The sequence below is a fragment of the Ranitomeya variabilis genome, chromosome 5 (assembly GCF_051348905.1).
Source record: "Ranitomeya variabilis isolate aRanVar5 chromosome 5, aRanVar5.hap1, whole genome shotgun sequence".
Taxonomy (NCBI): Eukaryota; Metazoa; Chordata; class Amphibia; order Anura; family Dendrobatidae; genus Ranitomeya; species Ranitomeya variabilis.
The window spans coordinates 656,560,124-656,704,302 of NC_135236.1; the positions used below are offsets into that span (position 1 = coordinate 656,560,124).

A 144,179-nucleotide genomic window follows, 5' to 3' on the forward strand; every position below is an offset into this window, starting at 1 on the left:
GCCATTAGTTACTTGCAAGGTATAAATGCTTTTAACTCGTTTCGCACCGTGCCGCCATACTCTCATGATGCGGGGAAGAAGCCATGTTTGGAGCTACACCAGGAGCCGCCGGGACGGAACATAACTCTGTTTAATCCCTTAGATTCCGCAGTCAATAGCGACTGTAGCACCTAAGCGGTTTATGGGTCCCTGTAACCTCATTTACGTTTCCATTCAATATGATCAGCTTGCATGGCTGCGCTGCCGACGAAGACACAAATCCAAGTATTTTGGTTTATTTCTCAATGCGTTTCGAAGTATGAAAACTATCGTGGTCGTCCTGATGAAGACGTTTTAATACTTCGAAACGCGTTGACAAATAAACCCAAATACTCGGTTTCCCTTCTTCTCATTAGCGCAGGTTGACCCATTTGTTTTCTTTTTCTTCCTCGATTTTTCCGCAGAACCCAATGTCTTTTTAATGGTTATGTGACCACCATCCAACCAGCTGAGCACAATTGTGGATTTTTACTCATACTTTTTTTTATCCGGATAAGACCCTATTGCGCTTTTCGTCATTCTCTAGTTTTACAATACAGATTCTTTCCCAACACCAGAGTTTGTTCTTCCTCAATGGACTCCGTAATATCCTGAAGGTGCTAACGTGTTTCCTGCTCTGGGCTCCATAATCTGCAAGTATTTACTATACCCTCTATAGAAGTGGTGGTCCCACATGATCACTCCATGATCAGAGCCCTGCGACCCTCCTCCTTCCTGGGCCTCATCTGATTAGTAGACCCTGCAACGTATGCATGTCATTGTGGTGCCCTATTAATCTGAAAACGCGCTGGGGTTGTCGCAGCTACGAGGAGGTTTGCAGGGCTTTGGTTTGGCGGCCACTGACTTCACGTGGTCGCTAGACCAGGATCTGACTGCGTGCCGTAAGTCCCATACTGCACAGATGCAAAGCAGCGCAGGATATTTATCAGTCACAGATATAAATATAGTATTGATAAAAATTAAGGAAACAGTATTTTTTTACCCAAATTATTTTTTTTAGCAAAATGTGCACATCTTTAAGCAACCACAAGGTGGCAGTGTTTTGCATGTTTCTTAGTTCAAGCACAGGCGATTCTGAACAACTGCAACCCCTGCACCCAGGCTTGGACTGACCAACAGGAGAACAGGAGAATCCTCCGGTGGGCCGCTGTGCAAGAATGGCCCAACACCCTCTTATATAAGCAGTACTTGGCACTATACACACAAATATACACTCACTGGCCACTTTATTAGGTACACCTGTCCAACTTCTTGTTAACACTTAATTTCTAATCAGCCAATCACATGGCGGCAACTCAGTGCATTTAGGCATGTAGACATGGTCAAGACAATCTCCTGCAGTTCAAACCGAGCATCAGTATGGGGAAGAAAGGTGATTTGAGTGCCTTTGAACGTGGCATGGTTGTTGGTGTCAGAAGGGCTGGTCTGAGTATTTCAGAAACTGCTGATCTACTGGGATTTTCACGCACAACCATCTCTAGGGTTTACAGAGAATGGTCCGAAAAAGAAAAAAAATCCAGTGAGCGGCAGTTCTGTGGGCGGAAATGCCTTGTTGATGCCAGAGGTCAGAGGAGAATGGGCAGACTGGTTCGAGCTGATAGGCAACAGTGACTCAAATCGCCACCCGTTACAACCAAGGTAGGCCTAAGAGCATCTCTGAACGCACAGTGCGTCGAACTTTGAGGCAGATGGGCTACAGCAGCAGAAGACCACACCGGGTACCACTCCTTTCAGCTAAGAACAGGAAACTGAGGCTACAATTTGTACAAGCTCATCGAAATTGGACAGTAGAAGATTGGAAAAACGTTGCTTGGTCTGATGAGTCTCGATTTCTGCTGCGACATTCGGATGGTAGGGTCAGAATTTGGCGTAAACAACATGAAAGCATGGATCCATCCTGCCTTGTATGGAGCATCTTTGGGATGTGCAGCCGACAAATCTGCGGCAACTGTGTGATGCCATCATGTCAATATGGACCAAAATCTCTGAGGAATGCTTCCAGCACCTTGTTGAATCTATGCCACGAAGAATTGAGGCAGTTCTGAAGGCAAAAGGGGGTCCAACCCGTTACTAGCATGGTGTACCTAATAAAGTGGCCGGTGAGTGTATGTATATGCCTGTTTTTTTGGCAATCACTGCATGTGTTGCGGCTGTCATACAGCCGCAAGACATGCAGAGAGGGGGACGCAAGCATATTTTTCGAGGGCGCTGATTGACCCTCTAATAACACCTTATCCATGCACATACGCTCATCACTACCTCTAACTAATCATTTTACCCAAAACCTCCCCTCGGCAGGCAAAGGGACGGACATGTTCACAGGTGTTGTCTTCCTTTGGGAATACTATTTTTTTTTCTACTTAAATGCATGTATTTCATTCTAAAAAAATAATTTTTGCCATTCTGTTTCCTTAAAAAAATTAAACCGTTTTGATTTGCAACGATTCTTTGTTTCCCTTCACATTAACCTTTGAAGTGGTCTGTGGTCATAAATCAGCTGAGAGGGAGCTCAGGAAAAGACAGATCAGAGGGTTACAACATTTCCTTTCCGACTGTTAGAGCCAGCTCACTGAAGGATTCTCTGTTAACTCATTCTGCATCCACAGAGGCTATAGAAGGAAAAAAGGCACATTTTTTTAATAAAACCCAACTGCAATTTTTTTTAGCACAAAATATCTGCATTCAAGTATAATAATAATAATTATTATTATTATTAATTATTATTATTTTTAACCATGCTTTCAAGTAATAATATATTTTTTAAAGTCCCCAGAGGTGCACAACCCAGATCTGTTTTGTATAAAATCTTAATAGCAATGCTATAAAAAATGATGGTGCTGGAGCAATAGAGCAGCTACATCCATTACATGGCACTTTTGAGTCTTCTTTCCTCCCAGGAGTCAGCTAATTTACATGTTTTAGCCAAAGGATACAATGTGAAAATAGACCTGCACTGATAGTAGGACCTATGTTGATTTATGTATATTTCAAGTTTGAAACTTAAGGTATCTATAGATTTCTTTTTCTAACTAAACAATCCCTTTCAAGCATTTAGTATAATACGTATAATATAAAGTTTGAGGAAGTTTGGAAACAACATTCCCCATTAAGAAAAAAACAAACAACACCCTAAAAGATTAAAAGCTGTTGCAGCAGCTACCTGACATTGTGCACCACTGCGAATTGTTGTTTCCTATGAGCTAATATCGGCTTCTCTGTTCTGCCATCACACAAGGAATCATGGATGAACGCTTATAATCCATCCAGAGACGGTGACCGGTGATTGTCCACCGGCAGGTTCCTCCAGTTTTTCATCTTGTGTCAGTACAAGTTGTCAGTGTTTACTTGTCCTGTGTACTCTTTTCCTTGGATAGGGTGTTCACAGTAAGTAAACGCGATCTCAAAGTATTGCCGTTACTAGTGCAAACTAGCATTACAATTCCCTGATATATGTACAACGAGCATAGGGAAAATGATAATGGATGCTAATGCTGGTGTTGGTTCAGCCGTGGTCACTACATGGTGACCTTTTCACCATGGAAGAAATGGGGTGCATTTTAATTGGGCACCTCTTATCTGTGCAAGGCTGCTTTTAATCAGAACTGACCTTTAAAATTGTGAGCCTAGGCCCAGTAGACATATGTCTCTCCCTTGTGTCAGGTATTTACTCATGTTGGCTCTATTCTTCTGCCATCACGATTAGTAATCTATATTTATATCACTGCTTTGCAACTTGGTGATGAAAGGACTTACACAATTCATTATCACACGGCGCTGAACTTTGTTACATGATGCTGTAAGATTTTACACATCATTGCGAGGCCAGATCCAAAGTTGTGAAATAGTAACCGAGGGTTTGATAAATCTCATTGCTTCCTGAGCAATAGAAAATTCTTATAGTCTGCGTTTTCCTCACTGAGGTCACAGTCCGCTAGCTCAGACATTTCCCAGAGGGAAACTTCACGACATTGTATCTGGAGACTAACTGAAATGATGTCTCCTACACATAGCACACACAGACATGAGGCATTCCTGCTCTCCTTTCTGTATGTAGTACATGTTCACAATCAGTAGCAGCATGGAGAACATTATACAGCAGGAGCAAGCAGTGTAGCTGGGTATCCAGCTCTGGGATCAGATAAAACACAGCAGTACAGGTTTGTGTACTCCTTCCTTTTCCTCGCATATCCATAGACTTTAATAGACAGCTGTAATTACATCCCTTATTGTACAGTAGCCTGGATTTTAGCTGTTTTGTTTTTTTTTTTTTTTAGAATGAATGATGAGTGTAAGAATCAGGGGAGGGGATAAAGGGGCTCATAAGTGGAGAAAGAAGCATAGTTCTCTGTTACAAAGATATATTACAAAGTTTCTTGTATTTACTTGAACGATTTATACTATCTATCTACCTACAGTATCTATCTGTCAAGATTTCTCTACTCAGTGAGTGATTGTTTTGCTGTCTTATGTATACTACACGGGCTTCTCACAAAATTAGAATATCATCAAAAGGTTAATTTATTTCAGTTCTTCAACACAAAAAGTGAAACTCATGTTCAGTAAATGCAGTCAATACTTGGTCGGGCTCCTTTTGCATCAATTACTGCATCAATGCGGTGTGGCATGGCGGCGATCAGCCTGTGGCACTGCTGAGGGGTTATGGAAGCCCAGGTTGCTTTGATAGCAGCCTTCAGCTCGTCTGCATTGTTGGGTCTGGTGTCTCTCATCTTCCTCTTGATAATACTCTATAGATTCTCTATGGGGTGAAGGTCAGGTGAGTTTGCTGCCAATCAAGCGCAGTGATACTGTTGCTTGTAAACCAGGTATTGATACTTTTGGCAGTGTGGACAGGGGCCAAGTCCTGCTGGAGAATGACATTTCCATCTCCAAAAAGCTTGTCGGCAGAGGGAAGTATGAAGTGCTCTAACATTTCCGGGGAGACGGCTGTGCGACTGTGGTCTTTTATTTTTTTCACGTTCAGGCCGGAGTCTAACAAATGTTAGGGCTGACACTTTGTCATGCAGGTTTGATTGAGTTTCTCCTGCAGAACATCCTTCCTCTGGGCATAGTAATTTGTATGGTGTCCTCAGAATTTGAGGCTGAGATTCGCGAAGTCCAGTCGTTGGATCCTTTCGCTACTCCTGAATCTAAATTAGGCTACGTTCACATTTGCATTACGTCGGGCGCAGCCGCGGCGACGCATGCATCATGCGCCCCTATATTTAACATGGGGGGCGCATGGACATGCGTTGTGTTGCGTTTTGTGACGCATGCGTTTTTTTGGCGCAAGCGTCAGGGCGCAGAGGATGCTGCATGTTGCATTTTTTTTGTGCTAAAAAACTGAACTCATGCGTCACAAAACGCTGCGTTTTGCTGCGTTTTGCATGCGTTTTGCGTTGCGTCGCCGACGCAGCACACAACAATGCAAATGTGAACGTAGCCTTATTTGTACCCGTGTATCTAAGATTACGTCCTTTGCAAGAGATTCATGACTCCATCATGAGTGGTCACTCCGGGGTCACTACCATGCCGAAAACTATATGTAGACTTTTTTTGGTGGCGATCCATGCTTAACGCTATTAAGAGCTTTGTATCCGCTTGTGAGATTTCTGCACATGTGAAAGTTTGTCATAACAGACCAGCCTGGGAATTGGCTCCAATGCCTTTTCCAGTAAAGGCCCCGTCTCACTAAGCGATTTACCAACGATCACGACCAGCGATACGACCTGGCCGTGATCGTTGGTAAGTCGCTGTGTGGTCGCTGGGGAGCTGTCACACAGACAGCTCTCCCCAGCGACCAACGATCAGGGGAACGACTTCGGCATCGTTGAAACTGTCTTCAACGATGCCGAAGTCCCCCTGCAGCACCCGGGTAACCAGGGTAAACATCGGGTTACTAAGCGCAGGGCCGCGCTTAGTAACCCGATGTTTACCCTGGTTACCAAAAAAAACAAACAGTACATACTCGCCTTTCGGTGTCCAGGTCCCTTGCCGTCTGCTTCCTGCTCTGACTGAGCCTCCGTACAGTGAGAAGTGAGAGCAGCGGTGACGTCACTGCTGCTCTCACTTCTCACTGTACGGCCGGATCTCAGTCAGAGCAGGAAGCAGACGGCAAGGGACCTGGACACCGAAAGGCGAGTATGTACTGTTTGTTTTTTTTGGTAACCAGGGTAAACATCGGGTTACTAAGCACGGCCCTGCGCTTAGTAACCCGATGTTTACCCTGGTTACCAGTGAAGACATCGCTGGATCGGTGTCACACACACCGATTCAGCGATGTCAGCGGGGCCTCAACGACCAAAAAAAGGTCCAGGCCATTCCGACACGACCAGCGATCTCGCAGCAGGGGCCTGATCGCTGGTACGTGTCACACATAGCGAGATCGCTATGGAGGTCGCTGTTGCGTCACAAAACTTGTGACTCAGCAGCGATCTCGCTAGCGATCTCGCTATGTGAGACGGGGCCTTTAGACAGTGGACTTATTTGTCCATGGATTTCATTACTGATTTGCCTTTGTCTAGTGGTAAAACCATTATTTGAGTGATAGTTGACCAATTCAGTAAACAAGATCACTTTGTTCCGTTATCTTGGATACCTAATGTGGAGACTCTTTCCAGGTTGTTTGACAATTATGTGGTGAGACTGCATGGCATTCCTTTGAACATTGTCTGATAGGTGCAGTTTGTCTCCAAATTCTGGAGAGTTTTGTAATAAATTGGGGACTGACTTGTCGTTTTCCTCTTCTTTACCATCCTGAAACCAACTGTCAGACAGACTGGATAAATCAGTTGTTGGAACAAATTCTAAGGTTTTTCATTGCGACTCAGCAGGAGGACTGGTCCTCATTCTTACCTCTTGCTGAGTTCGCCTTTAACAATCGGGTTAACCAGTCTACTGGAACCTCACCTTTTTTTAGTAATTACGGTTTTCATCCTCATTTTGGGGAATTCTCAAGGATGAGTAATGGTTGTCCTAGAGTAGAATTTGCAATACAGAAACTTGGGATGTCTGGAGGGAGGTTCATAAAAATATTGGGGTGGCTTAGCGTCGCCAGAATCAGAAGGCGGATAGGGAACATTTATGGGGCCCCATATTCAAGGTTGGTGGATATCTTCCAAAAATATTAAATAGAAAGTGCCATCAGCGAAGTTGGGTCCTAATTGTATTTGTCCATATGAGATTTTAAAGGTAGTCAACCAGGTGGCTTTCAGATTAAAACTCCCTCCATCCTTTGAATTCCAAATGTATTCCATAAATCACTGTTAAAAAGAGTTTGTCCCTCCAGTTTTGTCTCCTTCATAGAGTTTGAAGTGCCAAAGATTGTTGTTTCTCAGAAAGTCTGTAATCCACTCCAGTACCTCATTCATTGGAGAGGTTACGGACCGGAACAGATGTCCTGGGTCCCTGCTCGAACTGTACAGCCGATTGTCTGGTCAGAGCCTTCCATTGCAGGTTTCCTGGGAAACCTGGGTGTCCAGTGGCCACCCTTAGAAGAGGGGGTACTATTACAATTTCTCCGCTTAGTGAATGATTGTTTTGTTGACAGCTTGGCTGTCCAATCTTGTAATGAGAGGCGTGGAAATTACTCCAGGTGTTCTCTGTTCTGGAGATTTCTCAAGCTATTTAACTGAGCTTTTTGCCTCTAATCCCTGCCAGACGCAGTTTTTGCTTCCTGGTGAGAGTTTGCCTGTTTCCTTAGTTCTGACTTCTGATCTTCCCCTGCATGACCCTTGGACCGTGCTCTGATTATTTCTTTGTCTTGTCCTTTGCCTTTATGCTCTATCTCCTGTATTTTGACCCCGGACCATGAAGTGACTTACGCACTTGATTTTTCCCTTGGTTTTCTATGTTCTCTCTTGGTACTGACCCCACAACGTCCGAGTTCTCTGCCTCACGGTCTGTCCATGAGTAGTGATTATCAACACCTTATCTATCACAGTATCTATCCAACTATCGCATCAAGATACAGAGGAAGAGGATCCTTTCCGTTATTGTCCATTATTGTAGCATCGTAAATGTATGAAGCCTTCCTGCTTGTACGACTAGGTTCACACTTGCGTTGGAGCCTCAGTTAGGCTGAGCTTCTTTTCAACGTTTCAATGACGAACACTCAAGTACAAACCAAATGACCCTATTATAGCTAATGAGCTCGGTCTGGCACTGTGTGTATTCTTCATGGTGTAAATCCATTTCTTGAAGGAGATCTTTTTATTCTTCTTCTGTTTCTGACATGGAATTCGCCAGAGTGAACTTTTATTTTGCAAGGATGTGAGTTCATTTTTTTATCATATGTATTTTTGACAAAAGTTTAAAAATTAATGGCATCACAGCATATTATAAGACAATTGGCATATAATCATTGTTATATGGGGGGATGCATTTTATATGTTCACCACCAAAAATATTTCACCCCTGCCACTGGTGTTGTACTGTTACTGCAGCTTTGGGTCTCATTCAGATGACCCACAATATGCCACATGCAGTGCAGTAAATTTTCATATCCAAAAATGTAAAATTGAAAGTCCTTATAAAAATTAAATATAAAGCTTTATAAGCTAGATCAAAAAAGCCTACCCACCCTTTCATTGCAAAGAGCTAAGAAAACACCATAGATCTACATGTCCTCTAATTTTCAATGTTTTTATTAAAAAAATAAATTAATTAATTAAAAAAATTCAGAAAATATCTTTTATGTTCTGTAATTCACTTCTTTTGCTACAGACAGAATTTTCTCCAGCGCTGCCGTGCGTGGATCGTTTTCAGAGCTGTTATGATCCGGTGACCTTGGAGCCGCATGAGACTTTCTCAGGAGTAGGTGGAACCTGTACTGACCGCAAACCCTAAACTGTCACCGCAACTAGAAGTAGCCGTGGGGTGTGCCTAACACATCCTAGACACCTCGACACAGCCGGAGGACTAAATACCCCTATAGATGGAAATGGGAATTCTATCTTGCCTCAGAGCAGAACCCCAAAGGATTGGCAGCCCCCCACAAATATTGACTGTGAGTTTTAGAGGAAAGACACACGCAGGCAGAAATCAGGATTTAGCAAAAGAGGCCACGCTAGCTAAATAGGAAAGGATAGGACAGAATACTAAGCGGTCAGTATTAAAACCCTAAAAATATCCACAGCAGATAATACAAAAATTCCACCATCTAACTAAAGACATGGAATGTATATCTGCATCTCCTGAGAATCCAACTTGACTGAAATATCCAAACACAGTCTAAGGGTACCGTCACACCGTGCAATTTTCGTCGCTACGACGGCACGATCCGTGACGTCGCAGCGTCGTATGAGTATCGCTCCAGCGTCGTAGACTGCGGTCACACGTTGCAATCACGGCGCTGGAGCGATGCCGAGGTTCGCTGGTAACCAGGGTAAACATCGGGTTACTAAGCGCAGGGCCGCGCTTAGTAACCCGATGTTTACCGTGGTTACCAGCGTAAAAGTAAAAAAAAACAAACCGTACATACTCACCATGTGATGTCCGTCAGGTCCCTTGCCGTCTGCTTCCTGCTCTGACTGAGTGCAGCCGTACAGTGAGAGCAGAGCGCAGCGGTGATCACCGCTGTGATCTGCTCTCACTTTCCGGCCGGCGCTCACAGTCAGAGCGGGAAGCAGACTGCAAGGGACCTGACGGACATCACATGGTGAGTATGTACGGTTTGGTTTTTTTTACTTTTATGCTGGTAACCACGGTAAACATCGGGTTACTAAGCGCGGCCCTGCGCTTAGTAACCCAATGTTTACCCTGGTTACCAGCGAACGCATCGCTGGATCGCTGTCACACACAACGATCCAGCGATGACAGCGGGAGATCCAGCGACGAAAGAAAGTTTCAAACGATCTGCTACGACGTACGATTCTCAGCAGGGTCCCTGATCGCTGCTGCGTGTCAGACACTGCGATATCGTAACGATATCGCTAGAACATCACGAATCGTACCGTCGTAGCGATCGTAATTGCACTGTGTGACAGTACCCTAAGCTGGACAAGAAAAAACATTGAATAGTACTGAATTGTAAAGCACACAGCATGTGTGCTGTAGAAACAAAACCAGACACTTATCTTTGCTGATTTGGCAGCAGGGCAGGAGGAACCAGACAGAGATGCAAAACCTCCAAGAACAATGGACAACTGGCAAGGGCTAATGAATCCTGCACACCTAAATATCCCAGTCAGAGCTGCAATCAGCAGGGACACCTGCCCAGGATTGCAAGCCAGGGACAACTGCATTACTACCAACAACCACCAGAGGGAACCCAAGAGCAGAATCCACAACACAGAGCCCTGCGTCCTGCTTGCTTCACCCAAGCACCAGGAACACCGGCTGTGGCTGGAGCTTATTCACTTTTATCTTGCTTAAAATAAATGTGCACATTTTTATGTATAAAAAATTCTGCTTTGATTAATTTCTTTAGAGCAGTTGGAGCATAGAGCAATATTGAAGTGAATAGGAGCTGATCTGCAGTACCTGAAATGGCCACTACACATAGTTTGGCGCTGTGCCAACTCTCTGCACTGCTCACATTCCGCTGGTGCTCCAAACTGCTGATTGGTGGGGGTGCTGGGTGTTAAATCACTAGAACAGGGGTGGGGAACTTCTGGCCCTCGGGCTGTAAAAGGTGTAATTTCCTCTAGGTCACAGGCAAATTTCTGGGAACTGCAGTGCTTGGGCCCCGACCCGGTTTTGCTGGCTCTTCTAGACTGTGAGCATGAGAACTCACAGTTCATTACTCTGTGGTGCATGCAACAATGGATTACATCCTGATGCTGACCGTTCTTTGTGGGCAGGGTTGGCGCACTCTGTGCACAGGTATGATGAAGGCAGCCGTCACCAGTGTCTACTATGTAATGTATACAGCAGCCTGTGTATCCTTTGTGATGTATACAGTATATACCAGTCCCAGTGTATTTTATGTGAAGTATATACCGTCGGGAAAATAAGTACGGTATTTGATACACTGCCAATTTTGCAAGTTTTCCCACCTACAAAGAATGGAGAGGACTGTCATTTTTATTGTTTTATCACTTCACCTGTGAGAGACAGAATCTAAACAAAAATCAAGAAAATCACATTGTATGATTTTTACATAGTTCATTTGCATTTTATTGCATGAAAAAAGTATTTGATACAATAGAAAAACAGAACTTAATATTTGGTACAGAAACCTTTGTTTGTAATTACAGAGGTCAGACGTTTCCTGTAGTTCTTGACCTGGTTTGCATACACTGCAGCAGGGATTTCGGCTCCCTCCTCCATACAGATCTTCTCCAGATCTTTCAGATTTCGGGGCTGTCGCTGGACAACATTGAGTTTCAGCTCCCTCCACAGATTTTCTATTGGGTTCAGGTCTAGAGACTGACCAGGCCACTCCAGGACCTTGAAACGCTTCTTACGAAGCCATTCCTTAGTTGACATCGCTGTGTGTTTTGGGTCGTTGTCATGCCGGAAAACCCAACCACGACCCATCTTCAATGCTCTTACTGAGGGAAGAAGGTTGTTGGCCAAAATCTCATGATACATGACCCCATCTATCCTCCCTTCAATACGGTACAGTTGTCCTATTCCCTTTGCAGGAAATCACCCCAAAGTATGATTATTCCCACCATACTTCACAGTTGGGATGGTATTTTTGAGGTTATACTCATCATTTTTCTTCCTCCAAACATGGTGAGTGGAGTTGATACCAAAAAGTTCTATTGTGGTCTCATCTGACCTCATGACCTTCTCCCATACCTCCTCTGGATCATCCAGATGGTCATTTGCGAACTTTAAACAGGCCTGGACATGTGCTGGTGTGAACAGGGGAACCTTTAATCCATGACGGCATAGTGTATTACTAACGGTAATGTTTTAGACTGTGTCCCAGCTCTCTTCAGGTCATTGACCAGGTCATCCCATGTAGTTCTAGGCTGATTCCTGATCTTTCTCAGAATCATCCTTACCCCACGAGGCGAGATCTTGCATGGAGCCCCAGGAAGATTGACAGTCGTCTGGTGTTTCTTCCATTTTCTAATAATTGTACCAACAGTTGTTGTTGCCTTCTCAACAAGCTGCTTGCTTATTGTCCTGTAGCCCATCCCAGCCTTGTGCAGATCTACAATTTTGTCCCTGGTGTCCTAACACAGCTCTTTGGCTTTGGCCATGGTGGAGAGGTTGGAGTGTTATTGAGTGTGTGGACAGGTGTCTTTTATACAGGTAATGAGTTCAGACAGGTGCAATTAATACAGGTAACAAGTGCAGAGCAGGAGGCTTCTTAAAGGGAACCTGTCACCTGAATTTGGCGGGACCAGTTTTGGGTCATATGGGCGGGGTTTTCGGGTGTTTGATTCACCCTTTCCTTACCCGCTGGCTGCATGCTGGCCGCAATATTGGATTGAAGTTCATTCTCTGTCCTCCGGAGTACACGCCAGCGAAAGGCAAGATTGCCTTGCGCAGGCGTGTACTCCGGAGGACAGAGAATGAACTTAAATCCAATGTTGCGGCCAGCATGCAGCCAGCGGGTAAGGAAAGGGTGAATCAAACACCCGAAAACCACGCCCATATGACCCAAAACTGGTCCCGCCAAATTCAGATGACAGGTTCCCTTTAAAGAAAAACTAACAGGTCTGTGACAGCCAGAATTCTTGCTGGTTGGTCGGTTATCAAATACTTATTTCAAGCAATAAAATGCAAATGTAATTAATTAAAAATCAAACAATGTGATTTTCTTTTTTTTAGATTCTGTCTTTCACAGTTGAAGTGTACTTAGGATAAAAATTAAAGGCCTCTCCATTCTTTGTAGGTGGGAAAACGTGCAAAACAGGCAGAGTATCAAATACTTAGTTTCCCCACTGTGTGTGTACATACATCAAAATACCAAAATGTAAATCAAATGTCAAAACAGGATAATGTAACCCAAGCACAATCCACCAAGGAAAAAGAAATAATGTGTCTAAAAAGTGTATATAAATACTGTATATACAAACTTGTTTTTAATTCTTGATATGCAGTCTGACTGAAGAGTCTTCTTTTATTTTTGGATTGCCTGCACACAATAAAATGATATTTTTACAACATTTAACTGAGTGCCAAGTTTTCTACAAAGTTTAACTGGTACTGGCACAGACTGTGTGGCTCAGGAGAGCAGACTGGGCAGGTATGGTAGCAGGATACAAATTTAGACAAAGCTGGATCAAGATCAGATAAAGCAGACAAAGCAACAGGCAGGCAAGTAACTAACACAAAGGATGCTTAGGCACCTCCCAACAGTGCCCTTTAAGACACAGGGAGGTCTTGCTTGTCGCCTCCTCTTTTTTCCTTCCCTGCTTCATGTGGATGACCTGTCCTGCGTCATCCACACACAGCGCCCTCAAACTCGCACCTGCGCAGGCGCCCTTCGCTCTGCCCTGCTGTAATGGGTATGCACTGGGCGGTAAATATGGTGGACAAAGTATATATTGGGAAAACCTGACGATAGGTTCCCTTTAAACAACGCTGATTCAAATCTGCACCAAAATTGCACCAAATAAAGGAGAAAATGCACAAAGAAATAAAACAAGAACACAGTAATCAGAGAAGATTGTTATTGCATATTATGGTGCAGATAGCTGCAGAGATCATGCAAATAAAAAAGCAGAAAAAAAATGCAACATTTATGAAATGTGTGAACAGGGCCTTTGAAGCATGTACAGAAAAAAAAATCAAGTTGGGAACCCTGACAGGCTCCAATCTGCTTCACTTATCATTTGCGCGGACTGTCTGCACAGAGCTGCATGTAGTCGTGCACTGTAGCGTCACCGCTGCAGCCTGTCAACAAAGACTAGGAACAGTGGCAGAGTGGCAGTGCCGGACCTGTGAAGGGCGAATAATTGATTTTATTTATTTTTATTTTTTTCCTAGCGCACACCTACGCCGGATAAACACATTTTGGCATGAAAAATACTTTGACACAACTATTCCCACATGAAAATAAATGTGGAAAAAAGAAGAGATCCCATGTGTAATAAAACCAAATTTATTAATGCATAAATTAAAAATACATATAGAGGTGAAAAAAAGCCAAGAATGCCGTAGGGGACACCGCAGATAGCCAGACCAATAGCCAAATATGTTCACACACAAAAAAAAGGGGTTTCTCTACATCACACATGAAGGTCTAATTCATATATATTAGAAAATATGAAGAGGATATAAAACTTCCCATAATAATCATAGTGGTGCAACCATCTTTACATTTTTTTGAGAAAATATCTCCATAAACATCCATTCCTAAATGGCCAACCTTCAAATTGACTATAAAACAGCCTAGTGACATTAAACATGTCCAATATCTAGGCTCTCAAACAACACTGGTATTACCAGACAGATATGCAGTGTCGAACTATGAAGGATAATACGTTGTACTGGTGCTGGTACTGGTGCTCGCGGCGTCCCCTCACCCCGACGCACGTGTCACCTCCTGCTTCTTCCGGGGGCGTATCATAAGTATATAAATACCATCAATTTGGCACGCAAATTTTAAAAAAAAATACCTCATTGATGGAAAAGTAAAAAAACGCTCAGGTTCACGGAAAATGGCGACACAAAACGGAATTTTTTCATTTTTTTTTTTAACAAACTTCTCAATTTTTTTTCACCACTAAAGTAAAAATAAATAAATACGCAAGTTTGGTATCGCCGTAAACGTACTGAATTTGTATCGTCGGGTCAATTTACCGCCGTCGAAAACAGAACTCGAAAAAACAATGGTGGAATCGTGTTATTTCTTTTCACCATTTTACTTGGAAATTTGTTATTCTCTGTTATCGAGGACATTATACAATAAAAATTAATGGGGTCGTTCAAAAGTACCTCAAGACCTTGTCATATAAATTATGGAAGCGGAAGAAAGGAAAATTGGCCAGGAAGGGGTTAATAATCAGGATTTTGTGTGGAAATGAGGGCACAGCTGGCACCTGTGGGACCGTGGAGCTGCCATGTTAGTTTTTTTTATTACTGTTGTACACGTATTCCCTCCTACATGCCCACTGGCACACACACACCCGGCCCTGAGGGGCCGCTCCGCAGCTGCCGCCCCTCCACCACACACATAACTGTTTTTCTGGAACATCTGGGCAGTTCCACGTCACTAAATAGCAGGAGCTCGAAGGCGATTGGTTGACGCCTCCGAGCCTTCCTATTGGCTGAGCGGAAGGATGCGTCAGGCGCCACGTCTGCAGCGGCCAGAGTGAAGTGAGAGAGCGCCGAGAGGTATCGAGCAGCGGCGGCGGAGGGAGACGCCATACCGGGAGGTGATACGTGATGTCTACCGGTGAGTGGCGGTCACACCGAACTGCGTGCGCGGGTTTATGTGACGTGGGACGGAGCAGTGCGACAGCCTACATGTCCGCGGGGGGTAAATAATCTTGTGCACTCAGGGGGACTATATTGGGGCTTATTAGGGGTAGTAGTTCCCATAGAGGATAGCTGTTCTCCTCCTATTATGGTTGTTTGGATTTTTTTGCACCTTTTTAGGCAAAAAATCACCATAAAACCTTATATATATTAAAAAAAATTGCATTTGTTGACCATTTGCACTGCCCAGTTGGCGAATTATCAGCTGAACGGTGCTGTGGTAGCCATCTTGGCAATTAAAAATGGCAGATGCCGGATTATTGAGCTTCGGGATGGTCGTATCCGCCAGGTGTCTATGGCTGACGAGATCTGCGCTATGTATCCCAGAGGGATTGTGATTGGAGGATTGCAGGTCACATGACGTGGATTGTCTGCACCGTTGGAGGCAGACGATCGTTTGCGCTCGTATTAGGAGTCTTGTGTGCTGGCGATGGGACACATTGGGGGTAAGGGGGCGCCGTGCTTTGTCTATAGTCCTGCAGGATAATCTGTGGGGATCGGAGTCCGCTTCAGTTGAACTTTAGGAGGTCTGGTTAGCTATTGGGGTCCGTTTCAGTTGAACCCCAGGAGGTTTGAGGTTTGACTAGCTATGGGAATCTGAGTCCACTTCTATTGAACCCTAAGTGGTCTTATCTTTAGTGACCAGAGTTTGTTTCCACTGTACCCCAGGAGGTCTGGTTGGCTATAGGGCTCTAGGTCCTCTTCTGGTGAACCTCAGGATGTCTGGTTAGGTATGAAGATCGGGGTCCTCTTTAGTAGAACCCCAGGAGGTTTGGTTAGCACAGGGCATCTGAGTCCGTATCAGTTGAACACAGGTGTGATTTACTGTGGGGGTCTGAATCCCCCTCAGTTGAACCCTAGACGGTGTGGTTGTCTATAGATATATATAGATCTAGGTCCACTTCTGGTGAACCCAAGGAGGCCTAGTTAGCTATGGGGATCAGGGTCCATTTCAGTTGAACCCCAAGAGGCCTGGTTAGCTGTGGGGATCTGGGTCCATTTCAGTTGAACCCCCAAGAGGCCTGGTTAGCTGTGGGGATCTGGGTCCATTTCAGTTGAACCCCCAAGAGGTCTGGTTAGCTGTGGGGATCTGGGTCCATTTCAGTTGAACCCCCAAGAGGTCTGGTTAGCTGTGGGGATCTGGGTCCATTTCAGTTGAACCTAATGAGGCCTGGTTAGTTCTGGGTTCCCTTCAGTTGAACCCCAGGAGGTTGGTTAGCTATGGGCTCTGAGTCCACTTGAGCTGTATCCCAGGAAGTCTTGTTATCCATGAGGATCTGAGTCCTTTTCAGTTGAACTTCAGCTATTGTTTTGGCCTAAACAATGTCCAAGGGGCGCTTGGACATGCCGGATCCTTACTTCTTCTGTTGGAGCAGAGTCAGGAGGCCCAGGTACACATTAGACTGTTGGCTGAGCTCACTGACTTACAAAGGTCTTGCCAACATTATTCAAATGTGAGTGGGCTTAAGTCCGCTTCAGCAGAACTCTGATGCCGCTGGGTCCTGCAGAAAACTTGTTTTGATGTGTTTTTTTTATGGGCAATGTATGTTTCTTAGTGAGGATTTTGACTACTATAATTGAGCTAGGGAGGATGAGACCCCAAATAGGATCTGATATTATATTACATTCTCCAATCTGTGGCCTCTTCAGCCGTTGCAAAACTACAACTCCCAGCATGCTGTGTGCAGCAGCCACAGGTTGCAGATCTGCGCATTACCTTGTGCAATGCTGCCATGTGATTTGTACACACGTGTGTGCTGTATGTACACGGCTCCTCATCACATAATGGCGTGTATGACGTATACACTTAACCCCTTCCATGCCTGCCTGCAAAATAAACCTGCGGCTCCTCCCTCCCTTACTCCAGTGGATGGTTGACTAAGTTACAGGTGGTTTGCATGCAAATCAAACTCTTAATGGGGTCCGATGGTAAAACTTTTTTTTTTTTTTTCTCGGTGTAGATTGATTAAAAAAAAAACGGAGGCCTATTCGCCTTTCAATGCCTCCACGGAGATATCGGTCGGCTACATAAATGTACGTAAGAAACGCCATCGCTGCTTCCAAGTGGGGCAGACCTCCAGAGCGTCGGATGTGTGGGGTGGTGTTGGAAAATAACTATCTTTTTTTTTTTTTTTTTAAATCATTCGATGTTTAAAAAAAACAACATAAATATTCTACTGTTGGACAACCCCTTTAAATAATTGTACTCCTTTTCTGGTTGCAAGACTAATGTCCCTGGGTAGCTAAGCCTATGATGAAACTTAAAGGGGTATTTCTGTGTATCGGTGCAGGTACCCTTTGTCGCAAGATTGACTCCAGGAGGGGTTGAATGGTGCCGCTGATTGTTGATGCAGGGGGCTTTCGGCTCCTGCTGCCATCGGTCTTGCAAATTCTGGCAGTCGGTGTGCGGGACCCTAGCAATAATCGCCTATGCAGTGGATAAGTGATCATTTCCATAGCGCGACGTACCCCTTTAATGGAATGCTTACTTTAGTGCATTGATCTTTTTCCCGACGCGTTTCAGGCCATCCTCCAAATCCTCAGTCCAGGACCCAGACATCACGTGTGTTTTGGCCTAGGGCTATGACATCAGTCATCATCTGGCCCTCACGTTCTCTCTGTTTAGCAGCTGGGACCCTCCTATGATTAGAACAGATTTAAAGGGGCTTGCTCGGATAGAAGTGTATGTTTTGCAAATTGTTGAGATGCGGCCGAAGAAGGTGATGACAGGGTTAAACCTGCAGCACCTGAATACTTGGAGAAGGGGAATAATAGGCGGTTTGTGGTGCAGGGTGGAGCCTCTTCCTGCAGACGGCGCGGTGTCGGTACATAGAGGTGAATTGTTCGGCGTCCCCCCGGGATGACATGGACGTGGTGCTGCGTGGCCGCGCTGCCAAGGATCAGGTCTAAGCCTCTGCCACGTCACAGGAGGGTAGAGAAGCCGTGCTGTCCTCCCGGCCTCCTCCCTCCATCCTGCACGGCCTTTTGTTCTGTGGCTTTAAAAAACATGATCATATCATGAGTACAGTGCCAGCACCTGTGACGTGTGGCACCCGCAGATGTGGGTATATGGAGCAGGATGTGGTGTGTGGATGGCCGCGATGCAGGAGGTTTAGAGCTGGGCATCTGTACTTGCCTATTTTCTCCTGGGAAAGCTGGGTGACCACCAAGATGGCTGCTACAAGGGGGTTCAATAATCTTTCCCAGGCTCCTGATTACACTTATGGTTTCAATACTGCGTCCCTTATAGCCGCACTGCTGTTCAGGACTGTGGGAAAGCCGGATGACCACCAATATGGCTTCTACAACGGTGTTGACCAATCTTTCCCAGGCTCCTGATTATACCTATGCAGTATTGATACCATCCCCTATAGCCGCATTGCTGTTCAGGACTGGGAAAGATAGATGATCACCAATATGGCCACTATGAGGGGGTTCACCAATATTTCCCAGGCTCCTGATTATACCTATGGTATCAGTACTGCCTCCCTTATAGCCACACTGCTGTTCAGGACAGTGGGAAAGCTGGGTGACTCCCAATATGGTTGCTACGAGCTGGTTCACCAATCTTTCCTAGACTCCTGATTATGCCTATGTTATCATTACTGCATGCCTTACAGCCACAGTACTATACTCTACTGTTCAGGACTATGGGAAAGATGGGTGACCACTAACATGGCCTCCACTAGCGGTATTATTTATAAGCTGTCCCACACTTCCTGAAAGACATACATGCATACATACATACATACATACATACCTTTATGGCCTGGGATCATTCTTTGCATCTCTGCGTCCCCCATAACCACACTACTATACTCTACCTTTCAGGACTTTAAGAAAGCTGGATGTCCTCTTAGTGCAGGGCTGTTATACTTTCCCATACTCCTGAGTGGTGGATCTACCTAGTAATGCTGTCATACGGTTTCTGGGAATACATTGTTGCATCCACTGTTCTCCCAAAGCTGCAAGTCTGAACACTAGGAAAGAAGGGTGGAATCAAGTATGGCCACTACGGGGATGATTACCCAGCTTTCCCAAATTCCTGAATGTAAAATCTGCCTTTAGTTATTTTATGGGATTAGTAGTTGCTGTATCCTTTGCTCCTCCATAGATGCTCTACTATGTTGACATGCCGCTATGCAAGTCTGACATTCAGGACTTTAGGAAAGCAGGGTCATGGCAATATCGTCACCGTACAGGGTTGTCATCCCAAATTCTTTAATGACAAAACTACCTAATATATCAGATCAGGAGAGTCCTGTGCATCCTCTGTTGCGCCATGGATGCTCTACTGTCCTTCTCTGCTATTCAGGAAAGTAGGGTGACGGCCAAGATGGCTGCTGCAAGGGTCGTGGCTTTCCCAGACAGACTACTCCGATGGCAGATTCGAAGCCAATCTATAGATGTATATTATATAGAGCAGCCATTCAGGACCCTCGGACAGCTGAGTTACAACCAATATAGCTACTTTCCTATGATGGGAGTCTGGGATCAGGAGAACGTTATCACTACTCCTCCTTTATGAATATGGCCACTCCAGGGGTGTCCTCCTTTCCTAGATTCCTGAATGACAAATTCCCCTACTGGACAGTTGCTTCTAATCTTGCTATCACAGGGGTGATCACCCAGCTTTCCTAAACTACTTAGATATGTAGTTACAGGGGATCAAGGAGACGTGCTGCATAGTAGGAAAGAAGGATGACAACTAGTACATGGCCACCGCTGAGGAGTTTACCTAGCTTTCCCAGACACCAGAATGGCAAATCTGCTTAGTTATGTTGTCGCTGCTCTACAGTACAGGTCAGCCATTCAGGACCATAGCAAAGCTGGATGACCACCAATGAAACTACAAAAGCAGCGCTCCTCTTCCGAGTAGCAAATCTTCCTATTTGTTAATCTGGGATCTGCAGAGTTATCTGTTCCTCCATACACACTCTACTGTAGCAATTATCCATTCAGGACTCTGGAAAAGCTTGGTGACAACTAATATAGCCTTTTGCCAAGTTCAGTTTTCCAAAACTCCTGATTGACAAGTATACTTGTTGTATATTCTCACCTCCTCTGTGGCAAGGCTATGCCATTCAGGACACTAGAAAAGCTGGGTGATGTCAACATGACCACAGCAGTTAGTGATTATCTAGCTTTCCATGACCCTGTTATGTTGTGTTATGGGATCATGGGCTGCATCGTTACACCTTCTGCCCCTAATATAGATGCAATACTGTATATATTTGCTATTCTGGGCTGTAGGAAAGCTGGGTGATAACCTGCTGTAGAGATTTTCCTATATGCCTGGATGGCAAATCTACTTATATGGGGTCTGGGCAAACATTGCTCCATCCACTGCTCCTCCATAGGCAGATTACTGGACAGGCTAGCCTTTCAGGACTCTTGGAAAGTAGGGTGGCTTCTGTGTTGGCAACAATGGCCACTACGGGGGTATTTAAGTATCATTCCCAGGCTCCAAAGCTGCTTAGTTATGTTCCCTGTACTATCGCCCCTGTGCCCATCTTCCATTCAGGACTGTAGGAAAGCTGGGTCACATTGAATATTCACTGGGAGAAGTAATTATAAAGTCTTTGTTATGTGTTAAAGTGTTTTACTACCTGTAGAACTAAAAGTTCCAGCATTCCATATATAACCCCGGCCGAGATCCACACATTGTGTTCCCATGATTCCCCTGGGTCTCAATGCCGGGACTGGCTTTAATTAAGGCTGCGGAGACCTAACGGGTTGTGACTTGTGCGGAGCGGGAACGGCAGGATGGTATGTATGAGAAGAGCCTACTCTGTATACTACGGCTGCTTCTGGGAAAGCTGGGTGCCGTCCTCGGCATTGGCACTGGAGCAGAGATGTCTCGAGCTCAGCGAGTGGTCATTCAGGGCTTTAGGAAAGCTGGGGGTGACGGATGAGGACGATCCATCGTCGGCTTGTACATGGCATCCGCTGCACTCACTGAGCGTCTCTGGGGAGGGGAAAGTCACCGCGCTGCAAACTGCAATCTAGTCACATCTTGCATAATGTCGCCGAGAGATTCTGCTCGTTCCTCCTCGGCCATAATTATAATCCTCTTCTGTTTTCCAGACACGATGAACCACACGGATAAGGCAGAAGACGACATCCCTGCGTATCTCCGGGATGAGACGCCAGAGGGTGATGACGCGTTTCTTTATTTTAAGACATTTCCATTTTCTTATCAAGGCTTTTAGATGTTTCTGACGCTTTGTACTTTATAGTATATGGTGCAGTACTAGAATGGGGGGCTTTACTGTGACATCCCAAAAAGACCACCGTTCCGCTACCTGGAGAAAAGGGCACTAAAGAGGACATCTTATTCCCACCCAGGACAATCTGTTCCGACTCCCGTAATGTAGGCGCCGTTATGGCTTCCATGTTACGGCTGCTGTAATGACTTTAGTTTGGGTGATGAAATGCGTGTTTTTTTTGGGTTGTTTTACCCATGAGACCGCCCCTTTAATGGGGTTATTCTCATCTTCATAAGAGGGTACAGTTGGATAGTGATTGCAATTTGCTGCTTATGAATATGTTCAGCCGTTCTTGAGATTTTATCTTTTATTAACCGCTTGTTGTCTTAGAAACCGACCACCTCTGCTAGACAGCAGAACATGTGCAGTGCTCAAAGGCTCTTTTCTGTTGAGCTTGTAAGCGCTGTTTTTGAAGCTGGCCAGGATCACTGGAGGCCACTGTTGCTTATTAATCCCGATCTGCTTCAGATCAGTGGTGGTCGGTCACCTAGGCAACGAGCTGTAAACAAAGAAAAAGTTAATGATTGGCCAAAAAAAAAAAAATCATGTGTTTAGGACCATTTTCATTTCGTGTGTACCCTAAGCGTGGAAGAATTAGCACTATGTAGAGGGCAGGAAGAGCCTTGTAAGAATACATGGGGTGATGATCATGTAGGAGGCATGACTCTTTGAAGAGCTGTGAGTATTATAATGCGATACTTTTCCTCCTCGTGGGTGGAGCGTTCAGAACACAGCAGGGGGAGTGGTCAGTGCAGAGTGACGGCCCCTGCGGTCTCCTGATTGAGAGCTTTATATGAAAAGCTTTGCAGATCTCCTCTTTTGATAAGTAACTGGTGCTTCGTTGTTGTCGCCATACTCCTGGGCTGCAGAAAGGTAGGAGGAGATGTTTTGCAGGGGTCTGGCCTGGTGGCTATCAGTCGGCAATAGTTTTTCAGATTTATCAACACAGGTGACATTTTGGAACGTTGATACATTTTTATTTCCCATGTAAATTGGACGCACAGGGTGAGACTGGGCAAACACTAGACGCGGTCATACTTTGTAAAGAGATGGTGTTTGCTCCCTGGCCTTGTCCGTACCGACGTATCAGGATCAATGTACTGTGTCCTCATGGTGGATACGGGTACAGGCATGTGGACAGTTCCTGTGCTTTTGGCCTTCTGCCTCCCACCATGTTTCTTGCAGGGGTTAAATTGACTTCCACCATTTGTGTCATCTGTTTTGAAGAGCTCCTGTGCACCACGTGGCGGCTTATGACTTGGATACTTGACCTAGTGTTGCATGTCTGGAATATGGAAATAACCTGTTTACATAAGAGTCAGATTGTTCCGGCGTCTGGGGCTCGTACAGATACAATATCAGGCGTGATAGCAATCCTGGTGACGGAGCTATTTTTGGGCACCGTAATTTACTGTACAAGTCTCAGCATCGCGGGGCCCTTAGAAATTAACTTTGATGGAAACTTTCAGGTTACCCAAGTGCAGTATTTTGTAAAATTTTGTTTTCCTTCCCTAAAATAATCTTGCCACTACTACCCTCGCTTTACTTTTTGAAGAATACGACTGATGGTGTTTTAAAGTGGACCTGTCACCAGATTTCACAGTACAAACTGTATACGTTATTAAATGGATCTGAGACCTGGTGAGACTGGTGTGCTTACTTTGAAAATCCATGTCAGAATGACTGTACGATCGATGATCCGTTTAGGAATCTTGCTATAGAATTAAAATGCTCACAAGTGTAAATGTTCTGTCGCTGTCTTCCCAGACGGACTGACATGTGCAGGTTATACTGAGTAGTGTGAGATCTTAGCAGGGAGGAGCTACCAGTCGGTTAGATGGGCTGAGATTGAGAGAAACTGTCATAAAGGAATGTGCAGGCATTGCAATATGGATTTTCACAGAAAGTATATCGGCCTCATCAGGACTAATATATATTAATAATTGATGTTTTTGTTGTAAAGTCTGACAACTTCTCAAAAATTGCTTAAAAATTTGTGGCTGATTATTAGGTCTATTTTCCTATGTAATAGTTGCCTGTAAAGAAGCGGGAATAGTAACTTGGATCGTATACCCTTTTTTTTTTTTTTTTTTTTTTTGTGATTTCCAGTATACTCTCGGGTCTGTTAGGTTGAGTACAGGTGTTCTTAAAGAAGGCCTTTAAAAAGGGTTTAAAGTGGCCTGTTTTTGCTCTGACTTTATACTTTGGAACAGTTTGATGGACTTTTAAAAGAAATAGAGATACTGGCCTTTTTTTATTTGATGGAGGCAGTGATTACATGATGTAGAACAACCTAAAGACCCGCCCCAGAGGATCCTGAGAGCTCCGCCCCCTTGTGAGGACCATAGAAATGAGCACTAAATGTAAAGACCCATATCTCTGGGACCATAGGGTGCATTTAGAGTTAAAAAAAAAAAAAAAAAAAAAAAGCATAAAAATTCAGGGGAGAAGGAAGCCTAAAAACTGTCAACTTTTGACCTGGTGTTGGGTTCTCGTTAAATAGCATGACCGCTATACAGGAGGTCGGCCCTGGCAGTGGACCTGCCGTTAGCTTTCTGTCCCTTCAAGTAGATTTTTCGTCTTAAGTCTGATTTTTCTATCACTGGAATGGACTAAAGCGCAGTGTGACGATGTGATACGGCCGAGCTGTGTAGGCGCGCTGCACCGCTCCATGATGAAACCCCTTCTGACAGATGTAATGGTGGAGCTGCCGCACCTGACACCACCTGCCCGGTTTCGCAGCTCAGCGGAGTGTGCCGTCGGTGTTATTAATGTGACAGATGCAGACCTACTTTTGTGCCCACGGAAGGCAGGTTCTGAGATGCCGCTGATTGAACTGGAGATGAAAGTTTGTGGGAAGAGCTCGAGGCGAGGAAGACTGCCACCGCAGCCGGCGCTCCATCCAGACAAATGGCTTTGATGTTACCAGGAGTTTACCTTCCACTTCTTCTAATAAGAAGTGTTTATCAATCTGCAGAATGTGATATTGTCCCAGCGGGAATCTGCAGTACCGGAAAGGTGCAGGAGCCTGATGTGCATCCCTCTACTTAACTTTCCCTTAGTTTTCGTTTTCACAACGACCTTCCATTTTTTTTTTTTTTTTTTATTAACAGCTCCCATTGAAACCCATTTTTGGCATCTACATACTTTCAAATATCTACCCACAAACCACCTTCCATTGGACATCACATTGACGTTTCGCTAAACTGAAGGCAGCATCACAAGCAAAAAAAAAAAAACATTTTTGTTTTTTTCTTTTAGAATCCGATTAGCCTTATTCAACCAGGGAATTACAGACTGAAAATCAGTAGCAACAAAAAAAGAATTTTTTTTTTTTTTTTTTCCCCCCGTGTACTCCACTCCAAAATAGTGTGTGTGAATCTGAAAATCTAGCCTTGTAAATTTAGTCTTTACTTAACTCCCCTGAGTGGTGGCTGCAGACGGAATTGTCATTTCCACTATATGGCTGTGAGAAGGGACTCCTAACCCAAATAAACATATTTTAAGAAATAACTAGAGCCATATAACGCAATCTTCTTAGTAAGCTCCTCTTCTAATGCTGCCTGGGTTCTCCTCTGGTCTTTTTGCTTCCACTGCTGTTGGATGGGTATGACAGCTGCAGCCAATCACTGGCTGCAGCCATGGCATGCCATCCGGCAGGAAGGGGATGCACAGAAGCGGTGGGAGGTTGGTAGGGCGAGTATACCCATCATGAATCCGGGCCTTTTTAAAAAGAAAATCAGGGATGTGGACAACTCCTCCTCTTGCTAGTGGTGATTTTCTTTAGTCCTTATTTTTAATATATATATATATATATATATATATATATCCTGAAATCTTGCAGTTTAAATGTTGGGTTTCAGAAGACTGATACTTCTTGTTCTGTGATCACTCCTTAGCAGTCATCTCGTTATCATTGCAGTGACTGATAACACCTCTATATCCAGTATATAACACAGGATCCACCATTCACAATAGGTGATGTCACAGCTCACCTCCTCCTCCTGTACAATGACTGATAACACCTCTATATCCAGTAGATGACACAGGATCCAACATTGACAGTAGATGGCACAGCTCACCTCCTCCTCCTCCTGTACAATGACTGATAACACCTCTATATCCAGTATATAACACAGGATCCACCATTCACAATAGGTGATGTCACAGCTCACCTCCTCCTCCTGTACAATGACTGATAACACCTCTATATCCAGTAGATGACACAGGATCCAACATTGACAGTAGATGGCACAGCTCACCTCCTCCTCCTGTACAATGACTGATAACACCTCTATATCCAGTATATAACACAGGATCCACCATTCACAATAGGTGATGTCACAGCTCACCTCCTCCTCCTGTACAATGACTGATAACACCTCTATATCCAGTAGATGACACAGGATCCAACATTGACAGTAGATGGCACAGCTCACCTCCTCCTCCTGTACAATGACTGATAACACCTCTATATCCAGTAGATGACACAGGATCCAACATTGACAGTAGATGGCACAGCTCACCTCCTCCCACTTCCTGTCGACTTCACCATTCATGCTCATAACTCTCCCATATTTAAGCTTGGCTACAATAAGACATTCATCATTTTTATTTCTTCTCTTTCCAGAAACTGTTAAAGACCACCCTCAAGCTCAGCCCGGCATGATCTCCCGTGTAACGGGGGGCATCTTCAGCATAACCAAAGGTGCCGTTGGTGCGACCATAGGTGGAGTCGCCTGGATCGGAGGCAAAAGCTACGAAGTGACAAAGACAGCAGTCACATCGGTGCCTAGCATAGGGGTCGGCATTGTAAAGGGCGGAGTGTCGGCAGTCACCGGGAGCGTCGCCGCCGTCGGCTCCGCCGTCTCCAGTAAAGTCTCCGGCAAGAAGAAGGACAAATCTGACTGATCCTATAATTACATCGAATTTTTTTTTTTTTTTTCCCCCCCTTTTTCTATGAGGACACTGACCCAGCAGTGACTTGGTAACTGTAGAATGGGCAAGCGAAGAGCACACCACACAAGACACTTGTTTGAGTAGTGCCGGTGCGGCCCACCGAGCACACGGATGGGATTGCGGCAGTTGCACGGTGAACACGACGGACTATGAAGGGTTCATTGAAACTGCAAACGTTACATTTTTAATCATGTGTTTCCATTGTTTGTTTTTTGTTGTATATAAAGTCACATCACATAGATTTACAGCTAGGTACTGCTATAATATGTATTTTATCTTGCGGGTGGTACTCATCAGAAAAACACACTTTTTTTTTTTTTTTATATCAATGCAATTTTTCACATCACTTTTTATGTCCAAAAATTTCAGCTTTTTTTTTTTTTTTTCTTTTTTTTTTTTTGTGCTTGGTAGTTCTGTATGTGACTTTAGTTTGAGGGTAGAGAATATGTTTAATTTTTCATGTAAGGTAGGTTTTTTTTTGTTTTTTTTTTCCCTCACATTCCTCTTTAGTGCCTTACAGATCACCCTCAGGTACACAACATAATTACGGATTCTGCTACCACCCTCGCTCATCTTGTAGGGCCTCTTATATAAAGCTCGGGGTTTTAACTCTTACCACTGTCGCTTCGGTCTTTTGCACACGTTCACACTCCCTTTTATTCATCGTGTTTTATTTTTTGTGGGTTTTTTTTTTTTGCTTTTTTTTTTTCCCCTCCCTGAAGCGGAAATCCCAAAAAGTGGTAGTTTACATATTTTTATACATCGTAGGAAGCTTCTTTTTCTATATAGACTATAACTGTTTTTTGCTTTGTCTCTGGAAAGAAAAGATCCGAAATGTAAGAATTTCTCTTTCTAAAATTCCCACCCTTGTGTATCTTATCTTTCTGATATTAGTTGCCCACCAAACTGTGAATTATGGTGAGAGAATTTAAAAATAAAATTTGTGCCTAAATATATTTATATAGTTTTTTTTCTCAGGTTTCTACTACTATTAGAGTTCATAAAATGAAGGTTGTGGGGTTTTTTTTGGGTTTTTTTCCACAATATTTTCTACCTAGGGGGCAGCACCAAAGCCCAGACTGAGCTTTAATTTTCTATTGCCTATAGTAGTCAACATATTCTGCTATTTTAAAGAGCTTTGACAGCAGCCTTAGTCTCCGGCAATCTTAATTTTTCACAACCTACGCAAATATGGGGAGAGTGAAATCAGGTATAATAAAACTTCACATTTATTGGAAAGTGCTTAAAATTGGGGTGTGTATATAACATCAGGTATGTAGGTCTACGCGTTTCACGTCTTAGGCTACGTTCACATTTGCGTTGTGCGCCGCAGCGTCGGCGCCACAACGCAAACAAACGCAGCAAAACGCATGCACAACGCTGCGTTTTGCGCCGCATGCGTCCTTTTTTTCATTGATTTTGGACGCAGCAAAAATGCAACTTGCTGCATCCTCTGCGCCCGGACGCGGGCGCCGCAGGGACGCATGCGGCGCAAAACGCAAGTGCGACGCATGTCCATGCGCCCCCATGTTAAATATAGGGGCGCATGACGCATGCGGCGACGCTGCGGCGCCCGATGCTGCGGCGCCGACCGCAAATGTGAACGTAGCCTTAGTCTGAAGTGTAAGCGCTCTGGCTGGAAACACGTATACCCAGTATCAAATTTCACGTATGCTGGATTCCCCCTCTTACCTTCTACTACTCAATTTACCCAGGAACTGGACTGGAGCCTTCCATGATGATTATTTATTTTTTTTATTTTATTTTTTTTTTATATTACGGAAGATGCTTCTTTGAACTAAATCTTTAAAAAGCTTTGCACTGTTTTCCAGAAGATCGTTTGCTTATATCATACAAACAAAACAGTACTCCTGTTTATTGAGTGTGCTTATATTATACAAAACAGTTCTCCTGTTTCTTTAATTTGTGCTGAGGCTGCCGTAATTACAGGACTTCATTAATTAACGAGTGTTTACATACCCCCAACATTTAACATTTTATTCCATTGACTGATTAGATGATAAAATGTTTTCTGTAGTGCAAAACCTACTATAGGAGAGAGATTTAATACAAAAGTGTTGCAAGTGGGCTACAGTAGTGAGAAGGATCTGCCTTCCGTCACACATTCCCTGAAGTCCTTCTTCAGCTTTTTTTTTTTTTTTTTTTTTTCCTTTTTCAGCTTTGTGCAGAACTTTTCGGTAACTTTTTTTTTTAAGCTTGGGATAATATATCAGACAGTTCTGTACATTATCATTTTTCCAGTACACCAGAGTGCTGCATATTTTGCATGGAACGCAGCTGAAGATATACAATTCTATTCATATTATGATTTATAGGATAATTTAATGGCGACCAGAAATCCTCCATGTGGAAATACACGTTAGTTGATGTAACATCATAAGTTAATTACTGAAGTGAAAGGTTTCTCCAGACAGAGGGCTACCGAGCACTATAAAATGTATGCATGATTGTATACCATGTGTAGCATTTTTGACATGGGAAGTGTTAAAGGGGTAGTCTGTAACTAATTTTTAATTCTAAAATGACTACCTATTGTCATAATCTAATCTCTTTTATATAAGAGTTAAAAATTCTCCACTGCATTTCGTCATTACGCTAACTACTTTATTTTTTTTTTATGTGCAATAAGCACAGTGACAGTGCTCTCGCTTGAAAGCTCTAATAAGGAATAACAAGCCGCCAAGAGCGCACTGTCATCACTCATTGTAAGATGATTACCCAATGTGATGGAGACAGGCACTGATCTCTGTATGCCAGATATTCTTCTTACAACGCACACTGACCATGCAATCTCTTGCTAGCTCACTACTTCCTATCTGGGCAGGGACCAGTCCAGACCTTGAAATGGACGTCACTGATGGAGTTTTGTTTGTGTGAGGTCAGAGGATTCGGCAGTGACTGCAGCCTCAGCACCCTGATGATGGTTCGTTTATCACTGAAATTCTCAAAGTGGAAGCAGTAGTTTTACAGGCTTCGTTTCCTTGTACATTGCTGTTGTAACTTTTTTTTTTTTTTTTTTTTTCCCCTAACTCCTCTGTGTTGATTTTAGGACCACATCCAAGGTTGGCTCCATTTTTATGGGGTCCTAAATCAGCACAGAGGAGTTCACACAAGTTTTACACTCCTCCACCAAAACCAGCCTTACTGATAGATTCTCAGTTAACTCCCATCAGAAAGCTGGTTTTGCTGGGGAGTTTAAAACTTGTGTTTTTTTTTTGTTTGTTTTTTTTTCTGAACTTCTCTGTGCTGATTGTATGACCATATCAAAATTGAGCCAAAGTTTGATGTGTTCTTAGAATAAGCAGTGAGCAGCTCAGAAAGTGGATTTTCTCCCAACTTCACAAGTGGTATAGTTGGATACCTGTTGGATAGTTGCCATTTACGGTTTATTAAAATTTTAAGTCGTTCATAAAATATAAAACTTTTTTTCTTTTTGGTTTAGTTTGTTGCCTTGGAGACCGACCACCACTGCTGGACATCAGAACACACACATTGTTTTCAAGCTCTTTTCTATTAAGTTTGTAAGTGCTGTTTCAAAGCGGTCCGGGATCTCTGGAGTGCTCGGTTGCCTCCTCATCCCAGCTAGCTTCAGTCAGTGCCTAAAAGCTGGACGACAGCAGCGGTGGTCGGTCTCCTAAGCAACCATTTGTAAACAAGTGTTAATATCTCAAGAACGGCTGAACATTTTAATAAACAGTAAATGGCAAAAGTGCTTGTTCTTACAAGCTCTATCCAAAAATACATATCTATGAAATGGGGCGGGGGGGAACACTTTTAAATGAAGTGTTTCTAGCCGTGGCAAAACCACGTAGCATCCTAAAATGTGGCCTGGTGCTTTAAATACTACAACACAACAAGGCTACTATACTTTTGGTACAATTTCTGGTGCTAAAGTCATACTTGCCAACTTTCTTGATTTGTGTAACCTGTGCTGAAAAGAGGCATGTGGCTGATTTTTGAGGGGTATTTCCTACCTGACTCTAGGCCTGGCTTAAATATTCTGGTTTTAAAACAGCAAAGTTAGAAGTGAATTCGGAAATAAAAGGAAATACTCCTCTGTGGCACATGATCTGCTTCATCCAATCGGCCTCAAGCATGCACTTTTGTAATGCATATATCGAATAATTGCACTTAAGGCCTCCTTCACACATCAGTGTCCTCGGTACGTGTGGTGACCGTTTTCACACGTACCGGAGACACATGTAGATATGTGCGAATGTTAGTGTGTTTCCATGGACTGGATCAGCCTGGTGTCCCTGAGATTTGGTGCATCTTATAGATGTGCCATTTCTGGGGCAGCTTATTATCATGTTGTTAGCCTGTGAAGGGGCCAATATCCCTGGCCCCTTTCCAAACTATTTCAGCCCACAGCTGTCTGCTTAGCTTTTGCTGGTTAGAATTTATGGAGGGGGGACCCTTACGTAACTTTTATTTTTTTTTCTAGGGTTCCCTATAAACCAGTAAAGGCTAAGCAAACAGCTGTGAGCTGGTATTAATAGCCTGGGAACCTTTTGGGGTATTGTCCCCTTTCCCAGATTAGTAACATCAGCCCCCAGCTTTCCCTCTGCTGGTTTTGAAAATTGTGTGAGCCCACGCTTTTTTTTAAATTATTTTTACACGATGTACACAGCGGGTACTGAATACAGTGCCCATCATTGTCACATGGTTGCACTGATCTCAGGAGACCAGCCACCAATGATCCGAGCCGTCTTCAGCACCTGGTGCCTAGATACAGCATGAACTGTAGCGCTTTTTCCAGGCACTGGTATGTCACAGTGATGCAGGACACGGATATCTCTGGTACTCATTTTTCCCATACCAGAAATATCAGGACGTGTGGAAGGCTGGGGTTCAGATCCATATGGTGTGTACTCATGGAATGTTTGGCCTGATAGGTGGGTAAACTTGGCTTAAAGGGGTTGTCCAAAGTAGGAAAGGACTTTTCCCTAGAAACAGCCCCACCCTGTATTCCATAGGCTAGGTTTGATACTACCACTGCACCTTAGTCAAGAGAATGCAATACCAGCACCTTTACGAAAATATTGTCAAGAATAAGTGTCACGACTAATCCATTTGTAGGATTCTCCCCGGGTTCACATACTTTTGCGGCCATTATATAGAAAACACATTTACTCTGAAATAGGAAATACATTTTACTAAAAATTTTTTTTTTTTTTTACAAAAATTACATTTTTTTTTTTCTGATTTTGAAAGGAACAGAACATGATTTGGGAGTTAATTTTCTGGAGCCGCTGAGGCTTTCTTCATCTTCTGTCTTGTCACTCGTGATTACCGGTGAGACCTATGATATTCCATTAATCTGTTGGTTTGATATCGGAGCAGACACCACACATTTTTCTCTTTAATTTTTTTGTTTTTTTTTGTTAGATAAATGGCAAAAACACCCTTGGTTCAACAAGGTTTTGAGAAAGGTTCTTCAGTTGCTGGATGGAGTCCACCAGTTGAAAACCAAGTTGGGACAAGGTGGTGTTGCATAAATTTTGCACAGTTTGGACTATATTGAAATGTAAGTTTAGCCTCCAGTTCTCTACAGTCTTGGATGAATTCCGGATGGTTGCATATTTGCTAGAATTAGGGGCAACTGTTGCATTGGTGTTCTCCTCAATCCATGACGATAGTCCTTCCTTCCACGGAAGACCTAGAAAGTTGTAAATTTCATTGGCCTTCTTGACAGGATCCTTAGCGAGGTCTTCATACCGTACCAGCATATACTTTCCTTTCAGCCAAGAAGGTCTACTGAAAGCGGTCTTTAGGGAATTACTGTAATCAGTACACATGTTCATGAGCAATGTCAGGTCCATGTTGTGAGGTTTTCGACCTGACGAGTTCCAGATTTGGTAAGATCTATACTGGCTTACGAAAGTGTCTATTCTAGAGGCCAGAACTGCTCGGGGGTCCCTGACTAGGTGAACCACTTTAAGACTCAGTCTCGGATCATCCACCAGAGTCCTCATATGGTTGAGCTCAGGAATTCTGATGATTTTTATGGCCATGGTTTTGTAGGATCGACAGGATGTGGAGGCCAAAGTCAAGTTTATTTTTCGACATTCCTTCAAACATTGACTTTCTTGGCTTTGGTTGCACATGGGAGGAGAACATAAGGCTTTACTTGATCCTCGTCTGAAAAACGAAGATGTGATATGATCTTTAGGTGGGGGCTTGATGTAGTTTTCCAAGAGATAGAAGTCACAGTCATAGAGGTTATGCAGCAGATCTCTGGAGGCCCCAAGAAGAGACCTCCTGTCTATGGAAGGCAGGCCATTGGTAAACATGTCCTGTACATGGAATAGGGGCTCATATAGATAAAATACGTCAGAGTTTTGGTTGAAAATTTCCCCTAGAAATGAAGACCCGCTTCTGGCAGTGGTGAATATAAGGATATGTTTCCTGCCCGCTTGTGCATTGACGTCTTCACATAAGGCTCTTGTTACGTTATCTGTAAGAGAAAGCGTAATACATAGAAATGACTGTTTCTACATCCCTTGTTAAAAAAAAAAAAAAAAAAAAAAAGGGGCTCCAGTTTGGAAAACCCTACTTATCAAAAATTGAGTACAACATGTCCCCCACCTGGGATTCCCAGCAATCACATGGGGAAACGTCTGACAGTAAGTGCTCAGTTTCCCTGCAGCACCTCCACAGGAGAAGCTAAGTATTACACTGTAGTAATTCAAATCAATGGGTTGTCTGTAATGCGGGACAGGATAGGTCCTCCAGAAAGAGAGAGATTAATAACCTCCAACCACCAGGTGTCTAATACTGAATATACCACTGACCACCAGGTGTCTAATATCCTCTACCCCGAGACTGAAATGTGACCTTCCCTTCCCCATAACAGCACCGTATATGAGAGATGGTATCCGCCCCCAGGAACAGGAAACCTGTAGCAGAGATAAAAGAAGGTGGCGGCACCTTTCTCCTCAGTTTTGGTTTCCTGTTCCTGCAGGCGGATGGATGCCTGTAGCAAAATATCTTCAGAGGGATCCCCCTCTGATGAATCCGGTCTGGAGGCCCGAGGTCCACGGTGGGGGGAGAAGCAGCTGGGTGCGGTGGTGCGCGCCTGTAATCCTGGCCGAGGGGAGCTGTCTGTTACCGCGCTCATCCCCGGCGGCCGCTCCAGTCAGGAGGCTGGGCCGGGTGGAGGCGAGCCCATCACGACGCTGGCGCCGACTGAATGGGTGACAACTTCCGGTCGTGCCGGAAGTGATGTCACACGCCGGAGTGCGAGGGCGTGCTGGACTCTTCCGGGTGGGAGTCGTTCCAGGAGCGCGCACACCGCTCCACTCAGATAAAGAAGGCAGCGTACAGTACCCAGCGGCAATCAGCCTAAAGAGACCTGGCAGACCCCGATGCCGAAGTATGCGCACCGGAGGATGAAGGGAACCCGCAGCCTACCATGGTATCCATGGGATTCGGTGAGTGCCTTTGTAAGGTGAAAAACACTAGTAATGATGGCCCTATGTCATATTTGTATTGTAGGTTAAAAAAGCCACATCAAAACAAGAATAGGGCCTGTGCGTTAGGCCGGGAAACCCTCCCTAAAACATGAAAAACGGATCTGTCGGCCATGTATTGATAGGATAGTAGCCAAGGAGTCGCCATCCCTGCTCCAAAGTATAAAAACCATCATTAGAGATGAGGTGAAGATTACAGTAAAAGAGCAGCTAAAGGAACAAGCGCCAATCAGCTCTGAAAAGGCCACCCCTCCCCATACTTCTAAAAAAAAACCAAAGTTCTGATATAGATTCAGAGGAAGAACTGGGAGAATTAAGGCTACATTCACATTTGCGTTGTTGGGCGCAGCGTCGGCGCCGCAACGCAAAACGCATGCACAACGCAGCTTTTTGTGACGCATGCGTCCAATTTTGGCATGATTTTCGGCGCAAAAAAACTCCATCATGCAGCGCCCTCTGCGCCCTAACGCTTGCGACAAAAATGACGCATGCATCACAAAACGCTAGACAACGCATGTCCATGCGCCCCCATGTTAAATATAGGGGCGCATGACGCATGCGTCGCTATGCGTCGCCGAACTTGCGCCCGACGCAACGCAAAAGTGAACGTAGCCTAACTCCCTCAGAAATGTGTCGGAACTGGACTCCTCGGATAAGGAGTATGGCCACCCTTATTTTTTGTCCGAAAATATCGGGGAATTACTTAAATTGGTTAGGTCCACTATGGGGTCGAAGCACCTAAGGAACAACGCACGGTACAAGATTCCATGTTTAGCAACTTAGAGCTGAAAAACGTAAGGAGTTTACACTGATGGTGTGCATGTCCAGGCCTCGAACCTCACCCTGTCTCCTGTTTCAACCCTAGGCTGAAACCTCCACCCACCACCCAGTGAAGAGGTAATACACCAATACCCACAGTTAGCACAGACAAGGATAAAGGAAAATGTACACCACACCGCAGTCACTCAGGAATACACTATAAATGTGCAGGGCAAAATAAATACAAATATAGGAAGGAGTAAATAAGACTAAGGAAAATACACCACCAGCAACGAATCTCCAACAACCAGCTCTCCACTCCAGACCGAGATAACAACGCACAAGACAAAAGCTATAATCGGCGACGCCCAATGATCAGGAGAACTATTTAAAGGCAATGGGCATGGCCCAGCTTCCAATCCGAGGATCAGGTAAATTAACCCCGGAACAGCTAGATAACATCTAGCCGACGCCAATGAGCAAATAGTGATCAAAAGCGGACTTACCGCTGTCTGTCGAACGACCTGGTCTGAACAGCGTCCGACATGACAGTACCCCGCCTTCTACGAGGGACCCCAGGGCCCTCACGGCTTATAGGACCCGGCTTGTCTGGATGGCGACGATGAAAAAACCTGACCAGCCGATCCGCATGAATATCCGAGGCTGGTACCCAGGACCTCTCCTCAGGCCCATAACCACGCCAGTGTACCAAGTACTGTAAAGTGTGACGCACTACACGAGACTCAACCACCTTGGAGACTTCAAACTCCAAATTACCATCCACCAAGACTGGAGGTGGCATAGGCGCCGCGTCCACAGAGCCCACCACCTTCTTTAGAAGAGACCTGTGGAACACGTCGTGTATCTTATACACTGTAGGGAGCTCCAATCGGTACGCTACTGGGTTAATGACGGCGGTGACCCTAAATGGACCAATAAACCGTGGACCCAATTTAAGGGACGGTATTTTGAGTCTTATGTTTTTTGTGGATAACCACACCCAGTCATCCACACTCAGGTCCGGACCTGGCACACGCCTACTGTCAGCCACACGTTTGTACCTAGCACCCACACTCAACAGGCGCTGTTTAACTCTCCTCCAGACTGATGACAATTGTGCTCCTAACTGATCCTCCTCCGGAACGCCGGAAGAGCCCCTCTGACTTAAGGTACAAAATTGAGGATGTAGCCCGTAAACACAAAAAAACGGAGACTCCCCAGACGGCTCCTGGCGGTGATTATTGATGGCAAACTCAGCCAAAGGAAGAAAGGTAGACCACTCCTCCTGGTTATCTGAGACAAAGCAGCGTAGGTACTGTTCCAAATTTTGGTTCATACACTCAGTCTGACCATTTGACTGAGGATGGAACGCCGAAGAATGAGACAACTTGATCCCCAGCCATGAGCAAAATGCTTTCCAAAATTTTGCCACAAACTGAGACCCCCTATCAGACACGATGTCAGACGGAACCCCATGAAGTCTGACCACCTCCTGCACAAATACCTGAGTCAGAGTCTTAGCGTTAGGCAACGAAGGCAAAGACACAAAGTGCGACATTTTAGAAAACCGATCAACAATCACCAAGATGACCATGTTCCCAGCTGATGAGGGCAAATCAGTGATGAAATCCATGGAGATTTCCGTCCATGGCTTACTAGGTACTTCAAGAGGAAGTAGTGTGCCAACAGGACGGGAGCGGGGCGTCTTAGCCCTAGCGCACATGGTACAAGCTGACACGTATGAGACCACGTCCTGTCGGATCTTGGGCCACCAAAACCGAAGTGACACCAACTCCAAGGTACCTCTAACCCCTGGGTGGCCAGCCAGGACAGCATCATGATGCTCCGCCAAAACCTTTAAGCGGAGATGAAGCGGTACAAAAGATTTGTTGATGGGAAGCTCAGATGGTACCTCCTCCTGAGCCTCGGCAATCTCAGCCTCAACCTCGGTAGTGAGAGCCGAAACCACAACACCCTTTTGGAGGATGGGTACTGGATCTTCCCGAGGTTCACCCCCCGGAAAACACCTGGACAGAGCATCCGACTTAGTGTTTTTAGACCCCGGTCTGTAAGTGACAACAAAATTGAACCGCGTGAAAAACAATGCCCAGCGAGCCTGCCTGGGGGACAGACGCTTGGCTGACTCCAAATACAGCAGATTCCTATGATCGGTAATAACAGTAACCTGATGTACCGACCCCTCCAAGAAGTGTCGCCATTCCTCAAAGGCCAACTTGATTGCCAACAACTCCCTGTTGCCGATATCGTAGTTACGTTCGGCGGACGACAGTTTCTTGGAGAAATAGGCGCACGGACGCAAATCACTCAAAGATGAGCCTTGAGATAGTACCGCCCCCACACCAACCTCAGACGCATCGACTTCCACAACAAAGGGTTTAGATACGTCTGGCTGCACAAGAATGGGGGCTGAAACAAAACTGTTCTTAAGAAATTCAAATGCGCACACAGCAGCCTCAGGCCAAACGGAGAAATTGGTATCCTTTTTAGTCATGTCTGTTAGCGGTTTAGCAATGATGGAAAAATCCTTGATAAATTTCCTATAGTAGTTAGAAAACCCAAGGAACCGCTGAAGTGCTTTCAAGTTATCAGGACGTTCCCAATGCAGCACCGCTTGCACCTTAGCGGCGTCCATTTTAAAACCAGAAGCAGACACAATATAACCCAAGAAAGGCAACTCTTGAACAGAAAATACACATTTCTCAAGTTTAGCATACAGCTTATTCTCTCTGAGAAGCTGTAACACCTGCCTGACATGATCTAAATGAGCATCACGGTCGCAAGAATATATAAGGATGTCTGTTGTGAATTCTGCTCTTGGGCTCCCTCCGGTGGTTGTTAGTGGTAGTGCAGTGGTCTCTGGATTATAGGCCAGGGCAGGTGTTTCTGCTTATTGCAGCTCTATTAGGTATTTAGGTTTGTAGGATCCATCAATCCCTGCCAGTTGTCCATTGTATCTTGGAGGGATTGCATCTCTGTCTGGCTCCACTGCCCTGCTGTCATTTCAGCTAAGATAAGTGCCTTGTTTTGGTTCTCTGTAGCACACATGCAGTGTGCTTTTATGTGCAGTGCAATCTTGACTTGTTAGTGTTAGCTTGACTTGTTTGGATTTTTCTGTCATGCTGGTTTCTCTGGAGATGCAGATATACATCCTATGTCTTTAGTTAGATGTAGTATATAGTATTTTCTGCTGTGGAATTTTCTAGTGTTTTAATACTGACCGCTTAGAATTCTGTCCTATCCTTTCTATCTAGCTAGAAGGGCCTCTTTTGCTAAACTCTGTTTTTTCTGCCTGTGTACGTATTTCCTCTTAAACTCACAGTCAATATTTGTGGGGGGCTGCCTATCCTTTGGGGCTCTGCTCTGAGGCAAGATAGGATTTCCCATTTCCATCTTTAGGGGTATTTAGTCCTCCGGCTGTGTCGAGGTGTCTAGGCCTGGTTAGGTACATCCCACGGCTACTTCTAGTTGCGGTGTCAGTATTAGTATTGCGGTCAGTACAGGTACCACCTACTCCAGAGATAGTCTCATGCGGCTCCAGGGTCACCGGATCATAACAGTACAACTGGCCAACAATGAATTAAATGCATCTCAGAAGAAGGGAAGAAAAGTCCTGAGCCATTTTTTTTTCTGCAGTCTGTTTTGTCTTTCCTTCCCTCTTTTCCTCTGGGTGACTGAGGAGCTGTGTGCTAGCATGGATGTTCAGGGATTAGCTTCTCGTGTAGACCAACTAGCTGCTAGGGTACAGGGTATTTCCGATTATATTGTTCAGACTCCGGTTTTAGAGCCTAAGATTCCTACTCCTGAGTTATTTTTTGGGGACAGGTCTACATTTTTGAGTTTTAAAAATAACTGTAAACTGTTTTTTGCTCTGAAACCTCGTTCTTCTGGTGATCCCATTCAGCAGGTTAAAATAGTCATCTCCCTGCTGCATGGCGATCCTCAGGATTGGGCATTTTCCCTGGAATCTGGGAATCCGGCCTTGCTTAATGTAGAAGCCTTCTTTCAGGCTCTAGGGTTATTATATGATGAACCAAATTCTGTGGATCATGCTGAGAAGACCTTGTTGACCCTGTTTCAGGGTCAAGAAGCGGCAGAATTGTATTGTCAGAAATTTAGAAAATGGTCTGTGCTGACTAAATGGAATGAGGATGCTTTGGTGGCAATTTTCAGAAAGGGTCTTTCTGAATCTGTTAAAGATGTTATGGTGGGGTTTCCCACGCCTGTTGGTTTGAGCGAATCTATGTCTCTGGCCATTCAGATTGATCGGCGCCTGCGTGAGCGCAGAGTTGTGCGCGCTGTGGCGTTGTCCTCAGAGCAGATACCTGAGCCTATGCAGTGTGATAGGATTCTGTCTGGAGCTGAACGATGGGGATTCAGACGTCAGAATGGGTTGTGTTTTTACTGTGGCGATGCTTCTCATGTCATTTCGGTCTGCCCTAAGCGTATTAAGAGAATCGCTAGTTCAGTTACCATTGGTACCGTACAACCTAAATTTCTGTTATCTGTGACATTGATCTGCTCATTGTCGTCATTTTCTGTCATGGCGTTTGTAGATTCTGGCGCCGCTTTGAATTTAATGGACTTTGAATTCGCTAGACGTTGTGGTTTCCCCTTGCAGTCTTTGGAGAACACTATTCCTTTAAGGGGCATTGATGCTACACCTTTGGCTAAAAATAAACCCCAGTTTTGGACACAGGTGACCATGTGCATGGCGCCAGCCCATCGGGAGGATTGTCGCTTTTTGGTGTTGCATAATTTGCATGATGCTATTGTGCTGGGTTTTCCATGGTTGCAGGTACATAATCCGGTGTTGGATTGGAAATCTATGTCTGTGACTAGTTGGGGTTGTCAGGGAGTTCATGGTGACGTTCCTTTGATGTCAATCTCCTCTTCCCCCCCTTCTGAAATTCCAGAGTTCTTGTCTGATTTTCAGGATGTGTTCGGTGAGCCCAAGTCCTGTTCCCTTCCACCGCATAGGGACTGTGATTGTGCTATTTTCTAGGTTGTAAGTTTCCTAAGGGCCGACTTTTCAACCTGTCGGTGCCTGAACATACCGCTATGCGGAGTTATATTAAGGAGTCTTTGGAGAAAGGGCATATTCGTCCATCTTCTTCACCATTGGGAGCGGGATTTTTTTTTGTTGCCAAGAAGGATGGCTCCTTGAGACCTTGTATTGATTATCGCCTCTTGAATAAGATCACGGTCAAATTTCAATACCCTTTGCCTTTGCTTTCTGATTTGTTTGCTAGGATTAAGGGGGCTAGTTGGTTTACTAAGATTGACCTTCGAGGGGCATATAATCTTATTCGTATTAAGCAGGGTGACGAATGGAAAACTGCGTTTAATACGCCCGAGGGCCATTTTGAATACCTTGTGATGCCCTTCGGGCTCTCTAATGCTCCATCTGTTTTTCAGTCCTTCATGCATGATATCTTCCGGAATTATCTTGATAAATTCATGATTGTATATTTGGATGACATTTTGATTTTTTCCGATGATTGGGAGTCTCATGTGAAACAGGTCAGGATGGTTTTTCAGATCCTTCGTGACAATGCTTTGTTTGTGAAGGGGTCTAAGTGTCTTTTTGGAGTGCAGAAGGTTTCTTTTTTGGGCTTTATTTTTTCTCCCTCATCTATAGAGATGGATCCGGTTAAGGTTCAGGCCATTCATGATTGGATTCAGCCCACGTCCGTGAAGAGTCTTCAGAAATTTTTGGGCTTTGCTAATTTTTATCGCCATTTCATTGCTAACTTCTCCAGTGTGGTTAAACCCCTGACTGATTTGACGAAAAAGGGTGCTGATGTGACGAATTTGTCCTCTGCGGCTGTTTCTGCCTTTCAGGAGCTTAAACGCCGATTTACTTCCGCTCCGGTGTTGCGTCAGCCAGATGTTTCTCTTCCATTTCAGGTTGAGGTTGGGGCAGGGGCCGTTTTGTCTCAGAGGAATTCTGATGGTTCCTTGATGAAACCATGTGCCTTCTTTTCCCAAAAGTTTTCGCCTGCTGAACGTAATTATGATTTGTTGGCTATGAAGTGGGCGTTCGAGGAATGGCGACATTGGCTTGAGGGAGCCAAGCATCGCATTGTGGTTTTGACCGATCATAATAATCTGATTTACCTCGAGTCTGCCAAGCGGCTGAATCCTAGACAGGCTCGATGGTCTTTGTTTTTCTCCCGTTTTTATTTCGTGGTCTCGTATCTTCCGGGTTCTAAGAATATTAAAGCTGATGCCCTCTCTAGGAGCTTTTTGCCTGATTCTCCGGAGGTCCTTGAACCAGTCGGCATTCTAAAGGAAGGGGTGGTTCTTTCTGCCATCTCCCCTGATCTACGACGGGTCCTTCAGGAATTTCCGGCTGACAAACCTGACCGCTGTCCAGTGGGGAAACTGTTCGTTCCTGATAAATGGACTAGTAGGGTGATTTCGGAGGTTAATTGTTCTGTGTTGGCTGGTCATCCTGGTATTTTTGGTACCAGAGATTTGGTTGGTAGGTCTTTTTGGTGGCCTTCTTTGTCGCGGGATGTGCGTTCTTTTGTGCAGTCCTGTGGGACTTGTGCGCGGGCTAAGCCTTGTTGTTCCCGCGCTATTGGGTTGCTTTTGCCTTTGCCGGTCCCTGAGAGGCCTTGGACGCATATTTCTATGGATTTTATTTCAGACCTTCTGGTTTCCCAGAGGATGTCAGTTATCTGGGTGGTTTGTGACCGGTTTTCTAAGATGGTTCATTTGGTGCCTTTGCCTAACTTGCCTTCCTCTTCTGATTTGGTTCCGTTGTTTTTTTTAGCATGTGGTTCGTTTGCATGGTATTCCGGAGAATATTGTGCCCGACAGAGGTTCCCAGTTTGTTTCTAGGTTTTGGCGAGCCTTTTGTGCTAGGCTGGGCATTGATTTGTCTTTTTCTTCCGCATTTCATCCTCAGACAAATGGCCAAACCGAGCGAACCAACCAGACTTTGGAAACTTATTTGAGATGCTTCGTGTCTGCTGATCAGGATGATTGGGTGGCTTTCTTGCCATTGGCCGAGTTTGCCCTTAATAATCGGGCTAGTTCGGCTACCTTGGTTTCGCCTTTTTTTTGTAATTTTGGTTTTCATCCTCGTTTTTTTTCAGGGCAGGTTGAGCCTTCTGATTGTCCTGGTGTGGATTCTGTGGTGGACAGGTTGCAGCAAATTTGGGCTCATGTGGTGGACAATTTGGTGTTGTCTCAGGAGGAGGCGCAACGTTTTGCTAATCGTCGTCGGTGTGTTGGTTCCCGGCTTCGGGTTGGGGATTTGGTCTGGTTGTCTTCTCGTCATGTTCCTATGAAGGTTTCTTCCCCTAAGTTTAAGCCTCGGTTTATTGGTCCTTATAGGATTTCTGAGATTATCAATCCGGTGTCTTTTCGTTTGGCCCTTCCGGCATCTTTTGCTATCCATAATGTTTTCCATAGATCTTTATTGCGGAAATATGTGGTGCCCGTTCTTCCCTCTGTTGATCCTCCGGCTCCTGTGTTGGTTGATGGGGAGTTGGAGTATGTGGTTGAGAAGATTTTGGATTCTCGTTTTTCGAGACGGAAGCTTCAGTACCTTGTCAAATGGAAAGGTTACGGCCAGGAGGATAATTCTTGGGTTTTTGCCTCTGATGTCCATGCTGCTGATTTGGTTCGGGCCTTTCATCTGGCTCGTCCTGATCGGCCTGGGGGCTCTGGTGAGGGTTCGGTGACCCCTCTTCAAGGGGGGGTACTGTTGTGAATTCTGCTCTTGGGCTCCCTCCGGTGGTTGTTAGTGGTAGTGCAGTGGTCTCTGGATTATAGGGCAGGTGTTTCTGCTTATTGCAGCTCTATTAGGTATTTAGGTTTGTAGGATCCATCAATCCCTGCCAGTTGTCCATTGTATCTTGGAGGGATTGCATCTCTGTCTGGCTCCACTGCCCTGCTGTCATTTCAGCTAAGATAAGTGCCTTGTTTTGGTTCTCTGTAGCACGCATGCAGTGTGCTTTTATGTGCAGTGCAATCTATTGTGTTTTTGTCCAGCTTGACTTGTTTGGATTTTTCTGTCATGCTGGTTTCTCTGGAGATGCAGATATACATCCTATGTCTTTAGTTAGATGTAGTATATAGTATTTTCTGCTGTGGAATTTTCTAGTGTTTTAATACTGACCGCTTAGAATTCTGTCCTATCCTTTCTATCTAGCTAGAAGGGCCTCTTTTGCTAAACTCTGTTTTTTCTGCCTGTGTACGTATTTCCTCTTAAACTCACAGTCAATATTTGTGGGGGGCTGCCTATCCTTTGGGGCTCTGCTCTGAGGCAAGATAGGATTTCCCATTTCCATCTTTAGGGGTATTTAGTCCTCCGGCTGTGTCGAGGTGTCTAGGCCTGGTTAGGTACATCCCATGGCTACTTCTAGTTGCAGTGTCAGTATTAGTATTGCGGTCAGTACAGGTACCACCTACTCCAGAGATAGTCTCATGTGGCTCCAGGGTCACCGGATCATAATAGATGTCATCTAGGTACACGATAACGAATTTCCCCAAAACATGCGAGAACACATCATTGATGAAATGTTGGAACACTGCAGGTGCGTTAGTCAACCCAAAAGGCATCACCAAATTTTCAAAATGACCCTCAGGGGTATTAAAAGCCGTCTTCCACTCATCACCTTGACGGACTCTTATGAGGTTGTACGCCCCCCTGAGGTCAAGCTTGGTAAACCACTTAGCACCCGCCACCTGGTTGAACAAATCTGGTATCAGTGGCATCGGGTATGGATCACGAACCGTAATCTGGTTCACCTCCCTGAAATCCAAACACGGGCGTAATCCGCCATCTTTCTTCTTCACGAAGAAGAACCCTGCTGCCACCGGCGAGGATGACGGCCTGATGTGCCCTTTGCTCAAGCTTTCAGCAATGTAATCCTTTAGCGCTTGTCTCTCCGGACCAGAGATTTTAAACATCCTTGCTTTAGGCAACTTGGCCCCTGGTTTAAACCTGATAGAACAGTCATAGGGACGATGTGGCGGCAACTCTGAACAACCCTTTTCAGAAAACAGATCCACAAAATCCAGAAGTGACTCAGGAACGCTTGAAGTCACCGCAGCCACACATGTGGCCAGGCAATTCTCCTGGCAGAACTCGCTCCACTGAATTATGTCCTGAGTTTTCCAGTCAATTACCGGGTTGTGCATGGACAACCAAGGAAAACCCAAAACCACCTGATCAGGAAGATTCCTGAGCTCCTTACATGCAACCCGCTCGGAATGTAGAACCCCAATGTGGAGTTTCACCTCAGCCACAAATTCAGTAATCTCCCCCAGAGAGAGAGGAGCTGCATTGATGGTGACCACGCGGATAGGATGAGACAGTTTTTCAATCCTAAAACCTGCTGTGCGTGCAAACTCCTCATCAATGAGATTTGTGGCTGAACCACTATCCACAAAAACAGTAATTGGCAGCTCACTGCCAGCGATAAAAACCTTAGCAGGGAGCATGCATTGAGAAACCACCATGGAGGATATACATAAGCTCAGATTGGTCTCCTCCACACCCTCTGAGCTTAGAAGTTTTCCGCCGTTGCGTTTTTCTTAGACAGCAGAGGACAGATGCTAATAAAATGACCAGTTTTACCACAGTAAAAACAGGCTCCCTGCTTCCTGAGCTCAGGGGCTCGACGCTTCACATGTGACACCCCTGCGATTTGCATAGGCTCCGTGGGCTCACCTGCAGCAACCTCACATGAACCTAAACCCTCTCCCATAGGCGGTGTCTCATGCTCCCCCTGACGCAAACGGCGATCATTGCGGACAACCAGACTCATAGCGGAATCTAGAGAAGCAGGAGTCTCGTACATCAGAAGGGCTTTTTTAACCCTTCCAGAAACTCCATGAATAAACTGACTCCGCAATGCTGGATCATTCCATTGTGTATCGATCGCCCAGCGACGAAATTCAGAACAGTAATCCTCTGCAACTCGCTCCCCCTGGCGAATAGTGCGTATCTTAGATTCAGCTAGAGCCATTCTGTCAGGTTCATCGTAGATTTTTCCAAGAGAGGAAAAAAAACTCTCCACAGAGTCAAATGCAGCAGAATCAGATGGCAAAGAAAACGCCCATGCTTGGGGATCCCCGCTTAATAATGACAACACCAGGCCCACACGCTGAGCCTCATTACCCGAGGAGATCGGGCGCATACGGAAATATAGTTTGCAAGCTTCACGAAAAGAAACAAATTTACTGCGTTCCCCAGCAAATTTTTCAGGCAAAGGGAATTTAGGCTCAGCAACTCTTCCTGTCGCTCCAGCTTGCACATTACATACTGCTAGTCCCTGTTGCTGAACTGCCCCCCTCAACTCAGTGACCTGTAGGGACAGCGCCTCCAACTGGTGGGTTATGGAAGTCATGGGATCCATGACAAAAGAACCCCCCCCTTTGTTTTTGTTGTTGGGCCGATTATAATGTCACGGGGAGACTAGGTGAGCGAGAGCTAATAACCCGGGCCCCTGCAATTTCCCTCAGACTAGGGAAATCCTGACTGACCCTCTACCTGGAGTTTACACTGATGGTGTGCATGTCGAGGCCTCGAACCTCACCCTGTCTCCTGTTTCAACCCTAGGCTGAAACCTCTACCCACCACCCAGTGAAGAGGTAATACACCAATACCCACAGTTAGCACAGACAAGGATAAAGGAAAATATACACCACGCCGCAGTCACTCAGGAATACACTATAAATGTGCAGGGCAAAATAAATACAAATATAGGAAGGAGTAAATAAGACTAAGGAAAATACACCACCAGCAACGAATCTCCAACAACCAGCTCACCACTCCAGACCGAGATAACAACGCACAAGACAGAAGCTATAATCGGCGACGCCCAATGATCAGGAGAACTATTTAAAGGCAATGGGCATGGCCCAGTTTCCAATCCGAGGATCAGGTAAATTAACCCCGGAACAGCTAGATAAAATCTAGCCGACGCCAATGAGCAAATAGTGATCAAAAGCGGAATTACCGCTGTCTGTCGAACGACCTGGTCTGAACAGCGTCCGACATGACACCCCTTCTCTAAACGCTGTTGGGGTGATGCTCGTGCGTCCTTTTGAGGATCAGCGAATAGAGGTGGTCGAGGACGCTCAGACGATAGGTGCATGCGAGGAAAACCCTGGAGCAAAGATAGGGGATTCCTCTTCAATAAGCCTCCCCCTAGATCACACTCCAAACCTCAATGATGCCAGAAATCCGGTGGGAGGAAGACTCCGACATTTTCTCCATCAATGGTTAGCATTACCCGCCTCACAATGGATAACCAATTTATTATCCGAGGGCCTGCGACTAAGTTTCCTCAGCCCCCTGCCGCGGAGGATGATATTCACTCAAGTGGCCAACAAAAATCAAGCCATACTAGAAAAAGAAACTCGAATCCTCCTACAGAAAGAAGTACTAATAAAAGTACCATATGCACTACTGCACCAGTGGAAGTTTCATCTGAGGTACGCATTCCCTCCAATTCCATTGATTCCGATATTCCTAAAGAAGATTCGAGAGGACAAGGCACGGATAATCCTTGTAGCGCCCTTTTGGCCAAAGAGGGCATGGTTCACATGGCTCAGACACATGTCTATCTCGGAACTATGGATCCTCCCGGACATCCCAAATCTTCTACACCAGGGCCTAGTGCTACATCCTCAAGTGCACAGACTCCATCTCACCGCCTGGAACTTGAGAGGGGACTGTTACTAGCAAGAGGTTTCTCAAATCCTTTAGTAGACACTCTGCTCGCCAGCAGAAAGAAAATAACATCAGACAAGAACCAAAAGACATGGGAAAAATTCCTGGAATTTTCGGGGACAACAGTTGTCCAGTACGAGTCAGAAAGTCCCAGTAAAAGAAATACTAGAATTCCTTCAAAGAGGGCTGGAAAGAAGATTATCTACCAACACCCTAAAAGTACAAGTCTCTGCCTTAGGTGCATTGTGTGACCAAAAACTTGCAGACCACCCTTGGGTCTATCGGTTCGTATGAGCCTCATTTGCAGCCAGACCCTCAAAATCATTACCCAAGGTGGCTCCCTGGGATCTAAATTTAGTTTTAAATGCCTTAACCCAGTGTTCCCCAAGTTCGGTCCTCAAGAGCCACCAACAGGTCATGTTTTCAGGATTTCCTTAGTATTGCCCAGGTGAGAATTCCATCACCTGGGCCGTACTAAGGAAATCCTGAAAACATGACCTGTTGGTGGCTCTTGAGGACTGGAGTTGGGGAGCACTGCCTTAACCAATCCTCCTTTTGAGCATCTTGCTTCTATTTCAGAGAGGGCCTTAACATTTAAAAACAGTGCTCCTGGTTGCCCTGACGTCAGCTCAACGTATCTGTGAGCTGCAAGCTATCTCTGTAAATCCCCCATATACTACCTTTCTGGAGGACAGAGTAATCAAACGAACTGACCCGGCCTTCCTCCCAAAGGTCAATTCAAAATTCCACAGGGACCAGGAAATAATTTTGCCCTCATTTCGTGCAAATCCAAAATCCCAGGGAGAACAAGCCTTCCATTGCCTTGATGTTAGACGTTGCCTACTCCAATATATAGAAACATCAAAATCATGGCGACAGTCGTCAGCCCTTTTTGTCTCCTTCCAGGGGACAAACATGGGGAAAAAAGCTTCAAAATCGACTACGCGCGGTGGCTTCGTATGGCTATTTCTCTGTCTTCCTCTTCCTCCGGTCAGACTCCCCCACTGGGTATTAGGGCTCACTCTACAAGGGCCATAGCCACATCCTGGGCTAGAAGGGCGAATGCGTCTGTAGAACAGATTTGCAGAGCAGCGGTATGGTCTTCAACCTCCACTTTCTTCCGCCACTACAGGCTAGATCTGGGGCTCTCAAATCTAGCTTTCGGTGCTGTTGTCCCACCCTAGGAGTCTCTTCTATTTCTTCCTCTCATGTGCGGTGTTGTCATGGGGAAGGGAAAAAATTATAATTACTTACCGGTAATTTGATTTTCCAGAGCCATGACAGCACCGCATTAGTTCCCACCCTATGTTGGTGATGGTTGTGTGATGCACAAAAAAAAACAACTTTATTAAACATAAAAGAAGGTGAATAAGAGTGGCCTTGTAAAAATAACATCCAGGTGAACTAATTTGGCGGTTACCTTGCATACTCTGAAACAAACTGAGGAGAGAGGTTCCGCCCCCTTCTTTTATCTCTGCTACAGGTTTCCTGTTCCTGGGGGCGGGTACCATCTCTCATGTGCGGTGCTGTCATGGCTCTGGAAAATCAAATTACCGGTAAGTAATTATCATTTTTCTCATGTATTGTCACCATACCTGGTGCCCTCTATTTACCTCCCGTTGCGTCCTCTGCACAGAGTGAGATCCCTGTCCTCCTGCTTCCAGGATGGCCTCTACAATGGTATGGGGAGGTCAGGGGTAAGTCTAAATCACACCTTCCCTGCCTTTCCTAAGCTGTGGTGTGCCACTAACCACCAGGGACCAGAAAACAATGAACCAGAACAAAATTAATGGTAGTGATATATAAATAATTTACTAAATCTGACTAGAGATGAACGAATTAATTCGATCTGAATAGAATTTGTCAACATTTTTTAAATCCACTGAACCCGTCATATACAAACACGTTTTTGATTCGATTTACGTGAATCTACACTGCAGAATCACTGCGTCAGCCAGAAAAGGATCACATGACTGCGGGAACAGCCAAGTGGGCTGTCTCATACTGCCTCACATCACATAGTATTGCACAGGCAATCAGGAGAGACTATCCACAGCCAGTATAAAAGCCAAGGCTGGGAAGGAAGCAGCAGCTTTGTAAAGAATCTGAATAGTGAGAGGATGTTACAACTCAAGCTATAGAGATAGAGAGAATAACCCACAAAACACTTTATAAACTGTAAGAAAATATTTCTCAGTGGTAAATGAAAAATATATGTCAAAAGCAAGTAAGAGATTTTGTCACCTTTGATGTGTCCACAACGATTCTCGGCCGTCAAACTCTGGCAAGGTGTTGTGAAGGTCATCCTGAGGGACTTAATGGCTGTGTATTGGATTCCCAGTGATGTAAACACGAACAGCGCAAAGACTTTCCATGAACACTCCATCATTCAGAATTTACATAGCTTCAGCCATATGTCCTATGGAAGACATGAAACAGCCGTGACTTGGCACAAATCTCACATCCATGGTTAAAGGGATAGAAGGGTTCACTTAAAAGTTGACATTGTACAAACTTGTTAATTTTTAGGGGATCTCGAGAAAATAAAAAAAAGATATCAACAGAATTTTTTACATTTTGCCTTAAGGAAATGATCTGTGACATCATCTACTGTATATAGAGGTGTTATCAGTCATTGTACAGGAGGAGGAGGTGAGCTGTGATATCACCTATTGTGAATGGTGGATCCTGTGTTATCTACTGTATATAGAGGTGTTATCAGTCATTGTACAGGAGGAGGAGGTGAGCCGTGATATCACCTATTGTGAATGGTGGATCCTGTGTTATCTACTGTATATAGAGGTGTTATCAGTCATTGTACAGGAGGAGGAGGTGAGCTGTGATATCACCTATTGTGACTGGTGGATCCTGTGTTATCTACTGTATATAGAGGTGTTATCAGTCATTGTACAGGAGGAGGAGGTGAGCTGTGACATCACCTATTGTGAATGGTGGATCCTGTGTTATCTACTGTATATAGAGGTGTTATCAGTCATTGTACAGGGGGAGGAGGTGAGCTGTGACATCACCTATTGTGAGTGGAGGAAGTGTCACTGCATCAGAATAAAAACTGCCATATTTTAGGAATTACCCCCCCATAATAACTAGATATAAATGATAGGACATGTTCTGATGACACACATTATAGCCACTGATGCACCAGATCTAATTATCTCCTTTTCAACTTTTACAATAACTTACATTTCACAGTATGAATCTCTTCCTTACAGTTCCCCCCTTTTACGGTCCCATGTGGCCGCCATTAATCAGCTAGAACAATAACAATCACCATTCGTCAGATCAGCGCCATTAGGACCGGCATTTTTATTTATTTATTTTTTAATTAATTTTGACAATTATCTATCGTCCTTGCTGACATGTCCAGTTCTCCAGATGTCCTCGGGCAGGACGGGCATTATCCTCGCTGCGGCTGGAGGAACCTGCAGAAGACTTCTCTATGTTCTGGATATTAATATCAACCACAATGAAAAGATGGAGAAAAGTAAAGAATAGACGTCTCGCCTCCAGCGCCTTTCAGGAAGGATCCTATTGTGCCGCTGCCGGTTCTGTAGACTGCTGACATATTTCATTGCTAGAATAAGCTGTCAGGGTCCAGGTGATAAGATCTTAGGAACAATGGATCAGTCGGATCCTTCCGCAGATTATATGGAGGGGGGAGACGCTGTCGGCTGTCACTAGGATCCAAAATAATAAAGTCTACGCTTCCCGAAGGAAACAAAAAAGAATGAAAGAAAGGAACAAGCGCGTCCTGTTACTTTATTATGTTTACCATTATCAGCGGAGAATGAAGTGTGATACGGAGACTTTCTCCAAGATTCGCAGAAAGTTTTTGAAACTTTTGAAAGTTTTTGAAAATGAAAAGAATAAATCAGAATAAAAGAAAAAAGAAAAAAAGTTGAAGATTCTGGTCATTAGATATTCTTATATCCTTAGAATAAAAAAGAGAATATATTCTCCCCCCCAAGAAGAGGATGTATGATCTATGGATGAACACAATTATGGCTGAGGTTGTGAGGAATTATTGTTTCCCCCCAAATCCACCAATTTTTGCAGTGTGTGTGAATTTTTTTTTACGACTGTGATTTATCATTTGTTGGGGGAACAGATGGATCGGGCATGTTGAATTATGCTGCCTGATTCTTTAGCTCGCAGGGGAGATTGACACATGGAGTCACTACACATAACCCTATCTTAACCCCTTCACCCCCAAGGGTGGTTTGCACGTTAATGACCGGGCCAATTTTTACAATTCTGACCACTGTCCCTTTATGAGGCTATAACTCTGGAACGCTTTGACGGATCTTGGCGATTCTGACATTGTTTTCTCGTGACATATTGTACTTCATGTTAAAGGTAAAATTTATTCGATATAACTTGCGTTTATTTGTGAAAAAAATGGAAATTTGGCGAAAATTTTGAAAATTTTGCAATTTTCCAACTTTGAATTTTTGTGCCCTTAAATCACAGACATATGTCACGCAAAATACTTAATAAGTAACATTTCCCACATGTCTACTTTACATCAGTACAATTTTGGAACCAAAATTTTTTTTTTGTGACGGAGTTATAAGGGTTAAAAGTTGACCAGCAATTTCTCATTTTTACAACACCATTTTTTTTTAGGGACCACATCTCATTTGAAGTCATTTTGAGGGGTCTATATGATAGAAAATACTCAAGTGTGACACCATTCTAAAAACTGCACCCCTCAAGGTGCTCAAAACCACATTCAAGAAGTTTATTAACCCTTCAGGTGTTTCACAGGAATTTTTGGAATGTTTAAATAAAAATGAACATTTAACTTTTTTTCACACAAAATTTATTTCAGCTCCAATTTGTTTTATTTTACCAAGGGTAACAGGAGAAAATGGACCCCCAAAGTTGTTGTACAATTTGTCCTGAGTACGATGATACCCCATATGTGGGTGTAAACCATTGTTTAGGCGCATGGCAGAGCTTGGAAGGGAAGGAGCGCCATTTGACTTTTCAATGCAAAATTGACTGGAATTGAGATGGGACGCCATGTTGCGTTTGGAGAGCCCCTGATGTGCCTAAACATTGAAACTCCCTACAAGTGACACCATTTTGGAAAGTAGACCCCCTAAGGAACTTATCTAGATGTGTGGTGAGCACTTTGACCCACCAAGTGCTTCACAGAAGTTTATAATGCAGAGCCGTAAAAATAAAAAATCATATTTTTTCACAAAAATGATCTTTTCGCCCCCAATTTTTTATTTTCCCAAGGGTAAGAGAAGAAATTGGACCCCAAAAAATGTTGTGCAATTTGTCCTGAGTACGCTGATACCCCATATGTGGGTGTAAACCATTGTTTGGGCGCATGGCAGAGCTTGGAAGGGAAGGAGCGCCATTTGACTTTTCAATGCAAAATTGACTGGAATTGAGATGGGACGCCATGTTGCGTTTGGAGAGCCCCTGATGTGCCTAAACATTGAAACTCCCTACAAGTGACACCATTTTGGAAAGTAGACCCCCTAAGGAACTTATCTAGATGTGTGGTGAGCACTTTGACCCACCAAGTGCTTCACAGAAGTTTATAATGCAGAGCCGTAAAAATAAAAAATCATATTTTTTCACAAAAATGATCTTTTCGCCCCCAATTTTTTATTTTCCCAAGGGTAAGAGAAGAAATTGGACCCCAAAAAATGTTGTGCAATTTGTCCTGAGTACGCTGATACCCCATATGTGGGTGTAAACCATTGTTTGGGCGCATGGCAGAGCTTGGAAGGGAAGGAGCGCCATTTGACTTTTCAATGCAAAATTGACTGGAATTGAGATGGGACGCCATGTTGCGTTTGGAGAGCCCCTGATGTGCCTAAACATTGAAACTCCCTACAAGTGACACCATTTTGGAAAGTAGACCCCCTAAGGAACTTATCTAGATGTGTTTTGAGAGCTTTGAACCCCCAAGTGTTTCACTACAGATTATAACGCAGAGCCGTGAAAATAATTTTTTTTTTTTTCTCAAAAATGATTTTTTAGCCCCCAGCTTTGTATTTTTACAAGGGTAACAGAATAAATTGGACCCCAAAATTTGTTTTCCAATTTGTCCTGAGTACGCTGATACCCCATATGTGGGGGGGAACCACTGTTTGGGCGCATGACAGAGCTCGGAAGGGAAGGAGCGCCATTTGGAATGCAGACTTAAATGGATTGGTCAGCAGCCGTCACGTTGCATTTGCAGAGCCCCTGATGTACCCAAACAGTACAAACCCCCCACAAGTGACCCCATATTGGAAACTAGACCTCCCAAGGAACTTATCTAGATGTGTTTTGAGAACTTTGAACCCCCAAGTGTTTCACTATAGTTTATAGCGCAAAGCCGTGAAAATAAAAATTCTTTTTTTTTTTTCACAAAAATGATTTTTTAGCCCCCAGTTTTGTATTTTCACAAGGGTAACAGGATAAATTAGACCCCAAAAGTTGTTGTCCAATTTGTCCTGAGTACGCTGATACCCCATATGTCGGGGGGAACCACTGTTTGGGCGCATGACAGAGCTCGGAAGGGAAGGAGCGCCATTTGGAATGCAGCCTTAAATGGATTGGTCTGCAGGCGTCACGTTGCATTTGCAGAGCCCCTGATGTACCCAAACAGTACAAACCCCCCACAAGTGACCCCATATTGGAAACTAGACCTCCCAAGGAACTTATCTAGATGTGTTGTGAGAACTTTGAACCCCCAAGTGTTTCACTACAGTTTATAATGCAGAGCCGTGAAAATAAAACATCTTTTTTTTCCCACAAAAATGATTTTTAGCCCCCCAAATTTTTATTTTCCTAAGGATAACAAGAGAACTTGGACCCCAGAAGTTGTTGTTCAATTTGTCCCGAGGACGCTGATAACAAATATGTTGGGGTAAACCCCTTTTTGGGCGCACGGGAGAGCTCGGAAGGGAAGGAGCACTGTTTTACTTTTTCAACGCAGAATTGGCTGGAATTGAGATTGGACGCCATGTCGCGCTTGGAGAGCCCCTGATGTGCCTGGACAGTGGAAACCCCCCAATTCTACCTGAAACCCTAACCCAAACACACCCCTAACCCTAATCCCAACGGTAACCCTAACCACACCCCTAGCCCTGACACACCCATAATTCTAATCCCAACCCTAATCCAAACGTAAATGTAATCCAAACCCTAACCCTAACTTTAGCCCCAACCCTAACTTTAGCCCCAACCCTAACTTTACCTCCAACCCTAGCCCTAACCCTACCCCTAACCCTAACCCTAAACGTGACTGAAATACGTGGCACTGAAATACGTGGCACTGAAATACGTGATACGTGGCACTTAAATACGTGGCACTTAAATACGTGGCACTGAAATACGTGGCACTGAAATACGTGGCACTGAAATACGTGGCACTGAAATACGTGGCACTGAAATACGTGGCACTTAAATAAGTGGCACTGAAATATGTGATATGTGGCACTGAAATACGTGGCACTGAAATACGTGGCACTGAAATACGTGGCACTGAAATACGTGGCACTGAAATACGTGGCACTGAAATACGTGATACGTGGCACTGAAATACGTGGCACTGAAATACGTGGCACTGAAATACGTGGCACTGAAATACGTGGCACTGAAATACGTGGCACTGAAATACGTGGCACTTAAATAAGTGGCACTGAAATATGTGATATGTGGCACTTAAATACGTGGCACTGAAATACGTGGCACTGAAATACGTGGCACTGAAATACGTGGCACTGAAATACGTGGCACTGAAATATGTGATACGTGGCACTTAAATACGTGGCACTGAAACACGTGGCACTGAAATACGTGATACGTGGCACTGAAATACGTGGCACTGAAATACGTGCAACTGAAATACGTGCAACTGAAATACGTGGTACTAAAATATGTGGCACTGAAATACGTGATACGTGGCACTGAAATACGTGGCACTGAAACACGTGGCACTGAAATACGTGATACGTGGCACTGAAATACATGGCACTGAAATACGTGGCACTGAAATACGTGGCACTGAAATACGTGGCACTGAAATACGTGGCACTATGACTGTCAGAAAATGTTCATTAAACGGTTAGGGGTGAGGTTAGGGGTAGAGTTAGGGTTAGGGTTTGGATCTCTATCACCTTGATGGTGGTGGGTGGCTTTTCAGTGTGTTTTCTGTTTTTTTCGATAAAAATGCATGCGTTTTTAACGCAAACAAACGCATGTGCTTAAAAACGCAAGAAAATACTGCAGGTTGTATTTCTGAAAATGAACGCATGCAGAAAAAAACCGCATGCGTTTGAAAACGCGACCAAACGCGTACAAAAAAACCGCATGCGTTTTCAATGTTAAATATAGGCAAAAAACGCTGCAGACAAAAACGCAAGTGTGAAACCAGCGACGCTTTTTATAGCAAAAAAGTTTTTGCGTCTCCACATTTTGAGACCTATAATTTTTCCACATTTGCTCCACAGAGTCATGTGAGGTCTTGTTTTTTGCGGGACGAGTTGACGTTTTTATTGGTAAAATTTTCGGACACGTGACCGTTTTTGATCGCTTTTTATTCCGATTTTTGTGAGGCAGAATGACCAAAAACCTGCTATTCATGAATTTCTTTTGGGAGAGGCGTTTATACCGTTCCGGGTTTGGTAAAATTGATAAAGCAGTTTTATTCGTCGGGTCAGTATGATTACAGCGATATCTCATTTATATCATTTTTTTTATGTTTTGGCGCTTTTATACGATAAAAACTATTTTATAGAAAAAATAATTATTTTGGTATCGCTTTATTCTCAGGACTATAACTTTTTTATTTTTTTGCTGATGATGCTGTATGGCGGCTCGTTTTTTGCGGGACAAGATGACGTTTTCAGCGGTACCATGGTTATTTATATCAGTCTTTTTGATCGCGTGTTATTCCACTTTTTGTTCGGCGGTATGGTAATAAAGCGTTGTTTTTTGCCTCGTTTTTTTTTTTTTTTTCTTACGGTGTTTACTGAAGGGGTTAACTAGTGGGGCAGTTTTATAGGTCGGGTCGTTACGGACGTGGCGATACTAAATATGTGTACTTTTATTGTTTTTTTTTTTTAATTTAGATAAAGAAATGTATTTATGGGAATAATATTTTTTTTTTTTTTTCATTATTTTGGAATATTTTTTTTTATTTTTTTTTACACATTTGGAAATTTTTTTTTTTACTTTTTTACTTTGCCCCAGGGGGGGACAATACAGATCGGTGATCTGTCAGTTTGCATAGCACTCTGACAGATCACCGATCTGCGAGAAGTACAGGCTGCTTCACAGTGCCTGCTCTGAGCAGGCTTCTGTGAAGCCACCTCCCTCCCTGCAGGACCCGGATCCGCGGCCATCTTGGATCCGGGTCTGGAGCAGGCAGGGAGGGAGGTAAGACCCTCGCAGCAACGCGATCACATCGCGTTGCTGCGGGGGGCTCAGGGAAGCCCGCAGGGAGTCCTCTCCCTGCGCGATGCTTCCCTGCATCGCCGGCACATCGCGATCATGTTTGATCGCGGTGTGCCGGGGGTTAATGTGCTGGGGGCGGTCCGTGACCGCTCCTGGCACATAGTGCCGGATGTCAGCTGCGATATGCAGCCGACACCCGGCCGCGATCGGCCGCGCTCCCCCCGTGAGCGCGGCCGATCGGCTATGACGTACTATCCCGTCGGCGGTCATACGGGCCCACCCCACCTCGACGGGATAGTACGTCAAATGTCGGGAAGGGGTTAAAAAGGTTTACCCAGTTTCAAAACTGCGCCTTACTTATCCTCCCCAGGTCCAGCACTGAGTCTCCCTTGCTGCTCCTGGTGTCTGTTATTGTCTGCAGCACTGACATCATGTTGACAGCACTGCAGCTAATCAGCAGCTCAGTGTCTCTGCTTGAGTTGATGACATGAGCTGAACAGAACCACTGAGCTCAGTGAAGACCGCAGACAGGTAGCAGAGGTCCTGAGACTGCAGACAGGTAGCAGAGGAACTAGAGACCGCTGACAGGTAGAAGAGGTCCTGGGGACCGCAGACAGGTAGCAGAAGTCCTGGAGACCACAGAAGACAGGTAGAAGAGGTCCTGGAGACCGCAGACAGGTATGAGAGGTCCTGGAGACCGCAGACAGGTAGCAGAGGTCCTGGAGACCGCAGACAGGTAGGAGAGGTCCTGGTGACCGCAGACAGGTAGCAGAGGTTCTGGACACTGCAGACAGGTAGCAGAGGTCCTGGAGACCGCAGACAGGAAGGAGAGGTCCTGGAGACCGAACCGCAGACAGGTAGCAGAGGTCCTGTAGACCGCAGAAAGGTAGCAGAGGAACTAGAGACCGCTGACAGGTAGAAGAGGTCCTGGGGACCGCAGACAGGTAGGAGAGGTCCTGGAGACCGCAGACAGGTAGCAGAGGTCCTGGAGACCGCAGACAGGTAGCAGAGGTCCTGGAGACCGCAGACAGGTAGGAGAAGTCCTGGAGACCGCAGACAGGTAGCAGAGGTTCTGGAGACCGCAGACAGGTAGCAGAGGTCCTGGAGACCGCAGACAGGTAGGAGAGGTCCTGGAGACCGGACTGCAGACAGGTAGCAGAGGTCCTGGAGACCGCAGACAGGTAGGAGAGGTCCTGGAGACCGCAGACAGGTAGCAGAGGTTCTGGAGACCGCAGACAGGTAGCAGAGTTCCTGGAGACCACAGATGGGTAGCAGAGGTTCTGGAGACCACAGACAGGTAGCAGAGTTCCTGGAGACCGCAGTCAGGTAGCAGAGGTCATGGAGACCGCAGACAGGTAGCAGAGGTCCTGCAGACCGCAGACAGGTAGCAGAGGTCCTGAAGACCACAGACAGGTAGCAGAGGTCCTGAAGACCACAGACAGGTAGCAGAGGTCTTGTAGACCGCAGACAGGTAGCAGAGGTCCTGGAGGTCGCAGACAGATAGCAGAAGTCCTGAGACCGCAGACAGGTAGCAGAGGTCCTGGAGACAGCAGACAAGTACACAGGACTCCAGAGCATTTGAATGCCTTGTAAAGGCCTAGGAAATACAACACATGAGAGCACACCGGGCCACCTGCAAAGCCCCACGTGGATCACCACAGAGTTCAACATACCAGGGATAGGGTAACAAAGCCCGGCTCTGGGACAAGTGCGTAACAAATGTATGCAGCAGATTTTATTAATTTAATACACTGTACATTTAAAGGGGTTTTCACACTATGTGCATTAAATGGGAGTATGGAGCGGTTCCAACATCTAAGGGACTGACAAAGATAACCGAGTACAGCACTCGGTGTCTTCTATAAATGGATAATAGATGTGCATTGTGGGAAAACCTTTCCAAAATTACTCACAATCTCTGCTTGCAATGATTAATATTTAAGTGCAGAACTCCTTTAGTATTTATGACAAATAAAGCTTTAATAAGATTTAATGACGAATTGCAATTTATGGTGTGCAGTACACAATTATGACCACCAGATGGTGTTGTCTTCTACACTGATAATAATGGTCCTTTGCGTCATGGCGCACCATCTACTGGTTAGAAGTCAGTACTGCAGCTTCTAATACTTTTCTTTTCTCTGTTTCCATTGCATCCTTGAGGCATATACTACATGATTATTATTCATTCCTTGTCTTCTCTTTGTACAGACATTTATTTGCAAATATTTTTGTAGTTTTAATTACCTTGGTCCGCATAGAGTTGATCATATTATTTACCTTCCGCGTTTCGTTTACTTTGTGGAATCCAATTACATTTTTGGTTCTAGCAACCAAGTTTGCAGTCTGGACATCTTTTTAGTAACCCCAGTGGTTTGTTCAGCATCAGATGTTTTATTTCCCACTTGCTGCTCGGCTCATTTATCAAAATTACGTGCATGACAAAGGGGCTTCAGTGGGATCTGCGTTATCTGCGAGCACCACGGGAGGCTTCATCATTACTACACGGCCATCTGTTTCTTCTCTAAGCTACGATCAGTAAACAACAACACAAAGCGGTATTATTCCCTTATTCCCACTATACCGGACAGGTAAAAAAACAAAAACCTAAATAAATAAAATCAACTTTAAAACTTAAAAGAACAACGAAATCACAGATTCTAGGTACATTTTAAATGTTATTAGTGGATATTGGTTACATGACATCTGGGCAAGTCCTTCTCTATGGGCTTGTACCCATCACCGTGAAAAAAAAAATCAGATTTTGAGCCTGAATGGTCAGAATAGTCTCATGCTCGTGTCATGTGTTTTTCATGTGAGTACATGTGATACAATGCAATTTTCGGATTAGTACACTAAACTCACTGCATGACAGGTTAGAATAGAATAGATAAAATAGGTACATACACACATAAAATAGATATAAAGATGCCAGTGAGTGTGTGTGCAGCTTACTGTACTTGTATTTAATTATTAAATACTTATTTATCTGAAAAAAATATCATAAACTTCTGTGTAATTTTCGTAACCAGCAGAGGGAAAGGGACAACTGGGTGCTGATGTTTATAACCTGGGAAGGGGGTAATACCCATGGAGCTTCTCAGGCTATTAATATCAGCTCACAGCTGTATACTTGGGGTTTACTGGTTATTAAAATGAAGGACACCCCTCAAGAAAAAAGTGACATAGGGTCCCTCTATAATTAATAACCAGCAAAGGCTAGGCAGACAGCTGTGGGCTGATATTAATAGCCTAGGAAGGGGTCATGGATATTGGCCCCCTCCCAGACTACAAACATCAGCTCTCAGCCACATCAGAAATGGCATATCCACAAGATGCGCCAAATCTGACACATAGCCTCAATCTTCCCACTTGCCCTGATGCGGTAGCAAGTGGGGTGATAGTGGAATACAAATTGCATCTTCAGAGAGAAAGAGGACTTAAACTCTATAGCGCCACCTGTTGGAAGTAGCAATCCTATAAGTCACAATCAACCCTTTAACGAGTCTTGCAATATGACTTAGTATAAAAGCCAAATCAGAATCTCAATTTGCAGACACGGTGTTTCGGGCTATTGGCCCCCGGCAGTTGGCTTTTATCTTAAGTCATATTGCAAGACTCGTTAAAAGGTTGATTGTGACTTGTATTATCGCTACTTCCAACAGGTGGCACTATAGAGTTTAAGTCCTCTTTCTCTCTGAATAGGCAATTTGCATATAAAATTTCCCAGAGGAGCATTGCACGGCAAATAAGCATCCTTACATTGACAAGCCAGAGCTGGTATGTCACTCTCCACAAGGAGAAACCTTACCCCTTAGATCTCAATTGAATAAAAAAGCACACACTCAGAATAAAGTCCTTTTATTTTAAATAATTACTCTTTTAATGAATCTAAATTAAACCATACTCACGTCATCACCCAGTCCACTGAAGCCAATGTCCCCTGTTACAAAATAAAATAATAAAGCAACTTAATCCTTACCTCTCCAATAAAAAGATAATAATCCAATTGTCTTGCAGCATGTCTAGCTATGCTACTTCTAGATGGCAGGCTGCATGGTTGCCTATACAGCCTGCCATCCAGCAGAGACACTGAGCAGCGTGTGCTAGCACTGCTCAGTGGTTCACCGTGATGAACTCCCATGACATGGCTGATTAGTGTCATCAGAAAGTTCCTAGGAGTTCACAGTCAATGAACTCAGTTCAACTCACTAACGTCAGAACGAGCGATGTTACTACTTTTCACACAACGCTCCCACTGATGTCAGTGAGTTGAACTGAGTTCATTGGCTGTGAACTCGCTGGACATTTGGATTATTACATTTTCGTCAGAGAGGATTAGGTTGCTTTATTAATGTATTTTTTGTTACAGGGGACATTGGCTTCAGTGGACTGGGTGATGACATGAGTATGGTATAATTTAGATTCATTAACACTAGAACTACTGATGGAGTCATTTTGACTCCTTTCGTTTTTTTCTCTTCTGTGACTACATTTTTCAGAATTCCGTCTTGAAACTCGGTGACTTTTCCTCAAATATGATGTGAAAAAAGATTTTGTGAGAATAAATAATTTTGGTAAAAAATTGGCGCGTTTTTTTCAAAATTTACCAAGAACTACTGAAGGGAGTCATTTTGACTCCCTACTATATTTTGAGGTCCTTTTGTCACTAAATGTTGCTATAAAGTTTTGTGCATAATTTTTTCACTCTGTCTTATTTACCCTGATGTTCATATAGATGTAGTTCAATTTACATGTCAACTTTTCACATTTTCCTTGTGTTTTACCTGCTTGTATTACTGTGCAATGCTGAACAAAATAGCTTGTTTACTCTAGGCTCTTATCTTATGCTAATGAAGGGTGGTGTTTTTCTAAGGTCCTAGCAGGAGACAGTATTCTGGATAGTAACTTTACTTTCAGTTCAGCTGAAGAGACAAAGAGAACAGACGCAGACATACGAGCTCTGAAGACTCATACAGGTATGAATTGTTATGAAATAGTTTAGCTGTCTGTCAACTGATTCAGCCCACCTACTTTTGAAGGTGGCAGAACAGTTATTATTTCTTTTAGTTTTCATTTCATTTCTATTTTTCAGCAGGGAACTATATAGAATTATGGAATTTGTGAGGAATATGGAGAGAAGACGTTTGATAAAGCCTCAGGATATTCTGGCTACTTTGCAATCCATACCGGAGGATGAATCGAAATCCGAATTGCAGAAACATGTATTTGATTCTGACAGTGATGAAGATTTCATTCCTCAGAACATATCAAGTGAATCTGAAGACTCAGAAGGAACAAATCCAGAAGGTAAGTAGTTATGTGTATTTATTTGTTCTTCCACACACTGAGTTAGGGCCTGTGCACACTAGCAGAAATCTGGCTGAATAGCCATCTGGATATTCTTGCCGCAATACAGGCCGTACTAGCCCGCTCATGCCTGAAGCTCCGCTCCGAACCCCGGGCTTGAGCCGCTGTCAGGGACAGAGCAGCGCTTGCTTACGCGCGAGCACGGCTCCGTCCCAGACAGCAGCTCCAGCCCGGGGTTCGGAGCGGAGCTTCAGGTATGAAACTCCGCTCTGTACCTGAGCGGGCAGGTACGGGCCGGATTGTGGTGAGAATATCCGGTCGGATATTCCGCCGCTAATCCAGCCAGTATGCACGGACCCTTACAAAACAAAAATTCTAAATATTCATCAACTTTTTTCCAGATATTCCAAGCACATCAACTGGGGATCGGGCTCATGCAGTTATGTTGCCTCGTGACCATCCTCCTGGTCGTGGACAGAAAAAATCAGCAAAACGTCCCAGAAATGAAAGAACAACAGATAACGATGGGGTCGAAGGTAATGCAACAACAAACACCAGAGAAGGCGAATCTGAAGGAATACTAGCAACAACAAACACCAGAGAAGGCGAATCTGAAGGAATACTAGTTTCAGCGGATGGTATTCAATGGAAACTTGTTGAAATTGGACAACACTTGCCTGGTAGGCGTGACAGCCAAAATATTCTTCGAGAAGCACCTGGCCCTACAGGATACACCAGAAGAAATATCATTATCGATAGTCCTTTGAGCGCATGGCGTTTATTTTTTGATTCATATATATTGACACATATAAAGAACTGTACGCTTGCAGAAGCATGCAGGAACAATAATTTACAGTTTACTCTATCTGATGAGGAGCTAGATGCATTCATTGCGATATTCTATGCTCGTGGAATATCTGGCACGAACCGTCACTCGATTAGCAGTATTTGGTGTAATGACTGGGGAATACCGTTTTGCAAAGCGACAATGTCTAGGGACCGCTTTGTTGAAATTATGAGGTTTCTCAGATTTGATGAGAAATCTACTCGATCGGAGAGACTGCAAACGGACAAGTTTGCTCTATTTTCTACTGGACAGGTTTATTGCAAATTGTATTGCGTGTTACAAACCTGGCCCATACATAACGGTGGATGAGCAACTTTTCCCAAGCAAAACTAGGTGTCCATTCACGCAGTACATGCCTTCCAAACCAGATAAATATGGCCACAAATATTGGCTAGCTGTTGATAAGGAGAGCAAATATCTGGCAAATGGCTTCCCTTATCTAGGCAAAGATGACACACGCCGTGCTGAGGACCGTTTAGCTGACCATGCGGTAATGAAGTTCTTGGACCCGTTTTTGAAAAAAGGTCGCAATGTTACAACCGATAATTATTTTACTTCAGTAAAATTAGCTAAACAGCTAAAAAGCAAAGGAACAACCATCGTGGGAACACTGAATAAGATAAGGCGAGAAGTGCCTAAAGAAATAAAATCCATGAAAGAGGAATTGTACAACACTAAAGTGTTTATAAATGAAGACAATTTTACACTTACAGTATATCAAGGAAAGCCCAACAAAAATGTTGTCATTTTGAGTTCCGTCCATCCAGATGTTGTTGTTGCGTCTGATTCCGCTAAAAAAACTCCAGAAACGGTAAAGTTTTACAATGAAACAAAATATGGAGTAGATGTAGTGGATCAGATGGCACGAAAATATACCACACGAACATCCACAAGGAGATGGCCTGTTCATGCATTTGAAAATGCCTTAGACTTTGCGGGTATAAATGCATGTATAATATTCAAGGAGATTACCCACCAAAAAATGTCACGCAAGGCATTTTTGCAAACGCTTGTGAGAGAGTTGAGTGGTCCTTATGTCACAGATAGGGAAAAGGGTTCCACGTCCCAAGTTTCTACATGTTCAGAAGTGATGGTTCAAACAAAATTTTGCCAGATCAAAGAAAAGTGCAAGAAAAATAGATCTGTCGGCAATTGTAAGACTTGTGGTAAGTCTTTGTGTGGGCAATGTACTGCCATAAATCAAAGGCAATGCCTAAAATGCGAAACACCAAATGTTTAGAAGGTGAATTCTGCGCCATATTTTCATTTTTATGCTCCTCCACCTACATTTTCTCTGCTTTTTGTTCTTCAGTTGTTGTTTATATGTGTGCACTTGAATAAAAAAAAATGTTTGAAAAACGTCTATTATAATTATTGTTATTTTCTGTAGAAAAATAAGAAAAGCAGAAAAAAAAACAATCAAAAGCATTACTGTTGGATCTCACAATAATAATACATTACAAAAAATATAATTATTAATAAATAACCACAAATGAAACTCTAAAAATAAACGAAAACAAGCAAGGAGTCAAAATGACTCCTTTCAGTAGTTCTAGGCGGGGTCACGAGTCCAGTAGTCCTAGTGTTAAAGGAGTCGGTGTCATTATTTCAATTAAACATCTTTATTCTGGGTGTGTTTTTTTATACTATATCACTTTGGGGTTAGTAATGGAGGCATCTTATAGACGCCTCTCCATTACTAACCTCTGGGCTTGATGTCATCTGACAATACAAAAGTGACATCAACTCCTCAACTGTCACCCCACTTGTCACTGCATCAGGGCAAGTGGGAAGAGTGAGGTTAAGTGCCAGATTTGGCGCGTCCTATGGATGCACCTTTTCTGGGGTGGCTGAGAGCTGATGTTTTTAGTCTGGAAGAGGGCCAATATCCTTGGCCCCTTCCTAGCCTATTAATATCAGCCCGCAAGCTGTGTGCCTAGCCTTTGCTGGTTATTAATTTAGGGGGACCCTACGTCTTATTTTGGGAGGTCCCCCATTTTAATAACTAATAAAGACTATGTACACAGCTGTGATATTAATAGCCTAGGAAGCTCCATGGATATTACCACCGTCGCAGGCTATAACATCTGTCCCCAGCTGTCCGCTTTCCCTCTGCTGGTTATGAAAATTACATAGGAGCCCACACCATTTTTTTTCTGAAAAATAATCATTAATTAAACTCATGTACAGTAAGATATGAAAGTACTGTACTAATTATATATGTGACTAACGTCTTTATATTTATACATTCTATGTGTACATATCTATTCAGTTTATTCTTTTTTGTTGGGTCATGCTGTGATTTTGCTGTACGCGGCAGATGAATTGCTTTCTTTTCAAATAACATAGGTGTGTAAAAATCGGACAGCACTCGCATGGTCCGAGTGCTGTGCGATTTTTTTTTCATGCACGTGTTGACTTGCATTGGCGAGTCTCAACTGAGATCCGAGAACAATCGCAGCATGGTGCAAGTTTTTTTCTCAGTCCAATTTCAACTGTGAAAAGAATCACATATGAGCAGGGACTCATACATAAACATTGGTTAGAGTGCAGTACCATTTTTTATCGGTTTGTGCTTGTCCGTTTTCCTCGCAGATGAGTTTCAGCCCTAAATGAGGATCTTTTGTCAATCAGTGATTAGCAACAAGAAAAGCTTTGAGCAGCCACACACTTCTTCTGCAGTGGCCTCTGCTGGAGAAAAGTGGAATTGCAGTACACAAATTCCAGGTGACAGTGTATGTAATGTACAATATTAATGTGGCACTGGGAAATTTAAAGCTTATAAACCCCTGTGCAAAATTTCAAAGAGGGCCCTCAATTATCAAGGGTCTTCTCATATGGGCCAAAGTGATCTTTTGGGCCTTGTCGCAGGGGTGTAACAACTGCAGTCACACCGGTGCTGGAGAGGAGCCTACTGACGCTAGCAACCATTTCAGCTGAAGTTTATTGCAACGCAGAGTCCACTGGGTCCCTGTATCACAATGCAAAATACTGATCTTTCATTCTCAAAATTCTCAAATCACGGGTATAATGTGGCTTCAGTGAATACAGATTTTCCCTTTATTGAGACAAGAGATGACAGTTGGTGCTCATAAAGCTCTACGGAAAACTAACTTGTTTCAGGAGAACTTGCAGTAGAATATCTGTCTGCCTCTAACTTCTCCCTAGAATGTCTGTGTCTACTTCTAGCTCCTCCCTAGAATGTCTGTCTGCCTCTAGCTCCTCCCTAGAATGTCTGTGTCTGCCCCTAGCTCCTCCCTAGAATGTCTGTCTGCCTCTAGCTCCTCCCTAGAATGTCTGCGTCTGCCTCTAGCTCCTCCCTAGAATGTCTGTGTCTGTCTCTAGTTCCTCCCTAGAATGTCTGTGTCTGTCTCTAGCTCCTCCCTAGAATGTCTGTGTCTGCCTCTAGCTCCTCCCTAGAATGTGTGTCTGCCCCTAACTCCTCCATAGAATGTCTGTGTCTGCCTCTAGCTTCTCCCTAGAATGTCTGTTTCTGCCTCTAGCTCCTCCCTAGAATGTCTGTGTCTGCCTCTAGCTCCTCCCTAGAATGTCTGTGTCTGCCTCTAGCTCCTCCCTAGAATGTCTGTGTCACCCTCTAGCTCCTCCCTAGAATGTCTGTGTCTTCCTCAAGCTCCACCCTAAAATATTTGTGTCTGCCCCTAGCAACTCCCTAGAATATCTGTGTCTGCCTCTAGCTCCTCCCTAGAATGTCTGTGTCTGTCTCCAGCTCCTCCCTAGAATGTCTGTGTCTGCCTCTAGCTCCTCCCTAGAATGTGTGTCTGCCCCTAACTCCTCCATAGAATGTCTGTGTCTGCCTCTAGCTCCTCCCTAGAATGTCTGTTTCTGCCTCTAGCTCCTCCCTAGAATGTCTGTGTCTGCCTCTAGCTCCTCCCTAGAATGTCTGTGTCTGCCTCTAGCTCCTCCCTAGAATGTCTGTGTCACCCTCTAGCTCCTCCCTAGAATGTCTGTGTCTTCCTCAAGCTCCACCCTAAAATATTTGTGTCTGCCCCTAGCAACTCCCTAGAATATCTGTGTCTGCCTCTAGCTCCTCCCTAGAATATTTGTGTCTATCTTTAGCTCCTCCCTAGAATGTCTGTGTCACCTCTAGCTCCTCCCTAGAATGTGTTTTTACCTGTAGCTCCTCCCTAGAATATCTGTGTCTGCCTCTAGCTCCTCCCTAGAATATCTGTGTCTGCCTCTAGCTCCTCCCTAGAATATATGTGTCTGCCTCTAGCTCCTCCTTAGAATGTCTGTGTTTTCTCTAGCTCCTCCCTAGAATGTCTGTGTCTGCCTCTAGCTCCTCCCTAGAATGTCTGTGTCTGCCTCTATCTCCTCTCTAGAATATTTGAGTCTGCCTCTAGCTCCTCCCTAGAATGTCTGTGTCGGCCTCTAGCTCCTCCCTAGAATGTCTGTGTCTTCCTCAAGCTCCACCCTAAAATATTTGTGTCTGCCCCTAGCAACTCCCTAGAATATCTGTGTCTGCCTCTAGCTCCTCCCTAGAATGTCTGTGTCGCCTCTAGCTCCTCCCTAGAATGTGTTTCTACCTCTAGCTCCTCCCTAGAATGTCTGTGTCGCCTCTAGCTCCCCCTAGAATGTGTTTCTACCTCTAGCTCCTCCCTAGAATGTATGCGTCTGCCTCTAGCTCCTCCTTACAATGTCTGTGTCTGCCCCTAGCTCCTCCCTAGAATGTCTGCTTCTGCCTCTAGCTCCTCCCTAGAATGTCTGCGTCTGCCTCTAGCTCCTCCCTAGAATATCTGCGTCTGCCTCTAGGTCCTCCCTAGAATATCTGCGTCTGCCTCTATCTCCTCCCTAGAATGTCTGTGTCTGCCTCTAGCTCCTCCCTAGAATGTCTGTGTCTGCCTCTAGCTCCACCCTAGAATATTTGTGCCTGCCCCTAGCACCTCTCTAGAATGTCTGTGTCTGCCTCTAGCTCCTCCATAGAATATCTGTGTCTGCCTCTAGCTCCTCCCTAGAATATCTGTGTCTGCCCCTAGCTCCTCCCTAGAATGTCTGTGTCGCCTCTAGCTCATCCCTAGAATGTGTTTCTACCTCTAGCTCCTCCCTAGAATATCTGTGCCTACCTCTAGCTCCTCCCTAGAATGTCTGTGTCGCCTCTAGCTCCTCCCTAGAATATTTGTGTCTGCCTCTAGCTCCTCCCTAGAATGTCTGTGTTGCCTCTAGCTCCTCCCTAGAATATCTGTGTCTGCCTCTAGCTCCTCCCTAGAATGTGTTTCTACCTCTAGCTCCTCCCTAGAATGTCTGCGTCTGCCTCTAGCTCCTCCTTGCAATGTCTGTGTCTGCCCCTATCTCCTCCCTAGAATGTCTGTATCTGCCTCTAGCTCCTCCATAGAATGTCTGTGTCTGCCTCTAGCTCCTCCCTAGAATGTCTGTGTCTGCCTCTAGCTCCTCCCTAGAATGTCTGTGTCTGCCTCTAGCTCCTCCATAGAATGTCTGTGTCTGCCTCTAGCTCCTCCCTAGAATGTCTGTGTCTGCCTCTAGCTCCTCCCTAGAATGTGTTTCTACCTCTAGCTCCTCCCTAGAATGTCTGCGTCTGCCTCTGGCTCCTCCTTACAATGTCTGTGTATGCCCCTAGCTCCTCCCTAGAATGTCTGTATCTGCCTCTAGCTCCTCCCTAGAATGTCTGTGTCTGCCTCTAGCTCCTCCCTAGAATGTCTGTGTCTGCCTCTAGCTCCTCCCTAGAATGCCTGTGTCTGCCTCTAGCTCCTCCTTCTCCATAGACTTTTAAAAGCACCAACCACCCAGCATCTCTGTAATGGGAAAATCTGTCTTCACTGAATACAGATTTTACCCCTGAATTAAGAGTAAAAGATCAATCCAGGAGGAGAAAGAAGCAGATTTTTCTGATGAGATATATTACAAAGTTTCTTATTTTCACCTGTACTATTGATTTATGGAATAAAAATGAAATTGATGATTACTTTTTAGATGGATTTTACAGAACAGGAAAATCTTTCCTGGATCTCCTATGCATCATATACTCTGCCATAGTCAACACTGATTCATAGGCGCTGAGCATTACCCGCTGGAACAGCATTTAGTCACAACTTAAAATTAGAATCGACAATCTGCTAGAAACATCCGTCTTTGATTTCCTATGCGGATCAATAAGACCATTTGTCGTATGATTTAAAAAAAATAAAAATAAAAAATCCAATCAGTAAATGCAGTTTTATTTTACAGCTCGTAGTCATAGGAGGTCGGGGCAGCAAGCCAGCGAGAAGTGTCACAAGCTGTCACATCAGCGTCACTACACAGGAAAGGAAGAAACATCTCGTAATGACTTCAATCAGAGGGAAACATACGCTCATGTGTGTCACGGCGCTGGGAAACGTACATGGAGCTGCGGGGGGTTCGCTAGGCAAAAAGCGAGATGCTTCTCATGGAAAATACATAATGAAGTCATTAACATATTCATCAATAAATTATAATAACCAGCTGTTTGTGAAATCCGAGACATAAAGGCGCAGTCAGAAATTCACTAAATTCACTAAAATCTGTTCCCCACAGGACCCACACCCTAAGCTGTCCATACGGGCCTGTAGGTCATAGGAAGCTGAACAAAATGATGCCTTCATATCTGCGATCCGATTTCTCATTCCAGAAAAATCCACATTTTTCTTAATACGTAAATGAGCTATTAAGATCTATGGGCCGGACATAGATCTCCCTGAGAATCTGCCTCCAGAGATTGTTTGAAATGAAAGGGGGTGTTACCAGTGTGAGACATGTAGATCAGGAGAGCAGACTGTCAGTCATTACATGTCTCATTCTTTTCATATAAAATAAGCTCTGGAGGCAGATTCTCAGGGAGATCTATGTCCGGCCCATAGATCTTAAAATCTCATTTACATATTAAGAAAAATGTGGATTTCTCTGGGATAAGACATCGGATCGCAGATATCAAGGTGTCATTTTATTCAGCTTCCTATGATCTACATTTATTTCTCGTAAAAGATGTAACAAAAGACGGAACACGAGCAGAATATATTTTTTACATTCTTGTGAATTATGCTCATATTTTATGTCGGTTTTGCTGTCGGATTCCATTATACTAAAAGTGTTTCCTAATGTGTTTTCCACTTGAAAAACTCGTCATTTTTTTAAAACTCTTCATACCCTAAAAGGCATCTCTTCCTTAGGGGGACCTGCTCCATCTATATATTACATGGACAGATTCTTAATTTCAATAAAAACTATGTAATATTTCATTTCCCCTGTGGTGGCGCTGCAGAAAAATTCAACATTTGCTGTAGGGCTCCTAACATGGATACTAAGATATTGAATGAGTCATTAATATCAGATCATTAGGGGTCCAACCCTTGGAATGGCCACAGATCAGCTGTGACCTAATCAAATGTCCAGGGAAAGAATCCATTGCATAGAGCAAAGACAACACAGCTCAGTGCTTCATAGTGGCCATTCCTGGGTACTACAACTAAACTCTTATTGAGGTGAATAGGAACTGAGCTGCAGTACCCAGGAATGGCCACTACACAGTGCACGGAGCTGTGATTTTCCGGCTGCAGTTGATCAGTGTTGGGTATCACCGATCTGATATTATTGATGTTTCCTAAAAATAGGTCATCGATATATTGGTCCTGGACAACCCCCTTAAAACCAACTTAACACACTTTTTTTGTGTGCATTTTTTCAAAACATTTTTTTAAATTATTGAGTAAATGGGTTCGGCTTCTGTTAGGAGGGGCTTGGTCTGAAAATGATGCAAAAAATAAAAATCACGCCATGAACAACGTGCTGTTTTTTTTCCGTATTTGAAACCAGCCTCGGGCGGCCAAATTTTAATAAAATATTATTCTTTGATCTCATAGTAATTTCTTTTGCAAATGTGACATAAATATTTCCGCATTAAGTCAGGATTTATGCATCTCAGCGAAGTAAAATTCCATTTTTAAGCAGAATCTATTTTCCGTGCATTATTTTTTCATAGCTAGAAAATTTCGCCATCGACAAGAAATAGTTCCATCAAGAAGAAGGTTGTTTCCTCCGCCGGATGGGATGAGTTGTAGCGAGATAGCGGGAAATAAAGCGTTTTCTGATTATTGCATCGGAGACTTGTAGGAAGGTTAATAAGACAAACCGGCTATAGGATTACATTATCAAATTAGGTGCAAATGGCTGCGGAGTGAAGGCCTGACGTTCATCGCTCGGCAGAAATGGGAAATATATGTATCTGCCATCTGCTCTATAGGAGGCGAGCTCCATGGCTCAGATCCCCAGTGGAAATCAGGGGGAAAAAACCCCAAAATCGAAAATTGCCATATATACATATATATACATTGGATCCTCAAGTTTCTTCTCTTTCGATTTTTTCCTCCAAACCTGGAAGAACTCTAACTTTTTTTAATAGAGGTCTTGAATAAGTTGTCCACTACTTGGACAACTCCTTCTCATACCCCTCGCTTGGCCCCGATAAATTAAAAAAGCTTATACTCGCCTCCCGTGACGGAGCCAGTTCAGATCACGGCAGTTAGACTCACGCTGTATAACGGGGTCGGCGCTCAGCTCTTGGGCCCGCTCCATATATGCCTGGCGTATGTTGATACTGGAAACCTGGAATGAGTGGGCACCCAAGGGACCGGCATTGGCCATGGGACTAGTCCAAGTTTGGTGGGTTCTGGTGACGTCCTTGGCTGGGTCACTCCTGAATCAGGGTCTGGTTAACCTAAGTGTAATGTTTATGGCTATCCTCTCAATTCCAGTGACCTGCTGCGTGTTTACACCTTGCCATATTTGGTGCAATGTGGAAGCACATTACTAGCTAAACCTTCTTTGGCCTCCATCACCTCTCCTCAGCTATGCTCCTGCTAGTTACATTGGTTTCATTGGCGGCCGGTCCTTACCTTGCCTGACCTTTTGAGTTAAGTCTCCTGGTATGCCGTGGATCTTCCCTAGTACTTGGTTCATGACTCCAACTGCCCTCCTAGTATGGATCATTGGGTATCCTGAGACATCAGTTACCCCCTGTTCTTCTCCTTTGACCCATATTATGGAAGCATGGATTGTATTGGTTGAACCAATAAAGTCCATATTTGAAGGGAATATGTCAAAAGTATTAAAGCCTTCTCAAAACATATTAGATTCATGTCAGCTGAACCTGCCTATAATGATGTCCAAAATGAATGATTGTCGGTGGAGATAAGGATACAGCTTGTCCGATTTTGGACTGCCGATCCTTTATTTCTCAATGATATATACCCCCTCCAAAGATGTCTGGCAGTGGCTCACTCAAAGAGAACGCAGGGAAAGTGCTCCTGTGCATGGGAGAGATGAATGAAATGGCTGATGGTCGAACCATCATTCGACGTCTAATGTGGGTTGGAAATTCTAGCCCTCCAAAATGCCACCAACCTGTCCAATCCAGGGCAGTGAGTGGTTTACAACGATGACCTTCAATCTTCTGGGAAAAGGGAGAAAACAGTCAAACTCTCACATCCTCCTGCTCTTGGCTTGATGATTCATCTATTCCATGGGACGTCATTCAGGCCAGACCGCCTTTCAGTTTTTAGAGCTAGCTCCTCCCTCTAACTTCTCCCTAGAATTTCTGTGTCTGCCTCTAGCTCCTCCCTAGAATATCTGTATCTGCCTCTAGCTCCTCCTTAGAATGTCTGTGTCTGCCTCTAGCTCCTCCCTAGAATATCTGTGTCTGCCTCTAGCTCCTCCCTAGAATGTATGTGTCTCTTCTAGCTCCTCCCTAGAATGTCTGTGTCTGCCTCTAGCTTATCCCTAAAATGTCTGTGTCTCCTCTAGCTCCTCCCTAGAATGTCTGTCTTCCTCTAGCTCCTCCCTAGAATGTCTGTGTCTGCCTCTGGCTCCTCCCTAGAATGTCTGTGTCTGCCTCTAGCTCCTCCTAGAATGCCTGTGCCTGCCTCTAGATCCTCCCTAGAATGTCTGTTGGCCTTTAGCTCCTCCCTAGAATGTCTGTGTCTGCCTCTAGCTCCTCCCTAGAATGTCTGTGTCTGCCTCTAGCTCCTCCCTAGAATGTCTGTGTCTGCTCCTAGCTCCTCCCTAGAATGTCTGTGTCTGCCTCTAGCTCCTCCCTAGAATGTCTGTGTCTTCTCTAGCTCCTCCCTAGAATGTCTGTCGGCCTCTAGCTCCTCCCTAGAATCTCTGTGTCTGCCTCTACCTCCTCCCTAGAATGTCTGTGTCTGCCTCTAGCTCCTCCCTAGAATGTCTGTCGGCCTCTAGCTCCTCCCTAGAATGTCTGTGTCTGCCTCTAGCTCCTCCCTAGAATGTCTGTCTTCCTCTAGCTCCTCCCTAGAATGTCTGTGTCTGCCTCTGGCTCCTCCCTAGAATGTCTGTGTCTGCCTCTAGCTCCTCCTAGAATGCCTGTGCCTGCCTCTAGATCCTCCCTAGAATGTCTGTTGGCCTTTAGCTCCTCCCTAGAATGTCTGTGTCTGCCTCTAGCTCCTCCCTAGAATGTCTGTGTCTGCCTCTAGCTCCTCCCTAGAATGTCTGTGTCTGCTCCTAGCTCCTCCCTAGAATGTCTGTGTCTGCCTCTAGCTCCTCCCTAGAATGTCTGCGTCTTCTCTAGCTCCTCCCTAGAATGTCTGTCGGCCTCTAGCTCCTCCCTAGAATCTCTGTGTCTGCCTCTACCTCCTCCCTAGAATGTCTGTGTCTGCCTCTAGCTCCTCCCTAGAATGTCTGTCGGCCTCTAGCTCCTCCCTAGAATGTCTGTGTCTGCCTCTAGCTCCTCTCTAGAATGTCTGTGTCTGCCTCTAGCTCCTCCCTAGAATGTCTGTGTCTGCCTCTAGCTCCTCCCTAGAATGTCTGTGTCTGCCTCTAGCTCCTCCCTGGAATGTCTGTGTCTGCTCCTAGCTCCTCCCTAGAATGTCTGTGTCTGCCTCTAGCTCCTCCCTAGAATGTCTGTGTCTTCTCTAGCTCCTCCCTAGAATGTCTGTCGGCCTCTAGCTCCTCCCTAGAATCTCTGTGTCTGCCTCTACCTCCTCCCTAGAATGTCTGTGTCTGCCTCTAGCTCCTCCCTAGAATGTCTGTCGGCCTCTAGCTCCTCCCTAGAATGTCTGTGTCTGCCTCTAGCTCCTCCCTGGAATGTCTGTGTCTGCTCCTAGCTCCTCCCTAGAATGTCTGTCGGCCTCTAGCTCCTCCCTAGAATGTCTGTGTCTGCCTCTAGCTCCTCCCTAGAATGTCTGTCGGCCTCTAGCTCCTCCCTAGAATGTCTGTGTCTGCCTCTAGCTCCTCCCTAGAATGTCTGTGTCTGCCTCTAGCTCCTCCCTGGAATGTCTGTGTCTGCTCCTAGCTCCTCCCTAGAATGTCTGTCGGCCTCTAGCTCCTCCCTAGAATGTCTGTGTCTGCCTCTAGCTCCTCCCTAGAATGTCTGTCGGCCTCTAGCTCCTCCCTAGAATGTCTGTGTCTGCCTCTAGCTCCTCCCTAGAATGTCTGTCGGCCTCTAGCTCCTCCCTAGAATGTCTGTGTCTGCCTCTAGCTCCTCCCTAGAATGTCTGTCGGCCTCTAGCTCCTCCCTAGAATCTCTGTGTCTGCCCCTAACTCCTCCCTAGAATGTCTGTGTCTGCCTCTAGCTCCTCCCTAGAATGTCTGTGTCTGCCTCTAACTCCTCTCTAGAATGTCTGTTTCTGCCTCTAGCTCCTCCCTAGAATGTCTGTGTCTGCCTCTAGCTCCTCCCTAGAATGCCTGTATCTGCCTCTAGCTCCTCCCTAGAATGTCTGTGTCTGCCTCTAACTCCTCTCTAGAATGTCTGTTTCTGCCTCTAGCTCCTCCCTAGAATGTCTGTGTCTGCCTCTAGCTCCTCCCTATAATGTCTGTGTCTGCCTCTAACTCCTCCCTCTCCATGCAATCTTACGAGCACCAATTGTCATCTCTTATCTCAGTAAAGGGGAATCTGTCTCCTCTGAATATACAGTGCATTATACTCATGAATTTGGAAGGAAAGTTCAGTCCAGGAGGAGAAAGAACCAGCTTTCTCTGATAAGATATATTACAAAGTTGCTAATTTTCATGTGCGCTATTGATTAATTAATTAAATAAAAATGAAAATGACAGTTACACTTTAAGGAATTTTTACATGCCCCTATCTTCCAAAACCCGATTCTTACCTGCTTTTTGACCTGTGAAATCAGGTTTGATATAATAAGCTTGAAATGGTTTGCTGCTGACTTCATCAGCTGCAGGGTCTTTTTTACCATTATTATGGGATTCAGCAGTGTGCCTAGCAGGGAGCCGAGGACGTGTACTCAGAAATTGCTTTCAGTGTAATTTTTTTTTTATCCAGTGCATTCGGTCTAACATCCATGCAGTCGGCTTTGGTATTCATGCATAGCTAATTTTACGCATATGAGCTGTTGGTTGTCACTCATATCAGTCCTGTTCCTCTGATATGGATATATAGTCGTGCTGCATGTATCAAAGCAGAATTTAATAAAAAATTCAATTAAAAATGGCCAGAAAGCTAAAAACTTGTGTTTACATTGAGTTTTTATTCATGACATCAAATACAGCAGGTGAAATAAGTACTGAACACGTCACCAATTTTTCTAAGTAAATCTATTTCTAAAGGTGCTATTGACATGAAATCCCTCCCCCCCAGATGTCAGTAACAATCCTTCCAATTCACACAGGCAAAGAAATCAAACCACAGATGACCATAAATTAAGTTATATGTAATAATGGGAAATGAGACAGGAACATGTATTGCACACATGAAGAGAGAGAGCTGCAAAAAGCCATGGAAAGTCCTGACACCAGCTGAAATCTATCAGTAATTAGAAAACAATCCTGCCACATAGTGAAAAATAATAGCAGCTGGTTCAACTGATGGCCCATAAAAAGGTGTCTCATTATCTTATGATGAGTAAAACCAGTGAGCTGTCTCAAGACCTTCGCAACCTTATTGTTGCAAAACATACTGATGGCATTGGTTACAGAAGAATTTCTAAACTATTGAACGTTCTAATAAACACAGTTGGGGCCATAATCCGGAAGTGAAAAGAATACAGTTTTAAACTAATCTGGTCATGACTAGTGGCTCCCTGCAAGTTTTCAGACAGATGTTTCAAGTTTTTTCCCCTAAACATAAAGCTATGAAACTTATTACATATTCTTCATTAAAACAATTTCTACCATTTTGCTGCTTTAGTTTATCTTACAGATAGTTGCAGGAAAGGGGATGGGTCACATCACAGATCTCTATGATGCGGACAGGAGAAAAGCATCAAAAGCCTCAGGGAGGGCAGAGAATACAGGCTATAGAAAAGGAGGAAAGCACATGAAGAGAAAATAAGTGCAGGATAGAAGCTGTGCTGATTTATCAACTAATGAAGACAGCCTGAGTACACACAGAGCTCATATCCAGCCTATATTACTGCGAGATAAACTCTCATAAGAGAAACTTGAATCAGGCTGCAATCTGCATATGAAGGGGTTTAAAAATGAAGAATTGCAGATGTAAACACAACCAATTAACATATGTAAAAAATATTTTTTCCATGTCAAAGGTATCCATAGCCTTTCTATATAGGTCTCGGTGGGACATTTGGAACTCTTTATCAGAAAAAGAGCTTCCTAACCTATAGGCCCCAGTAAAGTCACATGAGGGTCATGGTAAAGCTGAACTTTTGAGTGCAAATTGTGGGCAACTCACTATCACTATGGTGCCTGTTTCTTTAAATTAAAAAATGCTACAGTTATTTGATATTTAATTGTAAAACTACCTATGAATAATATATCCTAACGTAATGGGATTTTCTTGCAAAATTGACAGCACTAATTATATTTGCAAATTGCCGTTGGAATATGATTAGTTCTTCCGATGGATCTGGGATAATGAAGAAAATGTAATAATGGAGACAGCCTTGTATTAGGTCATGGTATATATTGATTATTTTATTGTCTTTTTCAAGTTTTTATATTATTATTCTCATCATTAAAGAACCTAAAAATATCATTTATCGGTAACAGGTAAAACAATAAAATCAGCCGGCTAAATTTGTGATGAAAATGTAGCAAAAACCTTGATGTGTTCATTAAAGACGTCAATTGAGCTGCTTCTTCTCCAGAGACCAGCTGCCGTGGGGTGTAGAAAATGATAAAAAAAAATGTGTTTTCAAGTTTAGTGTAATTCATCGTATTCTCTGAGAAATAACCGGTTTGAGTTAATTAAGAATACCCTCGTATAGCCATTTAATCTTCCACCATCCATCCTACGGGAATTTTAGGAGCTAAATACCTACAGAACTCATGGCTGAAAGAGACGGCGCAATCCATTGATCTGTTCATTGATTTACATAAACATATTGAGCCTAATTTACAATGGAATACAAATTCGGCCATTGACTTTGTACTGTGGGCAATCTGTCTCTCTCCCACATTCCTACGACTTGTCGAATAAATAAGCTCCCGTCAGAATGGTCTCGGTGGCAATTTGGCACTCTTTGTCAGCTTTTAATAATTTATTTTAAAGAAAAACTTCTCCTAAATAAATTAAGTTCCAGATAAACTCATCATCAGGAAAGACAGTAAGACTAAGTATATAAAAAAAATTGAACTTTGGATTTTTCATCAGTATTGTCATCCATTTTTTTTTATACATCAGCTGTTATTAAAAATTGACAAGAACAAATAGGCTATGTTCACATGTTGCATTTTTCTTGTCTTTTCTTAATGCAAATTAAAAAGCTGCTTTTTACATTGCCAGCAAAAGGAAAACTGGAATTGGAAAACTCCTGCGTTTTTTGAAAACTGCCGCAAGTCAATTCCATCAGTGTTTTTGCAGTCTTTTAAGAAAGCAGTGAGTAAGTGCAAAAACGCAACAAAAGTGCAGTAAGAACGCTGCTATCAGTATTTGCAGCATTTTTGTTGAAAAAAAAATGCAGGTACAGCAGGATGTGAAGCCCACTTGTTTTTGTGGTTTTCCAAAGTTTAAACCATAATGTCTTGAGCGTGGATGTTAAGTAAACAACGTCCTACCAGCTCAATGCACTACCAATATGCAAAGTAACCAGTGCCCCACCAACTCAATGCCCTACCAGTGTGTAAAGTAACCAATATCCCAGCAACTCAATGCCCTACCAGTGTGTAAAGTAACCAATATCCCAGCAACTCAATGCCCTACCAGTGTGTTAAATAACCAAAGCCCTACCAACTTATTGCCCTACCAATGTGTAAAGTAACCAATGCCCTACCAATTCAATGCCCTACGAATGTGTAAAGTACTGTATATACTCGAGTATAAGCCGACCCGAGTATAAGCCGACCCCCTAATTTTGACACAAAAAACTTGGAAAACTTAATGACTCGAGTATAAGCCTAGGGTGGAAAATGCAGCAGCTACCGGTAAATGTCAAAAATAAAAATAGATACCAATAAAAGTAAAATTAATTGAGACATCAGTAGTTTAAGTGTTTTTGAATATCCATATTGAATCAGGAGCCCCATATAATGCTCCATACACTTCATGATGGGCCCCATAAGATGCTCTATATTAAAATATGCCCCATATAATGCTGCACAAATGCTGATTATGGCTCCATAAGATGCTCCATAGACACATTTGCCCTGTATGATGCTCCACAAATGTGGATTATGGCCCCATAAGATGCTCCAGAGATATTTGCCCCATATAATGCTGCACATGGCCCCATACAGATATTTGCCCCATATAATGCTGCACATAGCCCCATAAGATGCTCCATACAGATATTTGCCCCATATAATGCTGCACATGGCCCCATACAGATATTTGCCCCATATAATGCTGCACATGGCCCCATAAGATGCTCCATACAGATATTTGCCCCATATAATGCTGCAGATGGCCCCATACAGATATTTGCCCCATATAATGCTGCACATAGCCCCATAAGATGCTCCATACAGATATTTGCCCCATATAATGCTGCACATGGCCCCATAAGATGCTCCATACAGATATTTGCCCCATATAATGCTGCACATGGCCCCATACAGATATTTGCCCCATATAATGCTGAACATAGCCCCATAAGATGCTCCATACAGATATTTGCCCCATATAATGCTGCACATGGCCCCATAAGATGCTCCAGAGATATTTGCCCCATATAATGCTGCACATGGCCCCATACAGATATTTGCCCCATATAATGCTGCACATGGCCCCATACAGATATTTGCCCCATATAATGCTGCACATGGCCCCATAAGATGCTCCATACAGATATTTGCCCCATATAATGCTGCACATGGCCCCATACAGATATTTGCCCCATATAATGCTGCACATGGCCCCATAAGATGCTCCATACAGATATTTGCCCCATATAATGATGCACATGGCCCCATACAGATATTTGCCCCATATAATGTTGCACATGGCCCCATAAGATGCTCCATACAGATATTTGCCCCATAAGATGCTCCATACAGATAATTGCCCCATATAATGCTGCACATAGCCCCATAAGATGCTCCATACAGATAATTGCCCCATATAATGCTGCACATGGCCCCATAAGATGCTCTATACAGATAATTGCCCCACATAACGCTGTACATGGCCCCATAAGATGCTCCATACAGATATTTGCCCCCATATAATGCTGCACATGGCCCCATAAGATGCTCCATACAGATATTTGCCCCATATGCTGTTGCTGCGATTAAAAAAGTAAAAAATCACATACTCACCTCTCAGGCCCCCGGCACTTGCTATATTCACCTGCTCCCCGTTCCACCGCTGACCGCCACTGTGTCTTCTCTGTCCTGTGCACTGACGCTCAGGAAGAGGGCGGCGCGCACACTAATCGCGTCACCGCGCCCTCTGACCTGAGCATCACTGCAGAGGATGCGGAAAATGCAGCGGCGCCGACGGTGGAACGGGGAGCAGGTGAATATCGCGCACTGCATTATACTCACCTGCTCCTGGCGCGGTCCCTTGACGTCTGTTCCCCGGCGCTGGCAGCTTCTTCCTGTAGTGAGCGGTCACATGGTACCGCTCATTACAGTAATGAATATGTGGCACCACTCCTATGGGAGTGGAGTGGGGTCCATATTCATTACTGTAATGAGCGGTACCATGTGACCTCTCACTACAGGAACAAGCTGCCGGCACCGGGGAAAAGACGTGCAGGGACCGCGCCAGGAGCAGGTGAGTATTATTACACAGCTCCGCTCCCCCTCCCCTGCCGACCCCTCCTCCTACCAATGTGTAAAGTAACCAATGCCCTACCAACTCAATGCCCTACTAATGTATAAAGTAAACAATGCCCTACCAACTCAATGCACTACCAATGTATAAAGTAATCAATGCCCTACCGATTTAATGCCCTACCAATGTGTAAAGTAACCAATGCCCTACCAACTCAATGCCCTACTAATGTATAAAGTAAACAATGCCCTACCAACTCAATGCCCTACCAATGTGTAAAGTAACCAATGCCCTACCAACTCAATGCCCTACTAATGTATAAAGTAAACAATGCCCTACCAATTTAATGCCCTACCAATGTGTAAAGTAACCAATGCCCTACCAACTCAATGCCCTACTAATGTATAAAGTAAACAATGCCCTACCAACTCAATGCCCTAGCTATGTGTAAAGTAACCAAATCCCTACCAACTCAAAGTCTTACCAAAGTGTTAAGTAACAAAAATCTGGTCATCTGGGCAGCCATATTTAATAACATTTGTCCAAATGAAGCCATTGTAGAGAGGGATTTGGTTTTACAGATGCTTTTGGCTAATTCACAATTTATGGCAAATGTACTCCAGCCCACCCTGCCCCCTGATGTAGTGGCTTTTATGTACACCAGTTATTTGGGGGCAATTGATGCATAACAAAATTACTTTTTGTGCTACAAAGCCAGAAAATAGGGTTTAAGAAAAAATAAAAATTTTGACTTTGAGTGCAAGAACAAGTGCCTTCCTAAAAATCCCAAATGAAGAATCGAGTACTTTATTTATTTCTTTAAGAACTGGATTCTCCAGGTCAGTCCGACTACGGAAATAACAAACTTTTTTTCTTTGTTGGTGAAAAAAATGAAACAGATTTTTGTAAAAAAGAGAAATTAGTTGAGTCACCAGTTTTTGAGACCCATCATTTTTTTACTTTTACATCAATGCAGGTTGTACTAGAGCTTTATTTGGGTGGTGTGCTGATGTAGGTTCTATTTTGGAGCACATATGATGGTTTGAATGCTTTAAAAGGAATTTTTGGGGGGGAGATGCGGTGACCAAAAGACTATAATCTGACTACAATCCTGGCATTTCGACTTTTTTTCCCTTTACAGAATTTACCATATGGGTTGATTGATTTTATATTTTTGGAGATCAGACGTTTAAAGGTGTGGCGATACCAAATATTTTTATTTTTTTATTTCTGAATTGGGTAAAGTGGGTGATTCAAACTGTTAAAAAAATCTTTTTTAATTGATTTTTTTAGTCTCAAACTTCTTTAAAAAAACATCTTTCATTCATTTTTTAGTCCCTCACAGAGACTTGAATGGGATACTTGAACCTGCCACATCAATGGGACTGATGGAAATAGCTAATGAGTGTGAGGCCAATGCTCCATTTTAGCATCTTTCATCCCTTTTTCCCCTCACCCAACTTCCTACATCTGAACAATAAGGAACAACCCACTACTGAGGAATTCTTCTGTATTTTTGGCTTTCAATCCACCTTGCCTTTGACATGGTCTACTTACCCAGCCAAACTGGTTGTCTGTCGTTGTGCCATAACTAACTGACATGACTATGACTTCTGGTCAATGAGCTGGTACCACATCTTGGTACCATCTACTCAGTTTCATGCCTGCTTTAGCTACTTATGGGTTAGCAACCTACCTCGAAATCCAGACTCCACTCGTGGGTGTAGCCCTAAGTCACACTTATAGCCACCCAGTGGGAACACTTACAAGTACAGTAAAGAATAAGGTGGAATTAAAGACATTTTTGGGATCTTGGGACTTCCGCCAAGTGAGTATTTTAATGGACGCTTTGCTCTTTGATCTGGTTAGAGAGGGCCACAAAATGAAGTTCTCCTTATAGGATGTACAACCCTTTTAAGTCGCCATATTACCAATTTTTAAAGACTCATACACCAAACAAGAGCACAGAGGATCCAGCAAAGAATCAAACAAATCATGTGTTCTGGGATGGATAGAAGTAGTCGTCAAACTTGACCAGGTGAGGTGGAACCTCTAATCTCGAGGTCGGGGTGGGCACATGGACGTCAGGCATTGATGAAGTAAGCTGGAAGGTGCATGGACAGCAAGTACTTGGCACACTCAGAAATCTCAGAAGCAGCAGGGTGGATGAAGTGGAATCTATCAGGGATGGGAGAATGATGACAGAGGCAACGTCAGATGACAGTCCCTCCTCCATCACTACTTTCAATGCCGATGCAATTGAAAGTGCAAAGCCGAGCAGCGCCCTCCCCTTCGACATCACGGCCCAAATATACTCAACCTGTGGACCAGATTTGGACCACGGGCCAGAGTTTGACATGTATGGTCTAGGGAGAAGACGTCATTAGACGTGGAGCACAATAAAGAGCAGTGGACCAGGGGAAGGAAGTGGAGCTTGTGATAGCCGGGACAGGTGTGTAACATATGGAATGAGATGGTTGGTGGCATCAACCAGCACCATGTACGAAGCCCGATTTTAGTCACCTTCTTCTTCATGTATAACACTGGCTATACAGGACAAGTTCTTACACCTTTCTCATAAATTATTAGAAAAAATTCCAGTATCTACACAAGCCAAAATGTTTTCCCTACCACTGTCAATTCCATCAAGGGTGAGAAGCCAAGCGTTAAATTACATTCGATGCTAGAAGTCATCTCAAATAGTTATGACCAAAGCATAAAAAAAAACACAGTTCAGCTTGATTTAAGTCTGCTTATTGCCCATAAATTCGAGAGGTCAAATATATAAAGAACTTGCGTCATTAATCTCAGCTCTGAGCTATTAAAGATACACGGGAGACTATTTACTTCCATCGTTTGGTCGCGAAACTGGGACAAAATCTATAGACGACCCATGTACTGCATTAATCACGCAGAGAAATGCTGCTGGGCCTAATGGGATTCATTATTTTTAATAGACATATTTTTGTTTTTGAATGTTTTTTTGTATTTTTTCTGTGTCTCGTTGAAAGCATCTACAGTCCCTGGATTCATCAGCTTCAATTTTGTAAGATTTAAGCTAAAATGTCCTCATACGAAACCGAAAAGGACTTTAATTCATGTTTGACTACAGTATAGAGTAGGGTTGGCGGTCTACCGGGACACAACCCATAAAGGGTAGGTTTTGCCACCTGGTCCAAAAGTACATAAGAACATATTTTGCTTCTTCAAATAGACCGTGAATTAGTTCTACCCCACTGAGATAAAGTCATAAAGCCACAAAAAAGATGTAATGGGTCATGTCTACTTTGTAGGGTCTTCAGATTTATGTCAAGTTGACAGTCACATCGGTATAGGCACAAATTACCATGGACATCTGCATGGGGGCATGACAAAGGGAATCTGTCAAAAGTTTTTTTTGCTTTGTAGTCTGAAAGCAGCATAATGTCGGGGCAGATACCCTGATTCCAGCGATGTATCACTTAGCTTACTGGGTGCAGCAGTTGTGATACAATCACAGTTTTCTCTGCTGCAGATCTAGCAGAACTCAAATGCTGAGCTGTGTATAACCCCGCCCACACCACTGATTGGCTGCTTTCTCTGTTCACTGTATATTGACAGAAAGTAGCCAATCAGTGCTGGGGGCGGGGTTGGACTAGTAGGCACAAGATACCTAGTCCTGTAGTGATAATCTCCTTCTGATAAAACACTGATTTTATTGAAATGGCAAAACACAGGCCAGTAAGTGATACATCACCGGAATCAGGGTCACTGCTCCTAAATCATGCTGCTCTCAGATTACATGGCAAAAACCTTCTGATTGATTCCCTTTAAGGCCACCATGCATATCAGACTAATGTCAGCACAAACCTACCGATACCAATAGGTAGCACACGACGCTCCCCTGACATTTGATGATGGAGGAGATGTTGATCGGACATGTCCGATTTTGGTCTGCCCATCTTTTTGCTCTTTAAGAGATATAAAACGGTGTCTTTCTTGCACAGAACACAAGGGCATTCGGAGAGTTGAATGCTGGGCAAATGATTGACTGAACCGACAACTATCTAAAGTGTATGGGGGGTATTTTTTGTGTTTTATGTAAGATTTTTGTAAAAAATCTACCTGGTTAAAACGATAAATTATTATACACCATGGTCATTAAAGGGGTACACGGAAACAAATGTGGGTTACCTCTATCTTGAACATGGGGCTCTATCAGAGAAGGAGCTTTGCAATTTTTGAAGCTCCAATTAAAATAAATGGTAACTTTAAAACCGGTATGAAGTGGGAACTTCGAGATGGGACCCCAGAAGTGGGACCTGCCGAAAGGTTGGCATGGCAACTGGGTGTCTGCAGAAGACCCTCGTGCCTGTCACTGCAGATCTCCTATCAGAATCGCCCCATAGATGAGCATTTCTGCTATGTATAGCACAAGCGATCAGATGATCCCAGCTTCGACTCCCATCGAAGCAAGTAAAAAAATAAAGTTTTTGAAAAATATAAAAAAAAATAAAAAAAATAAAAGTTCAAATCACCCCCCTTTTGCCCCATTCGTAATAAAACAATAAAAAAAATAAAAAAATACACATAATTGGTAACGCCGCGTTCAAAATCTATCAAAATATGAAAATAATTAATCCGATCGGTAAACGGCGTAACGAGAAAAAAATTACATTTTTTGGGGCGCTGCAACATTGCAATAAAATACAGTAACAGACAATCAAAACACTGTATCTACACAAAAATTGTATCAATAAAAACGTCAGCTCGGTACGCAAAAAATAAGCTGTCACCTAGAACCAGATCCTGAAAAATGGAGACGCTACGGGTCTCGGAAAATGGCACCATTTTTTAAATTTTTTTCTCACACACTTTGGATTTTTTTTCACCACTTAAATAAAAAATAACCTAGACATGTTTGGTATCTACGAACTCGTAATGACCCGAGGAATCATAATGACAGGTCAGTTTTAGCATTTAGTGAACATGGTAAAAAAATAAAAATAAATTGTGTAATTGCACTTCTTTTGCAATTTCTCATTTTCCAGTACACGATATGGAAAATCAATGGCGTCGTTCAAAAGTACAACCCGTCCCGCAAAAAACGAGCCCTTACACGGCCATATTGACCAAAACATAAAAAAAGTTATGGCTCTGGGAAGAAGGAGAGCAAAAAACGAAAACGTAAAAATGGAGAATCCCATGGTGGTGAAGGGGTTAATAAAATAATTATCCCTATTAATTGCCTAGAAATATTGTTATGTCTCCATATTATTGATGACTGTTATGTTAGTGAGATGAATGGAGTCTGACCTGCAATACCGGACAGCTGCAGTACCTCACCACGGCCACTACCCAATGCAGGGCGCTGTGGTTTCTGGCTCTGGCTGTACCTGCGGAGGCCGCGGGACCTGGTAACAGCAGATTGATGGGTATACTGCCTGTTGGACTTCCACCAATCTGATATTGATGACCTATTCTAAGTCCTTGAAAAACACCCTTTAAATATTATTTTGAAGGTCTCTAGGGGTGAAGTTGCAGTATGAACCCCCACAAGCTGCTCTTACAGAGCTCCTCTATGGAGTCTATGTGCTCTAATAGGTTATATGGACATGGGTGGTCTCCATATGCGAAAACTCCTTTAAAGAGGATCTATCAACATGTCAAATGTGGCTCGTTTTTACTCGTATGTTATTTCTGCTGCTCCCCTGAGTTTTGTTTTTTTTCAAATCGGCCATACGGTTCCAGTGATATGAGCCTTTTCATTTAGTGCTAATTTTTGTGGTCTTTATCAAGAGGGCGTGGCTCACAGGGTAATTATGTTAAGCAGCCTAAAGACACGCCCCAGAGGATCCTGTGAGCCACGTTCTCTTAGTAAAGACCATAAAAGTGGCCATTAACTAATAAGGTCCATATCTCTGGAACTGTATGGAGGATTTATAAAAACAATAAAAATGGAAAACTCAGGGGAAGAGCGGGAATAAAGTACGAGCAAATGCTGGTCACTTTTGACCTGTTGACAGTTTCTCTTTAAAGGGTTATTCCCAAGACAGTAAGGATAGGGAATAACTTACTGATTTATAGGGGATCTGATCACTGGGAGAACCCCCTGCAATCCTAAGAAAGGGGCTCTAGGCAGGAGCGTAACCATTATGTGGCCGCAACCGATGCCAGTGCCAATTTCACCAGGATGTGAGTCCTCGAACACACATTCAGTTGAAATGTATTGCAGTGCAGAGACCTAACGGCTACCTGCACTGAAATACACGCTGATGGCCAATCTGAGGGCCACAGCAGAAATTGGCTTGCCCGTAACAGGCTTCAGTGACAGCTTTAGAGAAGGATGCCGCGAGTCATAGGAGTGGAAGAAAATAAGAAGAATCATTTTTTAACTGTTCTGGAAAAGAACGGGAGAGGGATAGGATGGGGGCATTATACCAGGAAAGGGCCCAGGATGGGGGCATTGTACCAAGAAGGGGCCCAGGATGGGGGGTATTGTACCAAGAAGGGGCCCAGGATGGGGGGTATTGTACCAGGAAGGGGCCCAGGATGGGGGGCATTGTACCAGGAAGGAGCCCAGGATGGGGGTATTGTACTAGGAAGGGGCCCAGGAAGGGGGTATTGTACCAAGATGAGGGGTATTTTACCAGAAAAGGTCCCAGCATGGGGGACATTACACCAGCAAGGGCCCAGGATGGGGAAAATAGTTATAGGATGGGGCCCAGAATGGAGTGCATTATTATTGGAAGTGTCCAGTATGGGGGACATTATTTCTGGAAGGGACCAGGATGGAACATTATTACTGGAAACTGTACAGGATTGAGGACAGGATTATAGGAAGGGGCCAAGGATGGGGGACATTATTACATATTGGGGAACTTTATACCAGGGAGGGGCCAAGGATGAGGGGTATTGTACCAGAAAGGGTCCCAGGATTGTGGGCATTGTACCAAGCAGGGGCCGAGGATGGGGGTATTGTACCAAGCAGGGGCCCAGGATGGGGGGTATTGTACCAGGAAGGGGCCCAGGATGAGGGGCATTGTACCAGGAAGGGGCCCAGGATGGGGGGCATTGTACCAAGCAGGGGCCCAGCATGGGGGGCAATGTACCAGGAAGGGGCCCAGCAAGGGGGTATTATACCAAGATGAGGGGAATTTTACCAGAAAAGGTCCCAGTATGGGGGACATTACACCAGCAAGACCCCAGGATGGGGGAAATAGTTATAGGATGGAGCCCAGAATGGGGTGCATTATTTTTGGAAGTGTCCAGTATTGGGGACATTATTACTGAAAGGGGCCAGGATGGAACATTATTACTGGAAACTGCACAGGACTGAGGACAGGATTATAGGAAGGGGCCGAGGATGGGGGACGTTATTACATAATGGGGAACATTATACCAGGAAGGGGCTCAGGAATGGGTTCATTATACCAGGAAGGGTAACTATCTTTGGAATAATACTTTAAGACTTTACTAGCAAGAACCAGTAACGAGTGCAGTCTCCTCACGCAGCACCCTACAATCAACCCCTTCGCTGTCAGGATGTGGTACTAAGCACGGCGCACCCTCCCGCGGCGTTTTCAATTCCCATAGTGAGCAGAGCTCCCGCTGTTAAGTAAATTACAAATCCCAGCGTTCTCCACCGCCAGGTTATTTCTACCTGATCCCATGAAATCGGACTGTGATCGGTTATTGATCTGCGTCGGTTTGATGATGACCTTCATATTACAATCCGCCATCGCGCCTTCTCCATATAACTGCATATCAATAGTCGCTGCCCTTGTAAAGCCCGGAGCGGAGCGATGCAGCGCGGCTCAGCAGGTCATCCTTGTCAAATGACTTTACGATGGCAATTATGGAAGAAAATTCCTTGAAGAATTCGAATGCGCATGTCTCGTCTTATCTGCTCTCGGTGGACGTGTCCTTCACTATTTTATATACTTTGATAACATGACTATAAAATGACTGGAATACATACGGGTAGAATTAACATCAACCGACATGTTTTATTGCCCTTTCTGTTAATGATACAATCTCTGATGACAGGAGTGGCACGGTATGGCGCCGCTTATCTTACATACACATTCCACATCTGTTGGGTTCTTATAATAATACACACCTCAGCTGCTGCAGAACCTCATAATACACACCTCAGCTTCTACAGAACTTTACAATACACCTCAGCTGCTACAGAACCTCCTAATAAACACCTTAGCTGCTGCAGAACCTCATAATAAACACAGCTGCAGCAGAACCTCATAATACACCTCAGCTGCTACAGAACCTCATAATACACACCTCACAGCTGCTGCAGAACCTCATACTAAACACAGCTGCAGCAGAACCTCACAATAGACCTCAGCTGCGGCAAAACCTCATAATACACCTCAGCTGCTGCAGAACCTCAGAATACGCACCTCACAGCTGCTGTACATGTATGCCGCAGGATTGGTGCAGATGTACGGAGAGGGCTCAGGTCATCATAAGTCGACCACATAGATTTTTATTTTTTATTTATGTGGTGAAAACAAATTAAAAAAATTCATTAAAAAAATTTGTTGTGTAATTTTCATTTTTTTGTTGTTATTGACAGGGCTTGTATTCTTGTGTGGACATTTTTTCTTGCCACCAATTAGGGGTACAAACAACATTTTCATTGTTATGTTGCATTTTTTGGGGGATATTTTTTTCAGCTGTACTGCGTTTTCTATAAGGGTTAAATAATTTATCGTTTTTATAGATGGGACTTTTACACATATCAATTATGTTTATTGTTTGTATTTTTTTTAAATTTAAGCTGGAAAGAGTCAGGTGATTCAAATTTTGATATATTTTTGTATTTTTTTTTATTTTTTAGTCCCTTTAGGGGACCGGAACCTGTGATCTTTTAAGGCTGTGTGTGCACACGTTGCGGATTTTTTGCATTTTTTTTTTACTATAAAAACGGTATAAAAATGCATAAAAAACGCATACATTATGCATCCCATCATTTAGAATGCATTCCGCAATTTTTGTGCACATGATACGTTTTTTTTCCACGAAAAAAAAATGCAGCATGTTCATTAATTTTGCGGATTTTTCGCGTTTTTCCCACTACTTAATGCATTGGGAAGCTCTGGAAAAAAACGCACAAAAAACGTGCAAAAACCACGCAAAAAAACGCATGCGGATTTCTTGCAGAAAATGTCCTGTTTTGCTCAGGAAATTTCTGCAAGAAATCCTGAACATGTGCACATAGCCTTAAGCTTGTACTATATAGTGCAATACATAAACTAATGTTCTCTTAAGAAGCCCGACCCATATTGAATTCCGATTGTTTGTGTCAGGGAACATAAGTTTATAAAACTGGTATTACATGCTGTCATAAGTGGATCAAAGGCTGGGGGCACTGGATCACTGCCTGCACCTCCTGCTGTGAACAGGCAATTGAAGTAGGTTATCTGATGAACAGCAGACATGCAGTGCGTACACGGAGTAGTGGCCATTGATGGATAACTATTTTGGCCAGCAGATGTGTCCGTATATACCTCCACTGGTACATTGGTGTTAAACACAGAGGCCTCTATGATTTCATCTTCTATAGCCGTCCTATCTGTACGTCACAATCATGATAAGGTAAAACAATATTTGAAGATTTGTTGTATCATGATTCTAGTTTTACAGAATACATGTAGAAATCCATGATTGAGGAGCAGATTTGCACCTGAGGGTAACATTGCAAAAGTTTTAGAAGCTGGCAACCAACAGGAGAGCAAAATCTCCCTGAATTATGGATGTATCATATTGATGTGGGGTACGCATAGATTGCTTGATGGATGTTTGGAAAGATGACGGCCATATTGTTTCTCCAAGAAGAATATGAGAGAAAATATGATCCACTGCAGAAGTGAGGGCTAAAACTAGATAAAAATCGAATCTAGTCAGCTGTCCCTCACTTACCTCAGCGAAAGAAGGAGTGAGAGGTCTGGTGAGACCCTTTATAACATCTCATCTACCGAATATCTGAGTCAGATCTGGTCATTCTGTGTACCACATCCTTTTATGTGGTGTCTTCTCCTCAAAGAAATCTCCATATTGTTTCTCCAAGAAGATCCTGGGGGAAATTATGACCCACAGCAGAAATGAGGGCTAAATCTAGATAAAAATCAAATCTAATCTGCTGTCCCTCTCTTACCTCAGCGAAAGGAGGAGTGACAGGTCTGGCGAGACCCTTTACAACATCTCATCTACCGAATATCAGGGTCAGATCTGGAAGAACCACACATGTATGGTCATTATGTGCCACAACATTTTTCGTGGTGTCTTCTCCTCAAAGAAATCTCGATATTGCTTCTCCAAGAAGATACTGTGGGAAAATATGACCCACAGCAGAAGTGAGGGCTAAAACTAGAAAAAAATTGAATCTAATCAGCTGTCCTTCTCTTGCCTCAGCAAAAGGAGGAGTGACAGGTCTGGTGAGACCCTTTACAACATCTCATCTACCGAATATCAGGGTCAGATCTGGAAGAACCACACATGTATGGTCATTATGTACCACAACATTTTTCGTGGTGTCTTCTCCTCAAAGAAATCTCGATATTGCTTCTCCAAGAAGATACTGTGGGAAACTATGACCCACAGCAGAAGTGAGGGCTAAAACTAGAAAAAAATTGAATCTAATCAGCTGTCCCTCTCTTGCCTCAGCAAAAGGAGGAGTGACAGGTCTGGTGAGACCCTTTACAACATCTCATCTACCGAATATCAGGGTCAGATCTGGAAGAACCACACATGTATGGTCATTATGTACCACAACATTTTTCGTGGTGTCTTCTCCTCAAAGAAATCTCGATATTGCTTCTCCAAGAAGATACTGTGGGAAACTATGACCCACAGCAGAAGTGAGGGCTAAAACTAGAAAAAAATTGAATCTAATCAGCTGTCCCTCTCTTGCCTCAGCAAAAGGAGGAGTGACAGGTCTGGTGAGACCCTTTACAACATCTCATCTACCGAATATCAGGGTCAGATCTGAAAGAACCATGGTCATTCTGTACCTTTTCTGTGGCGTCTTCTCACGATCCAGTGGTGAAAGGTTTTTATACTTTTCTTTTTTATTTGACTGTTTGTTTTATGTATGACTTTTTGCTATTTCACCTTTTTTAAGTACTGAACTTCTTTTTGTCTATTAAATCTACAATGTAATAAGTTTGTCCCTTGTGGCTCTAACGTATCCACGATCTCAAGGAGAGAAGATAGCTTGGTTGTCGTACCTTGTAGTCAGTGTCTTACCTTTCAAGAGTTTGGAAAAGCTGAGGGAGCATGTGTACCAGTAGTAAAACGGCGAGTGGCAGCAGTGTAAAGTGTGGCGTGGATGTTGGGAACGTCTGTAGGGTGCGCTTAGTTTATTGATGGCCTATCGTGATAGGTGAGTGGACGAGTAAGAGGGAATCAGAGTCTCCCTTTACTATTGCATCTGAGGCACCTGTGTCGCGAGCGAGTGGTGTTCGTGACACATACACTACATTTATTGTACCTTCTGACATACTTTATGTGCTAGTGCTGATGTCAAAGCTGGTTTATTGCCAATTTGTTCTGATCTTCCACTTCTTCATTTTGCGCAATATTATATTTTGCAGCCATAGTTTGTTTAGTATACAGCATTCCTTATAAAGATAATCATAAAGAAATACCCTACAAAACAATAAAAAGTTTATCTTATTTAAGTTCTCAGTTTAGGGTTTCAAGGTAAGGTTTTTATGAGTCGAAAGGTGATGATTCTACTATTTTCACCATAAACAATTCTGACTACAGTCACGGCAGTCTGTACAACTTGAATGAGTCTTTCCTGTACAGTAGCTGTAGGATGAAGCATGTATGTTCAAGGATCCCATTAGGGCACCATGTATCATCTATGGTGGAAAAAACATAGATGCCAAATAACTTGGACTGTTTGGATTTTACACAGTGTGCAGAATTATTAGGTAATTTGTATTTTTGATGATTCATTTTATTGTTGAACAATTCCAGCGCTGTCAATCAATCCAAAAGGTTAAAGAAGTTGTCCACTACTTGGACAACTTCTTCTCATACCCCTTGCTTGACCTCCATAAAATAATAAAGCTTACACTCACCTCCCGTGCTGGCACCGTTCCCGCGGTCTCAGCGTTGGTTTTTCCCGGGGCTCTCGCGCGGTGTTGCGACACATGATACCGATGCCCAATCAGCTTTGGCGCCACTGTCCCCGCCTCTTGTCGAATTGAGCAGGAAGAGGAAGTCCAAGATCAGCTGCAGCCCAGACTTTATCTTCATGTTCAATTTGTCCGAAGGTGGAGTCAGTGACCACAGCGCCGATTGGGCGCCGGCTTCACGTGTCACAACACCACATGGGAGCCCTGGTGAGAGTGAGTGCCAACATCGCGGGAAAAGCATCGGCACGGGAGGTGAGTATAGGCTTTATTATTTTATGGGGGCCAAAGCTTTTGATCAAGAACGGGTTGTCCTAGTAGTGGACAACCGAGTAATAAACCTGAAATATTAATATTTAGGAAAGAAAAAGTGAGGTTTTGTTAACTTAGGAGAATATTTCTTTATGCTGAATCATTGGTCAAATATTAGTGTGCAGAATTATTATGCAATAATGTGAAAAATTGTTTATTTTCATCTGTTACAGTGAGAATACATAAAAAAAAAAATTGTGACGATATAGCCGTCATTGATAAACGCTATCCATGGAGTCTATCAGTTTCTTAATCTGTTCACGATCAACCTTTTGGCCTGAATCAACCATGGCCTCACAGACAGTGATCAGAGAAGGGACTGTTCTCCTTCCCATATAACAAGGGCCCACTAGTTCTCCATAGGGTTTAGGTCAGGTGAGGAAGGGGCCATGTCAATATTCTTTCATCTTTAAGTCCTTTACTGGCATCTGAGTCACCCGCAAGGGCTGTGGGGTACTCGGTACTGGGTCCGGTACTTAGAGGGGATGTCAGGGTGGCTGCAACCCGGTCCATGGCCCTGGGCGCCCAATTAAAGGGAAAGGTCTTTTAAGGGAATTGTGAGTAAAGTGTATTGTTTGTGACGCCACCTGTGGTGTTCGGTCAGTGGGGACCGACCCTGCTTATAGGGGTCCTCTGGGGTGATGGTATGCAGCAAGATGGTGACGCTTCCCACAGGTGAAGCGGGGTCCCCAGGGCTTCCCAAGTGTAGGGCATCGATGGTGTGGTGGTTGGTAAGTCAAAGAATGAGGACACAGGTTTGCAGTCTTTACCTGGTTTACTGATGATAGCAGTCCTCAGTCCAGGGTACCAAGTGCAGGGTAGCTGTAGTCCGGCCGGCTTGAAGGCAATAGGGGATCCCTCTCTCAGGTGAGGTCCATAAGCTTTTCCTACTTGCGCTACTGTAGTTGGCGAGGTCCCTGCCGCTTGAAGCTTGGTTGCAAAATCCCCTCTCTCCTGTCCTAAGACAGATGTCTGTACGATAGGCAGTGCGAGCCTGTTTATAGGGTCTCTATCTTGACCCGGGCTCTCAAGTTACTGCTTCAACTCAGACTTAATGCAGGCAATTGACATACAGTCCTATGCCCTCCGATTCTGTCGTGCGTCCTGGAGAACAACACAACCTCGGGCTCCCGGTTTCTGCGCTCTGGCTCTTAGGATGTCCTTCCGCTGTTCCCCTCCTGAGCCTCTTCCTCCCCTGTGCTTCTTCCCTCTAAGCTCCTCCACTATTCAACTCCTTCAAGTTCTCACTCTTTCCAGGGGCCACAGCTCCTACGCGGCTGTGCAGCCCCTCCGTCTCTTCCAGACGTGCTTCTCCTCTCCTCACTCCTCTGCTACTCTCTACAACTGGCTGTCTCCTCCTCCAGACCAGGATACATAAAGTCTAAGGAAGCTCCCCTGAATCTGGGTCCTGAGCTCCTTGCCTGGATTTGGAATGTGTTGCGTGTGGGTGCCTTACCTGATAAAGAGAACTCCATTGCCTCCAAGCATGACATTACCCTCCCCGAAGGGAAAGCAACATCAGTGTAACAACCGGTTACCTGGGGTGTTACACATCGAGCAGTGAAGACTTCGAAGCTGCGATGGAGCATTGTCCTGCAGAAAAATCATGTTTTTCTTGAAAGATGCCGACATTTTTCTGTACCACTGTTTGAAGAAAGTATCTTGTATAGACTGGCAGTAGGTTTAGGAGTTGATTTTGAGTCCATCTTCTACTAGAAAAGGTCACAGTTAATGTGCGTTTTTTGTTTTCAACAGGTATTTGGGGACCCTGATGACTATTTACAACAAAACTTTGGATGATTCTGTGATCTCACTAATACATCTTAGCAATTTCAAGAGTAAAATGTCCTCTGTAAGACTTTTAATACTTTTTTTTACTTTTCAGAGTCAGTTAACCCCTTTCTGACTTCGGACGGGATAGTACGTCCGAGGTCAGAAGCCCCGCTTTGATGCAGGGCTCTGGCGGTGAGCCCACATCAAAGCCGGGACATGTCAGCTGTTTTGAACAGCTGACATGTGCCCGCAATAGGCGCGGGCAGAATCGTGATCTGCCCGCGCCTATTAACTAGTTAAATGCTGCTGTCAAATGCAGACAGCGGCATTTAACTACCGCATCCGGCCGGGCGGCCGGAAATGACGGCATCGCCGACCCCCGTCACATGATCGGAGGTCGGCGATGCTTCTGAATGGTAACCATAGAGGTCCTTGAGACCTCTATGGTTACAGATCCCCGGCAGCTGTGAGCGCTACCCTGTGGTCGGCGCTCACAGCACACCTGATTTTCTGCTACATAGCAGCGAACAGCAGATGGCTGCTATGTAGCAGAGCCGATCGTGCTGTGCCTGCTTCTAGCCTCCCATGGAGGCTATTGAAGCATGGCAAAAGTAAAAAAAAAAAGTTTAAAAAAATGTGAAACAAATAAAAAAAATATAAAAGTTTAAATCACCCCCCTTTCGCCCCAATCAAAATAAATCAATAAAAAAAAAGTCAAACCTACACATATTTGGTATCACCGCTTTCAGAATCGCCCGATCTATCAATAAAAAAAAAGCATTAACCTGATTGCCAAACAGCGTAGCGAGAAAAAAATTAGAAACGCCAGAATTACGTTTTTTTGGTCGCCGTGACATTGCATTAAAATGCAATAACGGGCGATCAAAAAATTGTATCTGCACCAAAATGGTATCAATAAAAACCTCAGCTCGGCACGCAAAAAATAAGCCCTCAACCGACCTCAGATCATGAAAAATGGAGACGCTACGAGTATCGGAAAATGACACAATTTTTTTTTTTTTTTTTAGCAAAGTTTGGATTTTTTTTTCACCACGTAGGTAAAAAAATAACCTAGTCATGTTAGGTGTCTATGAACTTGTACTGACCTGGAGAATCGTAATGGCAGGTCAGTTTTAGCATTTAGTGAACCTAGCAAAAAAGCCAAACAAAAAACAAGTGTGGGACTGCACTTAATTTTTGCAATTTCACTGCACTTGGAATTTTTTTCCCATTTTCTAGTACACGACATGCTAAAACCAATGATGTCGTTCAAAAGTACAATTCGTCCTGCAAAAAATAAGCCCTCACATGGCCAAATTGACGGAAAAATAAAAAAGTTATGGCTCTGGGAAGGAGGGGAGTGAAAAACGAACACGGAAAAACGAAAAATCCCAAGGTCATGAAGGGGTTAAATCTCTTTTTGGGCCCACTATGCTTGAGGAAAACAACCTGCCTAATAATTCTGCACACCTTGATATCCTTAGGCCTCACCCCCCTCAGTACACATATAAATAGGTATCACCTGATCTGCTCCACCCAATAAGCATTCAGGTTTATACAGCACGTAGTTGGAAAATCTGCATAAAAATGCAATCATAATACTTATGTAATAATTCTTCACAGTGTACATCCAGTATGTGCCACAGTACACAGAGGACTGCAGAATGAGTTACAGGTGAATCCGTCGGTGAGTTTGTCCAATGGCAGGATCTGATCCCCTAAAAGATCTAGAACTTAATTATAAATCAGCTGATAGGATAGTTCAGGAGAAGAGAAATAAAAGTTCCAGGCCCTGCTGTCAGAATAAGCTCACTGACAGATTCACTGCTAACTCTTTCTGCAGTCTGCCATGTACTGTGATGCATAGAGGCTGTAGAAACCAAATAGTGTACACATTTTTAATGAAAAAGGGAAAATATGCTTTTCAGCCCCCCCAAAATACATGGTTAGGTGAAAAAAAAAAGTTTTATTAAGGTGTTCATAATGCAACAGGTATTTTTTGTTTTTTCTTTATACTTTTTACCATGCAAGTTTACTAATTTTATAATTTTATACTTGAGATATTATTTTATTTTTTACCTAGGAAAAGGATAACATTTTGAATTGTTATTATTATTTTTTTTACATTGTAAATTAAGTATTTTTTTACCTTATTTTTTCGTCCACCTAAATACGGTAACTAGAAAATGCATTATTTTTTATACCTTTGATTGCAGTATATAAGGAAACTGACGGTGTTTTATAAAGCCCAGCCTTTAGATTTGCTTCGCAATAGTACCAACATGATAGGAATGGCAACCCATCGGCACCAATGGTCGCATCGTGGAGATTACACGCATTAAATGCCTCTGTTTGAGGCTGTCAGTGAAATCTAAGGGATTAAACAGGAGCGATCAGAGCAAGCTCTAGTTGCTTCTGTAAGTATAGAGCTGTATAACACCCCATGTAAGGACCGGACGCAGCTCCATACGCCAGCAACAGACAGAACATACTGGTACATCCTAGTATGCCCTTGGGGCCCAAATCTCTCTTCATGAGAAAACATGTTTTTCCCACTTGTTTGCTTCCTATATCATTGGCAGGGCATACATTAACATTTATTGTACTTTTTATTTTATGCACCACAATTGACGTAAAATTGGTTTACTGCCAATTTTTGCTGATCATCCTCATTTCTCGTTTTGCATACTATTGCATAGGGTTTCTGGTAAAGATTCCATAAAGATAATCATTGAAAAAATCCTACAAAAGTTTATTATGTACTCAGTCATTGGGTTTGAAGGTAACATTTTTTATGAGCTAAAAAGTGATCATAACATTCTTTTCATCTTTAAACAATGCTCACAACAGCCATATTGGTCTGTGCCACTTGTATTAGTGTCCTGTGGGTCTTGACAAAGGGTAAAGCAGGTATCTCTGAGGATCTCATTAGGGTACCATGTATGGTGATCCTACCCCAGAGTGTGATATTTTCTGTTTCCATGCACTACTCTGGAATCTAAAACCTAGATAACCACTACAATCTTAAAGGATATGGAAACCTACAGGGAGATTTTATTTTTTTATTCAAATTTATGTATTTCCAACTAGAAAACATATCTGCAAAATTATTTAAAAAAATATATAATAATGGACCATTTGACTTCTACAGCCTCTATGTGCCACAATGCAGAGTTGACTGCAGAATGAGTGACACGTGAACCATCAGTGAGATCGCCTGATGGCAGGGTCTGCTCCCCTAATAGATCTTTGGTCATAAATGAGCTCAGAAGGTGGTTCAGAAAAAGATAGATGAGTGTTATAGACTTTGCCATCAGAACAAGTACACTGGATTCATTGCAAACTCATTCTGCCATGTACTATGATGCATAGAGGCTGTAGCAAATTGTCTAAAAAAAAAAAGAAAAAAAAATGCTTTTCATTCAGAAAAAAAAGCTATCAGTGGTTTGTTCTGGAGTGCACACTGCTATCACTGTATTTATATAGACAGAAACAGCTTATTTGAACAAGCTTACCTCTCTGGACAGTGAGAGAAGTGATTAGGAGACCTACTCGTAAAGCAGGGTTATGCTGTGGACTTGTGATTTTGCATGATTTATAACAGCAGCTTGTCAGGAGCTTGGAGGGAGGTGAGCAGCTAACTGCTGTATAGAAATCAATGGCCTGGAGAGAGGTGACTAGTATGTTAAGAGTTAACTTGTCTCTTGGAATCTAGGTGGCCAAACTCCACAGAAGGAAAGCAGCTGTACCCTATGAAAGATAAAAGCTCTCATTGCAGGAAAATGCCAGCAGATGGAAAAAAACAGGTCTATTGTAAAGTTTCTTATTTTCATACTAATAAAAACAATTTAATAACTTGAGAGTACCCTATGTACTGTGATGGATAAAAGCTGTATGAACTAGGTGATCTAAAATTTTTAATTGAAAAAATGAATTTTAACCTAAAAAAATACATAAATTCCATTGGAATAATGTCTCCAAAGTTGTCCACAAGTATCTTTAAAAATGTAATAATGAGTTTGTTAAAGTCTCAATGAATTAACTTAAAGGGGTATTCATATCAAAGGAAGTAATTCCTTTACGATTGGTACAAAACTGACCCTAGATCACCTGAAAAATGGAGGGGAGACACTTTTACTTCTTTCTGTAGGGGATAATCTCAATCACTCATTGTGTACTCATGGAAATAGTTGGTTGACTATGGAGTGGGCTGTGTATTATATAGGAAATATTACCAGCCTACTACTTATGTATTGAGATTACCACTAATCCATTAGTATTCTTGTACATCAACCTGTTGCTTCTTTCTTAGTCTTGTAGTCGTCACATAAGTACCTAATTAGTTATCTCAGGTAGCCTCTCTCATTACATGAAAAATGTATGGTCAGTTTTTTGTGACGACATAGAGAGTTGCTTTCACACTCCTTTCCAGGCTTGATTGACAGTGACGTTCCCCATGCCTTGCTTGCAGAGCAAGATACATAAATAGCCTATTCGTGGAGAAAGAGAACAGGGTCATTAGTGCCACGTACAGGAGGTTGGAATTCTAAAGGTCAATATTGACCCTTCCAAAAGGAAAGAACCTCAATTTTAAGGCAGCTGCTCCAGGGCTCTTGCCCCTTGTCATTGCAAAAAAGGTCTCTCATCCAGCCAATCAATCTCCTACATTGCACTGGCAAAGAAGAAGACCCTACGAAACAGCTTTCTGCAAATGGAGATATTTTAGAGGATCAATATTGACTCCTAGGATTGCTACTTCCAGTAGTTGGCCTTAAAGACTCTGCTCCTCTTCCTTTGTGAAAGGATGTTTTCATACCTTTTTCCCACGGAGTATTGCATGGCCTATAAGTCTCCATGCACTTGCCTCATAGTCCCCTTAAAGTAGTAGTCCAAGCTTTGGGCTGAAGCCTACAGTCATTCTATGTGATTGAAGACTTGTGGATCCTCACAGCGCGTACAGTGCACACAGTCAGGAATCTCCGGCGCCGTGAGTTGACAGTCATATAACCGCAAGCGTGCAATACTTCCAGACACATTCTGACTAGACCTGTCCAGCCTTGTTGACTTCACTATTATTGAGCGAGGCCACACATGTCTACTTGGCATGTGACCACATGTATGCAAATCACATACTTGCAGTCAAGCATCTGCCCGATCCTGGCTCCGGCACTGGAGATTCCTGCCAGCGCGCACACTGTTCACCATTAGGATTCACAAGTCTGTAGACGCAGAGTGATTGCATACTTGGATCCCAAGTCTGGATAACCCCTTGAAGGAGAAATCTTACTCCTTAGAGCTAGAAGCACTGTTTGCTTCCATAGGTCACCCCTCTGGTTCTATAAATCTGGTCCTGAGTAGTGGACCACCCTCTATGAAGGTCTGTAGACGCAGAGTGATTGCATACTTGGATCCCAATCCTGGATAACCCATTGAAGGAGAAATCTTACCCCATTGAGGTAGAGGCGCTCACCCCTCTGGTTCTATAAATCTGGTCCTGAGTAGTGGACCACCCTCTATGAGGTCATATGCCAATCTAAATCACATGGACGGGGGCTGTCTTTGGTAGATATTTCCTGTAAAGCGCAATCAGGGTGGGGAATACATTATAATAAATTATGACCGACCAAATACCTGACATAAGACCTGAGATGTTAATTAGGCAAATTTTGGGGCACCCATTGGTCCGCATCAGCATTTTCAGTAATTTAGCAAAGCATTTTTTAGGCTTTAATTAACCATTAGTGGTTCTTTATGAGCACAATTAATGATTATAATAAATTAATGTCAAGGATACTACATTTCGTACAAGGTGGAAACGGTAATAGAGACTGGATATGAACTGATTTTCTGAAAAATTGAAATAATGATTCTCACCTTTATGTGACCCAATTACTTATTACTTTTGCATATCACTTATTCTATTGAGCAGTGACTCAAGTCAGGAATTTTCAAAGGCATCACTATCTCCATTTTGTCAAAAGCATGTCATGGGCTGTAGTTTGTATTATATTCCAGAGCTGCAATCATAATTCTGCTGGTTCTGATTGAACACAAACATATCCTAAGCTGTTTAGCTGAGCTCCTATAATTCAGTACAATTTAAGCATTTATCATCATAAATGTATGATCACTTGTGCTATGGTTTCTGAGAATCCTTACCAATTTTCCCTTTGTTAATGTAGTGGTAGTACTGAGCATGTGCGACCACCTCTTCTACAGCTTGTGAATGGAGCAGTGGTCGCACATGCTCACTACTTCTTCTTTCACACTGGGGACTTTGTGACTCCCGTTCTCGTGACCAGTGCAATAAAGCCCCCAGAGACCACACATTTATCGTCTTTCCATTGGCTAAGTGTTGTTTATGGGATAGCCACTTTCACTTAAGCTAGCAGAATTTTGAATACTGCTCTGCAGCATAATGCAGGCTATAACTTTGAATAAGTACAACATAAATAAGGAGATACATTTACAAAGTTACTTACAGAGGATCTGTCACTAAGTCAAAGTTTTAGCTCTTACTTTAATCCTGGAGTATTTTTCACAGGATCCTCTGGGGCGTGTCTTTAGACTGTATGAGCCACGCCCCCTGTAAAGACCATAAAAATGAGAGCTAAATTGAAAGGCTCATATCTCTGGAACCGTTTGTTGTATTTTAAAAAGACAAAAAATGTTATGTTTAGGGGAAAATAGGAAATAAAAAAAGAGCAAAAAGTGGACACTTTTGATTTGGTGACAAGTAGAGTTAAGCGAATTTGCTCGGGTCCCTGCTTATTCGGCAAGCTATCAACGTTTAAGACTAATATGACAACAGTTTATGGTTCTTGACCACCCGAAGAACAAACGCATTAATTCAAAAGTAAACATTTAGATAACAGTCTATGCCTCCTGTATTACTGAATTTAGGTCTGGATAATTAAGATTAAATGTTGTATCGACACAGATGGCTTCAGGTTTCACACCATATAGTCCTTTAATCCAAAAACAGTTTAAATATTGTTTAAAAAAAATCAGGTATTTGGGAAACCATTCACGTGTTTTGTGCCCTCATGGCCAGTCACACGTTTTGAGCTCTCGTAGCCATGCGTTTTTGAAAGTATGAGTGCTTTCCCCAATGTGCTGTGCTGAATACTTTTTCGACAAGTTACTCTGGAATCCTTCACTCTGGTCAGTTTTAGAAGAAAACTATCAACCTAGACTACATTTTTGGAAAATAGGGGTGAACTGAAGAAAGATATGAACATTTATACAAGTATTTAAAGGGTTAAAGGGGACCTATCAGCTTTCTTGACATGGCTATTTTCATAAATAGTCGCCATCCCAAATAAATAGCAATTTTTGAGCATAGTTTGCTTTGTGCTGTTCCTCTGTTATTCCTCTCGAATATTTATGAATAAATTGACAACTGGTTATTACCATTGCCATAGTCAAACAGTTGCATTGGCAACACCGATGTCAATTTATCCAATTTTTTTAGGATATAGGAACCCCACAATCACAGAGTTCAAAGACAAAACTCTCTAGAAGGACATAGTTGAAAAAGTCCATTGAGTTTAACTTCTATTGACCAGTTCTACATTATCTATCACTAGGTAATTTATAGGGAATAAAATACGTATTTACTAAAAGAGACATGTATGGAGAGGAGACGTTCCCTTGAAAGTGTCCCTGTTACATTGACTTTTTGTTGACTACAGGTTATAGAGCCGGAGGAGCCTAGCAGATAAATATATAGATTTATAGAAAAATATTCAGTGTAACTTGAAATTTACTCATTTAAGTACCTACTAGCTTTACATTCAGTCCAGTGGGTGGTCACAATCAATGATTCACTCAGTAGCTCCACCCACTGGACTCAGAAAGCAAATACTTGAATTCATTATAAGTTCATATTTTCCCACCAAACTATATATCAATTTATTCAGGTCCTCTTGCTCTATAACCCAATGCAGAACATTGGGCCCACCAGAGGATTTGATTCTGAAGGCCCACCTTTCTCCCCCACTGAAGAGCCCCATAGCTACTGCAAGGTTTGCACTATGAACTCTCCTGAAGGAGAAGCCAGGGCCCATCGGAGGATTCTCTGGTTCTCTGGTGGGCCAGTCCAACCCTGACCCAACGCCTACAGATCAGATCACTTAGTCTCCACCAGACTGGCCCACAGGAGAACAGGGGAATCCTCCGGTAGGCCTCTGTGCAGGAGAAAGCCACTTACTCCCCAACATGAGCAGTTGATGGCACAATACACTTGATTCTCTATGAAGAGACAGAGGCAGCATCTTCATTTAACAAACTGCTCAGTGTATTATTATATAGAAGCAGAGGTACCATTGTGAAAGAGGGTAATGTAATATTTGCATGTTGCCGAACAGTAGGTCAATGTTACCGGTGGGCCCTTTGTACCCCAGTCCGACACTGGTCGCCTTTCTCCATGGCGCCACTGGAGTAGGACAAACCTTGGTGATTTCACTATCTCTGCCCACCATCCTCTGGACTGGACTATTTCTGACTTCTAAATATAAGTGTAAGGAACATCTCAGATGGCCAATATCCCAATATTGCCACTGGAGAGAAGTGGTAGCCTTAGAAGTTACGGAGAAATATGCCACCATGACGATCTACGGCAGGGGTGGGGAATAAAAGGTCATCAAGGGCCTGAGGCTCCCCAGATGGCCAATATCCCAATATTGCCACTGGAGAGAAGTGGTAGCCTTAGAAGTTATGGAAAACTATGCCACCGTGACTATCTATGGCATGGGTGGGGAACAAAAGGTGATCAAGGGCCGTAAATGGCCCTGGGGCCTGAGGTTCCCCACCCCTGATCTACGGCAAAGTGAGAATAGTTAACAGCCTACCGAAAAAAAAGTCTGTTCATCCCTGAAATCAAGTTCATACTTGAAGCTCCTGCAGGATCTAGACTTTGGGCTCCCGTAGGCACCAGGGACCAGATGAGAACGCTACCTCTGATTTGGATGGTAGTTTGGAAGTGTGTCTCAAATTAAATTTGAATAGAAAGGATCATAATTAATATATTCTAGAATATAGATTCTACTGTAGATAGGAATTTATCTCATTCCATCTGCAGGCTCTCGCTATACCCGAACGCAGCAAGAATAAGTAGTAAATCTTTAACTGCGACTATCACTTGTGCCTGCAGCAACTACAAAGGTCCACACCGAGCAGAATCACTTGTGTGAATTTATGCAAAAGATATTCTTGGCTGGATCTCCAGAACTCTCCAGAACTGTCCGCGCGGAGACTCCTGGCAATACTACGCTTTAGGAAATTGCGCAGCGAAATGAGCGAATCAACAAAACGGAAGATAGGATGAAAACCTGAGAAATACAATATTATGTAAAGGTAATATTGTGGGGAAATGGATTATTAATATTACTACTAATATTATCAGCTTTCTAATGGAGATAGTGCAAATATCACAATAATAATAATAGTAATATATTGCATTTCCTTACCATTTAATAATCTGTTTCACGATGATGTATTATTTATTATTACAATCTAAATTATTTATCTATTTTATTTTAATTGCTATCTAGATTTGCTTTATATTATCACATTCATATGGCTGAAATTATTGTTTTAAACCATCCATGCAAAGCAAATAAAAAAATATTTCCTAATAAAATTCCATCCCTTCCCCTTCCTTTTTCCTTCTCCTCAACTCCTCCGCCCCCCTATTTCAAGTTTATCCCTTTCGGTTTTTCTTAGAAAAAATGAATGTTGATATTCTTTACTGTGGTTATAGTGAAAGGATAATGTCTTTCTGAACATAGGCATTAGGCAGTGTTCACACAGGTAATGCGGTTTGGTCCAAACAGGTGCAGTTTTATTGCAAGGGATTCGAAACCAAAAACAGCCTCTCATGGGCACAAAAGGTATCACAGCAACTAAGCAGTTCACTTAGCACGCACATATGTCAGTGCGGGCTCACCCCAACAGATTGCAGGAGCAAACTTTATACACAGAAGAGGTCCGGTCCTACCATGTTTCGGTATCCCCTTCAGCCTGAGCTCCATCAGCTTCCAGCGTTCAACTTTGGGCACGGTTCACACTGAACAGGCTGCAGTTTCCACACCTTAATCTGCAGCTCCAACACACAGACTGCTCAGCTTTCCTAGCTGACCCATGCAGTCTCCACTCAGAGAGAAACACCAGCATTTCTCTCTCTCAGCTACAGCTCACAACTCGACTCTGCTTCATTCAGCCGAAAAACACACTAGTGAACACAGGCCCTGGTTCTTGTAAAATGTTAGGCAAGTAAATCAAATCCTGCAGGGCTAGGACTTAACCCTGTTCTACCTGGCTTTACTACAAAAAAACAAACAAAAAAAGTATATTTGAAATGGATATATAATATAGTACATAGTATATAGACATACTATATGCATGGAAAAAAGATTAATAATTAATTGATAAATAATAATACATTAATAATACCAATATAATGTAACCAGTAATAATCGGACCAATAATAATTCCAATAATAGTTCTAGGGTGTAAGGGGTATCGTTTCTCCTTATGGAGAGTGACATACCATATCTGGCTTGTCAAGGTAAGGAGGCTTATTTGCCATACAATGCTCCTGTGGGAAATTAAATATGCAAATTGCCTCTTCTGAGAAAAAGAGGACTTAACTCTATAGCGCCACCTGTTGGAAGTAGCGATCCTACAAGTCACAATCAACCCTCTAACGAGTCGTGCCATTTTGCACGACTCGTTAGAGCGTTGATTGTGACTTGTAGAATCGCTACTTCCAACAGGTGGCGCTATAGAGTTAAGTCCTCTTTTTCTCAGAAGAGGCAATAATAGTTCTAATAATAATAATAATGGCAATATTACGTAAGATCCTGTGTGATATTAAATCTCTAGAATCATGAATATTATGATAAATGACATTACAATTAGATCTACGTATCAGTTAGTATCTCCATAGTCTTGCAACACAGGGATCTGGAGTTCAAAATCGACCCAGTATAACATCTCTATGGATACACAACCTATGCAAAAAAAAAAAAAAATAAAATAAAATAAGATAAAAAAAAGAATAAAAAATATATGTTACAATATATATATCTCTATATATTTTTTATCTTTTTATCTTATTTTATATATATTTTATTTGCATAGGTTGTATAGCTATATCTATCTATCTATCCATCTATCTATATTATATACATACATATATATATATATATATATATATATATATATATATATATATATATATATATATATATATATATAGTACTATCAAAAAGACAACCCCAAAACAAAAAAAAAATCCATCTTTATGAATGAACTTTGCATGTTCTCTTCATGCTTCTGCGGTTTCCGACACCCTAAGGTGTATGACTGAGATGTAGAAATTAGTTTGTGAACCCCTGCGCTCCGTCCTGTGGAATATGTTAGAGATATTGCATTTCTGTCCGTACTGTGACTATATTACTATTTTACGTGGCATGATACGGATAGAACGAATGATAGTAACATTCCGATGGGATCGTTGCAATCGGTTGTGAATGCATATAGTGATAATCCCGGTATATGACGGATTGGATACAGACACGACTGACTTCTTACCTTACACCCAGCATTGGAGGATCCCGAGGATCAGCCTGTGGACGCCTTGCTTGCAGCGCAGCATCTTCCCTGCTGTGAAATCACTGTTATTTAAATAGTGCTCAGTTCCAGGAAGCGCCGATCGCCGGCCAATCCCAGATTGTCACACTTGATGTAATACAAAAAAAAAAAAATATAGGAGGAGAGAAAACATTGAAATAGACCCTACTCCTGCGAATGATCAGCATCTCTCCCAGCTTGGAGCACAGGAGATGTCAGTGTGAGAGGAGGGTGGATAATGGACTGGATGCTGCGGTGTATGAAATGTCTGGAATTCTGGATCTCGATTAAAATCTGCCTCTGCATGAGATAGATACTGAAAAGAATGCAAGGCAGCGTGCGACACACTTAAAGTGGGGGGGAATAAACAATAGAAGAATTCTAAAATATGATGAGTGCAATAACTGAATTGTTTTTAAAGCGTAACAGTCGTTTTTATTTTTATTTCATAAATCAACAGTAGACATGAAAATAAACATCTTTGTAATATATCTTATCAGAGAAATCTGCTTCTTTCTTCTCCTGGATTGATCATTCACTCTCAATTCAGGGGTAAATTCTGTATTTTATTGAAGCAAGACTGTCCCATTACTGACAAAGAAGATGGCAGTTGGTGCTTTAAAAAATCAATGAAAAAGGGAGGAGATAGGGGTAGACGCAGACAATCTTCTGCAAGTTCTCCTAAAATTACAGTTACAGTTCTCAATAGAACCTTTTGAGCTCCAACTGTCATTATGAGCACCAATTGTCATCTCCTCTATTAAGGGTACGTTCACACAGGACTTTTTTGCTGCGTATTTTTGCTGCGTTTTTTTATGCTAATTTTCAGCTGCTTTTTACAGTACCAGCAAAGCCCATGAGATTTCAGAAATCTCATGCACACACATTGGGTTTTTGTTTGATCAGTATTTTCTGCTTTGCTGCGTTTTTTGGACATAGGGCATGTCACTTCTTTCAGCGTTTTTGCTGCGTTTTTGCAGCGTTTTTTCACCCATTGACTTGAATGGGTGATGGGAAAAACGCTACAAAAACGCTGCAAAAACGCATGTAGCATTATTTGCTGCGTTTTTTTGTGCAGAAAAATCATGGCCAGCAGGAAGTGATCTCACAGCCAAGAGCTTAGTGGTGTGGTTATGAGGTGTGAAGATCCATTGTGAGGTGTCCTGATTGTGATCTATTGTGAGGGAGTTCCTGGTAGTCAGGTGTGAGGAGCCATTGTGAGCCATTGTGAGGTGTGAAGAGCCATTGTGAGGTGCCCTGATTGTGATCTATTGTGAGGGAGTTTCTGGTAGTGAGGTGTAAGGCTACGTTCACATTTGCGGTGGGCGCCGCAGCGTCGCCGCATGCGTCATGTGCCCTAATATTTAACATGGGGGCGCATGGACATGCGTCGCACTTGCGTTTTGCGCCACATGCGTCCCTGCGGCGCCCGCGTCCGGGCGCAGAGGACGCAGCAAGTTGCATTTTTGCTGCGTCCAAAATCAATGAAAAAAAGGACGCATGCGGCGCAAAACGCAGCGTTGTGCATGCGTTTTGCTGCGTTTTTGTTTGCGTTGTGCGTTGCGGCGCCGACGCTGCGGCGCACAACGCAAATGTGAACGTAGCCTAGCCATGTCTTGGTATAGGAGGATGAGCATTAATGTTTCCCAGCTAATCATGGAGGTAATAGTTTTTTAAATTTGTGATATATCTATCTATCCGATTGTTTGCGATGGTACACTTTGCGATGCTCATGTGCTGTTATGTACATGTTCATGTGTTCTGCATGTGTATGTTTGTATCTTCCTTGTCATGAATGTTGGCTTCATTTCATCTTGCATTTGGTAATTACTTTTTCATTTATTTTTCCAAGGTGGAAGCAATGCCTGTAATTTGGGATGTAGCTTGCCCAAACTACAGTGATCGTCAAAAAAAGGCCGATGCATGGCATGTAATTCGCCGTAAATTGTTCTCCCGCTGGGATGAAGGCGATGCTAAGCTCCACTGGGGTCACTCAACTTTATTATAATGCACAAATAGACAAAAAAACGCACCAAAACCGCACAAAAAACGCATCTATAAGCAGCTGAAAATTGGCATAAAAAACGCAGCAAAAATACGCAGCAAAAATACGCAACAAAAAAGTCCTTTGTGAACTTACCCAAAAAACGCACCAAATACGCACCAAAAAAACGCACCTAAATTAGCATAAAAAAATGCAGCAAAAATACGCAGCAAAAAAGTCCTGTGTGAACTTACCCTAATAATGGGAAAAATATGTCTTTAATGAAACACATTTTACCTCTTCTGCAAGTCCTCCTAAAATTACAGTTACAGTTCTCAATAGAATCTTTTGGGCTCCAACTGTCATTATGAACACCGATTGTCATCTCCTATCTTAACCCCTTCATGACCTTGGGATTTTCCATTTTTCCGTATTCGTTTTTCGCTCCCCTCCTTCCCAGAGCCATAACTTTTTTATTTTTCCATCAATTTGGCCATGTGAGGGCTTAGTTTTTGCTGGACGAGTTGTACTTTTGAACGACATCATTGGTCTTACCATGTCGTGTACTAGAAAACAGGAAAAAAATTGCAAGTGCGGTGAAATTGCAAAAAAAGTGCAGTCCCACACTGGTTTTTTGTTTGGCTTTTTTGCTAGGTTCACTAAATGCTAAAACTGACCTGCCATTATGATTCTCCCGGTCAGTACGAGTTCATAGACACCTAACATGACTAGGTTATTTTTTATCTAAGTGGTGAAAAAAAATTCCAAACTTTGCTAAAAAAAAAAAAATTGCGCCGTTTTCCGATACTTGTAGCGTCTTCATTTTTCATGATCTGGGGTGAGTTGAGGGCTTATTTTTTGCGTGCCGAGCTGGCGCTTTTAATGATACCATTTCGGTGCAGATGCGTTCTTTTGATCGCCCGTTATTGCATTTTAATGCAATGTCGCGGCGACAAAAAAACCTTAATTCTGGCGTTTCAAATTTTTTTCTCGCTACGCTGTTTAGCGATCAGGTTAATGCTTTTTTTTATTGATAGATCGGGCGATTCTGAACGCGGCGATACCAAATATGTGTAGGTTTGATTTTTTTTTTATTGATTTATTTTGATTGGGGCGATAGGGGAGTGATTTAAACTTTTATATTTTTTTTATTTTTTTCACATTTTTTTTACTTTTTTTTTTTTTTTACTTTTGCTATGCTTCAATAGCCTCCATGGGAGGCTAGAAGCTGGCACAACACGATCGGCTCTGCTACATAGCAGCGATCTGATGTTCGCTGCTATGTAGCAGAAATGCAGGTGTGCTGTGAGCGCCGACCACAGGGTGGCGCTCACAGCTACCGGCGATCAGTAACCATAGAGGTCTCAAGGACCTCTATGGTTACTCTGCAGAAGCATCGCCGACCTCTGATCATGTGACGGGGGTCAGCGATGCGCTCATTTCCAGCCGGAAGCGCCGGTTAAATGCCGCTGTCTGCGTTTGACAGCGGTATTTAACTAATTAATAGCGGCGGGTGAATCGCGATTTCACCCGCCGCTATTGCGGGCACATGTCAGCTGTTCAAAACAGCTGACATGTCCCGGCTTTGATGCGGGCTCACCGCCGGAGCCCTGCATCAAAGCGTGGTATCTGACCTCGGACGTACTATCCCTTCCAAGGTCAGAAAGAGGTTAATAATGGGAAAAATATGTCTTTAATGAACCACATTTTACCTCTTCTGCAAGTTCTCCTAAAATTACAGTTACAGTTCTCAATAGAACCTTTTGAGCACCAACTGTCATTATGAGCACCAACTGCCATGTCCTATCTTAATAATGGGAAAAATACAGTATGTCTTTACTGATACACATTTTACCTATGAGAATTTTGAGAGTGAATAATCAGATCAGAAGAAAGAAAAAATATTTCTTTAATAAGATATATAACAAAGTTTCTTATTTTCACATCTACTATTGATGTATGGGAAAAAGAAATAATGACCGTTACTCTTTAAGGCCTTTAGTTTGCTAGGCGTGAGAACCTCTTTATCAATTTGTTGCATCTTTCAGCAGCCGTTCCCCAGTGTAAGGAATGTACTCCAGTCTTTTGTAATTTATGCCACCTTTTTGGCACAAATTATGATACATTACAAAGGAACGAACGGCGATGAAGCACAAACTGTTAGTCCAACAAGTCAAATACTGCTAATAATGGTAGTGCTGGGACATTCAAGAACCTTAAAAGCTCTATAAAACCAAATGAATACTACGAGGATGGACAGTATTGGGGTACATGTGAATGGTTCAGTTTCCACTTGTTATTTCCATATTCTGCGCCAAAATCCGCACATGAAATTCACCTGCTTAAGCCCATTGATTCCATAACATGCCAGGTAGCAAATCCACAGGAGAAACCCAAGGAGCAGCCTTAGACTTCTGCAGTTGATTCTCTTGCAAAATAGCATTAGATTCATCTGACTCAACTTAAATTGGATCAGATTCCACAAGACAAAGTGTATACATTATTAAATAGATCTCTTAGACCTGATGAGGATGGTATACTTACTTTGAAAATCTATGAAATAATTTCTCTATGTCCAATCAGATGTTGTTGCATGCCTGTTGTCAGCGTCTTGAGTGACAGTTTACAAATCCAATCATGACTATGGAGTGCCAGGGTTTCATCCATGTGTCTCCTTTTTGGAGTAATTACCTGGCTATTTGACCTGCTCTCTGCCTTATATTGCTGCCAATTGCCAAGTGTGTGCTCTGTGCTCCTTGTCTTGTATTCTGATCTTTGTTTAGTGACCTTGGATTTGTCTTTGACTTTGTGTTTGCTTAGCCTTTTGTGTTTGCATAGCCCTTTTGTCGTGATTCGCTCCCTTCTTGGTATTTTGACCCCAAACTTTGACCTGCCTATGCCTTTGTCTCACCCTTCTCTGTCTATGATGTATCCTCCTGGATGTTGATCTCAAACCTCCTGACTACCCAGCCTTGCAGCTTGTCCTTGAGTAGTGACTAGCATCACAGTTGGTATATAAAATGAGAAAAATGTGATTATTGGAAAATATGTGTAACTGGGTTGACAACTGGCTCAGTGATGTGAAGCAAAGGGTGGTTATTAATGGAATACACTCGGACTGGGTCCCATTTAACAGTGGGGCGCCACAGGGGTCGGTATTGGGCCCTCTTCTTTTTAACATATTTATTAATGACCTTGTAGGGAGCATACAGAGCAGAATTTCATTATTTTCAGATGATACTAAACTCTGCAGGGTAATCAACACAGAAGAGGATAATTTAATATTACAGAAGGATTTATGTAAGCTGTAGTTTTGGGCTGAGAAATAGCACTTGAAGGTTAATGTAGATAAATGTAAGATTATGTACTTGGGCAGATTAAATAATATGTATAATTATGTACTAAATTGCAAAACACTGCGTAAAACTGTCACTGAAAAAGACTTGGTGTATGAGTGAACGACATACTCGACTTTAGTGACCAGTGTCAGGCAGCTGCCACCAAGGCAAATAAAATTATGGGAAGCATTAAAAGATGCATAGATGCTCATGATGAGAACATAGTTTTTCCTCTATACAAGTCACTAATGCGACCACACTTAGAATACTGTGAACATATATAAGAAAAATGCACATAGAGAACCAAGATATAATGAAATAATGTTTATTGATAAAAATTTTAAAACAGTGTAAAAAATACAGTAAAATGCAGAGCAAAAGGAAAAGGGTGAACGGGCAATGAAAAACACCAAAATAGTGGAGCCACAGGTCTGAGGGACAGACATAAATACAAGATCCCTCAGTAAATCATAAACCATTCACATATTTATCAAGTAAGTCATTGAAATAAACATAATAAGACCATAAGTGAATATTATATAAAGGAAGGAACCTGAGAACAAAAAGTGATTGTGGTTTTTACCTCAGACCTGCGGTGCCACAGCCCCTACGCGCGTTTCGGCTTTGTGCCTTCTTCCGGGGCAGTTGCGGGCACGAGGAAGCTCATGCGAGGAAACCCTTGCGAAACGCGCATTGCAGCTGCGGGCACGAAGCCCGGTGTGGAGATTATGGGTAAGACCCTGTGTTAATGGCAGCAGCCATATATTACCTATTATTACCACTCTTCCTTCCTGAGACTCTTAGTATGAGCTTCTGAGTTATTACCACTGAGCTGGGATGGTGTTACATTCATTTGTCTATCTAGTGAGGCTCTAAACTCAAATGGAGACACTGTGAGGGCATAGGATGAGTGGATAGAAACTGTATGTAGCACTGGCACTTTATTAGTGATGCTATTCCCATGTGGACCTCCATCCACCTTATACCTTTTGGGTTCCTGTCTTTTCTGCACCTTTGTTCCACATTGCACATCTTGGTTATTCCTATTGTACTTGTGTTTATCTACTTTTGTTGTAAAGTATATGTTTAATAAAACTGGTACTTTTTACTTTTTACCTTGGACTTCCCCTCTCTTTGTTCTTTCTTGTGTTGTTATGATTATATGAGAGTGTCCTATAATACTCTGACCCTGTGTACCACTGGGTATAGGGTCTGATTATTGATACTAAGTTTTCTGTTCGATGGATTTTGTTTTCATATGTATGTAACTGTTCCTTGAGTCAATTATTCTCCTTTTATAAGATTTCTTACAGAAGAACACCTGGAAAATTGTAAGGTGTTATCTGAGCATTCTCGTGTGCTAAGAGAGTGACTTCGGTGTGCTCGAAAATATGTTCAAGTCCCCGCAGCTGCATGTCTCGCGGCTGTTCGACAGCCAGAACACATGCAATGATTTGTCTGTTTGTTAGGCAATCCCTGCATGTGTTGCACCTGTCGAACAGCCGCGAGACATGGAGGCGCGGGGACTCAAACATATTTTCGAACACGCCGAAGTCACTCGGTTAGCACAAGAGCATGCTCGGATAACACCTTAAAAAGGGACCCTCCATTGGGGTTACATCTGAATCCCACTTTTATGAATGGACGTAGTGCGTAAATACTATGTGAATAAAGCCTCCACTCTTGACCACTGATTGCAAGCACCTTGTTTTTCTTTGACAATGTAATTTTGAATTCCAGCACTGAGGTGGATCTGCAGCTGATGGTTGCTGAGGTTTTTTATGTCACCTACATGATAACATTAGAGTTATGCCTGGATTCTCTTAATATACGCTGCTCAAAAAATAAAGGGAACACTTAAACAACACAATGTAACTCCAAGTCATTCACACTCCTGTCCAGTTATGAAGCAGCACTGATTGTGAATCAATTCCTTCTGCTGTTGCGTAACTGGAACAGACGACAGGTAGAAATGATCGGCAATTAGCAAGACATCCCCTATAAAGGAGCGGTTTTGTGGGGGTTGACCACAGACCATTTCTTTGTTCTCATCCTTTTTGGCTGTTTGGGTCACTTTTGCATTTTGTCATTGCTCTCACCCCTAGAGGTACTGTACCATGAGGCAGTGTCTACAACCCACAGAAGTTGCTCAGGTAGTACAGCTCATCCAGGATGCCACATCAATGCAAGCTGTGGCCAGAAGGGTAGTTGTGTCTGAGAGCACAGTATCAAGAGCATGGAGCGCATACCAGGAGACAGGCCAGAACACCAGGAGACATGGAAGGAGCCTTAGGAAAGCAACAACTCAGCAACTGCTACCTCCTCCTTTGTGCAAGGAGGAACAGGAGGAGCGGTACCAGAGCCCTGCAAAATGACCTCCAGCAGGCTACTATGTGTCTGCTCAACTTGTCAGAAACAGACTCAATGAGGATGATTTGAGGGCCCGACATCCACAAGTAGGTGTTGCACTTACGGCCCAACACCATGCATGGCAATTGGCATTTGCTAGAGAACACCAAGATTGGCAGATTCAACATTGGCATCCTGTGCTCTTCACGGATGAGAGCTGTTATGATCCGGTGACCCTGAAGCCGCATGTGACTATCTCTGGAGTAGGTGGTACCTGTACTGACCGCAATCCTAATACTGACACCGCAACTAGAAGTAGCCGTGGGATGTACCTAACATGGCCTAGACACCTCGACACAGCCGGAGGACTAAATACCCCTAAAGATGGAAATGGGAAATCCTATCTTGCCTCAGAGCAGAGCCCCAAAGGATAGGCAGCCCCCCATAAATATTGACTGTGAGTTTAAGAGGAAATATGTACACAGGCAGAAAAGACAGAGTTTAGCAAAAGAGACACTTCTAGCTAAAATAGAAAAGGATAGGACAGAGTACTAAGCGGTCAGCATTAAAACTCTAGAAAAATCCACAGCAGAATATACTATCTACTACATCTAACTAAAGACATAGGATGTATATCTGCATCTCCAAAGAATCCAGCATGACAGAAAAATCCAAACAAGTCTAAGCTGGACAAAAACACAATAGATTGCACTGCACATAAAAGCACACTGCATGCGTGCTACAGAGAACAAAAACCAGACACTTATCTTAGCTGTTATAAATCCAAAGGCAAAATATACACACCACACCAAAATAATGAAAGGGGTGTCAGGGTATATCTGGTAAGGTTCAGTGCCAAATGAATATAATAAACCAATGAGAAAAGAAGCACCAGGAGAACCAAAAGTAAAATATAGTAACAACTTTATTAAATACAAAAATGTAGACATATAAAAACACAGAGAAAATGCAGGATAGATGACAGGGAACACACCATAAGGGTGGCACCACAGGAACCAACAGGCAAACCACAGTATAAGAGCATCAATAAGCCTAAATCATGTGCACCCAAATAAGATAAGCATACATGTATCCCAATTATGCTTGGACAAATGCCAATAATGAGGGGCACCAATAAGGAGTGACTATATCCAAAAGAGGACATATAAAGATGCAAAAAGGTAATAATAACGAGGAAGATACCTGTGGGACCGTGATGCCACCCACCCCAACGCCGCGTTTCGGCCTCGTGCCTTCTTCCGGGGGTATGGCATCATCAGTAAGTGCCAGCGTTTTAAAGGTTAGGGTAGCCAATCCAGAACGCCGTAACAATAAGGCCCATGTATCGGCGCGTGCGCAAATCGGCTGCATCCAGGAGACAGGCCGACACCGAGGGCGTCAAGCTAGGCCGAAGACCGCGTCACCAAGGGCCGCCCACAAGAGAACACGTGAGCGGCGGCGACGTCAGACCCCAGGCAAGCCTGTGAGACGCCATCAGCATCGCCTGGCAACAGAGCGCCGACGCGCATGCGCACTGGGTCAGGTAAGTATAGTGGAAGCGGCACCCAACAGAAAACACTGGCTGAAAAACCCAAATGAAAAAATATGTATAAAAAACATTGCGGACATAAGAACAGGAGGAATCAACCTATAAATATAAGGTGCACAACTAGTGGTAAAGTGCAAAATGCAAAATATATATATATATATATATATATATATATATATATATATATATAACATTAACCCCCACACAGAAAGAGGGAATAATACAAGAACCAAATATGTGCAAATAGTAGAACAATTTATAAAAAAAGTTACTAGAAAAAATAATAATAAATAACCGTATCAAGGATATACCAGTGCTACAAAATATACACGTAGTGAATAAATAGCATACAACAATAAATGATCCAAAAATCAGTCACTGCGATCTTCATGAAAGGATGATATCCCGCATAGTTCTAAGAGAAAGGTAAAGAGTCACAATGATAAGGATCCAAAGGAGCCCAATCTAAAAGGAATAAAAAAAATTTTTATGACACAAGAGGGTTAAAAAAATATATATATAAACACAAAACAAGATGCCAATAAAAAGTGTGACTAAAATGAACAAAGGGATGATCTACTCAAAGAAATGAGGCGAAACTAAGGCTTTCATTGAGACCCAAAGGGTATAATGTCTGAAGTCTCCATATCCAACGCGCCTCTTTCTGCGCTAGATGGCGACTCAATCTACCACCACGTAAATTAACAATCAGATGGTCAATACCCTTAATCCTAAAGCCAGAGGGGTCACAGGAGTGGTGTAGCTTAAAATGTCTAGGAATAGTTTTTAGACACTCTGCATTCTCCACCTTGGCAGCCGCCAAAATGTCACATACATGCTCCCGTGTCCTTATCTTAGCTGAAATGACAGCAGGGAAAGTGGAGCCAGACAGAGATGCAATCCCTCCAAGATACAATGGACAACTGGCAGGGATTGATGGATCCTACAAACCTAAATACCTAATAGAGCTGCAATAAGCAGAAACACCTGCCCTGGCTATAATCCAGAGACCACTGCACTACCACAACCACCGGAGGGAGCCCAAGAGCAGAATTCACAACAGTGAGCATGTTCACACTGAGCACATGTGACAGACGTAACAGTGTCCAGAGACGCCGTGGAGAACATTCTGCTGCCTGCAACATCATACAGCATAATCTCTTTGACTTTGGATTCTGATTCATGACAATGCTAGGCCTCATGTGGCTGAAGTGTGTCAGCAGTTGCTGCATGATGAAGGCATTGATGCAATAGACTGTATCCAACCCAGCACATCTCTATCATGTCTTCTTCCATCCACCAATGCCACGTTGCCCCATAGACTGTCCAGGAGACTGTCCAGGAGTTGACTGATGCTTTTATTCAGGTCTTGAGAGGAGATCCCTCAGGAGAACATCTGCCGCCTCATCAGGAGCATGCCCATGCATTGTATGGAGGTCATACAGGCACGTGGAGGCCACACACACTACTGAGCATCATTTCCTTGTCTTGAGGCATTTCTACTGTAGTTGGATCAGACTGTAATTTAATTTTCCATTTTGATTTTAAGTATATGTTTAATCTGTTTTTTATTGAAAAGAACAAACAAGTAATAAAGGATTCAACAACATAAAAAGTATTGAGTACAAAAAGAAATCTCATTTACAACTGTATATCAAGACCTGTAATCAACAAGTCCCGAAATAGTATAACTTTCAGGTCAAAAGTCATTTTCAATCAAGTCCAACAAAATCTGAAAAGAAAAAAAAAAAATCCATGGTGGATGTAGGTATCCCCTATCCAGGGAGACTGTATGACCTTTGGCGATACATATCAGGTATCCGCTGAAAGAGAGCGACCCACGCAAGAGTAGCTAGGCCACTCCAGGTAATAATGGTATAAACACGAAAGGAAAGAATGAGACTAAGAAAAGGAATGGGGGGGGAGGTGAGAGGAAGAAAAAAGGGGGGAGGGGAGGAACCATGGAGTCTGATATAGAAGGGGGCAACTTCCACCCCTATAATGACGTCCGTATAACCCGTATTGTTCAATCTATCTTCCTTCGAGAAGGGGATTGGGACTGTGCCCTCTATACCTCTGGCTAAGCCAAATGCTTCTCACATTGGTTGGACTGCTACTAAGTCCAGTTAAAACAAAATCACGTCCCTTTAATTAGGCTCAACCCACTTGTAATATTCCATGAAACCGTCATGTATGAAATTTTCACTGACTTCTGAGTAGCAATATGAATTTTTAAAGATTTAGAACTTTTTAGAACTAAGCAAAACTTTCCATCTAAAAATTGGGGTAAGGACGAGTATCCGATCTTCTGATGAAAGTGAGGAGTAATTATGTAATTATGATAATTGCATTTATCATATGAATTTGTTTGAAAAGTTAAATGTGCTAAAAATTGTGCTTAAAAATATTGTGTTTTGGAAGCATAAGTTCAGTCTGTAACTCTCAGACTCTTCCCAATCGATGAGATGTATGGATTTAACACCGCGTAGCCTGATGAATGACCTCTCCCTTGTGGAAAATACGAACTAATGAACTTTCTGGCATTTTAAGGAACATTAAGATGTGATTTCACTAAAACCTATTTCTAATAAATGAGCTGAGCAGCAAAAAGCAATGTCTGTCTAATCTGGTACATAAAGAAAATGAAAAGATTAAAATAGCTTAAAAGGGTTATTCTATCTGGACAACATCTTCTAGAAATGGAGACTTGATGTTGATCGTTAATTTGCTTCTAGTAGCAATAACCCAGCAAGGCTCGGACTGGCCCACCATGGAGCCGGAAAATTCCCTGGTGGGCCCCTGTGAAGGAGTGCTAATTTAATATTTACAGAAAAAAATAGCAGCAAATCTTTTTAATACGACTGCTGCTAATTTTTGGGGCATCGTCACGTAATCCAGACCAGAGCCATGTCTCCTTAGCTTCAGCTGCAGTTGCGCCCGATGCTGTAAAGCTTAGCAAAGGAAATTTACTCAGATGAAATCACACTTCTCTGTGAATATCTGGGAGATATTGCTTCATGTCAGATGACTATTAACTGGTAATTTGCCCGCAGCACTTTGTTGATTATTTCTTTTTTAACATAATGTGATATATAATTAAAACTAAAGCTATTAAGGGAATCTGTCAGTTGAATAAACCATCCTAAGCCGTCTATATAGACATGTAGCTCACAGAAATATGAATAATATGATACCTTGATATCTGAGATCCGATGTATTATTTCAGAGAAATCCAAGTTTTTTTTAAATATGTAAATGAGCTGTTAAGATCTGTGGGTGGGACATAGATCTCCCTGAGAATTTGCCTCCAGAGATTTTTTTAAATGAAATTGTGCGTTACCAGTGGGAGACATGTAATGACTGACAGTTTTCTCTCATAATCACAGCTTTGCAGCCATGATTATAACTAACTCGATACAGCAGAGGTGAACTTTGTCTCATTACAAACATATTTGCAGTTGCAGTTCTCCATTACAGTGCTTCAGCTTCCATGTCACAGGCAGCCAGTGAGGTGAAGGGCCAGTACAGCAGAGCTGACAGCATTGTTAGAAAATAACAGCAAATGTGCTTGTTATGTTTGTAAGGAGACGAGGTTCAGCTCTGCTGTACTGTATTAGTTATGATCAGGTGCAGCGGTACAGCAGAGCTGACAGCACTGTTAGAGGACAAATGCTGCTGCAAATATGTTTGTGATGAGACAAAAATAATTTCTGCTGTACTGCTAGTTGTGATCTCACTGCATTTCGGTGTGTATGAGAGCAAAGTGTCAGCTGTTACATGTCTGACAAAAGTAATAATAAATAAAAGATCTATGAAAATAAATAAATGAAAGTCAGACATTACTTTTCAACCATGCTTCCACAGAATAAAAAAAATAAAACTCATGAAATAGGCCTGGACAGAAATGATGGGACCCCTGAAAATAATGTGACAAAAGGGACATGTTAAATCGCGGTGTGTCCACTAGCTAGCATCACAGGTGTCTACACCTTGGAATCAGTGAGTGGCCGGTATACAGGGCTACAGATACTCACTGTGCTGTTTGGTGACATGGTGTTTATCACACTCAACATGGACCAGAGGAAGCGAAGGAAAGAGTTGTCTCAGGAGATTAGAAAGAAAATGATAGACAAACATGTTAAAGGTAAAAGTTATAAGACCATCTCCAAGCAGCTTGATGTTCCTGTGACTACAGTAGGACATATTATTCAGAAATGTAAGATCCATGGGACTGTAGCCGACCTCCCTGGACGTGGCCACAGAGGAAAATTGATGACAAATCAAAGAGACAGATAATACGAATGGTAAAGGTACCGTCACATTAAGCGACGCTGCAGCGATAGCGACAACGATGCCGATCGCTGCAGCGTCGCTGTTTGATCGCTGGAGAGCTGTCACACAGACCGCTTTCCAGCGACCAACGATGCCGAGGTCCCCGGGTAACCAGGGTAAACATCGGGTTGCTAGGCGCAGGGCCGCGCTTAGTAACCCGATGTTTACCCTGGTTACCAGCGTAAAAGTAAAAAAAACAAACAGTACATGCTCACCTGCGCGTCCCCCAGCGTCTGCTTCCTGACACTGACTGAGCTCCGGCCCTAACAGCAGAGCGGTGACGTCACCGCTGTGCTTTCACTTTTACTTTAGGGCCGGATCTCAGTCAGAGCAGGAAGCAGACGCTGGGGGACGCGCAGGTGAGCATGTACTGTTTGTTTTTTTTACTTTTACGCTGGTAACCAGGGTAAACATCGGGTTACTAAGCGCGGCCCTGCGCTTAGTAACCCGATGTTTACCCTGGTTACCAGTGTAAAACATCGCTGGTATCGTTGCTTTTGGTGTCAAACACAACGATACACGGCGATCGGACGACCAAATAAAGTTCTGGACTTTATTCAGCGACCAGCGACATCACAGCAGGATCCTGATCGCTGCTGCGTGTCAAACTAAACGATATCGCTAGCGAGGACGCTGCAACGTCACGGATCGCTAGCGATATCGTTTAGTGTGACGGTACCTTAACAAAAGAGCAAAGAAAAACTTCTAAATAGATTAAAGGTGAACTTTAAGCTCAAGGAACATCAGTGTCAGATTGCACCATCCGTCGTTGTAAGGGCCAAAATGGACTTTATTGGAGGCGACCAAGGAGGACACCATTGTTGAGAAGAAAATCATAAAAAAGCCAGACTGGGATTTGGCAAACTACATGTTGACAAGCCACAAAGCTTCTGGGAGAATGTCCTATGGACAGATGAGACAAAAATAGAACTTTTTGGCAAGGCACATCAGCTCCATGTTCACAGATGAAAAAATGAAGCATATCAAGAAGAGAACACTATCCCAACTGTGAAGCATGGTGGAGGCTCTGTTATGTTCTGGGGCTGCTTTGCTGCATCTGGCACAGGGTGTCTAGAATCTGTGCAGGGTACAATTAAATCTCAAGACTAACAAGGGATTCTAGAGAGAAATGTGCTGCCCAGTGTCAGAAAGCTTGGTCTCAGTCGCAGGTCATGGGTCTTGCAACAGGATAATGACCCAAAACACACAGCTAAAAACACCCAAGAACGGCTAAGAGGAAAACATTGGACTATTCTGAAGTGGCCTTCTATGAGCCCTGACCTAAATCATATTGAGCATCTTTGGAAAGAGCGGAAACATGGTGTCTGGAAAAGGCAACCTTCACACACGAGACAACTGGAGCAGTTTGCTGATGAGGAGTGGCCAAAATACCTGTCGAGAGGTGCAGAAGTCTCATTGACAGTTACAGGAATTGTTTGATTGCAGTGATTGCCTCAGAAGGTTGTGCAACAAAATATTAAGTTAAGGGAACCATCATTTCTGTCCAGGCCTATTTCATGAGTTTTATTATTTTTTTTAATTCTGTGGAAGCATGGTTGAAAAGCGATGTCTGACTTTCATTTGTTCATTTTCATAGATTTTTTATTTATTATTACTTTCGTCAGATTCAAGTTATTTCTGTGACCATTGTGGGCTTTTCTGTCATTAAATGAGGGGTACCAACAATTTTGACCACGTGTGTATAATAATCTCTGCAGTATCAATGGCTTCCTCTTGTTTTATCCCAATATTAGCTTACTTTCTCCTGATGCTATTTATAATATGGACTGATAATAACACACATAGGCTTCTCTTCTACTGAGCGGTAAAACCCATCCATGATATATAGTAATTAGTTGTATGATTTGAGAATGTAATACACTTCATAAAAAAATCAATATTTGTCTGAAAGCATTTCCCATAGATAGAAATCCCATAAGTAGACATGTTCCAGCAGATGGGATTTAGTCCCAAACCGTAGTGATTTAGCATTTAGTGGCCATAGTCAACTTCTTCTCAGTTGCATTTTGAGAAAATGACTCGCTGGGGAAATTGACAACTGCCTATTGCCCTGAATAATTGGCTGTGTATCACTTGTAATGAGAACATTTACAGTCCTGTCCATTTGGCATTTACTAAATTATGTGGGGAAAGTTGCATTTATTGCGGTTTTAGAATAACACAAATATCATCCGGCATCCCAGTTATTTATTGCTGAAATAGTATGTTTTATTATTTTTATCTTTTTTAAGGGGGTGGTGATGTATAAATACAGAACATAGAATTAAATATAATTCTTCAACAGGAAAAATATATATATTTATTTAGTAAAGAAGCTATATATATATATATATATATATATATATATATATATATATATATATATATATATATATATACACTGCTCAAAAAAATAAAGGGAACACTGAAATACCACATCCTAGATATCTCTGAATGAAATATTCCAGTTGCAAATTTTTATTCATTGCATAGTGGAATGTGTTCAGAACAATAAAGCATAACAATTATCAGTGTAAATCAAAATGAATATCCCAAGGAGGTCTGGATTTGGAATGATACTCAAAATCAAAGTGGAAAATCAAATTACAGGCAGATCCAACTTCAGTGGAAATGCCTCAAGACAAGGAAAAGATGCTCAGTATTGTGTGTGGCCTCCACGTGCCTGTATGACCTCCCTACTGTTCAACGCCTGGGCATGCTCCTGATGAGGCGGCGGATGGTCTTCTGAGGGATCTCCTCCCAGACCTGGACTAAAGCATCCGCCAACTCCTGGACAGTCTGTGGTGCAATGTGACATTGGTGGATGGTGCAAGAAATGATGTCCCAGATGTGCTCAATCGGATTCAGGTCTTGAGAACGGGCGGGCCAGTCCATAGCTTCAACGCCTTCATCTTGCAGGAACTGCTGATACACTCCAGCCACATGAAGTTTGGCATTGTCCTGCATTAGGAGGAACCCTGGGCCAACCGCCCCAGCATATGGTCTCACAAGGGGTCTGAGGATCTCATCTCAGTACCTAATGGCAGTCAGGCTACCTCTGGCGAGCACATGGAGGGCTGTGCGGCCCTCCAAAGAAATGCCACCCCACACCATTACTGACCCACTGCCAACCCGGTCATGCTGAAGGATGTTGCAGGCAACAGATCGCTCTCCATGGCGTCTCCAGACTCTGTCACGTCTGTCACATGTGCTCAGTGTGAGCCTGCTTTCATCTGTGAAGAGCACAAGGCGCCAGTGGCAAATTTACCAATCCTGGTGTTCTGTGGCAAACGCCAAGCGTCCTGCACAGTGTTGGGCTGTGAGCACAACCCCATCTGTGGATGTCGGGCCCTCAGACCATCCTCATGGAGTCGGTTTCTAACCATTGTGCAGACACATGCACATTTGTGGCCAGCTGGAGGTCATTTTGCAGGGCTCTGGCAGTGCTCCTCCTATTCCTCCTTGCACAAAGGCAGAGGTAGTGGTCCTGCTGCTGGGTTGTTGCCCTCCTATGACCCCCTCCATGTCTCCTGCTGTACTGGCCTGTCTCCTGGTATCGCCTCCAGCCTCTGGACACTACGCTGAGAGAAACAGCAAACCATTTTGTCACAGCTCGCATTGATGTGCCATCCTGGATGAGCTGCACTACCTGAGCCACTTGTGTGGGTTGTAGAGTCCGTCTCATGCTTGTGTGAAAGCACCACCAACATTCAAAAGTGACCAAAACATCAGCCAGAAAGCATTGGTACTGAGATGTGTTCTGTGGTCCCCACCTGCAGAACTACTCCTTTATTGAGGGTGTCTTGATAATTGCCAATAATTTCCATCTGTTGTCTATTCTATTTGCACAACAGCATGTGAAATTGATTGTGAGTCAGTGTTGCTTCCTAAGTGGACAGTTTGATTTCACAGAAGTTTGATTTACTTGGAGTTAGATTCTGTTGTTTAAGTGTTCCCGTTATTTTTCTGAGCAGTATATGTTTATATTGTAGCATGGCTAAAGGGTGTGTAGTCGACGGGAGATATGTATCGCATAGGTGGCTTGTTGCTGTAATGTAGCCCGGAGTATTTCTTTGTTGCACATAACCATGTATATATATGTGTTCCAGGACCTGTGGTGATGTCAGACCACATGGCTAATCATATGATGGGTTACTGGGTGTGGTTAGCTCTATATAAGACAGGCTAATGCTTAACACAGCAGACATGTGTGGAGGTGAAACCCTCCTGAGTGTGTTAAGGCTCCAGGAGTGAGCCTGGTGGACTGGACACTTTGTTTTTCTTTTCCTGAACTAAAGGCTATTTGCTTGCTGTTATTTTGCCATGTGGTTTATGAAGTAATAAACCCTGTGAACTTTTAAAGGAATGTGCCTCCTGAGTGTCAGCCGTCGCACCTGAGTGAGTGAAATCCCTACAATTGGTGGTAGACGTGCGGGCAGCGTTCCCAGTGGAGACGTAAGTCTATTATTGAATATCCTGGGTCAAGTCTGTTGTAAGCCAGCAAGCATTGCCGGGGAAAATGGAGGACCTGCTGAAACACATGGTCCAGTTGCAGTCACAGCAGGAGCAACGGCAGCAAGAGACCAACAGGCTGTTGATGCAGCAGATACAACAGAGCCAGCAGCAGATACAACAGAGCCAGCAGGAGCAATGGCAGAACCAGCAGGAGCATCGGCAGCAGATGCAGCTTCTGGCAACCGCCATCCAGGGCAAAACGAGCGCCCCAACCCCAGGTTTGGCTGATGGCACCCACGTCCGGAAGACGGTAAGATGCGCATTACAGAAAATGACTCCTGGGGATGATGTTGAGGCCTTCCTGACAGTGTTTGAGAGGGTCGCTGAGAGGGAAAAACTTCCGCCAGAGCAGTGGGCAGAGGTGTTGGCACCTTACCTGATGGGGGAACCCCAGAAGGCGTACTATGATTTGACCTTGCAGGATGCCAAAGAGTATCACAAATTGAAAGTCGAGATTCTCGCACGTTTGGGGGTGACACTGACTGTCAGGGCACAGCGAGTTCACGGCTGGGCCTATCACCGGGACAAACCGCCTCGCTCTCAAATGTTTGATCTGTTGCACCTGGTCCAGAAATGGCTGCAGCCAGAGTTATGTACACCTGCACAGATGGTGGAACGAGTGATGATGGATCGGTTTGTGCATTCCCTCCCGAGGTCCATACAGACTTGGGTTGCCCAGGGTGATCCCCAGAATGCCGACGAACTGATCGGACTGGTCGAGAGATACCAAGGGTTGGAAGGCTCCTCCGGGAGACAACCCATGCCGTACTGGGGGTCCCAGAAGGGAGCGGAGTCCCAAAAAGGGGTGGCGCGTCCAAGATCACAAAGGGCGGGGGAGGTGGTGTCCAAGGTCCCTACGGGTGATATTGTTTGTTGGAGGTGCCACGGGCCAGGACATATAGCTGCCCGTTGTTCCCAGACCACTGAGCAGATGGACTGCAGCATGGGACGCCGTTGTTCATACTATGCGTATCCAGCCTGCAGTGTGAACTCTCCGCCCAACGAGGGACCTCAAGCGTGTCCCGTAAAGGTGAACGGTCGAGCTGTCATGGCACTGTTAGACTTGGGGAGCCTAGTGACCCTGGTGAGGGCCACTTTTCCTCTCACCTGCTCCCGGGAAAGAAGGTCGGAGTGCGGTGCATACATGGTGATGCAAAGGACTACCCTTTGGCCAGGGTAGACATTGAAACGGCATGTGGCACTGAGTCCCACATAGTCGGCGTCGTGCAGGACTTGTTGCACCCTATAATTATTGGCCGGGATTTCTGTTTGTTTTGGGATTTGTGGGGAAAAGGTTCTGAGCTCCCTAGCAAGAGTAGGGAACCAATGAACCCTGGAAGGGTGTTGCCATACCCAGAGACAGACAGGTTTCCTTTTTGTGTTCTGGTTGGGGATGAGGAGGAAGTGTCCCCTGCATCTGACATTATGGAGTTAGAGGTAACCGGTGAAAATTTTGGGACTGCCCAACATAGGGACCCCACTCTGAGGGAAGCCTTTAATAATGTCACAGTTATTGACGGGGTGGTACGGGAGCCGGGGGCAGACACAAGATTTCCCCATTTTCTGATGAGAGGGGAGTTGTTGTACTGGGTCACGAAAATAAGGGAGGAGTTGGTAGAGCAGTTGGTAGTGCTGGGTCCATATAGACGAAAGGTATTGGACATGGCCCATTCACACATCTTGGGTGGACACCTAGGGGTGGAAAAAACGCAGGAACGGGTTGTGCAGAGGTTCTATTGGCCTGGGTGTCACCGGGAAATAGTGAACTATTGCAGGTCCTGCCCTACATGTCAGCTAACTGCTCCCACTCCTCATTTCCGGAACCCCCTTGTGCCACTGCCCATTATTGAGGTGCCGTTCGAGAGAATTGTCATGGACTTGATTGGTCCCTTAGTTAAATCAGCCCGGGGCCATCAGTATATATTAGTCATCCTGGACTATGCCACACGCTATCCTGAGGCAATTCCCTTGAGAAATTCTTCCTCGAAGAGTATAGCCCGCGAATTGGTCCATGTCTTTTCCAGGACAGGTCTGCCGAAGGAGATCCTGACTGACCAGGGGACACCTTTCATGAGCAAGGTGATGAGGGAGTTATGCAAAGCCCTGAAAATCTCCCAGTTGAGGACCTCGGTGTACCATCCCCAGTCAGATGGCCTTGTTGAGAGATTTAACAAGACACTGAAGAGTATGCTGAGAAAAGCTATAGAGAAAGACGGTAGAGACTGGGATTCTCACAAAGGAACAGCGCACCACCGGGTGTAGTAATCCAAAGAAATCTTTATTCAGCCATAAAGCATCAAAGCGACGTTTCGACCATATGTTGGTCTTTTTCAAGCATACAAACATGGCGGAAAGGGGGTCTTAAATAGTGTGGACACCACGCAGGGAGCCAATCACTACTAAGCACCTCCCTCATTGCCTCTTAATACAATACTCTGCTAAAACATTACAAAAAACAGACATCAGACATTTGTATACATATACACTTCACATTATAATATCATTATTATTTCAATAAATATATTACTCACTAAAAAAAGCATGAAATACCGCTTTGTTTACACCTCTATTCCACGTGCATATAAACGCGTCTCCATTGTCATAGTAACAAATCACCAATATCTTGTTGCTTCCTGGCTCTTCATATGGCCAATCAATGCCCAAATCATCATCCAGCCAATCCAGTATATCCTTACACTGAAGCTGAATAGCATAACCCAATCCTATCGTTTCTTATTATTCAGCTATTCCACATCATATCCGGTATCTAATTTCCCCTGGCAAGCACTAGGGGCAGTGAAGCGCAGGCGCATCCGCGCCACCTCGGGATCACATCACATCACGTGAGCCGGATAGAGATGCGTCCAGAGGCGATGCAGACCAGCGTCGCACAGCATCTGCGTACACCAGTGCATCGCCCGGGGATTGCGCGTATCCACATTGCGTCTCCTAGGAAACCATCTTGAGCGTTCTGGCTGGGCCGTGGAGTGGGAGCGCAGACACACCGCGTCACTGTCGTGCCTCGTCATGTGACCTCAGAGACACGCCCAGCCGCAGCGTGTGTCAGCATATCCCAGCAACCACTAGCAACATCAGACGAGCAGGCCAGCCATTCCAGAGATATAAATGGGATCCACCAGGAAGACATAAGCAGGCATATAGCTATATTGCTATTGAATGATAAATCTTACAAACTCCCATATAATCTGGGAAGTTCTAAGATATATTTACGCTACGCACCACCCCGGACCATGGGTATATTATGATATACAAAGAGGGATGTTTATAGTCCAAAGTGATGCGTAACGCAAATATATCCCAGTATATATGCACAGGAACATGTGGAAAATATATACATCAAACCCTCTATATATATACATATAAACCCATGTGTACAAAAGGAGCAAACACTTAAACAGAAAAAAATCAAACACAAAATAGACCAACCACATAAGGGGCAGTCGGGATTCAAATGGAATATCCTAGCCAGAAATAGCCAGCTTTCGATATCCATAGATATTCCTTATTCTAATTTCCTTATATTCCATATTTTAATATCTTCATCCACGTTCATCCACCGACTGTCCCTTCTGTGGATCATCTAGAATAAAATACAGTAAAAATGTCAGAAATCTAAAAACAATAAGAACAAATGACGACTGCAACTACATCATCGGGGGAGAATTAATTCAATGGGTACATAACTGAAGATTAAAATCTATATTTAAACCCCCTGGTTGTAGTGAACCTAGGGTATAGATCCATTTCATTTCTTTTGTCTTTAACATCTGTAGTCTATCCCCTCCCCTCCTTAGAACCGGAACATTGTCTATGACCCTAAATCTGAGTTGGTTTACTGAATGCTTTTTCTCTATAAAATGTTTTGGTACCGGTAGTTCTATAAGACCTGTTCTAATTGTGCTCTTATGTTTAGTGATCCGGGCCTTCACCTCCATAGTGGTCTCCCCTATATAGGCGAGACCACAGGGGCAGGTGATCATGTAGATGACATAATCCGATGTACAAGTGTACCTTTCTTTTAGAAAAAACTTCTTCCCTGTATGGGGGTGACAAAAAAATTCTCCTTTTAGCATATTATTACAACAAGCGCAACCAAGACATGGGAAATTCCCAAATCTTGGTGCGCTTAATGTTCTCTGTCCAGTTCCTTTAGAAGTACCAAAGTCGGATTTCACCAATTTATCACCAAGATTTTTACCCCTCCTGTATGACATCATAGGGAATGATTTAAAGCCCGCCACTTGAGGTAACCCCCGTTGTAAGAGGGTCCAATGTTTCTTTATAGCACCACCAATGCGGTTGCTTATTGAACTATATGTGGAGACAAAGGGAATGCGATCACATACATTCCTTGTGGAGGTTTTCTTACGGACACTATCTCTTGAGGAATTTAAGGCCTTAGCTTTATAAGCTTCAACTTCTTTTTTAGGGTAACCTCTCGCTATAAATTTAGAGCACATGTCTTCCAGACGTGAGTCTACCAACTTCTCATCTGACACAATTCTCCTTACCCTTAATAGCTGGCTCCACGGGAGCGAATCAACCATCTTTCTTGGATGATTACTATCGAAAGACAGTAAGCTGTTCTTATCCGTGTTCTTGATAAAAATGTCCGTTTTCAGTCTACCTCCCTCTTTGTAAACTAAGGTATCCAAAAATTGAATCTGAGTATCCGACCGCATCAATGTAAATTGCAATTCTAAATAAACGTCATTAAGACTAGTATGGAACTCTTCTAACTCCAACTCGCTGCCCTCCCAAATCACAAAAATATCATCAATGTAGCGCCACCAAGCTCTGACGTGGCGCCAGAGGTTGGATTGGTACACGAACCTGTCCTCAAATACCGCCATATAGATGTTGGCATAAGTGGGGGCCACATTGGACCCCATGGCGGTACCTCTCAACTGAAGGAAATACTCATCCCCAAAGAGGAAGTAATTCCTCCCGAGGATGAGCTCCAACAGTGTGAGGACAAGCTGTGCACACTCTGGGGCCACGTCAGAGCCCGATAGCGCACACTGAACTGCCTCAAGACATTTTTCGTGTTCGATTGACGTATATAACGATGTCACATCGAACGATGCCAAGATGGATGCATCAGACACTACCAATCCTTCGATTTTATCCAAAAAATCGCTAGTGTCTCTCACATAGGACCGTGCTGTTGTAGCATAGGGACGTAGCACTTTGTCCAAAAAAATTGCAGTTTTACTGAATAATGAACCTCTCCCTGAGACTATTGGTCTCCCCGGGGGGTTGAATAGGTCTTTATGAATCTTTGGTAACACGTACAGCACGGGTGTAATCGGTGCTTCCACAGTCAAAAATTCAGACAGCTTGTGATCAATGAGTCCCATAGCCAAGGAGTCACTGATCACAAGCTGCAACTCCTTCTGAAACCGCAAGGTGGGATTACATGGCAATTTTTCATAAACGAGGTGATCACTCAACTGTCTGAGTATTTCCTCTTTATATTTATGGCTATCCAAAATAACCACTGCTCCGCCTTTATCGGCCCTTTTGATAACTATTGCAGTGTTATTGGTTAAATCATTAACAGCCTTTCTTTCACTTATAGTCATGTTTTGATAGGTAGCAGGTCTATATGTTTTTTTTAATTGACTAATTTCATTCTGTACAAGCTCGATATAGGATTCAATAAAGTGGTTTTTAACAGGAGGTTGAAACATACTCCTATTGTATAAACCTAATTCTTTCAGCGAAAAACCTTGTGTCGATTTTTCTACAGCAGTGTTCATAGGTACATCTGAAAAATATGATGATAATCTCAACCTTCTATAGAAAGCCTGTAAGTCAATTTCAATACCGAACCAGTCTGGATGACTGGAAGGACAAAAAGATAGACCTTTTGATATAACTCTCAATTCAACTTCTGATAAAGTAATAGAAGAAATATTTACCACTAGTTCATGGTCTTCTGTTAATGGTTCTTCGTGTTCCTCGTTCTCAGTGCCATTGTTTTCCCTTGTCTCTGTTCTCTGGGATAACTTTTGTTTTCTATGTTTACGACCCCCTCTCCGGTTACGTTTCCTGGGGTGGTTTTGTCCATCCTTGCTGGTTCTAAAAAATGTGCTCCTCTGCTACCTCCTGCTATCGACTCATCTGTGGAATCGGACTCGGCTGTAGTGAAACCAAAGTTCGAATGTTTTCGTGTCTGTGGCCTCTTCCTTCTTCTTGATGTCATATTCATTCCTTTGTTATTTTTAGAGAATTGATTCGATCTTAATTGCCAAGCAAATATTCGACCACTCTTATAGTCCTCCATATCTCTAAACCACTTTGTTCTTTTAGTGGTCTCTATATCCGATCTGAATTTAATCAGATTCTCTTCAATTTTCACTTTTAAGGGGCTCCATTCTTGAGTTGTCAGTTGTTTCATTAGTTGGTCTTCCCAATCAGCAATATTTTTCCTTGTTATGTCCATCTCTTTATTCAGAAATTCAATATTCAATAGCATAATATCGAATGCGAATTTGTTAGAGATCGCTTCGAATTTTGTGCAAAATTGTGTATTTTCTGGGAGCAGGGTTGGCCTTAAATGAGGTCGTAACCCTCGTGGGATTCTTTTCACCTTAAAATATTCAGACAAGGTTATAACATGGAGCTCAAGTGAAATAAGCTTCCTCTTCTCATTTTCCCACTTCCTCTTTAGCATATCAACGGTTGGTTTACTCAGAAACGTAGTATCAGCATTAGAGTCAGACAATATTCGGGTTGCATCGTCATTAGTATAAGAAAAAGTTATGGCCATGTCAGAGTCACCCATCTCTGGGATTGTCTCTTACCCTATCTGATGTTTTCCATTCGTGAAGTTCCACAGGCCTCCACAGGGTTCTCACCGTTTGAGCTTCTATATGGCCGACATCCGCGAGGACTCCTGGATATAGCCAAGGAAACCTGGGAAGCCGAAGTTACGCCCCACAGAAGCGTCATTGAGCATGTGGCCCTGATGCAGCAGAGGATTGCAAAGGTGATGCCTATCGTGAAAGAACACCTCCTCCAGGCACAAGAAGCTCAGGCCAGAGTCTACAACCGGTCTGCAAGAGTGAGGCAGTTCAATCCGGGAGACCGAGTTCTTGTGTTAGTTCCGACGGTGGAAAGCAAGTTCTTGGCCAAATGGCAAGGGCCATATGAGGTTGTCGAGAAACTTGGTGAAGTAAATTATAAAATTCACCAACCAGGAAGACGGAAACCATTCCAAGTATACCATGTCAACCTCATCAAGCTGTGGCAAGATAGAGAGCCGACAGTAACTCCATCGTTGTTAAGCAACCCAGAAGGTGAGGTTGGAGCGGTTACTATAGCGGAGACGCTATCGAAGACCCAGAAACAGCAGTGCCGGGAGTTACTCCAGAAAAACAGGGACCTGTTTTCAGAGTTGCCAGGACACACGAAGGTCATAGAGCACGAGGTCCTAACAGAGCCACATGTGCGGGTGAACGTGAAGCCCTATCGTATTCCTGAGGCTCGTCGAGAAGTTATCTCCAAGGAAGTGGAGCGTATGTTGAAGCTTGGAGTCATTGAGGAATCCAAGAGCGGTTGGTCGAGCCCAATTGTCCTGGTCCCAAAACCTGATGGAGAGTGGAGGTTTTGCAATGACCATAGGAAGTTGAATGAGGTCTCCAAGTTTGACGCTTATCCCATGCCCCTCGTTGATGAGCTCATCGAAAGGCTTGGACACGCCAGATATATATCCACCTTGGATTTGACAAAGGGGTATTGGCAGATCCCCATGGCACAGGAAGCCAAGGAGAAGACGGCCTTTTCGACACCTGATGGATGCTTCCAGTATGTCCGGATGCCGTTTGGCTTACAGGGAGCTCCGGCGACCTTCCAGAGGGCTATGGATAGAGTCCTTGCACCCCATAAGGCATACGCTGCTGCGTACCTGGATGATATCGTCATCTTTAGCCCAGACTGGGAGAGTCATCTGGAGAAAGTCCAAGCGGTGTTTGATGCTCTAAGAGAGGCGGGGTTTACAATAAACCCAAAGAAGTGTGCCTTGGGTAAGGAAGAAGCTAAATACCTTGGCTATATAGTGGGTCGTGGAGAAATAAAGCCCCAAATCAGGAAAGTGGAGGCAATCCAAACATGGCCGAAACCACTCTCCAAAAAGCAAGTTAAAACCTTTCTGGGAATCGTGGGATATTACAGGAGGTTCATCCCGAACTTCGCCACAGTGGCTGCGCCTCTGACTGATCTGCTAAAGGGGACAAAATCGGTGATGGTTAAATGGTCCGAAGAGACAGAGTCAGCCTTCCAAGAGTTGAAAGGGGCTCTATGTAAGCAGCCCGTTCTGATGGCTCCGGACTTCAAGAAAGAATTTATTCTTCAGACAGATGCCTCAGATGTTGGGGTAGGAGCAGTCCTTTCCCAAGAGCTACATGGGGAGGAGCATCCTGTTCTCTATCTGAGTAGAAAGCTGTCCTCATCTGAGAAGAACTACTCAGTCGTAGAAAAAGAGTGTTTGGCCATAAAGTGGGCGGTGGACACGTTACGGTACTATCTGCTGGGTCGTAAATTCAGACTAATATCTGACCATGCCCCACTTAGATGGATGAGGGAAACAAAAGGTAGAAATGCTAGGGTCACCCATTGGTTCTTAGCCCTGCAGGACTTCAGTTTCCATGTGGAACATAGGGCCGGAAAGCTGCACGGTAATGCGGATGCCCTATCAAGAATCCCTTGTTTAGTGGGGGAAAGTGCCAAGCCCCACGGCTTTAGGCAGAGGGGGGAGGTATGTAGCATGGCTAAAGGGTGTGTAGTCGACGGGAGATATGTATCGCATAGGTGGCTTGTTGCTGTAATGTAGCCCGGAGTATTTCTTTGTTGCACATAACCATGTATATATATGTGTTCCAGGACCTGTGGTGATGTCAGACCACATGGCTAATCATGTGATGGGTTACTGGGTGTGGTTAGCTCTATATAAGACAGGCTAATGCTTAACACAGCAGATATGTGTGGAGGTGAAACCCTCCTGAGTGTGTTAAGGCTCCAGGACTGAACCTGGTGGACTGGACACTTTGTTTTTCTTTTCCTGAACTAAAGGCTATTTGTTTGCTGTTATTTTGCCATGTGGTTTATGAATTAATAAACCCTGTGAACTTTTAAAGGAACGTGCCTCCTGAGTGTCAGCCATCGCACCTGAGTGAGTGAAATCCCTACAATATATTTATACACAGTATATATATATATATATATATATATATATATATATATATATATATATATATATTGTAAGAGTCATGTCGGCCTGGTAGTCGGGGGCAGGTATATCTCGCCCAGGTATTTGTCCTATGTGAATTAGGCCGCTCAGTATCTTCAGGATACCGAGGGGTTAATAAGTGCAGGAATAAAGGCTGACCAGCTGGAGGTTTCAGGTGTCAGCCTGGGGCACACAGAATGCCTGTCTGTGTGAGACAACGTGAGTGAGAGCTGTGCTCGTGATCTGTGTAATGTTAGCTGGGTGGGAGAAGCCCCCCCAGTTGTTAGATAGGAACGTATTTGTATAGTTAGCGCCGGACAGGCAAGGATTTATTTTTATGTTTTGTTTTCTGTATTTGCTTTCACTTTAATAAATCTGACCGGAGGTCAGTCTACTCAGAAACCTGCTGTCGCCTCAGAGTTCAATGCACAAACCACGTGACCTTTGACCCCAGCAAAGGCGATCCCGGAGTGTTTCGTCACATTGTGGTGGAGAACGTGGGCACTCCGTGGCACAGGCGACAGTATGGAAGACGTGGTGAAAGCTGTTATGACCCCAATGGCGAGGGTCTCAGAGGAACGTGGAAGTCTGCAGAATACAAAAATCCAGCTCATAGGGCAGTGGTAACTGGGTTGACCATATATCTACTCCTAACGCCAACACTAGAAGTAGCCGGGGATCATTCCTACGTTGATTCTAGATGACACGCTCCAGCCGGAGAATCTAGCTACCCCTAGTAGAGGAAAACAAAAGACCTTTCTTGCCTCCAGAGAAGGGGACCCCAAAGCTGGATAGAAGCCCCCCACAAATAATAACGGTGAGGTAAGAGGAAATGACAAACACAGAAATGAACCAGGTTTAGCACAGAGAGGCCCGCTTACTGATAGCAGAATAAAGAAAGGTAACTTATATGGTCAACAAAAACCCTATCAAAATCCACACTGGAAATTCAAGAACCCCCGAACCGTCTAACGGTCCGGGGGGAGAACACCAGCCCCCTAGAGCTTCCAGCAAAGGTCAGGATATAAATTTGGAACAAGCTGGACAAAAATACAAAACCAAAACAAATAGCAAAAAGCAGACTTAGCTGAAATTACTGGAACCAGGATCAGTAGACAAGAGCACAGCAGACTAGCTCTGATAACTACGTTGCCAGGCATTGAACTGAAGGTCCAGGGAGCTTATATAGCAACACCCCTAACTAACGACCCAGGTGCGGATAAAAGGAATGACAGAAAAACCAGAGTCAAAAAACTAGTAACCACTAGAGGGAGCAAAAAGCAAATTCACAACAGTACCCCCCCCTTAGTGAGGGGTCACCGAACCCTCACCACGACCACCAGGGCGATCAGGATGAGCGGCATGAAAGGCACGAACTAAATTGGCCGCATGAACATCAGAGGCGACCACCCAGGAATTATCCTCCTGACCATAGCCCTTCCACTTGACCAGGTACTGAAGCCTCCGCCTGGAGAGGCGAGAATCCAAGATCTTCTCCACCACGTACTCCAACTCGCCCTCAACCAAAACCGGAGCAGGAGGCTCAGCAGAAGGAACTACAGGCACAATGTACCGCCGCAACAAGGACCTATGAAATACATTGTGAATAGCAAACGACACAGGAAGATCCAGACGAAAAGATACAGGATTAAGGATTTCCAATATCTTGTAAGGCCCAATAAAACGAGGTTTAAATTTGGGAGAGGAGACCTTCATAGGAACAAAGCGGGAAGAAAGCCATACCAAATCCCCAACGCGTAGTCGGGGACCCACACCGCGGCGGCGGTTGGCAAAGCGCTGAGCCTTCTCCTGTGACAACTTCAAGTTGTCCACCACATGATTCCAGATCCGCTGCAACCTATCCACCACAGAATCCACCCCAGGACAGTCAGAAGGCTCCACATGACCCGAAGAAAAGCGAGGATGGAAACCAGAGTTGCAGAAAAAAGGCGAAACCAAGGTGGCGGAACTAGCCCGATTATTAAGGGCAAACTCAGCCAACGGCAAGAATGTCACCCAATCGTCCTGATCAGCAGAGACAAAACACCTCAAATAAGCCTCCAAAGTCTGATTGGTTCGCTCCGTCTGTCCATTAGTCTGAGGATGGAAAGCAGACGAAAACGACAAATCAATGCCCATCCTACTACAAAAGGATCGCCAGAACCTGGAAACGAACTGGGATCCTCTGTCTGACACAATATTCTCAGGGATGCCGTGCAAACGAACCACGTTCTGGAAAAACACAGGAACCAGATCGGAAGAGGAAGGCAGCTTAGGCAAAGGAACCAAATGGACCATCTTGGAGAAGCGATCACATATCACCCAGATAACGGACATACCCTGAGATAGCGGAAGATCAGAAATGAAATCCATGGAGATATGTGTCCAAGGTCTCTTCGGGACAGGCAAGGGCAAGAGCAAACTGCTGGCACGAGAACAGCAAGGCTTAGCTCGAGCACAAGTCCCACAGGACTGCACAAATGACCGCACATCCCTTGACAAGGAAGGCCACCAAAAGGACCTGGCCACCAGATCTCTGGTGCCAAAAATTCCCGGGTGCCCTGCCAACACCGAGGAATGAACCTCGGAAATGACTCTGCTGGTCCACTTATCCGGGACAAACAGTCTGTCAGGTGGACAAGACTCAGGCCTATCAGCCTGAAATCTCTGCAACACACGTCGCAGATCCAGAGAAATAGCTGACAAGATAACTCCATCTTTAAGAATACCAACAGGATCAGCGACTCCAGGAGCATCAGGCACAAAGCTCCTAGAAAGAGCATCGGCCTTCACATTCTTTGAACCTGGTAAATACTAGACAACAAAATCAAAGCGGGAGAAAAACAATGACCAGCGGGCCTGTCTCGGATTAAGGCGTTTAGCAGACTCGAGATACATCAGATTTTTGTGATCAGTCAGGACCACCACACGATGCATAGCACCCTCGAGCCAATGACGCCACTCCTCAAATGCCCATTTCATGGCCAACAACTCCCGATTGCCCACATCATAATTTCGCTCGGCAGGCGAAAACTTCCTAGAGAAAAAGGCACAAGGTTTCATAACAGAGCAACCAGGGCCTCTCTGCGACAAAACGGCCCCTGCTCCAATCTCTGAAGCATCCACCTCAACCTGAAAGGGAAGTGAGACATCGGGCTGGCACAAAACAGGCGCCGAAGTAAACCGGCGTTTCAACTCCTGGAAAGCCTCCACGGCAGCAGGAGCCCAGTTAGCTACATCGGAGCCCTTCTTGGTCATATCCGTCAAAGGTTTCACAATGCTAGAAAAATTAGCGATAAAACGACGGTAGAAGTTAGCGAAACCCAAGAACTTCTGAAGACTCTTAACTGACGAGGGCTGAGTCCAATCAAGAATAGCTCGGACCTTGACTGGGTCCATCTCCACAGCAGAAGGGGAAAAAATGAACCCCAAAAAGGGAACCTTCTGTACACCAAAGAGACACTTTGAGCCCTTGACAAACAAAGAATTTTCACGCAAAATTTTAAAGACCAACCTGACCTGCTCCACATGCGAATCCCAATTATCAGAAAAAACCAAAATATCATCCAGATAAACAATCAAAAATTTATCCAGATACTTCCGGAAAATGTCATGCATAAAGGACTGAAAAACTGAAGGCGCATTGGAGAGCCCAAAAGGCATCACCAAGTACTCAAAATGACCTTCGGGCGTATTGAATGCGGTTTTCCATTCATCACCTTGTTTAATGCGCACAAGGTTGTACGCACCACGAAGGTCTATCTTGGTGAACCACTTGGCACCTTTAATCCGGGCAAACAAGTCAGACAACAGCGGTAAAGGATACTGAAATTTGACAGTGATCTTATTTAAAAGCCGATAATCAATACAAGGTCTCAAAGATCCGTCCTTTTTTGCCACAAAAAAGAATCCCGCACCAAGAGGGGAAGAAGACGGACGAATATGTCCTTTCTCCAGAGACTCCTTGATATATGAACGCATAGCGGTATGCTCAGGTACCGACAGATTAAACAGTCTTCCCTTAGGAAATTTACTGCCTGGGATCAAATCTATAGCACAGTCACAGTCCCTATGAGGAGGCAGTGCACTGGACTCAGACTCACTGAAGACATCCTGATAATCAGACAAATACTCCGGAACTTCCGAAGGCGTAGAAGAAGCAATAGACACAGGCAGGGAATCCCCATGAATACCACGACAGCCCCAACTTGAGACTGACATAGCCTTCCAGTCCAGGACTGGATTATGGGTCTGTAACCATGGCAGCCCTAAAACAACCAAATCATGCATTTTATGTAAAACCAGGAAACGTATCACCTCGCGGTGTTCAGGAGTCATGCACATGGTAACCTGTGTCCAATACTGCGGTTTATTTGCTGCCAATGGCGTAGCATCAATACCCCTAAGAGGAATAGGATTCTCCAATGGTTCAAGAGTAAAACCACAGCGCTTAGCAAATGAGAGATCCATAAGACTCAGGGCAGCACCTGAATCCACAAACGCCATGACAGGATAAGATGACAGTGAGCAAATCAAAGTTACAGACAGAATAAATTTAGGTTGCAAATTACCAACGGTGACAGGACTAACAACCTTAGCTATACGTTTAGAGCATGCTGAGATAACATGTGTAGAATCACCACAGTAGTAGCACAAGCCATTCCGGCGTCTATGAATTTTCCGCTCATTTCTAGTCAGGATTCTATCACATTGCATTAAATCAGGTGTCTGTTCAGACAACACCATGAGGGAATTTGCGGTTTTTCTATCACATTGCACCGAATTAGGTGTCTGTTCAGACAACACCATGAGGGAATTTGCGGTTTTGCGCTCCCGCAACCGCCGGTCAATTTGAATAGCCAGTGCCATAGTATCATTCAGACCTGTGGGAATGGGAAAACCCACCATAACATTTTTAATGGCTTCAGAAAGGCCATTTCTAAAATTAGCGGCCAGTGCACACTCGTTCCAATGTGTCAGCACGGACCATTTCCGAAATTTTTGGCAATACACTTCAGCCTCGTCCTGCCCCTGAGACATAGCCAGCAAGGCCTTTTCTGCCTGAATCTCAAGATTGGGTTCCTCATAAAGTAAACCGAGCGCCAGAAAAAACGCATCAATATCAGCCAATGCCGGATCCCCTGGCGCCAGCGAAAAAGCCCAATCCTGAGGGTCGCCCCGTAAGAACGAAATAACAATTTTCACTTGCTGAGCAGAGTCTCCAGATGAACAGGGTCTCAGGGACAAAAACAATTTACAATTATTCACGAAATTCCTAAACTTAAACCTGTCTCCGGAAAACAGTTCAGGAATCGGTATTTTAGGTTCTGACCTAGGATTTCTGATAACATAGTCTTGTATGCCCTGCACACGAGTAGCCAGCTGGTCCACACTTGTAATCAAGGTCTGGACATTCATGTCTGCAGCAAGCATAGCCACTCTGAGGTAAAGGGGAAGAAGAAAAAAAAAAAAAAAACTCAGAATCTTCTTTCTTATAATCCCTCTTCTGCAATGCATTAAACATTTAATACTGGCCTGGCAAACTGTTATGACCCCAATGGCGAGGGTCTCAGAGGAACGTGGAAGTCTGCAGAATACAAAAATCCAGCTCATAGGGCAGTGGTAACTGGGTTGACCATATATCTACTCCTAACGCCAACACTAGAAGTAGCCGGGGATCATTCCTACGTTGATTCTAGATGACACGCTCCAGCCGGAGAATCTAGCTACCCCTAGTAGAGGAAAACAAAAGACCTTTCTTGCCTCCAGAGAAGGGGACCCCAAAGCTGGATAGAAGCCCCCCACAAATAATAACGGTGAGGTAAGAGGAAATGACAAACACAGAAATGAACCAGGTTTAGCACAGAGAGGCCCGCTTACTGATAGCAGAATAAAGAAAGGTAACTTATATGGTCAACAAAAACCCTATCAAAATCCACACTGGAAATTCAAGAACCCCCGAACCGTCTAACGGTCCGGGGGGAGAACACCAGCCCCCTAGAGCTTCCAGCAAAGGTCAGGATATAAATTTGGAACAAGCTGGACAAAAATACAAAACCAAAACAAATAGCAAAAAGCAAAAAGCAGACTTAGCTGAAATTACTGGAACCAGGATCAGTAGACAAGAGCACAGCAGACTAGCTCTGATAACTACGTTGCCAGGCATTGAACTGAAGGTCCAGGGAGCTTATATAGCAACACCCCTAACTAACGACCCAGGTGCGGATAAAAGGAATGACAGAAAAACCAGAGTCAAAAAACTAGTAACCACTAGAGGGAGCAAAAAGCAAATTCACAACAGAAAGCCCTGGTACAGTCCGCTGCCGTACAGCAGGAAGCTAATCGTTTGATGGCCGCACAGCTGAAGGAGTTGCTGGACATGACGGCTGCAGACCGCCAGCTTCTCCAACAGGTGGCGCAGCGCTTGGTGAGCATGCCTGAGGCTAACCTGGAAGCAGAGTCCAGGAGGATCCATGTGAGTCGATACTGGCAAAAGCTGACCGCAGAAGATGACGTCGAGGCGTACCTGACAACGTTTGAGCGGACAGCGTTGAGAGAGAAGTGGCCGAAGGAACGATGGGCCGATTTAATTGCTCCGTTTCTCTCCGGCGAGGCCCAAAAAGCTTACCATGACTTGGACCCGGAAGTCGCGCAGGACTTTGAGAAGCTGAGAGCTGAGATCCTGGCCCGGCTCGGTGTGACGACGGCTGTCCGTGCACAGAGGGTACACCAGTGGACATACCAGCAAGATAAACCGGCGCGGTCTCAGATGTTCAACCTGATCTACTTGACAAAGAAATGGCTGCAACCCGAGGAACTGACAACGCCCAAAATAATCCAGCGGATTGTCTTGGACAAGTACCTGAGGGTACTACCACCAGCGCTGAAAAAGTGGGTAAGCCAAGGAAATCCCACGACAGCGGATCAACTTGTGGAGTTGGTCGAGCGTTATTTTGTGGCAGAAGGACTTCCCGATGACACCGCCAGCACCCGGTCTGTGCCTCCTCCTCGTGGAACCGGTAAGACTGTTCCAGCGATTACGGGTGAAGGAAAATCACCAAAAACTGTGGGGGAGGAACCCGGGACTGCTCGCGCTCCGAGACCGAGAGTATGGGACGGTGGTCTCAGTAGGGGGCCTGTTAGGTGTTTTCGTTGCCGTGAGAAGGGCCATGTTTCTGCGAACTGTCCTGTTACCACTGAACCCATGCAGTGCGATGTTATAGACTCTAAGAAACGCATGTCTTTGGTTACACAGCTGGTGAATGTGAATGCGGGCCAAAATGATATAGCAAAACACCTGTGTGAATTATCTGTTGATGGGAAAAGTGTTGTGGCGTTACTAGACTCTGGAAGTGTGGTGACTCTGGTGAAAGCTAGTCTGGTGGCACTTCCGTCTGGTTCGTCTGACAAATTCTCTGTGACGTGTGTGCATGGTGACACCTGCTCGTACCTAACAGCGGTCATACTGATTTCCACTCCCTATGGGTCTGTGCAACACAAAGTGGGACTCGTTCCCGCATTGTTACATGATGTAATTCTGGGCAGGGATTTTCCCCATTTCTGGCAGTTGTGGGAAAGTCAGTTGCTCCTTCACGGTAGCTGTGAACCTTCCCCCATGCCATCTGGAGGTCCCGAGTTCCTAGAGGAGACCCCACAGGAAGATGTTGCTGGGGAGGTTATTGAATCTAACCTTCAGTTCCCCTTCTCAGTTATGGCGGGGGAAACTGAGGAAACTGAGGAAACTCAGCGAGAGGCGGAGGCAGACAGCCATCCGGCACCCGGCCTGCCAGATTTGGGAGTCCAGTTGGATGACTTCCACAGCGAACAAATGAAAGATCCTACCCTGACGCAGGCTAGGAAAAATGTAAAAATGATAGATGGGGTACCCGTAGAACCTGACACTAGGCTAGCGTACCCGTACATGGTTCTTGAAAATGATTTACTCTACCAGGTAGAAAAAAAAGGGGAAGACACTGTGCAACAGTTAGTGGTACCCAAACATTATCGGCGGAAGGTACTGGACCTGGCCCACGGACATATAATGGGGGGACATCTGGGGGTACAAAAAACCACAGAGAGGATATTGCATTGTTTTGTGTGGCCTGGAATACACAATGATGTGCGTAATTATTGTGAGTCCTGTCCAGAGTGCCAAGTCTCGGCACCTAAACCTCGGTTCTGTAGCCCTTTGGTACCCCTCCCTATCATTGGAGTCCCTTTTGAGAGAATTGGGATGGATCTGGTTGGGCCCCTTCCCCGGTCCGCACGTGGGCACCAACATATCCTCGTCATCATGGACTATGCCACTCGTTACCCAGAAGCCATCCCTTTGCGTAACACTGCTACCAAAACGATCGCCAAAGAGTTGGTACAAGTGTTTAGTCGGGTGGGAATTCCAAAACAGATACTCACCGACCAGGGGACTCCTTTTATGTCAAGGGTGATGAATGAGCTCTGCAGACTCTTGCAAATAGACCAGTTGCGTACGTCTGTCTATCACCCTCAAACAGATGGCCTGGTTGAGCGGTTCAATAAAACCTTAAAACAGATGCTCCGGAAGGCGATAGACAAAGATGGGAAGAACTGGGATTACTTGTTACCCTATTTGCTGTTTGCCATTAGGGAAGTTCCCCAGTCTTCCACAGGATTCTCGCCTTTCGAGCTATTATATGCCCGTCGACCCCGTGGACTGTTGGACGTCGCAAAAGAAACCTGGGAAGGTCAAGTCACTCCCTTTAAAACGGTGATAGACCATGTAACGCAAATGCAGGACCGGATTGCTGCTGTCATGCCCCTTGTTAGGGAACATATGTTACAGGCCCAGGGAGCCCAGAGGCAAAGTTATGATAGAGGCGCCAAGGTCCGTACGTTTGCACCCGGGGATAGGGTGTTGATCCTAATCCCTACGGTGGATAGTAAATTTCTGGCGAAATGGCAGGGCCCCTTTGAGGTCATGGAACGAGTTGGAGAAGTGAACTATAAAGTGCACCAGCCTGGTAAGAGAAAACCAGAACAGATTTATCATGTGAATCTGATAAAACCCTGGAAAGACCGCGCTGCCCTAACAGCGGATCTGCCCCGTCCGGTTTGCTCACCTACTGTACCGGAGGTGCAGATTGCCGAGACTCTCTCTGAACGACAAAAATCTGAGGTTAAGCAGTTTTTGTTACAGAACCAACAGTTTTTCTCGGAAAAACCTGGCCAGACTAGGCTAGTGAAACATGAGATTGTCACAGAGCCTGGTGTCACAGTTCATGTGAAGCCATACCGGATTCCGGAAGCACGCCGTGAAGCCGTCTCCCGGGAGGTGAAGGCAATGTTGGACTTAGGAGTCATTGAAGAGTCGCACAGCGCCTGGTCCAGTCCAATCGTGTTGATACCTAAGCCGGATGGCTCTATACGGTTTTGCAATGACTTTAGGAAACTGAATGCGGTCTCTAAATTTGATGCCTACCCTATGCCCCGGGTCGATGAGTTGATCGATCGGCTCGGTAAAGCCCGATATATTACGACCCTGGATCTAACAAAGGGGTACTGGCAAATCCCTCTGGCCGAGGCGGCCAGAGAGAAGACGGCATTTGCTACACCAGAAGGGCTGTTCCAGTATATCTACATGCCGTTTGGACTTCACGGAGCCCCAGCAACGTTCCAGAGATTGATGGATCGAGTCTTGAGGCCCCACAGGCAGTACGCCTCTGCCTACCTAGACGACATCATAATTTACAGCGTGGACTGGGAAGCTCACCTCCGGAAGGTACAGGCGGTGATTGATGACCTGAGAGACGCAGGCTTAACGGCGAATCCCAAGAAATGTCACATCGGCCTTGAAGAAGCCCGATACTTGGGCTACGTGATTGGCAGAGGAGTGGTTAAACCCCAGATCGACAAAATACAGGCAATTCAGGGCTGGCCGCAACCAGTGAACAAGAAACAAGTTCAAGCTTTCCTGGGCATTGCCGGCTATTATCGCCGGTTCATACCCAACTTTGCGGCCATGGCTACCCCCTTGACGGATCTTACCAAAGGCAGGGATTCCGTCATGGTAAAATGGACCTCAGCGGCTGAAGAGGCCTTTCACAGTCTGAAACGGGCTTTGTGCTCTCAGCCCGTACTAGTGACTCCTGATTTCAGCAGCGAGTTTGTGGTGCAAACGGATGCTTCTGATACTGGTATCGGAGCTGTACTTTCCCAGGTCAGGGACGGAGTCGAACACCCGGTCCTCTACCTCAGTCGGAAACTGAATGTGCATGAGCAGAGGTATGCCGTGGTTGAAAAAGAGTGCCTAGCCATCAAATGGGCTCTCGACTCCCTCAAATATTACCTGGCAGGTAGGAAGTTTAGGCTGGTCACGGACCATGCCCCTCTCAAATGGATGCACCTCCACAAGGACCATAATAGTCGGGTAACCCGGTGGTTCCTTGCCCTGCAGGCTTACTCGTTCACGGTGGAGCACCGCCCCGGGGTACAGATGGGGAATGCTGATGCCCTGTCCCGAGTGCACTGTTTCAGGAGTGTCTTTGCTCGACCGGAGTGGTCTGAGCAGGGGGGGAGGATATGTAAGAGTCATGTCGGCCTGGTAGTCGGGGGCAGGTATATCTCGCCCAGGTATTTGTCCTATGTGAATTAGGCCGCTCAGTATCTTCAGGATACCGAGGGGTTAATAAGTGCAGGAATAAAGGCTGACCAGCTGGAGGTTTCAGGTGTCAGCCTGGGGCACACAGAATGCCTGTCTGTGTGAGACAACGTGAGTGAGAGCTGTGCTCGTGATCTGTGTAATGTTAGCTGGGTGGGAGAAGCCCCCCCAGTTGTTAGATAGGAACGTATTTGTATAGTTAGCGCCGGACAGGCAAGGATTTATTTTTATGTTTTGTTTTCTGTATTTGCTTTCACTTTAATAAATCTGACCGGAGGTCAGTCTACTCAGAAACCTGCTGTCGCCTCAGAGTTCAATGCACAAACCACGTGACCTTTGACCCCAGCAAAGGCGATCCCGGAGTGTTTCGTCACATTATATATATATATATATATATATATATATATATATATATACAGTGGGTACGGAAAGTATTCAGACCCCAGGGGTCTGAATACTTTCCGTACCCACTGTACATATTTATATATATTCAGCAAAGAAATAGAAGAAATATATGATATACACACCGTATATATATAATACAAATTATTATTATTGTACTAATTAATAACAGCTACTAGCACATTTCTTTTTTAATTGTTTTTTATTTTATGATTGCAGATTGTTTTAATTTCTGTTTTCTGTGCATGGTTAAAGTTGTAGAAGCTACATGGACTGTAGGAATCTGTAGACATATATACGGTATGTTCATTGACTTTAATGGGATCTTTACAGGGAGGAGGAGGAGGTAAGCTGTTCTCATCATCACCATATACCACATCCTATACTGAGAGGTCAACTTGGGAGACGACAGCACATAGTGATGGATTGTAGTAAAAATTGAAGTGGTCCTATTGAGGGGCATGGCTAATATACAAGGGCTTGGTCAAATATATTCAGACCCTCATTTTTTAATACCAGACCTCTAAATGACTTCTCTAGATTTCTCTCTTACAGAAGCAATCCCATCAAAGTTTTTATCCTTTTACAATTGCTCATTTTGCCTTTCTACCCAGCTAATT

General features: G+C 43.8%; 2 protein-coding genes across 3 annotated transcripts; one reads left to right on the forward strand and one right to left on the reverse strand.

Annotated features, from left to right (window-relative positions):
- The first annotated feature begins 15,045 nt into the window (after positions 1-15,045).
- Positions 15,046-27,607, forward strand: TMEM263 (transmembrane protein 263). The gene is made up of 3 exons (XM_077266476.1): positions 15,046-15,340; positions 21,511-21,579; positions 26,323-27,607. The coding sequence occupies exons 1-3, from the start codon at positions 15,331-15,333 to the stop codon at positions 26,601-26,603; spliced, it is 360 nt and encodes a 119-aa protein (XP_077122591.1). The 5' UTR covers positions 15,046-15,330; the 3' UTR covers positions 26,604-27,607.
- Positions 27,608-31,255: 3,648 nt separating this feature from the next.
- LOC143776757 (carbohydrate sulfotransferase 1-like) lies at positions 31,256-105,322 on the reverse strand. 2 transcript variants are annotated; one of them, XM_077266478.1, is made up of 3 exons: positions 58,326-58,558; positions 48,864-49,038; positions 31,256-33,129 (listed from the first exon to the last, which is right to left on the reverse strand). In XM_077266478.1, the coding sequence occupies exons 2-3, from the start codon at positions 49,006-49,008 to the stop codon at positions 32,057-32,059; spliced, it is 1,218 nt and encodes a 405-aa protein (XP_077122593.1). In that variant the 5' UTR covers positions 49,009-49,038; positions 58,326-58,558; the 3' UTR covers positions 31,256-32,056. The 2 variants fall into 2 exon arrangements, with proteins under 2 accessions (XP_077122593.1, XP_077122592.1); XM_077266477.1 differs by lacking the exon at positions 58,326-58,558 and adding an exon at positions 105,166-105,322 and having other exon boundaries at positions 31,258-33,129.
- Positions 105,323-144,179: the final 38,857 nt, after the last annotated feature.

Coding starts and splice junctions, on each gene's coding strand:
- TMEM263 (XM_077266476.1), top strand. Junction 21,580..26,322: donor CCGGGATGAGACGCCAGAGG/GTGATGACGCGT, acceptor TTCTCTTTCCAG/AAACTGTTAAAGACCACCCT.
- LOC143776757 (XM_077266478.1), bottom strand. CDS start 49,008: ATGATGGAGTGTTCATGGAAAGTCTTTGCGCTGTTCGTGTTTACATCA. Junction 33,130..48,863: donor TCGTTGTGGACACATCAAAG/GTGACAAAATCT, acceptor TTTCTCTTACAG/ATAACGTAACAAGAGCCTTA.